General features: G+C 39.7%; 5 protein-coding genes and 1 long non-coding RNA gene across 7 annotated transcripts; 3 read left to right on the top strand and 3 right to left on the bottom strand.

Annotated features, from left to right (window-relative positions):
• Window positions 1-2,997: 2,997 nt before the first annotated feature.
• Window positions 2,998-6,331, bottom strand: RPP38 (ribonuclease P/MRP subunit p38). Its single transcript, XM_074865020.1, has 2 exons — window positions 5,948-6,331; window positions 2,998-4,055 (listed from the first exon to the last, which is right to left on the bottom strand). The coding sequence occupies exon 2, from the start codon at window positions 4,022-4,024 to the stop codon at window positions 3,173-3,175; it is 852 nt and encodes a 283-aa protein (XP_074721121.1). The 5' UTR covers window positions 4,025-4,055; window positions 5,948-6,331; the 3' UTR covers window positions 2,998-3,172.
• A 1,480-nt stretch (window positions 6,332-7,811) lies between these two features.
• On the top strand, window positions 7,812-18,009 carry ACBD7 (acyl-CoA binding domain containing 7). Its single transcript, XM_074865040.1, has 4 exons — window positions 7,812-8,038; window positions 17,366-17,483; window positions 17,594-17,656; window positions 17,744-18,009. Exons 1-4 carry the CDS (start codon window positions 8,027-8,029, stop codon window positions 17,815-17,817), a joined length of 267 nt encoding a protein of 88 aa, XP_074721141.1. The 5' UTR covers window positions 7,812-8,026; the 3' UTR covers window positions 17,818-18,009.
• A 308-nt stretch (window positions 18,010-18,317) lies between these two features.
• OLAH (oleoyl-ACP hydrolase) lies at window positions 18,318-40,591 on the bottom strand. Its single transcript, XM_074865029.1, has 8 exons — window positions 40,582-40,591; window positions 26,402-26,467; window positions 24,238-24,369; window positions 22,482-22,620; window positions 21,779-21,878; window positions 19,746-19,921; window positions 18,771-18,856; window positions 18,318-18,527 (listed from the first exon to the last, which is right to left on the bottom strand). Exons 3-8 carry the CDS (start codon window positions 24,365-24,367, stop codon window positions 18,394-18,396), a joined length of 765 nt encoding a protein of 254 aa, XP_074721130.1. The 5' UTR covers window positions 24,368-24,369; window positions 26,402-26,467; window positions 40,582-40,591; the 3' UTR covers window positions 18,318-18,393.
• Window positions 19,782-28,065, top strand: LOC141942093 (uncharacterized). Its single transcript, XR_012628520.1, has 3 exons — window positions 19,782-19,948; window positions 24,199-24,420; window positions 26,361-28,065. It is a non-coding gene; the product is annotated as an uncharacterized LOC141942093 (long non-coding RNA).
• A 148-nt stretch (window positions 40,592-40,739) lies between the features above and the next one.
• CROT (carnitine O-octanoyltransferase) lies at window positions 40,740-63,123 on the top strand. 2 transcript variants are annotated; one of them, XM_074864985.1, is made up of 17 exons: window positions 40,740-40,850; window positions 41,484-41,607; window positions 47,827-47,951; window positions 48,832-49,013; window positions 49,197-49,321; window positions 52,001-52,109; window positions 54,065-54,158; window positions 54,248-54,373; window positions 54,835-54,936; window positions 55,601-55,684; window positions 55,783-55,890; window positions 56,133-56,263; window positions 57,620-57,743; window positions 59,815-59,893; window positions 60,715-60,808; window positions 60,984-61,103; window positions 62,179-63,123. In XM_074864985.1, exons 2-17 carry the CDS (start codon window positions 41,493-41,495, stop codon window positions 62,297-62,299), a joined length of 1,839 nt encoding a protein of 612 aa, XP_074721086.1. In that variant the 5' UTR covers window positions 40,740-40,850; window positions 41,484-41,492; the 3' UTR covers window positions 62,300-63,123. The 2 variants fall into 2 exon arrangements, with proteins under 2 accessions (XP_074721086.1, XP_074721078.1); XM_074864977.1 differs by having other exon boundaries at window positions 49,197-49,342.
• A 1,556-nt stretch (window positions 63,124-64,679) lies between these two features.
• Window positions 64,680-121,570, bottom strand: LOC141942046 (phosphatidylcholine translocator ABCB4-like). Its single transcript, XM_074864998.1, has 28 exons — window positions 121,476-121,570; window positions 118,577-118,631; window positions 115,618-115,765; window positions 113,715-113,808; window positions 104,169-104,360; window positions 103,654-103,825; window positions 102,291-102,415; window positions 99,086-99,257; window positions 96,685-96,798; window positions 94,555-94,665; window positions 92,023-92,148; window positions 91,632-91,835; window positions 91,068-91,238; window positions 88,403-88,564; window positions 87,063-87,230; window positions 86,048-86,194; window positions 83,577-83,681; window positions 81,932-82,009; window positions 79,020-79,103; window positions 77,957-78,160; window positions 74,163-74,263; window positions 73,071-73,211; window positions 71,577-71,733; window positions 70,206-70,403; window positions 67,950-68,156; window positions 66,348-66,494; window positions 65,258-65,555; window positions 64,680-64,760 (listed from the first exon to the last, which is right to left on the bottom strand). The coding sequence occupies exons 1-27, from the start codon at window positions 121,565-121,567 to the stop codon at window positions 65,349-65,351; spliced, it is 3,882 nt and encodes a 1,293-aa protein (XP_074721099.1). The 5' UTR covers window positions 121,568-121,570; the 3' UTR covers window positions 64,680-64,760; window positions 65,258-65,348.
• Window positions 121,571-122,116: the final 546 nt, after the last annotated feature.

Raw genomic sequence — 122,116 nt, 5'->3', positions numbered from 1 at the left:
CTACCCCCCTCCTTACAGCAGTGGGGTTTTTCTTTCTTCCTGCTCCTTTTCTGATGCGTGAATGGTTTGTGGTTTGGTTTCTTTTTCTTGTTGAATTGTGGTGAGAGGATTCTGCCCTAGAGACAGTGATAAACCCTTATTGCGTTATAGCTCTGTGATTAAAGCATTCGACCTCCTTCAAACAAAGGAAGGGATTGAATGTGGTTTGTCTGACCCCTGGGTGTGCACCAGCTTGGGACCTCATGAATTTAAAAAGGCTTCAGAGGAGATCTTTCAGACATCTCATGGTACAGTTGGACTTTACAACTTTGGCCACTCTGATACCTGTCTGCTAGTAGCAGTCATAACAGATGGTGCAGAGGGAGCTTGGACTCTCTGTGTGAGGCCTGAACAGAATTAAGTGCCTGAAAATGTAATCGGTGGTAGTGATAGCTGAGGTAACAAGAATTTCATCTCAACTCCATCGAAGACTTAAGTTCTTAATTCCCAAAAGGCAGGAAGGTGCCTTCCTGGCTGGGCATTGGCATGGGAGTCTGCTAGGATGAGGAGGAGGTTCACCAAGGGCCTTGGTGCGTTCTGCTTCGGCTCTAAAGGCAGAGCCTCGGCAATCCTCACTGAGCTGCTGCCTAACAGGGGGTGGGACAGCAGGGTATCGCTCTGTCCTCAGTGCTAAGGTACTTCATTACATCCCTAATCTGGATGGGTGGTCTTGGAATGCCAGGTGAAAGATATGCTCATGTTCTCTGCCTGCCCTCCCCTCAAAAAAATGCAAATAGAAGAAATGGTTGGCATTTTCTTTTCTCCTCTCTTCCCTTAAATCAGAAGATAAATCCTCCCCAGTACTATTGTTTGGAAAAGCAGTGAGGCCACAATGGGACCAAATATGTCCAGGTAGAACACAGACTTGAGCCTGGGTTTCCTGCAGCCTGGCTTTCTGCCCTAATCTTGGGGTAATTGCACATGAAGGAAGGAGTGCCATTTACTTCTGAATCTGAGGGGCAATCTTCTCTGCCTCGTTTCCTAGCTCACGCTGCATGTTAACTGAGGGGAAGGAGGGCAGAGTTGTGCTCCTGGAGAAGCTGTGCAGCACTGTAGCTGGGAGAGAAAACTTACTGGGCCAGAGAGCAGGAGGGAAATGGGCATCTGAGGCCAAGTGCTGTTCACAAACCTGTGTGTGTCACCTACCAGCTGTGTAACCCAACAAGGTCTCCTCTGTCCCTGTTGAGCGCTCAAACCTTTTGGCTAGCCCCGCTCTTCACCTCAAGTGCTTCGCTGAAGTAGCACAGCAGCGAGAGGATGTAAATCTTGACGGTGTCTCAGCCTGCACCCATGCAATAGTAGAGTTTCTCAGGAGGTGGAAATTGTGGCAACTCCCTCTTGCTTCCTAAGCAGATACTTAACAAAAGGTTATTCTCCATGTGGGTGCCACCATGGGCAGCTCAATAGGAGAGGCTCTCCTGTTGTTTCCAAAGTTGAACCGGTCTGTGCGTTAGGCTAGCTATGAACAGCTACCAGGTAAGACTCCTCGAAGCCTAAGAGATGGTTTCACAAACTTAAGGCTCGCTCCACCACCTTTCCCACCAGTCTTTTGAAACATCTGTCATTTCCTTCCCAGAGTAATTTCCTATCTACGGAGAGGTCACAAATCCCTGGAGAGCTATAGACCTGGGCAGGCAGCAAAGTGCTTGAAAGATGATTGCAGTGCTTACGTTCTTTACCAAAGCTAATCCTCATGCTCTGTTGAAAGGCTAAGATTTAAATGTTACAGTTAGCCAGTGTGGGAATTAATACGCTAGTGCTAGCACACCTTCAAAGTTTTATGCATCCAAAAAGCCAAAACAAAGGATGTGTAGGAAGGACTACAAAGCAAGGCAAAAAAACCTCTCCTCTTCTTGCCACCCCCAGCCAAGGAGGGCAAAATTTTTGGCATTAAGTGTCTTAGTTTTGTTTAAACTTCAGGGAGCGTCATGACTACAGAATCGTTGCTACTGTCTCCCTTCATAGTTGGTGTCATGAACTAAAGTCACTACTAAATAAATTCAAAATACAGATTAGCTAGCTGATGGCACTGGAAGTCTGGATTAGCAAATCTCTGAAAACTACATCATGTAAATTCCATCTATCTTTAAGGAACAACAGAGTAACTCAGTTAAGGTATTTTATGCTTTTTTCTACACTACTGTACTGACTTTTGCTTAAAATGTGGAGCGCCAAGTAAATTCCTAGGCTGTTGATTTTGACTGTCTGAATTGCAGGCCTATTCCTTTCCTTCCTACAACACAACTGTCTCATTAGGAAACTGTTCGTAATCCTCAGTAAAACTGAAGGAAACTCAAAACTTATGTGGTATGTTTTCAGTCTTGTAGCGGTTATAGCTGTCATCTGCTTTGTATACAACAGTATATGGCTTATCTCCATTTTCTGGAAAATAATTTTAGACTCCATTTAGAAACCAAATTGACTTTAGGTTAGTTTACATTTTCTCACAGGATGTGTGTTAAGTTTGCATACGGAAGTCTTTTTCAAAATGCAGCAGTAGTAGTTTGGTTTTGTTCTGTATTTGAAAATAAAGTTTTTCCTTCAGCATATTGGACACCAGGTATTAGATGGAACCCAAGTCTGCATATGTTCTTGACCAAAACAAGTTTATTTTTCAGCAGAGCAAACTCTGACAGTTCTAAAGGGAAGTCTGCCTGTGCTGTTACAGCTGTTTACTTGAAGCACTGAACCAGCTTTAAAAGAGTTCTACTGGCATGGACCTTTGTTTAAATAAACTTTCACTTTTGGTATTGATTTGTTTGAATAATTATACTCAAATCCGTTTTGCTTGAAGCATGTTCATCTGTATAAAAATATAAAGTTTGTTTAATGCTTTGCATTAATTCCAAAGATGTACTTATGTCTTATATTACTTCACCATATGCAGTACCGATTTTAAGTCCCTGATCTCCAACTGCTAATGAAATATTTGCCCCCAGGTAAAGACTCACACCCAAATTTGAGCAATATTCTTTATTAAAGCAGAAAAGTACCTCAGCTGAAAGCAACATAAAGTTCACCTTGTATTCAGGTACTTTGTACTGTAAAGCCTAACGGAATAGTTTAGTTAGAGCCGTACTCCGTGCTGCGTTAAAAAAAATCAGTTTAATATGACAAACCAAACCAAAATTAGTTATGCTGAAAAAGCTTTTTTCTTTTTGCGAGGTGGCTTCTTTATCTTATTTGGATTTGGAACAAGTTTCTTGATTTTCAAAGGCTGTAAAATTACATCTGAAAGATCGAGCTGATTGCTTTCCGTACGCTTCCGCTTCTGGCTCGTGAGCTCATCCCCCAGTGCCTCTGCAAGCTGCTCGGGTTCCTGATTTTCTGAAGAATCCGTATGTACGTAAGCCACAGATTCTTCAGTTCTGTACTGAAACCACGGCACTTCCAAAGCTGGTATCTTTGGAATTATTGCTTCTATTGCTTCAGTAAATTTATCAGACTGCTTTTTAAAGCCTAGAGCTAAAATGGATGTTAAGCCAAGAAGTGGAGCAACTGTTTCACTGAGACGGGGAACCTGGCCTGCTGGTGTGGCTCGACTTGCACTCAGCTGAATAAGATGCGATGTGATCATGGCAGGTTTTGCAGATTTGCACACCAGCAAGAGAAGTAGCTCATTTTTTTCCAATGCTTTCGTAACTTCATTAACTCCAATAGCAAGCTGTCGTCTAATACTTATGTCAGTCCATCCTGGTTTCTGTTGATGGCCTTCTGTTTCCTCTTCTTTAGGGAGTTCGTTGGTGCTAGCATCACACTTTCTTTTCATTTGTTTTTTTGTAAGGGAACGTTTTTTCTTTCTTGGAGTCTCAATCTTTTTAAGTCCAGTATGTTTAATCCTTTCTTCTAAGGTCTGCAGTATAAAATGCATATCTTCTCCATCTATAGTTTTCCACTGAAAAAGAAAGGGGTTATCTAGACATGTTTTTACAGTGATTTTCTTTGCTTTACGAAGTGTTGCTGTTCCTTGCGGAATCACAGACATTCTGAGGTTCTTTTGTGTTTTGCCACCCTAGCTGTGAAGGGAAGAAAGAGGTAAACATTAGTTCACCTAATGTACTGTTTGCTGCGGACATCATTAGCAGAAGCTTCTTCTGGGAATGTAGAAGACAAACATCACGTCTCAAAATGATACTGGCAGCTATCACCCTCCTCACATTAGCTCAGTGCTAATCCTTAACAAAGTTCCACAAAGCACATGTCATGTTGTGCTGCCTTTTTTTTTTTTTAACATAAAAAAACCCAGCAGACCAGACAGCAAGGCAACGACAGTAACAAGAGACCCTTCTGAAGCTGAATGAAAGCAGCTGGAGCTATTACAGATTTTTAAAAAAAACACCAACCGACCCCAAAAAACCCCAGAACCGCAAGTTGAAGGACCACTCATTTTTCACTGTTGCACAGCTGCACTGTAGCAGTATTATGACTTAAAAAAAAAAAAGCAGAATCACAACATGAAAGAAGCTCCAAGTTCCTGAATTTATATAAGATTTTTAAAACTTTAATTTGCCTTTTTGTTCTTTAATCTGTCTTGCGTTTGTCTGCATTTAGAAGGTATGATAGAAATCTGCAGACTCTATTAATTTATGCTTTCAGTGAAGGAAGGCAACCCTCTGCAGGCCTCCAGAAAGCTCAGAAGGAGTCTTTTGTCTCACCTAGACCATGCCTTTAGGGATGAGAAAAATGAAACAGGAGCAGAGAAAGAGTAATTGTTTAGCTCCGATTGACCTAGTGCAGAATAACAGTAAAGACATGAAGGCAAGCTTGATTACAGGCCCTGGTAACTCAGTAAGTCCCCATACTCCTGCCTGGGTCACTATTCACCATCTCCTTGCTGAACTAGCAATATCTTCATTGTTGCCCAGCCAAGCTCAGAAAATAAGAGCAGCTCAGTCTTCAAATCAGGAGAAATAAGACATGACTTTCTCCTAGGTTTCCTAGTTACACAAGTAGGCATATGGATAGCATTTATGTACATCTTTTGAGTGGCAGCTTTTAAATATTCACAAGACACCACTTTGCCAGTCCTATCAGTTCTCTGTGTACTGGTAGTAAGCTACCTTGTTATAAAAAAAGAGACAAACCCCATCTTCACCGGTATTCCCCCAACAGTATGTACTACCATAACGCAACATCTGTCTGGAGGAATCTTCCCTCAGCTAAACCCTCGTCTGGAAGCCAGTAGGAGAACTGCATCAGAGTTGTATCAATGCAACGCAAACTGTGAAGCTCTTATCAACGAGAGTCAGAAACACAGAAGCAGTTTTTAGAGAACAGTAACACTGAGTAAGTATTCTGAAATACAACAAAGCACTGTGTCCCTCTGCCAGTACTCGCAGAAGAGCCTATGAAATGTCCTGCAGAGCCACCCAGGCAATGGTCCATCCAGCCCAGTTGTCTGCCTGCAACACTGGGAACTGGAAAAGCTGTCTGGGGAGGGCAGGGCCGCCCTGCCACTTTCTGTCATCCCACGCACCCAGAACGGGTGCATCAGGGATGTAAGATGGAAGATCTGCCGACTTTTTTCAGTCCTCTATGGAGCTATCGTCTGTGCAGTTATCTAATCCCTTTTGCTCACCATCAGTGGCAACAACCAAAGAATGGAAATGACCACTAGAAATCTTACACGTGACTGAGTTAGAAATGGAAGCTTATGATAGGTTTAAGGAAAAAAAAAAAAAAGCTCTGAGTTATCGTTTTTAAAAGCTTTCAATTAGGGATGCTCTAATGACCTTCTACAAGGGTGTATCAAGGAAAGTCAGCAGCAGACTTGTATATGAGAAAGGAGCAAGACGTGAGAAATTTCACAGTTAAAAGATTACATTTTTCTTTTCAAAATGGGCACTACTGAGGAAAACAAGCATGCAGGAACAGGAAATAAAGCAACGAGGGAAAAAAAAATACACACCATGCTTCTCCACCTCGCAGTGCCACGGCCCCCCCACTTCCTGCGGAAGGGGGAAGCGGGGAAGCACCGCCCCGCAGAGGAGCCCCCTCCGGCCGCTCGCTCGCTCTCCCGGGCGCCTCCAGCCGCCTCCCGACAACAGGAAGGAGCCGCGGGTTAGAGCCCGGCTCCCGCAGAACACGCCGCCCGGTCCCGGGGGCAGCCGGCTCCACCCGCCTCCCTCGGCCCCGCCGCCACACCGCCGGGCCTGCAGGAGCCGCCTCCCCGGGGCCGCCGGGCCTCTACCCGCCCGCCGAGCAGCGCCGAGCCGGGTGGGGCCTAGGCCGCCGGGTCGCAGCAAGGCCCGGGCTGCAACCGCCCCGCTCCGGCCGGCGGCGAGCAGGCCCGCCCTACCTCCGCCCGCCACCGGCACCTCGGCGCCCAGCGCGCCTGCGCTCCGCCCCTCGGCCCGCCACTGCCCCCCCCGACCGCCTGCCGCGGCCCGGCGGGGCGGGTCCTCCCCTCCCGCCCTGGGGGCCGTGCCTGGGGCGGGCTGAGGAGGAGCAGCGCGGGAGCTCAGCGGGGCGCGGAGCTCGGCCGGCCGGGAAAGGCCGCGCTAGGGGCGGGCGGCGGGGGCAGAGCGGCCGCGCTCCCCGAGGGGCCGCCCGCCCGCTGCCGGTCCCTGTGGCGCGGTCCGTGCCCCAGAGGGAAATGGCGCGTTGCCGCCCGCTGAGGGGCAGCGTTAGGAGGCTGCTGCGCGCAGCCTGCGCTCGGCGGGGCCGCGCGTTGAGCGCTGCCGGGCGGTGGTAGCGGGGCCGCGCTGTGGTCCCTCATCTCAGGAAACCACGGCCACGGCGGGACACCAGGGGCGTCGTAGGGGCTGCACCGCCATGGCGGCGCCTGGGGCGCTCGCAACGCCGCCTGTCAGCAGCAGTAGGGTGGATGACCGGGAAGAAGTGGGTGCGTTCAGTGTTTCCCACAGTCTGCTGCAAGCCGTTAACAAATGTTTGCAAACACATTCCGTTTCTATACTCCACCTGGGTGCACGGCGTGGTTCCGCGCAGCCTCTTACCTGAAAGAGCGGAGCTTCCCCAGCGAAAATACCTGCATCGTTTCACCATGCTGTTGGAAGGGAGAGTCGGTGGAGTTGATTTCAAATTTTTTAAAATCTCGTTTTATCTACTGAAATTGACTTGGTTTGTTTTCTCGTTAAGTCATGGTTTAGTTTAACCTGGGCTTAAGTTGAGGGGAACACTTTCTACATGGCTTTATGGAAGTTAGTGGATCTAAAAATGCTGAAGCATGTAGTATTGTGATTAGATTAAACCATGCTCAAGGATTGACGAATATAAATGTATAGAGCTGTGAATATAAACGATTTATGAATTGACAGATAAGCAGGGATGGGGTTTTTTTTCCCTGTAATAGCCGGTAGGCTATTATTTCATAATCATTTTTAAATTCTGTATTCATAATCATTTTTTAATTCTGCATTTAGTAAAGCAAAGAAAAAAACCAGCATTCTCAAGGTATTTTGTGTAAGTGCTCGTGTGTGGTATCCCAGGTATACCTGCATGTTTTTCGGAGTTGCAGCTGGAGGGTCGAGGTCCCAGCAGGGCTGGGCATGGGCACAGGCAGGGGCTGCGGCGGAGGGGACAGTAGCAATAACCGGTGTGGTTGCGCTTCAAATCACTCAAGTAATTCGTTTTTCACACGAACAACTTGAAAATCTCGCTGTATCTCTTGCTCTCAGGCTGGCGGCCTGAGGATTACCTCAGGGGTATGGAAACGAGCTCAGGCTTTCTGACGAAACGAGTGTGAGCTCAATGCCCCCACCGTCCCTTCCTGGGCATTCGTAGCCGCTCAGTTGCCCCGCGGGTCCCGAGAGGCGCAGCGGGAGCGAGCCCCCGTGTCCTGCCGCGGCGTGGCTTTGCTGCCGCGGGTGAATTGAGGTCACTCGTGGGCAGCCCAGCGCCCCCCCCCCCGCCGCCCGCGGAGCGCAGCCCCCGCCGCTCAGCTCGCAGCGCAGCAGCCGAGCAGCAGAAGCGCCGCGTCCCCGCCGGAGAAGGAGCGAGGCCGTTCCCTGGGCATCTTCACAGCATCATGACTCTGCAGGTATCTGCATCTGGTGAGCCAGGGACGAGAGGAGAGGAGAGGGAGAAATGCGCTGTCCATCTGGGCAATGCCGTGTCGGAGACAGCGGTATTTCTTCAGCGTAAGGATTATTGCTGCAAAATCAAGGTTACCTTGAGGCACGGGAAATTTGCCTAAGCCTTTGGAGGTTAAACAATGCATTATGTTTCTCGAGTGGAGGGTGAGAGACGTGCTGCTTGTTTTGAACTACTCATAGGTCATTTAAGTTTTTGGAGCCTCACCTGTTTAGAGCATGCATGAATTTATGTGTGCATCTGAGTTTGCTAGGACTGGATTATGCATTGAAAGATAGGTACATCCTTAATTTTTTAGGATCTAGCAGTTACTTGTATCTATAAAAGGAGGAGGGAAACTTCTAACACTGAAGCAGTGGTCTCTGCATTTGGGAAGCATGAATAATTTTTAAGGGAGTTGTGCGGGTTTTTTTTGTGGTGTGTGCATCTTTGGAGTGGTACATGTTTTGGTAGGAAAGCTTTCTGCCTTCTGGATAGAGAGAGCGTCCTTCTACCTTCTCTCTGACAATAGATTTAAATAGTTTTTGAGGATATTAGATCTTCATTGCCTTCTACCTTTGTAGCAAACAATGAATGCTTCCCTTGTCTTGCCCATACCCTGATGGATTAGGCTGTTTTTCTTCATTAGGCTCTCTATTATCCCTTTCACTTCCAAGATTTGCAAGCCCTTTTATCCCAGTCTCATTATAATGTCTGTCTCAGCTCGGTTAGTGTGCGTGTTTTGCAAAGAGCGAGCAACATAATGCTCTGACCTAGATGCAGGAAGTGTGTTGCCAGTAGCTCAGCAATTTTCTCCTGAGCTGCAATTATGTTGAATGACACAGAGGTTTCATTGTGGTGTTTTACAGCTAAGAGGAAGAATCATATTTCTTCAGTGGGTCAGAATTGCCAAATTCCAAATATAACAGCACCTTTGTTCAATTAGTCATCACTGAAATTATAGTTCATTTTATTTTGCCTTGAATTCACTCCTGAAAATAAATTTATTAGCCAGATGATTAAGCAATGAGCCATAAATCACTATTAAAAAGAGCTGAGTGCAGTATAATATGCCATTCCATTGCTGTATAGAGTTACACGTTCACGTAAAAATCAGTGGTTGAAATATTATGATATCCAACACATTCTGCATTAGGCGTTAGGGAGGTTTTCACTGTCACTTTGGGTGACAGCTACCATCCATATCCATAAAAATTCTTGAATCAAGCTGTATGGGAATGAGGACAAAATGAGCAAAATAATGTTTTCATCAGGGAGGCTGTAAAAGGTTTAGAAGTTTTGCAAACTGGTAAAATATTCTGCTGTAAATGAAGAATTCATTCAAGCTTTTTTCTTTGCAAAAAGGGAGTATGTGCTAATAGTCTGATGATTTGTACATTTCTCTTTAATTCATGTGTGTATGTTTATGCCTGTATATATGCTTTTAATTTAAGAAGTTAAAGGGAATTTTATTGGCACATGATTAAAAGGAAATTATATTTTTATAGGCTGCTCCTAAGCATGTTGTGTAAGCAAGCAAATCCTAAGCAATAGTCTGTGCACAATGATTGGCTAGACAGAGATGAAGAAAGAAATGTTTAGTGTTTAAACATCATTTCTGCATATTTCTTGCTGAGTAAGATACATATTTGCATATTTTAAAAACAGTATCTTGTGATACTTGCCTATAGATCCAAATAGAATAAACATATATGAAGATAAGAAGCTTATTAACCTAATGGTTTCTTTTTTTGAGTTATTTTTTGTCTTGTACAAGTCTAACAATGCTTCTTGTTCATTCTTACTGTGAAATTTAGATCAGAAAACTATTCAAGGCATGTGGAAGATTCCTACTGACTTGAATGGTCCTTGTACATCAATGCTGGCAGGACCTCACATGCACTAGTGGCCACAGTATAAAGATGAAGATAAACCTTATTTAAACTTTAATCAATTCTGGCAACTCAGTTATGTTTTATTATTGATACCACATCTTACTGTTAACAAAGCATGAATGCTGCTTTTGTTTGTACATGTATGGATAATATTAAGAGGTATCTGTGATGTAGAAATCAGTGATAGGTAAAGTCAAGAATGTCACATTACTGGTGTTTGGATTAAGAATGAAATATTTATTTTAATAAAATTTTACCTGTAAAAGAAATTTTAAGAGTGATGGGCCATTACATTTATTTTCATAAGCAAACCTACATCCCTTTTATATACATGTATCAACAGTGTGAGTGTAAATGCATTGCTTGTAGGAGTGTCAGAGATGTACAGTTCCAGTTTCTTTCGGATGGTATTTTTAATTCAGTAATAACTTTGTTGCATTGCTGATTTTGTTTCCCCTCATTGAGTTCTTCTCCATAATAAATGCTATACATCTATTAAAAATACTGTTGTTAGCACTTATGTGGACATGTGTTTTTGCGTAATTAGACTACGGTTTTGGTACCTGAGTACAAAACTCATTTGTATCTGACTGCTGCAGTGTCTGAAGCACTGCGCCGCAGCGTGGCATGACTGGAGTGACTCTGGGGTAAGCTGGGATGTAAATTCAGAGCATGTGAGTTCCCCCGCAGTAAGTGCCGATGTCCTTGCTCTTGCCCTGAGGTAAGCACAAAGTGGACCAGGCCTATTTTTGTGGAGGGTTAAGGTACCTATCTGTCAAGGTATATAGAGGTAACAAGTCGTGCAAAAAGTCTCATAAGTACTGTGAGTTCAGACTCCTGTTTAGCTTATAGCGACGCAGTGTGCTTGTGAATTCCCTCCCTGCACTCTTGGTGACTTGCTGGCCTCAAACATGTGTGTTCACCTTTCTGGTTTTGTTTCTGAAAGGAAGGGTAGTGATATTTACTTACTTTCTATGGCCCTTGGCAATTTTTGGTGAAAAATTAAAAATGAGTTTAACATCTGACCTTGCTGAAGCATTGCAGGTGGTTGTAGGAAATTCAGGTACAGTTGTCCTACAGAAGGAGAACAAGAGAAAATACTGCTTAAGAAGAAAAATAAAGATTGCAAGGCTTTCATGAAAGCAAATACTAATATCACAAATATTAGGAATTCTTCACAGGGAGGATTTTATTATATTGCTTACAAGAAGCACAAATGAACTATGAACTGTGATTAATAACTAAACCACTGCTTTTTTTCTTTTATGGCCAAAGATACTTTTCTTTTGAACATCTAGGACAAGCCATTGAATGATGCATGATTCAGAATAGTTTTGTTTGCACCTAAGCTAGAAGCTATCAAAGTTATCATTTCTGGAGAAAGAATCAATTTCTCTAATCAGATTTGAGATTAGGGTTTTCTCATTTGTCCAGATTTTTCATCTGTGGCATCAAGAACAAATAAATGTAGAGAATAATCAGTTCTCACATTAGCCTAACGACTGATCCTAAGGGATCGTATTACAAGTTGTGCTGTAAACTTCATACAGTCCAATGAAATTCTAATGGCAAAGCTTACAGAATAATCAGCAAGAGTTTCTTTGTATTCTTACTTACTTAGCTGCTGTTCAGCAGATTCAGTATTTAAAGAAGAAATTAAATTATCTGAAATACCTGTCTGTAGCCACAGCTCTTGCAACCGTGGCAGGCCAGCCATGGTTACAAAGATTTTGCGGCAGGAATTCCTTAAGAATCAGATCGTACTACTGTGTGCATCATGAAAACTTGGCCAGCTGACAGAAGATTTCTAAAAGTTTATCATTTACTGATTTGACCTGAATTACAAAGATTTTCATTCTTGTATAATTACATTCATGAAGTGTTTCTGTATTTAACTATTTCCTTTTAACATCTGCAATTTAAAGGGGTTTTAGAAGAACAAAAATTGACTTGCACTTTGTGGCAAATACTAAAAATGTGTCTCCTGACCTATACATTGAAGTATTTCACCACCAGCAAGACAGCAAAACCGTCCATTTGTGAATATACATATCCGATGTTCTTGTTTATAAGTACTGAATCTACATCAGTATTAATGTAACTATTGCTAATTTAAAACATTAAATAAAACTGAAATTATAAGTTATTTTGTTTAGCTAAATTGCCAGAAATATTTGTTGTTCAGACTTGTCAGAAGATACAACTCCTGCTCCACAGACCTTATTACTTTAAGATAATTTCAAAATATTTGTTTTATGGCAGTGGGGAGATACCCTTGCTTTCACACTACAAAATGCCACCCTATAGAGGTTAGAAAGGGCCCCTCAATACTAGCATAACTTTACAAAAAGATCACTACGTATTGTGAAGGTTGAGGACTCTATGCATGCTATCGGATACCTCCTAACCCTCATACAGTCATGAAAAGTGTTTGCCATTAAGTAGCGTGTTTTCTTCTTGAACTTCTTTCCTGTGGTAGGGGTCCCTCCCATTAATAAACAAAAGATGATCAGAGGTAATGGAAAGAACAGAGGAAATCCTTACGCTTAGTTAGTTGGTAAAAACTAGATGCTTTAATGATGCTTGAAGTGGTTTGGGGGAAATGTTTGCTTTTATTATTATTTAATTTCAATCATTATGGCTACTTTTAAAATGTGACCCTTCATAGATTTTCCAAGATTTATTTACTTAAAACAGTGTGACTATTTGTAGGGTACCACCTGTGGAATTTGTACTTTGTCAGGCTTCTAAGGGGAACACTGGGCCACTATTACTGTCTGTATCATAAAGCCTACAGAGGGTGGAAGCAAGGACAGGTAGCCTGGGAGGAATACAGAGAAATTGTCTGAGCAGCCACGGATCAGGTTAGGAAGGCCAAAGCCCTGATAGAATTACATCTGGCCAGGGACATCAAAGGTAACAAGAAAAGCTTCTATAGGTACATTGGTGACAAAAGGAACACTAGGGGAAATGTGGGCCCTCTCCGGAAGGAGACAGGAGACTTGGTTACCTGGAGTATGGAGAAGGCTGAGGTATTTAACCACTTTTTGCTTCAGTCTTCACCAACAAGTGCTCCAGCCACGCCACCCAAATCACAGAAGGCAAAAGCAGGGACTGGGAGAAGGAAGAACTGTCCACTTGTAAGAGAAGATCAGGTTCGAGACCATCTAAGGAAGCTGAAGGTGCACAAGTCCATGGGACCTGATGAGATGTGTCCATAGGTCCTGAGGGAACTGGCAGATGAAGTGGCTAAGCCACCATCCATCATATTTGAGAAGTCGTGGCAGTCTGGGGAAGTTCCCACTGACTGGAAAAGAGGAAACATAACCTCCATTTTTGAAAAGGAAAAAAAGGAAGACCCAGGGAACTACAGGCCAGTCAGTCTCACCTCTGCGCCTGGCAAGATCATGGAGTGGATCCTCCTGGAAACTGCTAGAGCACATGGAAAATAAGGAGGTGATTGGTGACAGCCAATCGAGGGAGGTGATCCTCCCCCTCTACTCTGCTCTGGTGAGACCCCACCTGCAGTGCTGTGTCCAGCTCTGGGGCCCCCAACATAAGAAGGACATGGACCTGCTTGAGTGAGTCCAGAGGAGGGTCATGAAGACGATGAGGGGGCTGGAACACCTCCCCTGTGAGGACAGGCTGAGAGAGTTGGGGTTGTTCAGCCTGGAGAAGATAAAGCTCCAGGGAGACCTTATAGTGGTCTTCCAGTACTTAAAGGGGGCTACAGGAAAGATGGGGAGGGGCTCTTTGTCAGGGAGTGTAGGGATAGGAAGAGGGGTAATGGTTTTAAACTGAAAGGGGGTAGATTTAGATCAGATGTAAGGAAGAATTCTTCACTGTGAGGGTGGTGAGAAACTGGCACAGGTTGCCCAGAGAAGCTGTGGCTGCCCCCTCCGTGGAAGTGCTCAAGGCCAGGTTGGACGAGGCTTGGAGCAACCTGGTCTAGTGGAAGGTGTCCCTGCCCATGGCAGGGGGTTGGAACGAGATGATCTTTAAGGTCCCTTCCAACCCAAACCATTCTGTGAGTCTATGAAGGTATTTGGGAGTAGTCAAGAGCACTCAATTCTGCAGACAGAGAGTAGAAAGTGGTATTGAATTCGAGAGCTTGCAGTTGTCAGAAAAGCTGAATTTTACTTCAATGCAAAGAACAGGTTCTGCTCATATAGCATGTATGTAATTTGTGCAGTAATTTTGTATTACTGCAACTTCTGCCTGAAGGTTCAAGGACTTATTATCATGTAGACCAGGTTTTTTTTTTTTTAAACTCAGTTTAGCTGCAACTCAGAGTGAAGATTTTAGTTTGTGTTTAACACAGAACTAAACAAGCCCCTCAAATGCTAAACTCTTTGATAGATTGGGACAGAAGACACTTTATGAAATGTTTAACAATTTACTCTTTCAACTGAGGTGAGAAAGCTTGTACTCCAGTTTTCTAGCCTTTCAGGGAAATGAATAATCAGGTTTCATATTTCTGATGTTAAGCTTTGTAGAAGAAAATACTTACATTTCTTTATCCAGAACAAAGAAGCAAAGGAGCTTTTGTGGTTCATATAATCCATTTTTAATTCTGATCCAAGCTGACTAAATCCAGCAACTTCAATTAAAATAGTTATCATGATCAGTTTAATTTCTGCTAGAATGCTTTTTTTTAATAGAGTACATGGAAACAAAAAAAAATCTGACAAGAGATGCTGTAAGGTCATTTCAACATTATTGATTCAGCTTTTATATGGAGCATATGATTTTGGTTTATCTAAATTACATATAACATATTCTGGATGTTTTGGGTTTTAATTCTAGCAAAATCCTGTATTTGTCTTGCAACACTCCCAAATATTTGGTTGGTTAAAAAAAAAATTAAAAAATCCACAGCGTTTAGTTGGTCTTAAAAGAAATCAGACACAAAAAGTTGGACTTAAAGCTTCATGTTTTTCTATGATTCTATAGTATTATTGCATTTTATTGATATTGAAAATTATTTTTATGAAAATCGGAACAAACTGCATAAGCATAGTTACATGTTTTCTGTCTATAAAGTTTTAAGAATATAATTTGTAAGTAATTTGATCTAGAATTTAATGCAGTAACTGCCAAATAGTATACTTTATCAAATGACCAAGTTTCAGAGCTTTAAGTGGACAAATGACACTTAGAATCTGGCTAATTCTCAGTATTGTACTGAGTAAAGAATGAAGGATCATTAAATTAAAAATATCTCCACATAACAGCAGTGTTTCTCAAACTTAAAACTGATAGACCATTTTAACACCCTAGCCATTTTCTGTACTCCTGCATCCACTACTGGGCATTCGGTTCTGGGAGGCCTTAGTGGGAATCTCCTGGAAACTTCTGCTTGTCAGTTATTGAAACTCTGAGGTTCTTGCTGAGTTAGAAGATTATTTGTTGATAAGCATCTGCGTTGCTGCAGAATTTTTGTCTAAAGAGCTTTCCTTTCATTGCATTTTTAAGTGTGCTATAAACTGACAGAACTAGAGATGTGGATTATCATCATGAACCCTTCTCATCTAATGTTCTGTGAATTTGTAACTGCAGTCTAAAGAAGATTCAAGATTTTTAATTGCTGTTTTGCAGGGAGCATTCCTTTGCTAGAACACCCTTTTAATCATACACCATGATTTTTCTTAAAACATTGTTTCTAAATACACCTGTCTGCCTGCTGCTCCTTGTTTCAACTCTGGTGTTACAGATGTAAGTCCTCCTGTGGTGAGCACTTTTGTTCTTAGACTTGCTATTTCTCTTTGTGGGTTTCAAATAGCAATTATACAAAAAATTAGAAAATCCTCAGAAGTTTGTATCTGGAAACTTTACTCTCCAGCCAAACTAAATTTCCAGGCTAAAAAAAAAAAAAAAAGTGAACTCCATCTCAGGAGGCAGAGGTAACTCATCTGGTGGGAGAGTGGCCAGGTTTCTGTGCAGGAACACTGCAGTGAATTCAGGTACCTGTCATTACCCTCTACTGCCGCCTTAATGCAGCCACCAGCTGTTGTGTCCTTATATCAATGAATGGGTAGTTTGTGATTCCAGCAAGGGGCCTTTCTTTGAAGAAAGATACTTAAGCATCAGTCTCTAAATTTTTCGTTTTTCCTTCTCGAATTTAAATACAGAAATAGCCTTTCTCTTGTACTTTCTCTCTGTTTGAATACAGAATGCTATAGTGAGCCCAGCTCTCATGCGTACTTGCTTATTTCTATCACCTGGTCCACCCAGCACAGTTGCTTGCCAAGGAGAAAGGCATCAACTAAGGAGATAAATGTGCATTAGGTTTTCTTATTAAAAAAAAAAAAAATCTTTCCTGTAACTAGAGAAAGGAAAAAGTGGTCTAAAGAAGCACAGTACAAACTGCTGAGGTAGTGCCAGGGTCTCAGTTATTTAAATAGAGCCACAGCATTCATGCTGAAACTATTGCTGAATACATCAGTGATTTACCACAAAGTTGTAGGCCGGTTTTGTACATACTAAATATATGTGTAATAGCACATCTTGCAGGATATATTGTGCTTCTGCAAATGCAGATCCAACTCAAAAGCTAAAATAATTATTGAAACCAGCATATAGCATATTAAAGTGCCTGTATCTTTTTTGCATTATAGTAGTGCAGTGACCTGGCAGATCTGTGGTCACTGTATGAAATCTCTCTCTGAAATGTCCTGGGCATGAAACAGAACTCCCAACTCGGTGCTCAAGTCTTAGCCTGAGACCCAATATATAGCAAGAACAATGGCTATAGCCTTGGGTTGGTGTGAATGTGGGATGCATGGTGATGAAAGGAGTAAATTTATACTTCGCTCTTGTGCTCCACTGTGTTGGAGAGTTGGGTGTTGAAGGTGATCCTGGCAGTAGCACTGCTCATCTCCAAGAGATACATCTGTGCCAACTGTTCGTCACCTACTGCACTGTCAGCAGAGAAGTGGAAATGAAGGGGGAAGTGGGCAGTACCCCTCAGAGGGTATTCAAGCTCCACCACTCAACACTGTGCAGTCAGGGCCGAATTCAGAGATTACTGCTGAGGCATAAAGTTCAATGAACACCTTCATACCCCCACTGTGACTGTGAAAGACATACACGCTACATTCACTCTATAGGCTGCTTGCATGAATATATCTGTAGATCTCCTGACACTAGACAGTCTGGTTCTAAGTAAAACTGTTGGAAAAATTATTTTAGCAGTGCTGACCCTATTAGCTAAACTGGCCTAGTTCCCCTTCTAATAACTTATGGTTCTACTAAGCTTCTTTCATGGGAAAATGCCTAGACTTACCACTGAACCCATATGAGTAATTTAGAGTATCTAATGATACTACTGTACATGCTATACTTAATGTTTTAAGCACACCGCTTGAGAGGAAAACTAACACTTTCTTTTCTTTCATCAGGCTGACTTTGAAGGTGCTGCAGAAGATGTAAAAAAATTAAAAACAAGACCAACTGATGAAGAACTGAAGGAACTATATGGATTCTACAAACAGGCTACTGTTGGAGATATTAATATTGGTATTCATATATATATACACACACTTCACATTTACTCCCGTATCTTAATGAAATCAAGCAAATGTTAGTAAATCTGCATGATAACCAAAGGTATGCATTTATTTTGGCAGAATGTCCAGGAATGCTAGATTTGAAAGGCAAAGCCAAATGGGAAGCATGGAACCTGAAAAAAGGTGTTACAACAAGTAAATTTACATCATGTAGTCATATCCATAGGATTACAAACGAGGAAAGATAATGACTCCTACTTTCCTTTGCAGGTTTATCAAAGGAGGACGCCATGAATGCCTATATCTCTAAAGCAAAAGCAATGATAGAAAAATATGGGATCTAGAATCCTCAAAATAATTCCCACTAATAACTAACTCTTCAGTAGCTAATGAAAAATGCAATACTAACTCCTTATTGTATAGTCTGACAGTAAAATCTTTTAAGCATAAGATGTTTGACTGTAAAGGCTATTTACACACATACTCTATTTTTAGATTGTATCTTATTCTAAATAAATTTGAATCAAATAAATTAAGCTTTCTGTAAGAATTGTGGATTTTTGTGGGTATTAAATTACATTTAGCATTTTTGCAGGAGCACACAAAGAGAAGCTCTAAAAGTAAAATAACATAGCTGTCATTTTTTGCAAACAAGGTTATGGAATGAAGTAAAGGGTTCGTGCACATGCGAGATGAAAACAGGGAAAAGATGAAAACTTTTTTATTTTTAAGACCCAAAGCCAATGTTTATTTTCAAAAAAAACCAGAAAAACACCCCCTTTTAAAGGATTACAATAAAGATCTAGAGGAACAGAACAACTCTTAGGTATAACTGCATGCAATTGTACAGAAATAGTGACTTATTATGAAGTGCTGTGGACTAATCTTACACCTTCTGCCATTAGAATAGAGTGAAATACTCATAGACCAGCATTTTCTATACATCTTGTTATGTGTTTTGTCAAGAAAATTGCATTAGAGGGTTCCAGCAGATAAAAGTGACCTCCAGGAAGGTCGTAAAAAGAAGTATCTCCACTTGTTAGATCGTGCCAGGCTGAAAAAGATAATTAAAATGTCAGAGAAATGTCAACTATTGTGCTCATTTTACATAACTATTTCAAAGTTATTAAATAATAATTATTTTAAATCCCATATCAGCTGTTTTGGTTTATACATTGAGACTGCTCTGTTGATTTGTTTCATTTAAGGAGGAGATGAAAGACTCTAGAATCATTAGCTGATTCAATACAACAGGAAAATGCGTAAGTATAAGAGGAAAACTATTTAAGCAAAGTACCTTCTAAATCATGTGGTTTATCTTCGGACCCATTAAAGCAGGTAATATCACAAGAGAAGGGGATATTCCTTTCTGCCTTCTCAAAACTGTGAACATAAAAAGTAGTAATAAAACTTTTCATAACATACCTATATTTGGGGGTTGCTTCCATATACAAAATAGCTGTTTCCTTCTCCTCCAAAATGTAACAAACTTCGGGAATTAGACTGTGCACAGGAGAAGGAATTACTGTATCTGTAAGATTCTTAGCTCCTTACCCTACTGCAATTAGGTCTAAAAATTTTAAACAAAGAATGACCCAAGAGTTAGGAAGAAAAGAGCTTCAACCTGCTATAAAAATTCTCACCAATAAACAATTATGTTGTCTGCTTATATTCAAGTTCTAATGTTTCAGGGCCTTATCAGCATCAGGTTCCTATGGCCAAAATGGGTCCCACATCCAAGAGTGTCCTTGTCTTTGCCAGGGTACAAAACCTTAACCACTCAGCTACCTGAGCTGTTGTGTAACATCCAGTGGGGACAGCAGTTAGGACCAAAGAAGCTGGTTGCTCTCTAGATGCCTAGAGCACAGGGGTTCTTTGCTTCTGGTTAGGTTAGGGGGCCTTGGATCAGCAATCTGAATGCAGTGATCCTGGAGCATAATCACTTGAGCTTATTAGCCTCAGAAAACAGTAACAGATACCAGAATATTCCTCTTAGTGGCTACTAACTTTGGATCCAAAGTAGAACTGTAATTCTACCATGACACATTCGCTAATGTAATAAGAGTAGTGGTTGCTACAGTAAGCAATGTTTTCATCTAGGGCTTAAATACTAGAATATAAATGGAAAAACACACAAAGGAGAAAACTATGTTTACTTTTTCATACTCTTTGTAACTAATGAGAACAAATCACAGAGAAAAAACCTGAAATGATTAGAAAAGTAAAACTGTAAAATGCAAATATAAACGTAATACAAAATTGTAAAACTTACGAAAATGTCTGAAGAACTCTAATATCTTCTCTGAAAGTATGTATCAGATGTTTCTTAACGTCTTCATATTGCAGAAACTCAGAAGGAGTTCCTCCTAAGAGTTGTATATGTGTAATAATGTCTTCATCTTCTGCATCACATAGGGGTATGTTTTTGATGGGAAGAAATGCTTCAGACTGTCAGCACCAGACAAAACAAATCAGGTATATATTATTAAAAGTATATAATCATATCTATATATATAATCAGGTATATACTTTTTAAAGTATAAAATATACTTTTAAAAATACTAAGTTCAACAAGGCCAAGTGCAAAGTCCTGCACAGGGGTCGGGGCAATCCCACGCACAAACACAGGCTGGGCAATGAGTGGATTGAGAGCAGCCCTGCGGAGAAGGACTTGGGGGTATTGGTGGATGGAAAACTGAATGTGAGCCAGCAGTGTGTCAACTGTATCCTGGGCTGCATCAAGAGAAGTGTAGCCAGCAGGTTGAGGGAGGGGATTCTCCCTCTCTACTCTGCTCTCGTGAGACCCCACCTGCAGTGCTGTGTCCAGCTCTGGGGCCCCCAGCATTAGAAGGACATTGACCTGCTTGAGCAGGTCCAGAGGAGGGGTACAAAGATGATCAGGGGGCTGGAGGACCTCCCCTGTGAAGACAGGCTGAGAGAGTTGGGGTTGTTCAGCCTGGAGAAGATAAAGCTCCAGGGAGACCTTATAGTGGTCTTCCAGTACTTAAAGGGGGCTACAGGAAAGATGGGGAGGGGCTCTTTGTCAGGGAGTGTAGGGATAGGAAGAGGGGTAATGGTTTTAAACTGAAAGGGGGTAGATTTAGATCAGATGTAAGGAAGAATTCTTCACTGTGAGGGTGGTGAGAAACTGGCACAGGTTGCCCAGAGAAGCTGTGGCTGCCCCCTCCGTGGAAGTGCTCAAGGCCAGGTTGGACGAGGCTTGGAGCAACCTGGTCTAGTGGAAGGTGTCCCTGCCCATGGCAGGGGGTTGGAACGAGATGATCTTTAAGGTCCCTTCCAACCCAAACCATTCTGTGAGTCTGTGATCCTATTCTAATATTTTCATTAAGAATCGTTTTAGTAAGAAAGTACAATGATTCTCTGTCTCCAGTATACAATGGCTGATTAGTTTAACGTCCACAGGGACTAATTCTTGGAAAGGCTTCATGGACTGTTTGCTGAAAATACAGATTAGGAGTGAACCAAATACGCTCAAGGTCTGAAATTTCCACAGACAAATAACCATTAATTTAATTTTGTTCAAAGTTTGACTCTCACTATTGAAAACTAATAAAATAATCTGTTTAAGAGAAAGAAAAGCCTAGCAGCGGACACAAATCTGAGTGATGTAGGACTGGAGAGACCAACCTCTTACGGAAATTTGCGGGAATAGTAATTGCTTCCATGAAGTACTAGCTCATACTCAGGATTGCTAAGAAGCCCTGAAAACGGAAGAATGGAAATAACAAATGCTGACTGAGGACAGGAGGACTGTGAAAAAGCCACTTCATTGTTGCTTTTCTTAAAAAGACTAGCAGAACCACCAGAACCTCAGAAGAAACTGAGGACAGATTAAGAAGCCAAAAAAGAGTGAGGAGGGAAAGAAATAAACGGGCAAATGTACTGAGGGGTGGTGCAGAAGGTTTATGAAAGACTAGGTTAAGACAGTTATTTCACATGTTACAGAGTAGGAAGTGGCACTTTATATTTTGTTTTGATTACTTTTCAGTATTAAGCCAAAGGTCATAGTAAATAATACAGTATTCAAATAAGGTAGCATTATCTTAAGCAGACTGTTCTCCCTAGGCTAAGGTTAGCAGCAGTGAATATTCTGTAATGTGAAATTCTCCGACTGCCTCAGACTTAATTTCCTCTAAGAAAACAGAACATTTTTCTGTGTACATTCAGAAGCAATGCTTGTTTTGTATTAAAGCCACTCTGCATACCATACTGTAAAATGTTGTTTTTACTCTTGGTAGCTAATATACTGTTTTGTTTCCTACTATTAATGATTCTATAACTTACGTTTGGGGCATGTGCCCCTGAAACAAAAAGATGGATTGGCTCTAGTCCATACTTTTCTTTCAAGTGTAGCGCAACTGCAAAACTAATATAAGATCCAAAACTGCAGCAAAAAGAGAAATTAAAGAACAATGAGCAAAACCTGGAAAATTTAAGCATAATTTGAATTTCAGTGCTAATTGGCTATCTTGAACCATTACTGAAACCATATATGACATGTAAATTACAGTGATATTAGCAAATTGACATGAAGTGTATTACTATACAGGCTAGTTTTACAAATCAGACTTTTTAAAAATCCCTCTTTCTTTTAGTAGTCTCCTTAATTTGCAGTAAGAAGAGTTATTTTAAATACTGGGGACTAAGCAATCTTGAAAATCTATGTGTTTTATGAATGGTTCACCCTGCATTCATATAGAGCAACCACTGACACAAATATTAACAGTAAACAGAATTATAATTTAGCAGTGTAAAAAAAAAAAAAAAAAGAAACACAACACTGCCATTTTTAGAAGACAATGTGCCTGAAGTAGTAAATAAATAACCAGAGTCTTTGAGATCAACAACATGTTTTAGGATGACTTGACAAGAGACCTTTGCAGAAATGTATTTTTCTAAAGTTTTTGCAAATAAAGGCAAGTATCTACTCCTAGAGTTCAAAGATAAAGCTTCTTTATCAGGGTATCTAAAATGTATATATTTTTACCTGTGACCAAAAAATGCAAATGGTTTTTCTTGCAATTCTTTTAACAAAACACTTGTAATTTCATTAACTATGGTTGTCATGTCTTTTGCAAAAGGCTCCTTAAGACGAGATTCTCTTCCAGGAAGCCTTACAGAGGACACTGCAGAAAAGGTGGAGGAATGGAGGGAAAAGAATTATAGTTATTTCAGATAGAAACAGGAAAATAATTTTAAGTTTTTTAATCTATTCTGTAGAATATATAGATTAAATTAATCCTTCTTACAGTTGATACAGTATATTTGCTATTGCTACTACTGTCCTTTAATCCCGTGAGAGATTCCATCCCTTCCTTTACTCAAAAACGTTGCCTCTCCAATTGATCTGATTGATAATCGCCTTGGGTCAGAAATCCACAAGGTCCTGATCTCAGCTGAGGTTTCAAAGCAACTTTATTACTGTTAGCATTACTAAACAACCACAAATTCATTAATTTCAATAATAATAAGTTTGAGGCTTGTGTAAAATACATCCTTTCAAGGGCAGCATTAGAAAGTTAAACTCTAGTAGAATCATACAGTCCCTGTTTTCTTCTTTGCAGGCTCTTCAGCACTGCACATAGTAAAATGTGGAATCATAATATAAATTGGTGACAACTTATGTGGAAGGACATATTACATGCTTTTATTATATTCCTTGCAAAATTGGGGATTTTCTTCTCGCTGTTTAGAGAAAGTAAGGAATGAATAGGTCAGGAAAAAAATGTTGATTTTCTAAAATCTTGACATTACGCATACTGCCAAACTCATACGGAAGCAATAGGTCAGACACAAAGTATTTTAGGAGACACAGAATAAACCACTACTTAATACCATCGATAGCAGTGCAGAAATGTTTGCATCTTCTATACTTCCTTTCTGCAAAAAACATCTCCGAAAGAGCATGCTGCACCCTGATTTTATTTATGTGTCTGCAGTTGCTCATAGGCCATCTCCTTAGTAACTTCACTGGAAGTAGTTCCAGTGGACAAAAGCTTTTTTTTTTTTTTTTTTTTTTTTCCTTTTTTAAAAAATTTCAACAAAAATTTGATGTGACTTGTGCAACTGTTTACAGAAAGCATAAAAGCATTTAGAGGACTGGTGCAATTACAATGGAAATTCTCTCTATAAATGCTATTTTTTTTTTTTCTTTGTGGAAGGGTCTGGAAAATGGCCTTCATTCCTCTTCAAATAGTTCAGCAATGGATCTTTTTAGTGCTGATACAGCCTAATAGCAGTGAGAATTACTTTGTACTGTAACTAAATGTTATAAATCCACAGTTTAAACTTCAGTTTTGATACAAGGAGTTCAAAACCATACAAACACTCTGGATAATGGAAATTCATTCCATGCAGTCTCTCAACATTAAATAGTTCTCATATCTTCACTACTAACCTTGTTGATGCCTTTTCTAACATATTAACATATGCCAGTGTATTGCTGCTTCTGAATCATACCAATTGTTTCTGAAGCAATCAAGCATACTATAGTCTTGCGAAATTTACCTCTGAGGATATAACTTTTTAACCTAGTCAAATATAACTTGATGAAGGTGGTATATAAACTTAGTAAACTCAGCATCCTAATAGAAATACTAATTCTTAATGGAATTCCTTTCTGGATAAGACCCATTGGAAAAAGACTGTAGTGCTCTCAAGCACATTATATTCCATTGAAATAATCTGGCTTCTGTGTATTTCAGACTTGCTTAACTTCTGCTTTAGCTACACAAATGACTAACCTTCAATTGAGCTGCTGAAGAGTTTGCCCCATGCAGCAAGTTGAGAAGTTCCACCGCCAGCCCACGGAAAGCAAATCAGCCTACAAAGAGCATTTGGCCTCTTGTATGGACAAACAACCAGCTTTTCCATTCCTAAAGAAACCCCAGGAAAACAACACATCATTCTAGAACAAGACTCTTCAGGTATAGGAAAATTAGAATGAATTAAGTCTAATTTGAAACAATGGGCTGCAATATTTTCTGTCATCAGAACTGCTTGTGCTACAACAACAATCTGTTAGATATGAGATAATCATGCAGCAGTGGAAACGAGTTCTGCTTTTATAAATGGTGATGGAATGGTATTGGACAACACCTTTGGTTAATACTTTTTCCTATTTGAGTCACTGACCACAAAGAACATGACAAGCAGCACAATAAATTGGTATGGGATTTCAGGATGGCGATTTTAAAATGCAGGCTTTTAGAACATAAACAAAAATATAAGGTCCATCTAAAGACCTAGAAAACGTAAGGACCACCTAGTTCAATATTCTCTCTACAACAGTGGTAAAATAGATGTCTAGGGAACAGCTGGATGCAGTTTCTTTATACAGGAAACATCTATGAATATCTTTCATGTATTTATCCAGCCTCCCCTTAAATTCCTCTGAACAGCTGGCATCTACAATATCCTCTTGCAGTGAGTTGCACAGCTCTACTATCTGTTGCATAAAGAATTACCTGCTTTTTTGTTTTTAATCTGACTCCTACAACTTCACTTGATGGCCAGAGGGTAGTACAGTAGAGAAAGTGAATGGTGCATCTCTTGAGATTTGCCACTCAGCATTTCTGAGATCTTCTGTCATATTGTCCCTGCCCTCAGTCAGCTCTTTTTCCTGAACGAAAAGGCCTGGCTTGCTTAGGTGTCCCTCATATGGCAGTACTTCCATACTCATGACTATCATTGCTGCCCATCTCTGGACTTTTTCTAATTATATTCTTTTTGAGATGGTGGAGTAACCAGAGCCACATTCCGCTTTATCACAGCGGCTTTAGTATTTTTGTTTACTGACTGACAGAAGTAACAGCTGAAGCAAGATTATGTAGAGAAGAAAAAATAGCATTGAAGATGCCAACTGCATTGTCTCTAGCATCAGATACTCTCTTCACTATCTGAAGAAAAAAGTAATTCACAACCATTTTTTATTATTCTTTCCTGATTTCCTTGTCCTTTATTCTTGCTGATTAGATTTGTGGACTTAAGCACTGAGGTGACATCCTACTACTGATAGCATATCAGGCTGTGTTCTGTCAGAAGAACCCAAGAACACCATGTGCAACAGATAAATTAGTTAGAAGTAGTAGTGATGTAAAAAAATGTTTTCTGCAACCATTAGCATAAACTTACATATTCTTGTTAAAAAGACTGAAAAAATAGTAATTAGGGGATAACAAGCAGCAAAATTCCATTTCCAAAATGCTGCAAATCATGGATATTATTTCTTGCTTTGAATATAGCTCAGTATATGCAAGGTTCATCATAAAATACACCTATATGCCTACATGCAGTCTTTTTTACCAGCACAAAAAGTTTAAGAAATGCAACCAGATCAGAATAGGCAGGAATTCATACCTATTTTAAAACTATGTAATGCAAGCAAGACATAAGAAAATCTACCCAAATGTTGCTGTGCCAATTTCTTGATTTTCACATATGTTTAAACTGGAAAGTTTGTTAACATTAGTTAAGAATCACTTTAAAGAAACTATAAGAGCAAGCCAAAAAAAAGGTGTATCAAAAATCACTGGGCAGACAATGTGAGCTTGAAAATAGCTGAAGGATAGTGGAACTAGTGCTGTAGAAGACATAATTCCTCTGGTAGATTAATTTAGCTTCACTACCATTAGTCCCATTTACATAGTCACTTCTTCACAAAAAGACACAAACACTCAGACATTTCTGAAGCCAATGTTTTAACTTGACAGTCAAGTAAGAAAAGAAAAATCTCTTCTCAAATGGATTCCAAAGGTGATACAAAAATTTCAAGCATGATAAAGAAACACATTTAGGCAAAGTCCTTAAACTATTTAAAGATACATTACCAGTCACTGAGAATCTTTCACGCTTTCTACTCATACAGGTTTATTCCTTCACCATTCAGCTCACTTTAGTTGCAAATACCTGAAGAGTCAGGAAGACCACCAGTGACAGGAAACAACAGCCCAGAGGTGGATTCACTTCTCAGCACTGCACAGCAAGAAGCAGGAGTCAGAATTTGTACCTATCAGCAGATATGGGAGCAAAGCCAACCTTGCAGGGAAGGAGAGGATGTGTATCCAGGTGGCTGGCACGGCTGCCTGCTTTTAAGTCTTTTCTAGGCTTAAGGGGAGGAGCCCACACCTCGAAAAAGGCAGGGACTGAGGCACACAGCATCCCAAAAGGGAGACAGAAGCATCATGTGTTAGATGTGACACACAGCATTTGGCAGCAAAATAAGGAAGGTGCACCGCATCAATTGCAGTGATTTACAAAGCACAGGTTAACATGCACATGACAGTACAGAAGTTGTAGCAGTTTTAATACATAGAGGCCCACAACATCACTGAAGAAAAAGCCTGCATAAAGCAACCAAGAAAAGCCAGCCTTTTGTAAGAACTATATTCAAAAGTACAGCGCTCACACCTCTGCTGGACAGTTTTGTAGGGGTCTGAAAATGTTAATGTAGAAGACCATCACCTGATTTGAATAAAACACTGCATTTGGTTAGTAGGCCAGTTGTAATTTCTACAAGGTGGAAGACATAGCGGTGCATGAACAACACACTGTGGTTACATATGATGATTTTGTATTAGCTAACATATTATGCTCCCGGTGACCAGATGCTATCAGCAACCTAAAAACACCAGTGTATTTTGTAACTCGATCTGTAGTACTAAGAAGATCAGCTTTTTTCTTTTTTTTTTCATGTTACTCTACCAAAAATATCAGTAACAATAATAATAAAGTAAAAATATTCAAAAGCAGTGACTGAAACTAAGGAACCTGAGTGCCAAAATGGGTTCTGATGCTTAACTTGAGACTCATAAACTGGACTACTTTGTGGTTTTCACATTATTCTTCATTCTTCTACATTTCTCTTCATCACATCTAAGAAACTGAAAAATCTGTGGTGTTAAGAGAAAAGCCTGCCTGTAGACCTAGACAGTAAGCACTGCTCCTTTCCCAAATAAGATCTGCAGTCTTCTACTCACTTCTGATTTCTGCTTTCCTGGGGAACCCTAAAGCAACCCTTCTGACTGCAGCAGATTCTGTGGGAAGGCACAGGCTCCGCAGTGAAGGGCTGGTGCCAGGCCCTGCAGCTGCCACTTCCAACTGGCAAAAGTGGAAACTGTTGCTGAGGCTTCTTTCACACTACTTTTATGTTGTAATTATGGTGAAGTAAGATGAGGCACACCTATGTTTGGAAGGTGCACAATTTAAAGCAGCTTATATTGGCTAGTCCTGACCTGTGCTGTTATGCCCAATACTGCTTCTCCAGATAATGTATCTGCTATCAGAGGTATTTGATTATAAGGTTCAATTTATAATAAAGCACCTAATATGCTTTATTTATTGCTATGTTAAATTGTGCCAACTGTAAAATCTGACACACAATGTTAATGTTATGAAAGCCAGCTGTTATAAACATTGAGCCCACTAATAATGTTGCTAAAAGTAATAAAATATGCCTGGAAACAATTATTTCCTAACTAAGGCTGAAAAGAAAATAGGTTAAGAATAAGATTTTGAAGGTATAACATTAATCAAATAGCATGATATTTCCTTAAAAATAATGAAATTATAAATTGTATGTGTTGGGGTTTTTTGTTTGCCTTCTAAATTTTTTCTTGGTATCAGACTAGAAATGTATTGGTTTTCATATGAAAAATTAGTATTTTCACAAAAGAAATCATTCCAGGAGATGCCACTCTCAACCAAAATATGTTTACCATTTCCAGGGCCAAAGGTAGAAGAGGGCTTTACAGAACCAACTTTGCCAACTCAGTACTGCTACAGAATAGACTAGACTATTTCAGTTGGAAGAGCCCTACAGTGATCATCTAGTCCAACTGCCTGATCAATTCATGGCTGATCAAGTTAAAGCATGTTGTTAAGGGCATTGTCCAAATGCGTCTTAAACACTGGCAGGCTTGGGGCATCGACCACTTCTGTAGGAAGCCTGTTCCAGTGTTTGACCACCTTCTCGGTAAGGAAATGCTTCCTGATGTCCAGTCTAAACCTCCCCTGGTGCAGCTTTGAGCCATTCCCATGTGTCCTATCACAGGTTACCAGGGAGAAGAGATCAGCACCTCCCTCTCCACTTCCCCTCCTCAGGAAGCTGTAGAGAGTGATGAGATCGCCCCTCAGCCTCCTCTTCTCCAACTAGACAAGCCCAAAGTTCCTAGCCGCTCCTCATAGGACATTCCTTCCAGCCCTTTCACCAGCTTTGTTGCCATCCTCTGGATGCATTCAAGGACCTTCACATCCTTCTTAAATTGTGGGGCCCAGAACTGCACACAGTACCCCAGGTGAGGCTGCACCAACGCTGCATACAGTGGGACAATCGCCTCTTTTGGCCAGCTGGTTATGCTCTGATGCACCCCAGGATACAGTTTGCTCTTCTGGCTGCCAGGGCACACTGCTGACTCCTGTTGAGCCTGCTGTCAACCAGCATCTCCAGATTCCTTTCTGCAGGGCTGATCTCCAGCTAATCCTGTCCCAATTTATATTTGTGCCCAGTGTTACTCCATCCTAGGTTCAGAATCCGTAATTTCAATGGGTTAAATTTCATCCCAGTAATCACAGCCCAATGCTCCAATCTATCTAGATCCCTCTGCAAAGCCTCTTGTCCCTCAGGAGAATCAACAGCACCTCCCAGCTTGATATCATCAGCAAACTCACTAATGGTGCATTCAAATCCTGCATCCAGATTGTTGATAAATATATTGAACAGAACCGGCCCTAGAATTGAACCCTGAGCAACACCGCTGGTGACCAGTCACCAGTCAAATGTGGCCCATTCACTACAACCCTTTGAGCTCTGCCCTTCAGCCAGTTCTTCACCCACTGCACCGTGAACCCGCTCACCCCACAGTCAGACAACTTGTCCAGAAGGATGCTGTGAAGGACAGTATCAAAATCCTTACTAAAGTCCAGAAAAGCTACATCTATTGCTGTACTGGGTTTGTGTGGCGGGGTTTTGGTAACAGGGGAGGGGCTACAGAAGTGGCTCCTGTGAGAAGCTGCTAGAAGCTTCCCTAGCTCCAAGCTGGACGTGCCTCTGGCCAAAGCTGAGCCAATCAGCGATGGAGGCCAAGCCCCTGTGATAACATGTTTAAGAAGGGGAAAACCTGCAGTGGAGTGAGATGTGAGAGAACCAACTCTGCAGACACCAAGGTTGGTGAAGAAGGAGGGGGACAAGGTGCTCCATGCACCAGAGCAGAGATTCCCCTGCAGCCTGTGGTGCAGACCATGGTGAGGCAGGCTGTGCCCCTGCAGCCCATGGAGGTTAATGGTGGAGCAGATCTCCACTTGCAGCCTGTGGAGGACCCTACGCTGGAGCAGGTAGATGTGCCTGAAGGAGGCTGTGACCCTGTGGGAAGCCAGTGCTGGAGCAGCCTGTTTTCCTTCCACCCTGTGGAAGGGACTCACACTGGAGCAGTTTGTGGAGGACTGTCTCCTGTGGGATGGATCCCATGCTGGAGCAGGGGAAGAGTGTGAGGAGACCCCCGCCCTGAGGAGGAAGAAGCAGCAGAGACAACGTGTGATGGACTGACTGCAATCCCCATTCCCTGTCCCCCGGCACGCTAAGGGGGAAGAGGTAGAGAGATCAGGAGTAAAGTTAAGCCCAGGAAGAAAGGAGTGGTGGGGGGAAGGTGGTTTTAAGATTTAGTTTTATTTCTCATTATTCTACTCTGATTTGACTGGTAACAAATTAAATTGATGGGTTTTTTCCCCAAGTCAAGTCTGGTTTGCCTGTGACCATAATTGGTGAGTGATCCCTCCCTGCCCTTGTCTCAACGCCCCAGCCTTTTGTTATATTTTCTCCTCCCAATCCCACCATCAGGGAGGAGTGAGTGAGCAAACGCGTGGTGTTTAGTTGCCAGCTGGACCTAAACCATAACAACTGCCTTTCCTTCATCTACTAGGTGGGTGACCTTATCATAGAAGGATATCAAATTAGTTAAACAGGACTTGCCCTTTGTGAACCCATGTTGTCTGTGCCTGATGATTGCATTATTCTTTAAATGCCTTTCAATAGTACCCAGTATAATCTTCTCCATAATTTTTAGAGGAAATGAGGTTAGACTAACATGGCTGTAGTTCTCTGGGTCTTCCCTCATGCCCTTTTTGTGGATTGCAATAACACTGGCTAGCTTCTAGTCAGCAGGGCCCTCCCCAGACTCTCAAGACCTTTGGTAGATGATTGAGAGGGGTCCTGCCATAACATCCATTAGCTCCTTCAGTACTCTGGGATGAATCCCATGAGGCCCCATGGACTTGTAAGCATTCAGCTGATACAGCTGGTCCCTTACAATTTCAGTGTCCACAAATGGAAAGTCACTGTTCCCACACTCGTGGTCCTCTGACTCAGGGGACCAGGTAGCCCAAGGTCTATCAATATTGTTAAAGACTGAGGCAAAAAAAGCACTGAACGCCTCTGCTTTTCTTCATCCCTATTAGTTAGATGACCATCTTCAACAAGTATTGGTCCAATATTTTCTTTAGACCTCCCCTTGCTATTAACGTACTTAAAAAAGTCCTTCTTGTTATCTGAAACAATACTGGCCAGTTTCAACTCTAACTGAGCTTTGGCCTTTTGTGTCTTCTCCCTGCCTATACAAACCACAGCTCTGTACTCTTCCTGTGAAGCTTGACCTCACTTCCAGAGATCATACAATTTCTTTTTCCTCTTGAGCTCCACGAGGAGTTCCATGTTCAGCCAAATGGTCTTCTGCCCCACTTGCTTGATATATGACACAGTGGAATTGCCTGCTCCTGTGCTTCCAAAAGGTGGTTCTTAAAAACCAGCACTTGTGGACTCCTAAGCCTTCAAAAGCAGATTCCCAGGGTACTCTGCTAAATAGCTCCCTGAATAGCTTAAGGTTTGCTCTCCTGAAGTCCAGGGTAACAACTCTGCTGTCCTTTTTTATCATTACACTGAAAATGTTAAACTCAACCATTTCATGATCACTGTGACCAAGACAGCCACTTACCATCACATCCACCACGAGTCCTTCTCTATTCACAAACAGCAAGTCTAGGAGGGCATCTTTCCTAGTTGGCTCACCGAGTACCTGTGACAAAAAGTTATCTCCTACAAACTTCAAGAATTTCCAAGACGTGCTTGTCACAACAGTATGATATTCCCTGTTGATGTCTGGGAAGTTGAAATCTCCCATAAGGACACGGGCTACTGGTCCTGAAATTTCTCCTAATTGTCTATAGAATAACTCATCAGTGCTTACATCCTGGCTGGGCGATCGGTACTAGACACCCACTACAACATCTCATTTGTTTTCCATCCCCCTAATCCTCACCCAGAGGCTCTCAACCACATCATCACTAACTATAAGGGCTGTGCAATCAAAGATCTATCTTATGTGTAGTCTCCACCTCGCCTGCCCTGCCTATCCCTCCTGAACAGCCTGTAGCCCTCCATCCCAGCACTCCAATCGTGGGTTCTCATTCCACCAAGTCTCACTAGTACTACTGATACTGTAGCTCTGGGAGCTGAGCAACACTTCCAGTTCATCTTGTTTGTTTCTCATACTGCATGCGTTGGTGTACAAGCATTTCAGATATGCTCCTGAGCCCTCCATGCTCCCAGGAGCAGTGTAAATGTTCCCACTAGCATTGCCACCCTCAGGCAATTCCATGCCAAACCTTGGCTTACCTGCTGCAATCCTGTTGTTACTCCCTTCCGCCCATTGATTCCAGTTTAAAGCTCTCAGTCTGTCCTGCCAGCTTATGCCCAAAGACACATTCCCCCATCCGGACAGGTGGATCCTGTCAGGCCCTAGCATACCTTGCCTCTCAAAGGGTCTTCCATGTTAAAAACCCAAAGTTTTGGTGGAGGCACCGGTCCTGGAGCCAGGTATTGATATCCTGGGCTCACCTGTTTCTTCCAGATTCTCTCCCATTACCGGGAGGACTGAGGAAAACACTACCTGTGCTCCTGAATTTTTTAGCGTTCTTCCCAGGGCTCTGAAATCTTTTTTGATTGACCTCAGACTTTTTGTTGCAACATCATTTGTGCCCGTGTGAAAGACCAGGAATGGATAGTAGTCTGAAGGTTGTACCAGGGTCTTTAGTCTTGTGGTGATCTCCCTAATTCAGGCCCCAGGGAAGTGGCAAAATTCCCTGGAAAGAGGGTTGGTCCGGCCTGCAAACACGTGCTTCCATTCTGTGCAGGAGGGAATCACCAATGACCATAACTCGCCACTGTTTCTTCTCGGTGCTGGTCTTAATGCAGGTTTTGTTGCGAGGGGTTGGTCTCTCTGATCCTGACAAGACTGCTTGCGCAGGTTCCTCCTCTATCTCATTATGCCCTTCATCTATCGTACCCAGGGCCTCGTCCCTGTTCTGTAAGGGTATCTTAGAGGGTAACTTAGAGGGTAAGGAGGGGTTTCTCTTACCACTCCGTGCTGTCCCCTCCTTATCCCTTGTGATGCTGTCTTCCTCCTGGTACAAAGCAGATCCAGGACCTGCCTCCCTTGTGGCCACGCTGAGTTGGCTTCCCTGCATCACAGCTGGCAGAGTGTGGCTCTACTGATCAGTCTCCCTCTCAGACTCTCAAATACTCCTCAGGAGTTCATCATCCTTAAAGATTTCTTAGCTGGTGCTTTATGAAAATTTTCAGTCTCTTTTGGACCACAATACTAATACAAATGGACGTAATGATAGGTCAGGAAATTACCTCATTCTCTAAAAACTGAAACTTATTTACTATCTGTTGATGGTAAATGACAACATCTGCTATGCTATACAAGCAGTGTGCACTCTGAAGATCATAGCAACTGAAATGCATGAAGTAAACTGTCACTTCAAGCAATTTGCAAGATTAGAAGTGGCTGAAACACAGGATGACTAGTAACTATGAGTCTTTCAGAAATGATAATGAAATAGTGCAAGAGTAATTTTTTTATCCAGTAGTTATTAATACTGGAACCCCACCAATGTAATTCTTGTTTAAGAATAGAAACATTGCTGAGGCAGTTGCAATTCATTTATAGTAATTTAATGTGACTCATTTTGAGCAGTAAAATGAGCACATACTGATCCCTGAAAGCAACAAAGAAGCATGTGTTTCTCAGTTGCACACGTAAGATTTAAAGAACTAAGTTGTGTATGTTGCTTAATAAAGGTTGACTTTTAATATTGATGGTTGTGAAATACATTGGATTATATGTACTGTGAGCAGTTTAATTTGTTTTCTCCTCTGTCAGTCATTATTCATTGTCAATAATTATTTATAATTTTAACAAATCTGCACCATTTTTAACACCTTTACCTCAACTATACTTCATTTCCTAGTCACCCAACTTTAAGGGATAAAAGTAAGGATACACTTAAATCTTTCTCTTAAAAATCACCGTTAGCTGCTTATATGGAGAGGCATGCAATTAGGCAGTTCTCATGCCATCCAAAGGAAAGCAGTAGTAACCCTCCTCTCTAGGGTAAATAGGCCTCATCTTCCTACTTGCCTTCCAGCTTTCATACTCCTAGAGCAAACCCATGGGACCAAAGGAGAATTTACCCACACATATTTACATAAGTTAATGAGCAGCCCATGCTGTAGGCATGAATTCACTGATGGATAATATGAGATGGCCATAAAACAGAGTCTGATCCTTCATGTCATCTTTGGCCCATACTTGATACTTTCTTGGAACAATGGGTAGACACCCCCGCTTTAAAAAGGCAAAAATAGAGGGATTGTAAACTTTGCTGATGTACTGGTAGGTCCACAAATTGTTCATCCAGACCTTCTTCTCAAGCATTTGCCAAAGGAGGCCTCAAACTGTGACCAACACAAGTCACTCACACAAGCAGAAATATGCTAGTAAGGTATGGAAACAAATACCAGATTCCTGTCAAAAATCAATAACGGGGCCAAATTTTTTAGCCACAGGATGACCTACAGTAATATTTGATTACAATAGTAATATGACAGTATTCAAGATCAATGTTGTCTTTGCTGCAAAGTTCTCATCAAAATGTTAATGCCTTTGTATGAATAAAGGCAAGGAAGTCTCCATTTCCTCCTACAGAGATGAGGAGTCTGATACAACTTTCTTTTGCTGAACAGAGGATAATCTACAGAAAAAGGAACTGGAGAGGGTATCAAGGCTCAGCACACAGTGTCTGGAGGGAGTTCCAGTTGGCAATCACAGTGGTTAGGGTCCTTATGAAGTCCAAAGCTAGTAGAAGTAAGGCAGCTGTTGTTGCAGTAGTGGTCACAAATCAAATCTCATTTTGTTGCAAAATCTGTGGGGAAGACAAGTATGGGGAGCAGATTAACTGTGTGGTTCAGAGAGTAACCTAAGACAAAGCTGTAAGTGAGATGCAGATTTGTCATCGGCTTTGCTGGATCTTGCTGGTGATGAAAGAGACAATCCTGCTCTTCCCAGCTTCTCGGAGCATGAATTTCTATCCCAATCTTTTTGTCAACACTAGAAACTACCTAGTTATGTAGTAAGAGCACATTGTTTATCAAGCTGAAAACTAATACTTATCCTGTAGGTTAGTTTTCACCTACATCAGTCAGATGATCCCACACAATCTCACCATCCTCCTGTGGATAAGGAAAGGGTCCTTTCATGACCTTTTTGCAAGCTTTGACCCACCTAAACCACATGGAAAGGTGCATGCTGAGATTACATATAAACCCCCAAGGTTTGGATGTAAAAGACACATCTGTGCTAAAATAATGGAGTAATTTGCCCTTAAGAATTATTTTACAACTCTTACAGAAACAAAAAAACCTGCAGAGTCTGTCTTACTGGTTTAAAAGACACATTCAGTTGATCTAATTTTCATTCAGAAAAAAATATATAAGCTACACACAAGAAAGAATTATTGCATGAATAAATAATCTTCTTTGGCATACATTCAGCTGAATCTGGATTTATTTGAAATCTAAGCATATCTGGTTAGGGAAATGTCTATTTTTGGGGGGGTTTTTTTGGTCTTTTACAAGACAACAGATCTAAAAAAAAAAAAAAAAAGGATTATTTCTAAATTGTCTTTATCTTTCCAGTACATCCATCTATTGGCCTTATACCTAAGATCTGACTTAGACACTATTAAAGTTAAGAAAGGATACATATTAATTCCTCTGCATAACCAAGATTTTTCTGGATTGTAACATTTTCAAGAATTTATTTTACTACCTGCAAATTTTAAGTCAGATATATAATCTGATGAATTAATGGCAGACAAAATCTGCTTTAAAGTGTTCACAGACAAAAAGAATGTTTCTTTGTTGAATTATTGGCAAAGAAATGGCTCAGTGTGAGCAAAAAAACCCACTGAATTTTGTTTTAAGAAAATATTCCTTGAGGGAGTGCATATTCTTTTATTCTCTTCACATTTAGAATAAGCTGAAAATAAAATTCTAGCTCTACAAAGACCTGTATAAAGATTAAAAGAACAATCAGATAAATCACAGAATAATTTAGATTGAAAAGGATCTCTAGATATCATATAGTCCAAGCCCTGTCTTGTTGAGTTTTGAGTATCTCCAAGGATGGAGACCCCACAACATTGCTAGGTAACACTGTCCCAGAGCTCAACCACGCTCACGGTGAGTATATTTTTCTTTCTATCTAATCCCTTTTTGCAACTTGTATCTGCAAGTCTTTTGCCTTTTTGCTGAGTACATCCAAGAAGAGTCTGCCTCTGTCCATCCTCTTCATACCTTTCCATTAGGTAGGTGAAGACATTCATAAAATCCTCATTTAGTACTCTCAAGACAAAATAATTTCTCTCAGCCTCTCCTTGTACACCACCCACACTAGCCACAATTACAGGGGCCCCTACCACACTCACTTCAGTATTTCAACATCCTTCTAGTACAGCGGAATCCAAATCAGACACAGATGTGTATACTAAATAAATTTTGGATCATTTTTCAATCGTGCTTTTGAGACATAGGTTTTCAGGGCATGATGAGCTTTTACATTTGCTTTATTCATTATCATGGCATCACCTTATAGTAGGTGGACAAATATTAATTGAAAAGTACAATTGAAAACACAAGCAACAACAAAGCTGCCTTTGCAATGACCAGCCACTAGGACAAACACAGAAACAGACCCAACAGCCCCACTCTGCAGAGAACATAAAGTCAAAGGTAAAGAAACACTGAGTGCTTGCAGTACAGGGCTGTTGTGATATTTCCCAAATGAAAATGTATCCTATAGCGCACAGTCTAGAAATCTATGAGATGAGTCTTTGTGACCTGCAGAAGCATGGTATTTGCCAGCTGGGCAGTCCAGGACAAGAGAGGCTTCTCAGATATCTCAGCACTTGTAAATCTTCCATACTAGACACATCCCATTCACACATTCACGGGCTAACTGCTTGCCTGCAGATTCTGGACGCCAGGCAAAAAAGTAACCCTATCTTCAGATGGCTGTCTACCCCCTGAATTTAGATTTAAGGTAGTCCATTCACCAGCCCACCAAGAAGCACAGAAGTGGACTAGGGAGCCTGGGAGTCAAACAACTCACTTCACTGGTAGGTATGGAGTCTGCTAGTAAAGCCCCTGGATTGCTTACAGCCAGGCAGGCATCTGCGACACCTGGCTGGGAACATGGAAGCCTTAACAAGTCAGGGCACCGACAACTTGGTATCTGCAAGCCTGTAATAACAGAACTGGCAGGCTGTAGGACAGTTAGGCAATGTCATTCTCTACTGATGTCATCTTCACAACAGAAATGTGGCTTGTGCAGTCTACGGATACCAGCATGTCTCAGTGTCCTAAACATTGTGATCCAGTTGCAAATTTGTGTTTCTGCAGCTGTATCAGTATCTTACACATTACTACATCACACACATCATTCACAGCATCATTAATAAAAGTAAAAAGATATGTATTTTCCAGGGTAGGTACTTAAGCTTTTTGGAAAATAATAGGGTCATAAAGAGGTGTCCAGTTAGAAAGCACATCTGTAACATGCATCATAATATTCGTTACAGGTTTTTTAGGAATATGGACTCATATCCCTAAAAGTTTTCCTACTCAGGGAAAAGCAATGGTGTGGTCTTGCATTTAGAAGTCAGCAAAATGAATAAACCACAGGAAGAAACTCTGTAGGAAACCATGTTACAGTAGCTCCTGAATTCAGGAAACTCCTGGTCTTTGCTTCTTGAAAAATAAAGATTAAGGTAATATTTTGTCATTATACCTAGACATTATAAAGTAATGGAGAAAAGTATGGAGTATACTCAACTTTTCTATCCATTGGTCATATTTTTCCCAACAACAAATACTCATGGCTACAGTTTTAGCAGATTATACTCCACATAGGTTAATGTCATTGCTAACATCTAAAAGCTGCTGCTGAAAAATATATATATATGTCTTTACCAGATGAAATTCTGTTCTTCAGAAAGCTGTCTACCCATCCCTTTACTTAGACTTGAAAAAAAAGTGGGAAATTATAGAGAAACTTCTTTGTGGAAGACTTGCAGCTGATGTGCTCACAGCATCACTAATGCCAAATTACTGAAATAAATATTAAAGTCACACAACACACATTCCCAGTTTTACTACCCGGTCCTTCCAGGGTGTTGAAACTGCAAATATAAAGGCCATGCAGATGCTTCAAAGGTGAACATAAAAAGAAGCAACATAACCTCCCCTCCTTTTCTACTGTTTCCGCTGTCAGCTTAGTTCTGCAATGGCACAGCTGCACAGCCTTTGCTCAGATTTTTGAGGAAATCATTAAACTGAGAGAAAGAGCTATGAGGAAGTCCACAGCACAGAGCGTGAAATGGTAGAAAGGTAAAACTGGAAATAAAGGTAAAGACTGCTGAGATGGGGCCAGGCAGCAGCTCAAGGATCAAGAGGAAGGACATCAACATGGAAAGATAGTAACATCTCAAGGGAAAAAATGAGGTGGAATATTGCAACATCAAGCACCTGCCACAGGGAGCAGTGAAAGCTGACCCTTTTCCATCTGACTAGTAGACTCTATAGATGATTAACACACTAATACTGATTTAGTAGGTCATTAATCCTGGCTATCTTTTGCGTGTGTTCACCACAAAGTAACTGCTTTACATATAACTTCACATAGCAAACAAGTGGCCCAGGGAAGGAGGGAGTGAAACAGGTAATGGGAAGCCATTTTGGCAGCAAAGGCATGTAGCAACAAGGAAGCAACCTGCAGATGGAAAAGAGGAAATAAGTCAAGAAACAATGTTCACATGAACTGTGAGTGATAATGCAGTATAGCAACGCTGACATTTTGTTCAGAGCATGGCAGTTATGTCACAGAAAATACTTTAAAATTGATGCCAAGGCCATGAAGAAAGTGAATAAGATTAGGTGATCCCTATTACGATATCTTCTGTCCTTAATCTTCCAGCTCTAAAAATGTACAGATTTAGATAATAGTCTTTGTTTTTAGGAACAGCAGAAGAGTAGGATTAAGTAGGAATTCAGCAGATGGACAGGTTTTTTTATCTACTTTGTTTTTACAGCACCTATGCTAGGTGTGCTTCTATGCAAGTACAGTAGTGAAGAACAACGCAAAAAAAAAATCTTCCTATTTCCATCTCTACAGTCTGAACAGGGTATTAGAATGTCTTGGTGTAATCTAAAATGCGTGGAAAGAAAATTTTTGGCTAGGGCTCAACTTAGATAACATCATAGCAATTCCCATAGCTACAACTAAAGACTTTAAAGCAACCTTGCCATTTGTGATACAGAATATGCAATACTAGTATTTATTTCCCAATTACAAACATTTCAGTGGCAAGAATAATGAAGAGATTGTAGGTTTCAAGTTTGATAGCATTTTCTATCACATGCTGACTTCACTACACTCGTTCAAAGCTAGACTCATAGCTGTAAACTGAAACCTGAACTAAACCTTAAATCCTCTTAGAAACAGCAACTATTAGTACAAACCCCTTGTTAAACTACTTTTTTTTTTTTTTTAAAGAATCATATTATACCTTTGTTTCTTTGCACAAGCTACTAATTAGATTTTTAGAGGAAGATGTGATTGCCCTTGATTTTAATCTGAGCTATCTTTGGACCTACCTGGGAATCAAGTGAGAAGGATCAAGCAAACATTTAGTATTAAAAGCCAGTGTGTGACAGAAACCTTTGATGAAAGGGAGGGCCACATGCATCTGAAGTCTACAGTCCCCATAAGGGAAGAGCAAGACATAGGAAGCTCAGTTTCTCACACAGCCTATAGTAGCAAAGACAACTGGAGCTTCATAGGGCTGGAAATGAGTAAGATTGCAATCTGGTGAGAGTTATACAGGGTTTCTGTAGAGGTCCTGAGTCTCTACCTGGAGGCAGTGATGGCAGGCATCAGGCTACATCCTCAGCCTGGCCCAAACCTTCTGCCTTATGTACAGACTCTTGCATGATGCAGACAACCTGACACACACCTTCCTCTCCTGCTCTGATGGCTATGTCACATTCAACTGCTTTTACTACTTCAAGACCTCTCTGAGCTGCCAGTCTTTTGTCAGGGACTCCTCAGGACTCGGGAGCTCTTCAAGAGCAGCCAGGTCCCCCAGTGACACTGAGGGGGAAATCTCTGGGATGACTGCAGCTCCCCATCACACATCACCCACCTACATACGCAGGTGGCAGAGACCCCTTCAGGGTGCCAAAGGAGAATCCTGGCAAGTGCTTCTGAAAGCAGAAACCTCATTAGCCTTGGCAAGTGGGACTGGGTAGGTCTCAAATTGCTTGCCCAGCATAAGCGGTCCTCCACTGTGCAGTGAAGCAGTTGCTCCAGGACACAAGGGCTGCTCCAAATCCCACTCTTAGTCATACTACTGGTGGTTTGTGCTTACCCCCACTCCTATGGAGCTGCCCCTCACACCTCTACCCTACGAGCCTCTCTCCCACACACCACTTTAACAGGCAGCACAGAAACCCACTGCTCCCTCCTAGACCTGAGCCACAGAAACGTCCTTGCAGCCTCCTGAGCTCTTCCCCACCGCAAAGCGGGGGGAACTGATTACCCCTGGGCCAGGGCTCACAGCTGGGCTCTGGCCCGCTGGGGATGCCGCCAGGGCTACAAGCGCAGCCCGCGGGGGCCGTCAGCTGAGGAGACCCTTACCCTCGCAGAGCCCGAGGGCACAGGCCGGGGAGAGCCGCTTTCTCCTCTTGCCCTTTTATTCACTCCCGCGGCCCGTCCGGAGCCTCGGGGGCTGCGAGGCGCTTTTCCGCCCCCGCCCGGGCACGGCCGCTCCGTTCCCCTCCGCCCCGCCCCGCCCCGCCCGCCTTCCGGGCCCGCTTGGAAGTGGGGCAGAGGTGAAGGCAGGCGGGCAGCCGGCCGGCTGAGGCGGCGGCAGACATAGACCCGGACCCCAACCCCTCTAGGCCACGGTAAGCAGCGTCCCGCGGGGCGGGGGGTGATCTCCCCCGGGCTCTTTTCTCGGGGGGTGCGCGGCGGTGGGGCAGAGGGTGGGTCGGACGGGCGGACGGACGGACGGACGGACGGCTCGGCTATGTCGTTACCCCCCAGCCCAGTGCACCGGTGCCTCTCCGGGGCAGCTCCCCGGCGCGGGCCCTGAGCTGCTGTAAACACTGCTGCGGGGCGGCGGCCCCGGGCCCTGCTCGGCCCTGTCCCGCCGCGGGCCGCCGTTCCGCCAGGCGGGGGGTGGTGGGGTAGACCGGGGCTCGGCTGGGGGCCGCCCCCCATCGCCCTTCCCGCGGCTGTGGGGGCCGCGGTGGAGGTCTGCGGGGGGCAACGAACTGTGGGATGGCGGCCGCCGAACGGGGGGCGGCGTGCGAGCGATTTTCCCCTTCCCCAGTTACCCCCTGGTCTCGGTTGGTGGCTTCAGGCCAACCAGAAGCCCTCGATCCAAAGCCAAATCCCGGCTTTGTCAGGGGACGCTTCCCTGATACGTGTCTTTTACTGTGTAAGTGGCTGGGGGCGGGAGAGGGGGAGAAAACAGTGAGGGGAGATACTTCCTCTAACTTCGGCTTCGTTAATAGTCTGTTGATGTTGTGCTGCAGATCTGCATCATGGAAAAGCAAGTGCTTGAATCCTCTGAGGAGCGAACGTTTCAGTACCAAAATTCTCTGCCTTCCCTGCCAGTACCTCCTCTAGATGAATCTCTAAGTAAATACCTGGATGCAGGTAATGACTTAATATTGTGATAGTAGTGTGACGTGTGCTGTTGCAGCCAGGCTAATCTGAGTATGGTTTGCAAAATGATATGTAGAGACAGCTTCCATCGACTGACATAATTGGGGCAGGGCATCCAGACAAGCCTAGAGTGCAAAAAATCTTTTTTTCAGGTTCAAAACAGGAACCTAAGTGTCTAGAGCAACCTAAGTAAAAGTTTCCATTTTATCCCTGTTTGCTTTTCTTCAGGGGAATTAGACATATGGAAAGGTTAACTTTTTGGCTTGAGTTTTCCACCCCCCTAAGGTTTTGGGGTTTTTGGTCTGTTTAGGTTTTTTTTTTCCCCCCAGCTACATCAGTTGATCTAATAAAAGATATTTTTCCATCTACAAATTTTGTTTTGCGTAATAACTGCTTTGTTTGTTTATGACTCTGTTTGCCCAGGATCTTTGTTAAAAAAAAAAAAGTTATTTCAAACTTTTTCATACTTACACATTATTCTTTCTCATCAATGCTATTAACTATACAGTAGTAGGAAAAAGCAGTGGTGGGTATTTTTGGATAATTTAACTTGGATAATTTCTGCCTTGAAATTTTGGCTGTCTAAAGAAGATCACATAAGAGAAAAGTTTTCAAAACAGCATCAGTGCACATGTGTCTACCTTTGTTTCTAAAGCAGAGATGACTGGTTAGTTCTTTATTATCATATCAAGCTTTGATATATTGGGGATGACAAAAATACATTATCTGGTATCTTGAGATTACTTTTCTAGGTTTCTTTAATAATTTTCAGAACTCAGAGGCAGTGAGCTTTTTTTCTGGAGCATCTACTTTGTGTCTTAACAATACAGGAATACAGTAATACAGGAATGCTAACAGAGTAAGACCTGGAGTTCTCTCCTTAGCATAAACATATTAAACCAGAATTTCCCTTTCTCAAAACAGAATCCTTTAGTTCACTCTGAGTTCCCTTTTATTCTGAATATGGTGGAAATGGCCCAGTAGATGGCAATAGGTTTTCTTTGGTGTTCCTTACATCATTGCTTTTTAATGCAGAATGTTGAAATTGTGGTTTTAGAGGAAAAAATGTTATGTGGGTATGCGTGTTGAAAAAAGTTTTCTTTTTCTTGTAGTGCAGGTTAACTAAAGTTGTGTTGCAATAGTAGTGAACCTTCAATAACAGTATTCCCTTTAGAACTTAGTTTTGTAAACCCAGCTGGCTCTCCAAGTTAATAAATAACTCTCATATGGACTGATAAAATCTGATGGTGAATTTGTTTGCTCTTGTTTTCTGACTCTGATCTATGGTTTCATGAATACCTTATCACATGTCCCTTTTTTTCATGCTGAAGTTAACTTCCTACTTACTGTTCTTGTACATAAGTCATTCTATAACTTTGATCTCATCAAAAGCATTGTTGATCTCATTTAGGCTCGCTGGAGGTTGGAGGAAAGTTAGTCCAGTATTTGTTGTTCTGCCACAGTCTTCCCTTGTACAAATCACTTAAAGCCAGAATGTGCAGTGCACAATTCTAGACACTAGCTCGGTGATTCTCATTGCTTCAGCTTGTCATTTATTTAGTCTGTGAAGGCGAGTGAAGGAAAGGAAGTGCTTCTGAAGAACAATTCAGAACCTCCAAATGACCCTTCATAGATGCTGTGAATCATTCCTTGGGAACTCCTATCTTTCATTGGTTGGAGGAAGACCACAGGCACTTAATGTTAGTCAGTGTGCCTGTTGGTCTAGCACTTGTCTGTTTAAAGCCAGTCAACTGGAAAAGCTGGACAGAGTATGTCTCAGAAGGTGCCTTATTTAAGGCTTTACAGTAGCTACCTCTGCTTTGGATTCAGAATTACTAATCTTGTTTTGAAGGTAGGCCTTGAGCAGAGAAGGTGGCCGTAGCCATGTTATTTAGCCTTTCAGCTCACCTCAGAGTTTGAGACTTAGAAGCTTGGACTCAACCCGAAAGTATGAAACCCCAAAGTTCCAGCTTTCCAGAGGGTTCCTTAACTATGCAACTGAAGGTGTCTTTCACAGGATACTACTTGTTCATGGATGGAGCTGATCTATGCAAAAAGGAAGACAGGATCTGTGGGCCTGGAGAAAGTGGCAAGACAGAAGTTTCACTGAACTCTAGTGAGAAAGGGGCTGAGTGCTGCTTCTTCCTGGTAGTGCTGCTTCTTCCTGGTAGTGCTGCTTCTTCCTGGTAGTGCTGGTTCTACACCTGATAAAATAGTTCATAAATGGAAAGAGGCCCTGTAGTCATAGAAGCATGTAGCTTGGGAATGGTTCATCTAGCCCAGATCCCTGCTCAAAGCTGGTCCAACTATAGCAGGTTGCTCAGGCCTTGCTTGGCTGGGTTTTGTATATCTGCAAGGATAGAGATTTCACAGCCTCTCTGGGCGACGTGTTCTGGTATTTGATCACCTTCACAATTGTGGTAGGGGAAACAAAAAACAAATTGGCAACAATCACAAAAAGAAAAACCACCCTTCGCACTTTCCTTGTCAGAAATTTCCTGTGTTCCAACTTGAGTCTATTTTCTCTTGCTCTATTTCTCTGCATCTCTGAGAGGAGCCATACTTTATCTTCGCTGTGACTTTCCATTCAGTTGTTAGAGAGAGCAGCAAGGTCTTCCCTGCATTCTTTTCTTAAGCTGAACAAACTCAGTTCTCAGTCTCATCTCATCATGTGTTCCAGTGCCCTAGCAGTCTTTGTCACCCCTAGCAATCTAGTCACCCCTTTAACGGTTGGACTCCATGATCTTAAAGGTCTTTTCCAACCTACATGATTCTATGATTCTATGAATAGATAACTAGAACCCAGTAATTTTGCTTATTTTCTTTCTTCTGTGTGTGTGCGTATTGCTCTGTAATGACTTTGTAACTTGAATAACAGAGGATAATCACTCTTATCTTACAATATTACATGGTAATAAGGTCACACTCTGGGAAACCTGAGTGTTGGACTACTGTCAGTCTGGGGAGGCTTTCAACTCTGTGTTTCCCGGGTGAATACTGTAAACTGCTAAATGATATAGGTGGATGACTCTGTTGCTATTTTTCTTTTCTTATCTGTGTTTGCAACTGATGGTGGTGCAATTCAAGCTGCATGTAGACAAGTTCTACATAGGTTAGGCAGTGCCTGAATGTTCATAGCTTATCATATGTGGTGAAGGTGTAGGTGTAGGTGAAATGCTGGTACCTTTCCAATCGTGGTGGTGTTGTGGTGGAACTTACAGAGGTCTCCAGTGCGATTTAAACACAAGTACTGTATGATAATGCTTGAAAGTGGATGTTCTGTCTTGCTGCCTGAAGTTGTCAGCATACATTTAAGATGCATTTGTAGGTAGTATTTGGCCCTTACTCTCCATGTTTGCCCTATGAAATAGAACGAATATCACTAGGACTTGCATGATACTGTTGTGGAGTAGCATAAGGAAGCCAGGATGTAGCTGAAAATGGATCTTTATGTTTCACCTTAAGACAGGTAGTGCAAAATACTGAAATTCTTTTTATGATTAGGATAAAAATTCAATTATTTTCAAAAGGAGCAAAGAGGACTTACCCTTGGTGGAAGAGAATCAGCATAGGGAACACTTGAACAGATTGGACAGGAAAAGCTCTATGGGATCTGTTGGGATGGGATGCGCCCGTGAGTGCTGGGGGAGCCAGCCTTTGTCATTGGGAGGTCACTTCTGATATCTCTGAAAGGTCATGGTGATTGGGGAAAGTTCCTGAGGACTGGAAGAAAGCAAATGTCACCACTGTCTTCAGGAAGGGGAAAAAAGGAAGATTTTGGGAACTACAGGCCAATCAACCTCACCTTAATCCCTGGTAAATAATCATGGAAACCATTTCTAAACATGTGAAGGACAAAAAGGTGTCTGGAAGTAGGCAGCATGGGTTTGTGAAGAGGAAATCGTTCTTGACCAACCGAATAGCCTTTTATGATGAGGTGACTGTCTCAGTGGATGGAGGGAGAGCAGCAGGTATTGTTTATATTGACTTTAGCAAGGCTTTTGGCACACTGAAAGGGGTTTTTTGGGGGGCGTTAGGAGATCTTTTTTTTTTTTAATTCCTCATAGATGAACTGATAAAGTATGGACTAGGTAGTGGACCATCAGGTGGACTGAAAACCGTCTCAGCTGCTGGGCTCAAAGGTTTGTGATCAGCAGCGTGTATTCCAGATGTAGGCGAGTCTCTGATGGTGTACTCCAGGGGTCCAGTACTGTTTAACATCTCCGTTAATGACCTGGATGATGGGACAGAGTGCACTTTGAGTTTGGAAGTGACACAAAGCTGGAAGGAGTGACTGATACACCAGATGGTTGTAATGACACCAGAGGGAGCTTGGTAGGCTGGAGGAACAGGCTGATAGGAGCTTCATGAAGTTCAACAAAGGAAACTGCCAAGTCCTACAGCCAGGGAGGAATAACTCCCCACACCAGCACAAGCTGGGGCCGACTGGCTGGAAGGCCAGGGGTCCTGGTAGTGTGAAGTTGAACGTGAGCCAGCAATGTGCCCTTGTAGCAAGGCAGGCCAGCAGCCTTTGGGGCTGCATTAGAAGTAGTGTTGCCAGCAGGTCAAGAGAGAGAGAGATCCTTCCCATCTGTTCAACACTGGGGAGGCCACACCTGGAGTACTGTGTCCATTCCTGGGCTCCCCAGTACAAGGGAGACATAGGCACACTGGAGAGAGTCCAATAAAGGGCTATGAGGGTGATTAAGGGCTTGGATTATCTGACAAACGAGCAGAGACGGAGAGAGCTGGGCCTGTTCAGCCTGGGAAGGAAAAGGCTCTAGGAGGGGATCTTTGCAATATATATAAATACCTGATGGGGAGGAGTAAAGTACACAGAGCCAGACATGGCAGTAGTATCCAGTAACAGAACAAGAGGTGATGGGCACAAATTAAAATACAAGAAATTACTTTTAAATGTAAGAAAACTCTTTCTATTGTGAGGGTGGCCAAGCACTGGAACAGGTTGTTACCAGGGAGGTTGTAAAGTCTCCATTCTTGGGGATACTCAAAACCCAACACAGTCCTGAGCAACCTGCCGTAGCTGACCATGCTGAGATGAGGTGTTGAACTAGATGATCTCTAGATCTGTGAAGAAGAAAAAGGTAGTGGTTGCAGGCAAGCAGTCATAATTGCAGCAAGACACAGTTGCGAGGAAGTAAGATTTTAGTTCTACAAGGATAGGTATTTGACACCTCGCCCAGCTGAAACTGCTGTTACTCACAAAAGCTAGATTAGAGATGATACAGATACATGATTACTAAAGATTAAACAAGTATCCTTCCTTGTTTCTTAACAGCTGTAAGTAGATCACAGGGTTAGCACTAGCAAGGCAGACAAGAAGTTAACTGACAGTAGTGTCCAGCAGCCTCAAAAATGAATCAGACCTCTGTTGGCATTGAATCAGCAGAAGACCCCACCCACCATTCTGTTTACCACTGACTTCACAGTCTAAGTATAAAGATAACAGAAAACACATGATATACAAGACGAGTATAAGGTGACAGGGAGGTGTGCCTGTATGGAATAGACATCAGCAGTGCCTGTTACTGGTCATAGATTTCATAGTATAAAGGCTTTAAGGAGATTTTAGATTAAAATAATGACTAATTTTGCAAATGTTTACAGAGAACTTTGGCCTGTATGGCAGATGATCTGAGAGAAATCTGTAAGTATTTTAAAATATAAAAATTGGGTAGTAGTAATTGCCATCAGTGTCATTCAAAGGTAAGCATAACATGGGGACAGTGAATGAGAATTGATGGCTTGAAGGTGCTTGTAGACTGTGAATGGACTTTTGAAAATAAAGGCAAGTAGCTTATGGTTGGTGCAGTAGGGTGGCAGACATGTCCAAAGTTCATGTAAATTTAATTATCGGTGAGTTCTGTGTCAGCTGATAGAGTTGCAGAACTCCATAGTATTTCCACCTACAGTTTTAAATATATTGGATTTAGTTATCTGTTAGGTATTTCAGGTTTTCAGCAACTACTTTCACCTGCCAACATCTGTATTTATTTAAAAGTATGTATTTATGTTTTATTAGAACACACTGTTATATTTACAGATCTTTAAAAGGTGTTTTCCCTTCAAATACTTGTTTTAGAAAAATAAGCTGAGTGTTTTCATCCACTTCCTTGCCTGTGGATACCTGAATCTTGGAATAAATCTCATTATACGGTTGTCTTTAAAATAAAAACATTTCCTTTACAGTGAAGCCATTTCTAAATGAAGAAGAATATCAAAGAACTGAGGATATAGTTAAAAAATTTGAAAATGGGATTGGGAAGGAGTTGCATCAGAAATTGCTGGAAAGAGCTAAAACGAGAAGGAATTGGGTACGTATTTAGATATGTCAGAAATCATAATTCAACTTATGGAAAGTTGGTTGTTCGGGATATAATTTAAAGAGTCATTTAGCTTTTTTTAATCTTAGGATCTTCTTTATATCTGCCACTTGGTCTATGGATAGGAACACATTCACTTGTATGTGTGATTTGTTTTTTTCAAAGTTGAGTGGCTAAGAGAGCTCACTATCTGAAACGTTAAGCCACCTACCAGCTTTTGAATGCTTTGTCTGTTAGTCTGTTCTAACACCTCCATCCTCCCCTCTCTCCACCCTGCCAAAAAAAAAAAAAAAAGAGAATGGAATTTAGAGTTTGGTCTCTTTCTTACTTGAAGAAACCTATGTGGTAACATTTTAAAGTTGTCTTTCAACAGAGAAGGGGGATACAAGGAGGGGTTGTTGCCAAGTAGAATTTATGAGAACTTTGTAAATCTTAACATGGCACATTCCAGAGCGGGGATTTTCAGATGATGATAGAGAAAATACATTATGAACTGTCCGTCCCAGACTCTCAACACAAATCTCCTTTCCTTCCATTCTTCATGGAGTAATCTGTCTGATATTCGCAGCAGCCACAGCTGACATCTGCAAGAGTTTAAGATGATGACTATTAGGGAAGAACTCTTCATCATAATTTACAGTTTAATAATCTTAAGCAGTATTCAACTTCAGGCTTGAAAATAGAAGAGCTGGATGTGTCGTTACTCTCAGCAGTTAGTTTTGAAACACTGCCCTGCCTTCTGTTTATATAGGAAATATTATTCAAAATATTAATAAAGTAGTAAAAAAAGCAGGCAGATGAACAATCATCTGATTATTAAAGAATTAATGACTACAACTTATTTCTGATGCTAAACATTTTTCATTTTCAGCTGGAGGACTGGTGGCTGAATGTGGCTTATCTTGATCTTCGCATCTCAACGCAAATACACTGTAATATGGGAGGCCCCGGTCCCTATATTGAACACTGCTGGCCACCAAAAGAGGGCACTCAGATAGAAAGAGCATGTGTAAATATATGGCACACCCTGAAATACTGGGATCTATTACGAGCGTAAGACTTTAAGAAAAAAAAATTGATTCTAAATATTAATGATCTATGTGTACTTTAGTCACAAAAATATGCTTATGTTCAGTGACATGTGTTCTTTGCAGTAAAAGATGGGTTTATCTTACCTTGATTTACTTGCATAATGATGCATCTCTTGTTTAATTTTGGTGTGTTTGTTTACTACAGAGAGAAGGTGGCTATAGAGAGATCTGGGAATGCTGTTCTGGACATGAACCAATTTCGAATGCTCTTCTGCACTTGCAGAATTCCTGGAGTTACCAGAGACTCGATCGACAGTTATTTTAAAACTGGTAAACAAATGCATATTGGAGGTTAATACAAGCAAATTATTTTGTATTAATGGGCTAATGGAGTGGTCATTTTAACCATAAAATACTTCCTTTCTCAAGCACTAAATCAGGTACTAGTTGTTGAGTGCTTATATAAGGAAGCAAAGAAGATATCTAATCTACAAATGCCATTTTTGGTCCAATATTTAGTCCTTACTAAATAAGATTAAAAGCAAGCACTGCTTCAAGTTGTGTATTATCAGCCTGATGCCTATAATAAGTGTGCCAGCATTAAGAATTGAAAAAAGACAAATTCCATGTGTTACAAATGTGGGTGGATTCTGCGTATTATATGGACAGAATTTCAGCATCATTACTAATTGCATAGTTTTCCGCAGAATGCATTTCTCGTATGTGCTCTCATACATTCTGTTGGGATAATTCTTACTTATTTTCTATCAGTGTTGTTTCTTGGCTTGGTCAGCTGCTTCTATTTTCAGTCTTGAAAGTACTCCACAGTGCTTTTTGAAGCCATCCTCTTAAACTCCCAACAGTTTCACTCTAGCTCTTGATCTTGCACCCCAGAAAAAGTGTGATATTCATCTTCCACTAACAAATACTGTAGTATTAGTAAACAACAAACCGAAATTGTAACACCCCTCCCACACACATTCTGATGTGACCAGAGTTGTTCAGCAGCGTCACTCTAGATGATCATGGGAGATGTGAATTCCTCTAAGACTCAGGAATGTGTATGCCCCTTAAGACTCAGGAATGTCTGTGTCTTGCTCCATAGAAAATATATAAGGAAATCTCCATACCACAGGATGTGACAAAAAAATGCAAGTTGAAGGCAAGTTTCAAGGGTTTTATCTTAGTGTTACAGTTGAAGAGTCAGTTTAAATACCAAAACATAGAGAAAACATTCAAGTGGTGGAAATTCAGTGTTCTGTTATGATCACACTTAATAAACAAAGCGATTACCCTATGGAGATGCAATTTATGTAACTCACGTCCATTTCCTGCCTTAAGATATTGTAAGAACTTTATTAAAAAATCTTGCTTTTATAATTTTTCATGTCATATATGGTAGGTGATACCCATTTCCATGTAGATTGTCTGCCTCCAGATGAAATATTTAGTCCAGTTAGTTGTTTTGTTTCTCTGTGATTCATGGAGAAAGACAAATACCTCCAGAGAAGGATTTAGGCCATTAAAATATGCAGGTGTCTAAGATAGGTGGAAGGAATTGTCATCTGGAGAGGGCTCTGTTTTTCTTCTTTGGCTGTAGAGGAAACTGGTGTGGTCTACACACTTGAAGTAGTATTCAGATTGCAGAGTAGGGCACCTAAAATTTGCCAGGTAATGTCAGCTTGGAGTCAGACTACACTAAAGGCCAAGAGAGCCTGATCAGTGGAACCTGGAGAGCTTTTTGCTTCAGACTGGAGCAGACACCTTAGTAAGAACAAGTGAAGAGCTCATTAGATGTTAAGTGTATTGGGTAGATCTCCAACAACTGTAGTGGGATCTCAGGCACTTAATTCTAGGTATGCTAACTTCCAAACTTAATTCTACCCCTTGCTTTAGACAGCTGAGGTTAGGACCATGCTACCTAAAGGAACTGAATTTGATGTCATCCCTTCTGACTTTTGTTATGTTAGAAATTAATTTCATGATCTATGAAGATGGGGTTTACATGAAATGACAAATTCCTCACTCTAGACTGTCTTTAATCAGGTATGTATTGAATTGTATTATCTGATTTAGAAAGTAGGACCATAGAGATAGATGTGAAAGCCTTGTAGATTATCAGATTAAGACTTCTGTGGGTGCCTGTTCAGTTAGATACTTGTGAGTAAAGTAGCATACATTCCTTCTTTTTCCCAGGGCAGAGTACTGGACTGAAAGAGAATGTAGCACAGTGGCTCAGTTTGAGAAAAATGTAGCTACATTTCTTGGGGGTTTAACATCTGGTTTTTGTCAGAATCTTTTCCAACATTATTTAGTCTTATTTCCAGGTAGATGGATTCAATAAGGCAGTGCTTTGCAAACGTACCTAGCCTAGTGGGCCAGTACCATCTGTGTTTCTGTATAGTGGCCACATTCGTGTGTCAGTGCTCCCTTTTAGCAGAGTTGCATGTGCCAATCAGGTCTGGTTGACATGGTAGTGCATCTCGGATCTTGAGCTGTATAACTGAAACTGGTTGCATAAACACTGTGACAACTGAAGGACTCATTTGCAAAGTGCCTTAGAAGCACACTTGTTGCATTATATTCACGCATTTTAAAAAACAAACAAACCTCGTGCAAGAGAGAAATGTTGCGAGATCAACTTTCAGCAAGCAACACTCATTTCAGCAGGGGATGTTCCTGCCTACAAGATACGCAAATAAATGACATTTGCTATTAGGTAATGACAATGACTTGAAGTAGTTAATAACAGTGAATCTGTATATTTTATATACTTCTGTATATTTTCTCTGATGGTTATAAAAACGTCTTCAAATCTGCAGTAAGATCATGCAGTTGGACTTCAAAAGTTATTCTTTTTTCTTCTTTCCTGTTTTTAACTGTATGAAGTCTGCCTCATTTTGAACAAAAGCATGGGTCTATAGGACTTGCTGAGTGTTTTTCCTGTATCTGTCACTCACTTTATCCCCACAGTTGGATTTTCATGTTTTGTTTTTTGTTTAATTTCAGAGACTGAAGGTGAATGCCCATCTCACTTAATAGTCATGTGTCGAGGTCGAGTGTTTGCATTTGATGCCATACATGAAGGCAATATGGTGACTCCTCCAGAGATTTTCAGGTTTTTAAACTATGTTGTTTCAAATGAGCTGTCCTGTTTAAGCTGCATACCAAAGAGAGTCTTTCTGTCCACCCCAGAGAATTAGGTGTGAAAGAGGCTGCAGCTTATCCTCTAGCTGAGGGTTCAGGTTTGAGTAGATTCTTGTTCAGTGGATGGCAACTTCTTGCCATGAAGCGTGATCATCATGTACTGTTGTAATACATCCATAGAACCTCACACAAAATGGCTGAATGAAGATGTTTCAGTAGGAAACATGATTTATGTGTGAAGTGTCTTTACATGGAATTACTAGGATTATAAGTAATACCATTCCTTTCAGGACTAGTCTGCACTGATAATTGTCTCATTGCTACATAATCATTATCAAAGATGAAACACCACTGTCATGTTGACTCACATCTAATACACTTGTGGTCAGTTTTCTCAAGAATAGAGGGGCTGCGATTCCTGTTGGTGAGTGCAGCAGAGTCCAGAATTGTTGTGCACACCGTCTGACTTCCTGCTAGCTACAGAGCACTACAGCAGCTTTCCACTTGCATTTCTTGTCTTTGCACCAGACCTGGGACAACCAGCCGTGTCTGTGGCTCTTTTTGTATTCCTGAGCTTCTGCAAAGGAACAGAGAGGAATGTTGTTCTTTAAATACTAAATTTCAATACTAGTGCAACTGGCAGTGTTTAAAGCGCTTCTGTGCTGTATCTCCTATCTCCCAGTAGCATGTGGAGTGCTGGCTTTTCAAATTGTCAATACCTTGTGGCCACTCTGTCGAAATCTGATGTCACATACAGAGGTAGTTTCAGCATAAGTCTCTTGCATATAGATCCCAAATTGATCACATCCGCTTACCAAAGAGGGATTGTGCATTTCGTCTAGGAATAACTTACTGCATTTGTCAAAGTGCTGCTTATAGAGCATGACAGAAGACTTGTAATTAAAATTGGGAAGAGGTGGATGGCGAAATTCCTCAGGCAATATAAGAACTAGTTAGAGAAGCTCAAAAATCACTTTTTTTTTTAAAGTCTGGTACTTTAATACTTAAGATATTTCAACGTATGTATTTCTGATTTCTGTAGTTGTACCTGTTATATCAAGCAACAAAGAAATAAACATCTGGAATACAGACAAAAAAACCCTAAAGGTTTCTATTGTCTGTAGAAAGGACAGTTAGTTTTGGTTTGGTGGGGTTTTTTGTTTGGGGTTTGTTTGGGTTTTTTGTGTGGGGTTTTTTTTTTTTTTTTTTAAGAACCTCATCATGGGTCTTATATTTTTGACAACTATGTAATTAATGATCAGTAGTGAAGTTTAATGGTCAAGAGTGCCAGAACAAAGGACAAGCCAGATTAAACACTTGTAATTTCTGGAGTTTCTTTAACTCCTAGAACAGCATGTGAAAAACTGAATTTGCAAACTAAAAATCAGCTATCTGTTAATAGCTCTTCAGAGGGGAAATGCAAGGAAAAGGTAGGAAGAGAAGTATTCTTGTGTAGTTTAGTCTCTACATTTAGGATGTACTGTAGCTACTGTTCTGCTTTAAATTTCAGGATTTATCTTGAGTGAAAGTTTTGCTCTTATATCTGAGTAATTGCAATAAAAACTGCAAAGCTGCAGTATTGCAGATGTCTGCTGCTCGGGAAAGTTTGATTGGCACTGATGAAATCTTAAATGTAGTTTTAAATTAAGTGTGTAATTACACTTCAGGACCATGGTTGTTTACATTTAAGTTTGTACTGGGCTGGTAGCTGCAATTTGAATTAACCATTAGTGACTGAAAACAGAGCAGGTCTTAACTGCCCTTGGAGTCTGAGAGAGATGATTTGTGCTTCCTGAAAATTCACATTAGCTTGTGAATGTAGAACCAAAATTCTGGCTTGACAAAAAAGAGAGAGAGAAAAAGGGTGACTTTTATCTTCTCTTCATATGTTCTCTGTTAACTTCAGTTTATTAAATCTTCTTAAAGGCAACTTACATATATACAGAAAAGATGCCATAGTGAACCAGATGGACCAGGACTGGCGGCCCTAACAAGCAATGAAAGGACAAAATGGGCAGAGGTGGGAGTACTTTGTCGATTCCTGAGAAAACCATTGTGATCACTGGAAATACATCATTTCACTTAGCTTTGTCTTTTTATGCTTTCTAGTTACGTGAATATTTGATCAGTCTTGATCCAAAGAACTTAACTCTTCTGGAAAAAATTCAGAGAAGTTTGTTTGTGGTCTGCCTTGATGATTCTAGTCCCCATGCAACTCCTGAGGACTACACTGAGGTAGCTAAGGTTTTTTTGATAATTCATACTTAGTCTTCTTTATATAAAAATACCTTTATATAAAAATTTCTTCGGCATATATGCAGAAGTAGCACTACTTGCTCTTTCAGAACAGAGAAAAGGAAGCAGATAAATACGCAAATAATGCTACTTCTTGATCCATAGGCATACTTTAAATAGTTTGAATTGTTAGGTCATTGGAAGTGGGAAATGCTGAAATCTACCTTCACAATCTTTTAGCCCTCTATCCTTCAGGGTCCTCAAAAAATATAGTCGTCGACTCGTTATCACTCTCTAATTTAAAAATGTAGGCTTATAATTATGTTTCATCTTCAACTGGATGAAAATGTTTTCTCTGTCAGTGAGGTCTCACCATCTTAATGTAGGCTTGGTTTATCTGACAGAGATTGGCAGTGTACTCAGTGTTTTGTAAAACCCACAGTGTGTAACTTTTGCTTTAGGTTACAAGGCTGGGACTAGTAGGTGATCCAACTGTGCGCTGGGGAGATAAATCCTACAATAGCATATTCTTTTCCAATGGAACCTGTAGTGCACTCTGTGATGTAAGTTGAAAATTCTTCCCCCTTATAAACTTTTCAAGTATTTATTTACTAAGTTTTCCCTTTCAGAGTATTATTTTAAATGCTTAATGTGTTCCTCTTTAGGTGTTCCTCTTTAGGTGTTCCTCTTTAGGTGTTCCTCTTTAGGTGTTCCTCCTGCCTTGTTTATTGGGCACCTTGTGTGGCAAGTTTCCAAAGCAGTCTGCTTTCACAGTGTTTGATACTACACTATACTTGAATTACAAACATGAGATCTGAAATCATAATCTCATCTTTAAAGGTATTTAATGAGGGAGTTCCAAAGTCAAAAAATACATTGCACAAGAAGGCTTAAAATTAACTCTTTGTAGGATGTAGCTATTTGAACAGCTGTGTCTTTTAAAGTCAGGATTTTTTTAGACTCGTTATTGAATGGCCAGAAGGGCCTACATCTTGCCTGAAATCTGCTTTTCCACAGCAGTGGTGTATTGTGCCTCCCTGTCTGGCTGCAGAGTAGTCAAGAACATACAGTAGTTCTAAGTGTATTGTAGAACTAGAAAAACAAGTCCAACACTGTGCAGTAAAGCTGTTGATCTGCAGGAAAAAGAGTGGGGTGGGGGGAAAAAAGCAATTTGATTTCTCTTGCAGTTATGCAAATAATGTGATATCTTGTCTTACATGATTCTAGCATTCTCCATTTGATGCCATGGCTTTAATTACCATGTTATCTTATGCTGAAAAGAAGATTATTGAAAATGAGGGAAAATGGAAGGTATCTATCCTTTTAAACTTTCAGGTTTATTAGTTAATGTGTCTTTTCTTATGGATAACATTCTCTATTTTCTCTTCTTTCTCTCTGCATCCTCCTAGGGATCAGATAAAGTGAGGGATATTCCATGGCCAGAGGAACTTGTATTCACAGTGGATCAAAAAATTATAAAGGAAATTGAACATACTAAAGAATTGTATTACAAAAAGGTGGAATCTCTTGATGCTTCTCTTAATTATCAGTGATTTCTTTTTTTTTTTTTTAATTCTATTTACATGTTTTTATGTTCTCCAGGCTGGAGAACAGGGATGAATGTTATTGATAAAGGGGGACTTAACACCACAAGTTAAATTTGTTACATTGTTGGTTTATGTCGAGTGTGTTTTATTTGAAGTGGACCAACGTATGACAATTCTTGACTTGTGTGGCTTTTCCTCCTTTGGTATGACAGGTATCTGACTTGCATCTAGTGAATTATGCCTTCACATCCTTTGGCAAAGCCTTGATTAGAAAGAGGAAACTTCATCCCGATACATTTGTGCAGCTTGCCCTTCAGCTTGCTTATTACAAATGCCATGGACGGTAAGAAAATCACATTACCCAGATTAGGAATAAAAAAAATAGTTTCTTGAGTAAAGGGGTGGATCTGGGAATATAATGCAGTGGCCTTGCAGTGCCAGTGTGTTAGCAAATCGCCATTTGCTATGGTGATAGAAGAATGAAGAAGTAAAGGTTTTTTTTAAAGTTAACAGCTGCATCAGGCCTTATTTTGTGCCAAATCCACGGGGCTTGTGCTCTCAGCTTCAGACGAATTGTGTCCTTGTGCCCATTGGGATCACACGTGTACACACTGTGCAATGGAGGGCAGAAGCCAGTCCATGGAAATGTGGATTTTGCTGTACAAAGTAAATACCTGGGCAAACAACAAATGTGCAGTGGGTCAGGATTCTTTAATGCTAAACAGTTGCTGAGATGAAGAAAGCTCTGTCTGTACCAAGTGACAGCCATCAGTAAAATGGTTAGTCTTCCAAGCCTGTAAAACTTACAAACCTCAGTGTCTCACTTTCTTTAGCAACATTAGATGCAAAGGTTTGGGCAGAATAATAGAGATATAGGTAGTGACCCTGCAAATGCGTGGCTCTACGTTTTTGGGTGTGTCATTTTGTTTTGTGTTATTGGTAAAAGGCAACGTTCCTCCTTGTATTGGTGTTCCCAAATTTCTGTTTGCTAACTAGCACTGATTATGGCTTGTATAAGTCATTACTGACCTGGCAAGTATTGCTTGCTTCAGAAAAAGGAGGGTTTCATCATATGAGCATGATGCTTAGTCACTGGAGATGTGTGTCTCATCATAAGAAAGGTCGGTAGATCTCAGTTCGAATGTTGGAATAAATTAATTGTCTGACTGAAATAGCCTGTTAGGTCTGTTCTAAACACACAAGTATGTTTCATGTAAGTTGTATATTAAATGGTAGACTAGGGGTGCTCTGGGTAAAAGCTGTATGCGTGTCAGTATGCAACATAGGATTTGAGCCTTATCCTTATAAATGCCTTGGGACACACTGCTTAGTTCAACTGTGTCTCTTTAATTTTTGAGTTTTTGGATGGTGTAGATGGTTTCTTCAATGGAAATACATAGTGAAGTTGAAGCTTGCACATAATTTCAGCTTATTTTTATACTAGAGGCTGGTAGATTTGTAGTCTGCAGAAAATAGCCATGACAACCCAGTCTCTTCAAGGTATGATTATACCACTGGCACTTTTTCAGTCTTCTCATAAAAGCTCTTAGAGTTTGTGGCTCTTTTTCAGACACACAGTTTAAAGAAAATTGTAACTGAGCTAGATGTATAAGATACTTGGCAGGACTTTTTTATTCCTTTAGAGAGCAAATAGTTTTGTTAAGTTAATGAGATACTCTTCCCTAATTTTTCTTCTTAGCCCAGGCTGCTGTTACGAAACTGCCATGACCAGGCGTTTCTATCATGGCCGCACAGAGACCATAAGACCGTGTACTATGGAAGCAGTGGAATGGTGCAAATCCATGCTGGATCCTTCTGACGGTGTAAATACCGAAATCCTACTTTAATCATCATGTATTTAGAAGGCCTGTCATTTGAACTGCTTAAAACTCATTTTTCTATTGTCTCATTAATGGGAGTTGGCCTGTTTCCAGTGAAACAGATTTCAGATGTTGGGTTGCTTGAAGTCTGGTTCTGGTCATTGTGACTGAGGTGGGATGTCATGTGTGGGCTTGTTTGGTTTTCTAGCCTGTTTCAGTTTCAAGAGTATAAGTGTCTTGAGTTACATTCACATTGATTTCCCTCCCCCCCCCCCCCCCCCCCCCCCCCCCTTCCAAAGTGACTGGGTTGGAACCAATGCTATGGAGTGGTTCTGTTGTTTTAATTTTTAAGTGAGATCAGGAAATGTTAATCTAATCGTTGAGTCTGAGAACAAGATTGGAATCTGTTTGTGACCTAGTGGCAACAGGGATGTATTCCAGAATTTGTCTCTGAATAGCTGAACCAGGGACATTTTCTTTTCCCAGCAACTATGGTCTGGTGCTTGGCTGGCAAAGCATGTCATGCCTTTCTTGCCAAGTGAGAGCTGTACGAAAGCTCTTTCTCTTGTCCTCACTGCGCATTTCTCAGAGCCTCAGAAATGAAGCAAGGAGAAGATTTTTGAGACAAAGAACTATATATCTTTAGGAAATGCAAAGGTTCTGTATTATTAATGCACCTGAGAAACATACAGGAATATGGCTATTGGGAAGTATGTGTGACTGATAATTATAGTCTTCAAGAGTATATTTTCCTGGTCTTCCCTGGCTTCTTTTGGCCTGTGTTGCAGCTTTAAAACTCCATTTTCTGGCCTTTATTCAAATCTGCTTTCCTATTGCAGATACGGGTTCCTGTTATTTCCCTGCTTTTCAGTTATTTTCTAACCAATTATCAGGCTTCTATGGGTAATACACACAGAGGTTTCTTACTTCCAACACTAACTGTACCCTTTTTCTTTTTCTCTTTGTAATTTTAAATAGCATCTCCAAATATCTTCCTATTGCTATTTTGTTTATGATGAACTCTTGGGGCTTAAAAAAACCACTGAATCTGTTCAATAATATTGAAATTAAGATGCTTAAAAGTCTACTTTTAAGGTACTAGAAAATACCTAAAGTTAGGTGCTTTGGGAAAAATCCTTTTGTCTCAACTCTTCTTTTGCCTCTTGTGAGCTTAGTAGCTTGATTTTTATCCAGATTGAGTGGCTACTGCCCTTGTTTCACATTCTCTGCTGCAGCCTCTCATGTAATGAATAAAAGGATAAAGGGTGCTTCTTAAGTAGTTAGAGCTGGTAAGATCTGAGATCTTAGAAGTCAAGAAGGCCTCCTTTACTGAAACTTGTATTCTGTTCTGGTTTTAATATGTACGTTTCAATATAAAATCAAAAAAACCATGACGCTGGGCAGAACTACTGTCATGGAAGTATATTTCAATCAGCAGAGAAAGTTTGGGAATGTATTTGGAATCTGTATATTTTAATCAGGGTCTTTTTTGTTTTGTTTTCTGATTTTGCATCACAGATTTCTTTCCATCTGTTTTTTTCTTTTTTTTTTTTTTTCCCCATGAAAAATGATAGAATAGGACAGACTATTTCAGTTGGAAGTGACCTACAATGGTCATCTAGTTCAACTGCTTGACCAGTTCAGTGGTGATCATGTAAATGCAACAGCACCTGCTAAAAAGCTATCGTGCTTCTAAAGAAGTGGTATTGTAGGAAGTTTTTGGTTTTGATTACTCTAGTTCACAGTGGCTACTCTCCATTGTTTCAGCTTGTTTGGGAAAGAGCATGAGATTTAGAGTATTGTTCAGTGCAAAAGTGATCTGAGTAACAGAACAGAGATACAGGAAACAAATGAGCAAGTTCTCCTGAAAAAGGAATTTGGATTTGGGAGAAAGTTTGAGAGAGGTTCTAGTATACCTTTCAAGTTCCTCCATTTTCTTCAATCTAAAATTGCTAGAAACTGTGAAAGGGAAAATCTTGCTGATCTGTGATTCCTGATGTGTTACTCATCTAGATTGTTTTTTCTTTTCTTTTTTCTTTTTTATTTTTAATCTTGTCTCCCCTACTTTACACAGACTTATCAACGACTACAGCTGATGCATAAGGCATTTGCAAAGCACAATAAAATGAGGAAAGAATGTGAGAATGGAAAAGGTACTCTGGGATCAAAAGAGTTTTTTGTTTTGTTTTTTCTTGTGGGTGAAAAGGGAATATTGCTGTATGCTAACACATTTTCTGTCCCTTTTTTTCAACCTCAGTAAAAACTACCCCTTAACATTTTATACTATAATTTCAGGGAGAGGAACTAAAAGGTACTCCTTGCACTCTTTCTGGTGCCCCAAAGACATGTTCACTTTGAATATTAATTCAGTTTCTGCCCAGCTAAACGTTATTTCAGAATATTTCAGAGTATTTCAGAATACCTGCTTGGCTGGAAAGTGGGAAATGTGGCCTTTTAAGGCAGGGGAGAGATTTGGGTGAAGTTCTAACCCACCTGTGTTAGTGTGGTAAGCTATTCTATGAATGAGAAAGAGTAGCTGGGAAATAATCATCTGATGAACCTTCACTCTCTCTCCATCCTATTTGATGAGTTACCTAGGCAGTTGTGGCCCTGAAAGCCTTCTCACCTTGTCCATGTGATTGCCAGTGGGCCAGTTTCACTGTATGGAACTCCTCCTCCTTGGCTGAAATGGAAGTTTTCCTGGTTTTTGTTTTCCACAGGAACTGTACTGGGTTTATATTACTTAGTTCATTTTTAATTGGGCTCAGTATTGTAAGCTGAAAGTGATGAAGGCCTCTTGGATCGAGTGTTTGGGAAATGTTCTTGTATGCTACAATATGAATCTTGGGTTTTATTAGACTGTTATTTATCCGCCCTTCAGCAGCTATTTGAGCTTCCAGCTCTCCAGACCAGAAGAAGCAGAAAAACGGGAAATGCTGCTGTTAACAATGCAGTATTTGCATTTATTTGACAGGCTTTGATCGTCACCTTCTGGGTCTCCTACTTATAGCACAGGAGCAAGGACTGCCAGTGCCAGAACTTTATGTGGATAATGCCTTCACAGCTAGGTAACTTGTGTTCTTGTCCTGTGGGGGGGTTGTATCCCTTGATACCAAGGACTTTGTTACATTGGCCTTATGCATCCTGATTTCTTGATCTCTAGGGCAAAATAACTTTTTGTAAAACTCATCTTGTTTTAAATTATCTTTAAAAGTGCTGCTTTTCTTTGGTGTTGTTTTACAGTGGAGGAGGTGGGAATTTTATTCTTTCAACTAGTCTGACTGGCTACACTAGGTTTACTGGATCTGCAGTCCCGATGGTGTATCATGGCTATGGCTTTTTTTATGCAATCAGAGATGACAGGTAAGGATATAATTTCATTTTGGGCATGGTTCTGTCCCTGTCACAAAGGGAAACGCAGCTAACAACTAGAATGACGAAAGGAAGAGACAGAAGAAACGTGGCTGAATGTGTCAGAAAAGGTTAAGAAGTGAGAATAGAGGCATTAATGTTCTGGGAAAGCATGTGTGGGAGGAAGAACGAAATGGTGGAGAGATGAATTGAGCACCAAGATACTGACAACAAGCAGAAAGGAAGGAGTGGGGAAGGTGAAAAAGGGAGGAACAAAAGAAGTTACTTAAGAAGCATTCATTTTAGAGATTGTTGAGTGTAACATGCAAAGGTGTTTTTTAAAAAGTAGCAGTTGACTGAGATAGAGTACAGGTGAGCACACTGCCCATCAGTCTTGTCAGTGAGACATGCATCTCTTGACTCCAACCAGACCTCTGAGTAACAAGCAGAAGCTAAACCATTTGGCTTCACTTCTCATAAAATGATAGGATTTGAAAAAAAATCCAACTTCGGCTTATTGGTTTTATGGAAAAAAATTATTTCTTCCTTATCAAATCTAATAAGCTACTTTGATTATAATGGGTTGAGGTAACTTGCTATTTTGTGATTTAGGTGTAATTCAGGTGACTTCTTCCTAAGGCTAAATATGAATTGTGTGCAGATTTGATTCAGTTTGAGAATACAAACCATTTACACTTTGGTCTATGGCTCTGTTAAGATAAATAGAACTAGATAAATCTTTACCTTTTATTAGGTAAATTGAAAAAAAACTACTTTAAACCTTAAAGGAGTTGCTGAGAAGAAATGCAATTCACAGTATTTTCAAATATAGACGGAAAAAAGTCACTGTGTATGTAGAAATGGGTATTTAAATCAAAGTATCTAGTTTCAAGATCTGTCAACATTATTGCTTACTGAAGGCACTAGGGATCCAAGTCCTTCTTGAATGTTGAGACAGTATGTTTATGTGATGATTTTTGTTTCAGAATTGATGTCAATAATTTCACATTTCAGGGCAATTTGTGTGACTTTTATCCTAGACCATGACAAGTAAGAGTGGTAACTTCATTGTTTTCTATATTGATAGGATCGTTACTACCTGTTCTTCTTGGAAATCGTGCCCAGAGACTGATGCAGAAGGGCTGTGTAGAACTGTGTTCCAGTGTTTTCAGGACATGCTACAATTAACAGTTGCAGCTCAGCTGTAAGGTTGCTAATGATGTAAAAGCCTTTGCAAGCTCACGAGTTACATGTAGTACCTATAAATGAAATACTACTCAAGAGTAGTTATAGTCAAGACATTTAATGATCTATGTGAAGTCTACCTATTTTCATGGGATTTACTGTGGTAACAGTACCCAATTAAGAGTAATGTAGCCATTTGCAACAACAATGCAAGCAGTAGTACCTTATCTATGTAGAACTATGCAATATTAAAATATGCCTCAACAATGCAAACATACTTGAGAGATAGAATATTGGAAGTGGAGAATTACGGGAGATTTGTATTCATGATGTTAGTAGTAACACTTAGAAAATACTTTGTAGTCTACTGATATTGTTTATGCCAGTGGAGCACTTAACTGTGTACTTAAGAGTAACCGCACTATCCTCTTAGGTGATTATGCTTCCTATTTATAGTGGTTTATGAAATAGAAGGGCTGCCTCCATCAGGCTATATGTTGTTTTATAACTTCCCTGTCATTTTTGCTACCAGGATTATACCAAATAAATGTTGTATCTGTGAACAGGGATGTTCCCACTACATTTGTAGTATGAAAGCACTACAGTCTGAAGTATTTTGAAAAAGAAGTTCTCAATAGTAAAGACGAAGCAGCATATGAGTTCCAAATTCCTCAGAGTTCTCATCTTCTAGTGAATTGCCAATGTCTGCCGCTTTACACTAATAATACACAATAAAAGAAAGCACTGAGTGCAGTTTGATACAATTCTCAGGATTTTAAGGCTTGGTTCCTCTCTTTGAGCAGCTTTGTATGTTCCTGTCATAGAAATAAAATTCTTCTAAAAATCAGCTTTGTATTGATTTCTGGGTGGACTGTTTAAGGTCTAGCGACTAAAATTTGTGAAAAATTATGCTGGGGGCAGATGAACTTGAAACAGAGATTCTAAAGTACCTGTTGTTTTCTCTTTTCTCTAGTTTTTGGAGTTTTGAGAGAGGTCAGAGATTATTATTTGCTTTATAGAAACAACTGCATCCTCAGCTAACACTGAACAAGTTCTTCTGCCCTCTGGAAGCTCTGTTGCATATTTTTTTCACAGCAGCAAGAACAGAATTTCCCTTTTTATTTCCTTCCTCAAAGCCTGACACTTCTCTGAGTAACCCGCCAGGGTGTGTTACACTGTGTCTTGTTGCCTCAGAAAAGTGTCTCATTATTTCAGCCTTTGTCTTCTCTGCTTTTATTGGACTACATGTGTGGCCTGTCTCAGTTGAATCTGACAACCATGCATTGTTTACTGGTTGATTTGAGGTCTTCCAAAACTCAGTAAGAATCCATTCCTGTTCTGGAGTGCTTATAATAACCCACTCTCTTTCTCGGAGGTAAATGACTTTCTGAAGTCTCTTGGTTAGTGAAGCATGTTTGTCTATGATGCTGTGATTTCTGTGAGATAGATTAGGATTTTGGATCAAGCTATGCCTGATTTTTTTTTTAATAAGTTCTGTCTGACAGTTAGAACCTTTCACCCCTCAATTGTGTAGTAAACCTGGTTGCAGTGGTGACAAGGACAGTTTGCTTTGAACACTCCTGTGACACAGCCTGAAATCTGATGAAGAGGTGTAATTTTGCATTTATTTTCCACACACCTACCCCTTCCTCTCTGGGGATTTCTGGGACCACAGACATCCTGGCAGAAATATGGAAAAAGGAAAACTATTTCAGCAAGTGTATTATGGAGAAAACATCATTCAGTCACCAGCATAAGCAGAATTTTCTGTTCAGCTGGGACAGTCTGTGCCTTGCCTAGAGGAACTCGAGACAGAAGTGTATCCAGAGAGAATAAAATTAAATTCTGTGAGTTGTTAGAGCTACTTGTTATGTGTTGTGGATGCATGAATTCAAAAGCGTGGTGTTAATTTCCTTGTTGTAAGGACTAAAGCATTTTTGACTCAAAGTTGTTCTACTAAGTTTATGCTCTATGGATCGTGTGGGACTAAAGCATAAAGTGTTAAACAGGTTGGGGTTTTTTTTGTCTGTGGGAAAACATGTAATCAGTGCAGAAAGAGCATAATGCAGTAGGGGCTCTGATTTCAGGTCAGGGTGGTTAAGCTGTGCAGTCCCGTTGTCCTAGGACAGGCACTATTTGCTTTGAAGATGCAGAGTAAAGCAGGGGGTTGCAGAAATTGGCTGCACCCATTGGCAAGCCAAGAATAGGAGCCAGGCTTCTGCACTGGGGGGACTGAGCAAGTTCCTGACAGGCTTCCTTTTTTCCCTGCTCCGGGTTGCACGTGCATTTATTTAGAAACAGTCATACCTGGAATGGTGCTTTGGGCCCATCTGTGTTGAGGAACACATCGCTACCTTTCTTCTGCCTGTGAGGGCTGGCATCTTTGTGCATAAGCAATAGCTACTCTCTCTCTATTTCCAGAGACTGCTTTTCTGAAAACTTTTTGGCCTCTTGCTGGTGTACATCTCACTGCCTCATCACTCACTGCAGTTTAGAGAGAATGCAAAGTTAGAACATGTAGTTACAATCAACCTGTAAAAACAACCCCTGAGACCTGAACAGATGAACGAGCTTTCATCCCTTTTCACTAGCGCTCTCTGTAACAGCTTGCTGCTGGCCCCAGGCTGGACACTGCTTTTTCCCTACCCTCAAAAGACCAACCTCTTCTCTCTCCAATGTCTCTGTGCTCAAACCCTCTCCCTGTTTTTGAACACGCATCCCTTCACTGTGAGCTCCCGTGCTAGGTGCTCCAGAATCAATCTTCTCAGAGCCCGGAGGACAGAAGGGGCCCTCCACACCCGGAGTCCTTTGCTTTGTAGTTTGGCAAATCAGCAAGGTTTTTTCATGACTGCTACGTAGTCTTTAATTTGAGCAACTGAATTTTTGTGCTGGGGGAAGAAGAGGATTGGGTTCTTAAAGCAAATGTACCTCAGTTATTTATTAGTTAACAGGGTTTAAGGAAACTATTTACAGAATTTTACCAAAACCAGAAGTAGTGAAGCATCCTTAAGTCTCATACAAAAGACTGAAGCAGCTGTAAAGCTGTGCTTCAGCGCCAGGTACTGCCCACCATCACACGTTGCACGACCCACTTTGGACATTGACCAGAGAATAGTAGATGCCTTTTTCAGCCAGGAGCTGCTGATGGGTCCCTTGCTCTACGACCTTGCCGTTCTGGACCACGGCAATCTTGTCAGCATTTTGGATGGTGGAGAGGCGGTGAGCTATCACGATGCAGGTGCGACCTTCTCTGGCTTTATCCAGCGCTTCCTGGACAATCTGCGCAATGAACAAACCAAAAGGTGAGTTAAAAACAAATGCAGCAGCTGTCTCCACCTGTAGTACCTCTAGTCTGTCATCTGTTACCTGTGATAAAGCAATGACAGAGGTGATGTTTCTATGGAGGTGAAAAGGTGTTACCCCTGATGACTGGCTCAGATCCCTGTTTGTACATCTGGGGTGAGGGACAGGCAGTGCTTGCTGGTGGGTGTGCATTCATGTTCTCACTTGCCTCAGAAGTCAGGTCAAGCTGACTTCTCCGAGGTCACAGCCCAGCCCTTCGTTACTGTCGCAGGTAGGTCTTAGTTGGTCAGTTTTAGAAATTGTCCCCAACAAATTGGTCTGGCTCCTTTGACAAGCCATGCACTTTCTCACTCACTTTCAGCAACATGGAAAACTGCTCCAATTTTCAGTCCACTCATTAGATAATTACAACTTAATCCCCCAAATAGTTCTATTATAAAATCATGGTATAATCAAATAACATGCTGGATGATTTTGTGTTCTAGTTTCTAAGCACTAAGTATGGTATACTTAGTACACATACTTTTAACAACACCCCTCCTCCCTTTAATACTCTGAAGGTTATGAATTCTTTAATGTCACCTGTTCTGGGCTCTGTGGCCACAAAGATACCAAATGTCGCAATAAAATTATTATGAAAATTGATAGTACTGAATTGCTTTTGGGATGGGGGGTGGGTGGGTAAGTTTGTTTTTCACAAAACGAATCTCCTGTTGGCATGACCAGCCAACTTGCAAATCCCCATTTCTATTTGAGAAGCCAAGGTACCTTTTCACTTTCTGTATCCAGTGCAGAGGTAGCTTCATCTAACAGCAGGATTCGGGGCTGCCGTACAAGAGCTCGGGCAATAGCAACACGTTGCTTCTGACCACCAGAGAGCTGAGTTCCTTTGTCTCCCACGCGTGTGCTGTATTTCTAGATACAGAAAGTAAGCACAAGTGTAAACCTGGATTTGGACCTAATCCTGTGGAGCGTGACATTTGAGCTGCATTTCCACCGGGTGACGAGTCTGGGGCAGCCCCTTTCCCAGCCACGAGCTGAGAAACACATTTATGAGTATATTTAACTGCAAAGCAAACCCCGTGATGCTGAGCAAGGGCAGCATCGTTTGTTTTGGGGTAGAGGACCAAGGTGCAAAGAAGCTGAGGGCAGGGCAGGAGAGGGAGATTGTGACATTGCCGGGAGCAAACCCAAGATTCAACTTAGCACCAAGGAGCCCAGGCAGTCAGCTCTTCTCTCACCGCCCCAGTTCTCTCTAAGAGGAGAACTCAGCTTGAGAGACATTGAGAATGATTTAGGATGAATGAGAAGCCAGTCAAATTCAAAATCTCATCTGTCTTGCACTCTACTTTAAAGCTGACACAAATTTACTCAAGAAATTTGATTCCAGCTCTGTGCCTCCCCTGTTTGTTACCTGCTGTGTGAATAAATGTACATCTCTGATCTAAGGGATGAAGTTTTGCAGGGAAAACCCACCAACCTCCTTAGCCTGTAGGAATCTATTGACTGAGAAATATTTGTCCTAGCCCATATTTTCCACAAGAGCAAGCTGACAAACAGCTGTTAGCATCAGCCAATCACTTCACACAGCAGGTAGGAAGAGCTTTGCTTGCATTCCCCTGTCAGCAGCTGCTCAGCAGGACATGAACACATAGACTTCAGGGATCTTTTTCTTTTTCCTAGCATAATTATTCACAACCAATGTAGCAAACCTGAAACTGCTTTTCCGTCCAAGGTGCTATTTATTTTGCAGCAAAAAGATCCACTCTACCCAAGACTCAGCTTGTCACATCAGGTACAACCAGGAGGTAACAACAGGTATAAATAGGGAAAGGGAGAGAAAGAAGTGGGAACAAGGTGCTGGGTTTCTGTCTGCTCTTCCAAGTTAACTCTGTGTGTGACTTTACACACCCGGCTAATGAGATGTTGAAAAAGGAGGGTGAGACCAGTGCTCTTTGGGCTGGCTTAGCACTTTCCTGTTGCTTTCACTTAACTGAAGGGAAGCACCCAGCCTCTTTTTTGGTATTTTCTGCATGTCTGTTGCTCCATGCTCTTCCGTCTAGAATGACTTGCCTGAGTACCAATATCACCCAGGTTATTTTATTAACAGACACTTCTCCTGCAGAGATGAAGACCCCTCCCATTCAGGCATTTGCAGCAGTGGGCTTGAGCAAATGCCTGCAGCCACTGCCACCCACTAGCTCTCTGTTTGCCCTTTGGGTCTTGTGGGGACAAAACCCCCCCAAATTTCAATGTCTAATTAAGTCACAGAAATGTAAATGCTTTTAACCCATATATACTTAGGAAAGCATGGAGAGGCACTATGTTTTTTTTTCCCCAGATGAAAGTCGGAAATGAGGGCCTAATTACCTTTGGTAGTGATTCAATGAAGGAATGAATATTGGCCGCTTTTGCTGCGCTGACAATTTCCTCATGTGACACCTCCCGACTGTTATCTCCATATGCGATATTTTCAGCAACAGTGCAGTCGAACAAGATTGGTTCTTGTGAGACGATACCAATCTGAGCTCTCAGCCACTGGATATTTAGTGTCTTTGCATTTTGGCCATCCAGGAGCTAAAAAGTCAAAAATAATATGTTTTAATCATAGTACTTTATAGATGGTTGAGGTTTGTTTGTGTTTTTTCTTTTAAATTTAGCAACATTAAGGCCTCTAGCAGGCAGGGCACACAGGCCATTTCATGCCCTGAGTCTGTTAATTTAGGCACTTATGCATGGCAGCAGAGATGGAGAGATGAGTGTTAAAGCCAAGTTATGTCTGCAATCAATACAATAACACCAGATGTCTCTATGAATCTGAAAAACTCCAGCTGTGTGAAGCCACTATGTATTGCACCCCACTTTTTATCACTCTAAGAGCCAATACAAATCTGCTTTCTCTGTCACTTTGCTATCAGTATTAGAGACATTTGGCACTATGCTGGTGACAGAAAGATCTACTTCAGAAACCAGTAGATCTATACCACAATGTGTTTCCACAGCCACTTCCTTTATTAGCAGCTTTATCCCATCTCTGTTATGCTGATCTGGGTGTCAGATGTCCTCACCTCTCAAATAGCAGCAAAGGGGGACAGCAATGGACCACAGTCCCTAATCCCGTAACTGAATATCATCCTTGTACATCAGTGAGAAAAATTCATCTACCACCACTTGCTCATGTAAGATGAGATGCATGTTTAAAAATCTGTACATCAGCACTTGAACTTCTTCTCTTCTCGCACTGTACCTTATCTGGACATTAGCATCTACAACTGTAAGTTTAATTAAGTCTGTTATGCAGAGACTTATTTTGTCTAAAATAAAACATCAGTCCATCTTTCTGCTTTATGACTTCTGTCTAAAGCAGATGTAATGACCTGTGGACTAAATCACCATCCTCTTTCTGTGGGTGCACTGGGACATTGGACTCTTGGAGCCCAGATCATCTTTTCATTCTGTTTACACAACACCTGGTATTACCTAACTCAGGGCTTGGATTCCTCAGTACAATGATAAACTGAAAAATAATAGGCTAAATGTTTCTATCTTTACAAGAAAAATTATATTTGTGTGCACATGAGACTAGGGACCCCTTTGTAAGGAAGAACTTGACTTGCCAGCTGTTTTCTCTGTGGGTTGATGAGACAAATCTGTCTTCTTATTCTCAGAATATAATAAATAAAGGCGGTTAAATGATTAAGCACTGAATAAATTTTTTTTCCCAGTCTCAGGAAAAGGTATCTCACAGTTCAAGGCCACTCTCTCATTGACAAGCATGAGGAACTAAATACAAACTCCAGGGAAAAGAAGCCAAAAGGTCACTCCAGCATCTCCATCTGTCAAGAAGGCTATCTGTACTTCAGGCTGCAGTTCAGTTTGAGCTACAGATGACAGTTTTGCCTTTCACAGAGAGTCAGGACTATGGTGGGAGGCAGATATCTGGGTTTGGGAAGTCTGGTGGTCACATTTTTGGAGGAAGGATCCAAATCCTCTGAACTGAAGCCATGACTAAGGATGAAATATGGGTATAAGTGAAGAAACAGATGAAATATGAGATCACTTTATTTGGCAAGTACAAAATTGTCCTAGGAATGCATAGACATCTATCTTCAACCTCCAGATGCTTCAAGATCCAAGAAGATATTTTTCAGGTTTTTTTTCATCTTCCCTTTACTTCATTTTTATATGCTAGGTGATGATGCAGTGAAGGTCTATGGCTACCCTAAGCAGTGCTGCTGTTAAATTTCCAACAATTTGTCCTTACTGTCATTAAACTAAACCTCAGTGATGCCAGTAGGCTCTAGTCATACCAATGTAGCAATTTCTCTCCATTGGATCTTGTTCTAGTAACTTGAAGTGACATGGGAAATTCAGAAATTTTACTTTCCTTCTACTTTCCCCATGATTGCATAGAGAATATTGAAAATCCATGTGTTCCTGCCCTTGATTTCCAAAATATTACCAAAAATTTGTATTAGAAACATTAACAAAAGTGGGTAGTTATACTAGCAAACATGTAATAAGATTATTTAAGAGGAAAAAAAAAAGGCAAATAAATTATATTAATAAAATAGAGTAAGCATGTATCATGTACCTGCAACTTACACTTTGATGTGGAACACTTACCATTTCTCCACTGAGGGGATCATAAAATCTCTCAAGCAGCTGAACAACAGTGCTCTTTCCACAGCCACTGCTACCAACAAGAGCCAGAGTTTGTCCCTTTTCTACTTTTAGATTCAAACCTCGTAGCACTTTGGCCTCTGGTCGGGTTGGGTAGTTAAATGTCACATCGTTAAATGTTATGTTTCCACCAAATATTTTCTGATTGAAACAGTAGAGTTAGGTCAATTTTTTAGGCTAAGGTAACGGTTCATAAAAAACTATGCAGAGCATTCATAAAAGAGATCAGTGGGAGTTTTTCCAGAAGATCAGACTTCTTTTTTTCCCAGGAATTAATATGTAGTGAGAAGCTATTGTGAAAACACAAATTCTCTCCTAAATATTCTACTCTGCAGGCATATTTTAATTAAAATTCTGTTCCGTAAACACAAATTCTGACAGCTTCTCTTACACCATCTGTTTAAACAAGATTACATTTTCAAAAGTAACAATAACTCTAGGTGGCTGACTTCTGTCTGCTTTGCAAGGACCTCATTCAGATTCTTGGCATGTTTTTTGCTGTTTTTTTTTTTCATTTTTGTCCTTAAAGATACTGAAAATAATCTACTATTTTTGATCTGTGCACAGAATCAACCCTTCTACTTAAAGATCTTTTCTAATTAATTTACTATACAATGTAATATGATATATGTAATATGGATATATGCCTACACAAGAAGAAATATAGTTCATATGAATGAGTATATATAAAATGTAAATACAGACATATGCAAATGACCAATCAACATAACAGCTCAAATGTATAACACTTGCTAGGACTCACAGCTATTTTCCTTTCTTATGTGTGTGTGTATATATATGCATATAAACACATATATAAACATAATAAACACAGGGTTTGTAATATATATGTGATAGTTTTCTGTAATGTTCTGTCCTCTGTTGTATGACAGGCCACATGCACCCATATGTTCGTATACATTGTTGGTTACTAAAATATGTGACAATCTATTATGGACGACTTGCAAATAAATTATCCCTCAAAAATTTTTGGTTAAATATTAAAGGCCAAGTTATATGTTCAAGATCCATGCTCAGGTAGCTTCATGCAAAAAAGTCTTGAAAAACTACCTCTGTTGCATTAACCCTACTTCCACTGACTCTTAAAGGTGTTTCACCAAGAGACAGGTGAGGTTTTGGCAGCAGACAAAAAACAAAGCTTAACCCCAATTTGGTTGGATGAGTCAGATATGAATGGGCTCACACAGTACTTGTTCTCAAGGAGCTATGACGTGGGTGGGAGAAAAAAAGAAAAACAGGCTTGAAATAAATTAGAGGAGTATGCTAGTTGTGCATAACACCGTGCTTACTTACAGGCTTCTCTCCTTCCTCACTGTAGCTATCTATGGAGGGTACTCTTTCAAACAGCATGAACAAGTAGGCTGCTGACATTTTGGCTTTGGCATAGTCTGGAGTGAAAGAAGTGCTTTGTCCTAATGCCATTGCACCAAATACAATAGCTGAAAAAACTCTGTAAAGATAAAAAGAAGAAAAATATATTGACATTGTTGTGACAAAGGCAAGAAAAGCGTTTATAGGCAGATTAGGGGCTTCAGATAAATACTCATTCATAAGGCTAAGGTAGGGTAAGAGCTGTCTACTGTAAACTCTGTCACTTTTTTCCTTACTGAGAAAATCTGTAATTTGTTTGTAGGGAAGAGAGTAGCACTCTAAGCTTCCCTTCCTTGCCTACTTGTCTGGATTTATTAGAAATGGATGTGTTGATTTCTGTTTCTGTTCTTAATGCATGAGATGTGTTAGGATGTATAGTTCCTTGCAGCTCAGTTTCGTCTATAAAATTGAAGGTATAAGTTGTGGAGCAGTCTGAGGATTATGGAGAAATTTGCCATTCTACATTTCTTTTGAATGGCCTGGTCTTCCAGGCACAGTCAAATCCTTGAGTTCAGGAGAAATAGGCAAAAGGCAAATGGGAGATGAGAAAGAGGCTTGAAATCTGGGGTGAGCAAAAGGCAGTAGGAGAGGAGATACACAAGGAGAAGGGATTCACTTGAATGTGTAGGGAAAGGGAGGGTAACGCTGGTATTTGAGAAGGGGTTGGTGTAATCAGGGTAAGAAGCAGCTTTAGCTTCAGCAGCATTTCTTGCCAGGCAGGAGTGTGTCAAGTGCTGAAAGCAAGCATGGGATGTGCATGGGAGACAAGGTGTCTATTGACAAATACAGACAGGGGTTTCAGCTGCAGGGAGAAAAGCAAAAGACTTGGTTAGATGCTGGAGATAGGGAGGGAGGGAGGAAAGAGAAGGTTGGAAAGGTGCCAGTCAGTGGGAACAACTCTCCAGAAACACTTGGAGAAGCTTTTTCAGCTCTGGCTAGGCATTTTACAGATTGAGTGTTTGCCAAACCTTTCTCCTGCTCTCCACCTCTCTTGTCCCAGGGCTCATAATTTCCTCATCTCAGTTTCTTTCATTACTTGCTCCACTTACCTTTTAATCTTGTCCACCTACACTCCCTACAGCTAAGCCATGTGATTCTGTTGTTAAAGAAACCTTGTTGGCCATGAAAACAAGGAATAGCTTTGCTTTGCTTGTCTTCATGTTGCCTTCCTTTTACCCTGGGCAACCAGATTACAAGGGAAATTGTGTGTAGGTAGCTAAACGCAGTCTGAAAGCATCACTTACTTTGGATTTGTAATAGCCCAACGAAAGAAAGGGAATGTAAGGGTGAAGAATGGAAGACAGAAGTATTTATTGATTCTTTCAGTTCTATAATCCATCATTTCATGATACCTATAGAAAAATCAAACATACGCTCCCACATGGACAAAAAAGAACCTAACAAGGAGATACTTACAAAAGCACATCTTTAAACCGCATATGTCCATTTCTCACTAGGTAGGCACCAAACCTAAAACACCCAGCATAAGTAAAGTACATAATAGCTTGTGTAAAGGCAAAAGTAAATCCAAAGATATGTGCCTTCTTTACAGAATTTCTGTAACAGAAAAAACATATAATCATGACCATATTATACATTCCCTTGTAGCAATCAAGAATGTAAAGCGTATTCTATAATTCAAAGGAATCCACAAGTCCTCAGCATTTTAAAGTGAAATAATCTCCAGCTGTTTGTAAGATCCTAACCTAAGACGCCATCATTCCTGTACGCTTCAGTTTCCTCTCTGCAAAAAACAATGAGACTATTGGGATAGAATAAATTGCTTTAACTCCGAGTATTTTGAGCATGTAAAATTTGTATTGTCTTCACCTCATACATTCATTAAAATTATTTTCAAAATTATAATACAGTTGCAATTCAAAATTTCAACTAACTGATGCATGAGGAAATTTGAGAACTTTAGAATTTCTACAAAACAGAAATTACTTCAATAAAACAAATTTTTTTGCTTTATTTTACATTGAACTAAAGCAAGTGACATTTCATGAGGTTTCACATGATCTGCTATAGTACTTCAATAAAATAGCAGAGTGAACAAATACAGAGGCTGCTATGCAGGTCCACCCTTCTGGTTCCTTCCCTGGGAAAATTCCACTGATTTTTATAGGAATCTTACCTAAACATACAGGTAAAAACTGACTTTTGGTTTGTTAAACAATAGATTCCCTCAGAAGAAAGGACTTGTGATTATAAGAATTAATAAAGTCTTCTATTTCCAGAATTACAGCAGCCAATAACAACATCGTGGAGACTTTGGGGGGAAAAAAAAGTAATTTAAAACATTACCTTTAGAATATTACCTAAAATGTCAAGATCATTATCTTGAAGGGAAAGATAATCTATATTTTTTATGTCAAAGCTGAGTTTGGAATGAAAGATTTTATGATGCACTGACAGAGAAATTGTGATTCAGTTTACTGGTGTTAATTTATGTTCATTTTAAAAAAGAATATTTCAATAACTTTTTTAAAAGAAGCATTCTTTTACCTATATGATGCTTGAAAACTTTGTCCATACATAAGCTCAAATTTTCTTTCCTGAGTCAAAGTAACAACAGTTCGAATATTTTCTATGGCTTCTGAAGCAATCTGAATCAGAGAGCAGATATTCATCAGCAGAAAAACAAGATTATACGGAAATTTTTAAACATAATATGATAAATAGAATAACTACAACAGAAGTATGTCTACAATATTGTTGAAAGTTTGGTTGCAACATTTGTAGATATGCTGCTGTTAAATAATATATCCAATTAGCATGGATTATAGCAATGAAGTTGAGACAGCATACATTTTAGCACAGGCCAGCAATGTGATTTTATTTTCCAGTGGGCTTGTGTAACCTGTCACGAGGATGATGCCATGCAGCTGTCATTGCTGTGGGAGCCAGTCAGGATAAACTGAACAAGACTACATCACCTCCAAATGCATTTGGAACTGCAAGGTAAACATATGTCCACATTTTCAAAAGCGACTAGTGACTTTGATCTCACGAATAAAGAAATGGTCTTTCCTAGGGTGCATTCTCAGTATTTGTGGAAAATCAGGAGTCTTTCAAAACTCCTAAAGAGAAACTCCAAACCACTGGCCATTCCTAAAAATGTAGAGACAGATTTTCCTGTCCCATATGGCAGCTTGGCATCTAATTCCTATTAACATTATATCTTTGAAAATCTTCCTGTTTTGCCACAGAAGAAAAAATAGTAGAAGTTTTCCAAAATGCTTAATGATGCTAGGTACCCAATCTTGATTGAAAACTAGTGGAAGTTCATTACTTAATTTTCTTAATGATCCCCAAATATTAAGGGGATTTACTTGTAGTTTATTAATATCATCAGCAAATCTTTTAATAACAACAGTTGATTTAGCCTCAGTCAAGAATCCATCAAATCAAAACTCAAAATGTAAAGCATCTTGGAAAGCAATTTTGTAAAGTATATTAACGGAACGCTATGCTCATTCAAGCTCAAAATTTGGTTCCAATGTGCTCATTTTATGGGAAAAGAAAATTTAAAATTATCCACTGTCTAGAGTCACCTATGACCTGGGACTCAAGCTCAATTCTTTCTCACGTATTGTCACCCATGTAAGATTCGCACACTGTGGAATCCCACTAACTTCACAGAAGCACCCCTTAGTGTCGGTACCACTCCAAATCCTGTGCTCATGGATTATACCAGGAACTAACTGATTCCATTAGATAAGCGTATGACAAATTCTGCTGCTCATAAGGAAGGCATGAAATACATTTACTCTCTTCTACCTATGTTGTTTCTGCGCTACCTTTCAATGAGAGTAGTTTATTTTTATCTCTCATGTGTGAAGGTGGCATTTCTCCATAGGGAGTTTTTGAGGAAGAACCCCTCTTTTAAAGAGAAGAGTAGATTTTTATCTAGAGCTAAAAATAATTGCTTGGGACTTGTTTTTCTTCAGGTTTGCTTGATATGTTGAGAATGAAACATTTTACTGAATTTCTATGGAAATATATATGGTTTAAATTTTGCCAGAAACTGGGGATCTGCAAAAAATTGTTTTGATTAATGTAGTCTGCTAAAACCAGATATTCAGGTCATTGCCTAACAATCATGTAACTGTTCTTACAAATAGTCTCCAAGGAAGTTGGCATGAGATAATCAGCTGTAAACAACTTGACTATGAGATAGCTTTAAAATATTTCAGAGCATAAGAATGCAGTCAACAAGGTTACTTGTTTGGCAAAATTTTATGAATAATTAGTGACAGTATTTTGAATTTTTTCTTGATTACCCTATCATGTAAAAAAGAACAGGCTTCTTTTTTTTCAACACATATATACTTTTAAAAATAAATCTATTTTAACTTCTTGTTTTAATGTGTAACAAAACACCTCTAGGCCTTTACTGCAAATGTAGAAACCAGCTTGGAAGCAAACATGACTCAGTCTTCAACTCAGTAAGAAAAAGGAAAAGCCTAGCAGCTGTAAACACATGAGAACTAACCTCCAAAAATTTAACTATACCCATGCATTTGGCAGACCCTTCTTTCTACATTATTACTTCTATATAATAAGTAGAATAAATGCTTAGACAATCTACAAATAAGAAACAGAGCAGACTAAGTAACATGAGGGATAAGATATTAAAATAATTAAGTAAGGTGGGAAAACTAACATAACTGCATGTAAGTGCTATCTGGCTCCCCTACAAAGACAAACATCATGTTTTCTTTATGTCTGTATTACTGATAAGAATAGTTTTACAGACAGGTAAAGTGAAAATTTTCTCTGCACAGCCAATTTAAATAAGCTTTGAGGCTGAGAAGATTTACAGTTGTCTCAATAACAACTTTTAATGAATTTGCTCTCCTTAGAAGCAAGATTGTTTTGGACTGTTTCTTTGGTTTTCTAACAGTTAACCTGTGGGCTCACAGAGGTTTCCAAGTTTCACTTCCAGTCCTTGCATTACCCTCTCTTGTCTTTTCCCAACCACCATTATCAGCCGAGGCTGTTAAGTAGCCAGTGCAATCATTGTATGATCTGGAAAGAGACACAGAAAATAGATAACAAATTTAGCCAGATCATACAATGATTGCACTGGATGCTTATTTCAACAGAGCGTTGTGAGACTGTTTGTTAAATTCAAGTTGTATTGTAAGCCTCGGCTGAAAACTGTTGTAGAAGTCATGATAAATAAAAGATGAGTTAATTCCCTTGAATTCTCTTGACTATTTGTTATGTTTTTACTGGGAAAAATTATTGTTAGAGAATACTCATGTACATGTGTCAGTGGATGACAACGTTCTGCAGATGCCTTGTGATTTGGCCTTACAAATGAATCATTGCTATGTACATTTATACCAAAATGCCTGGCAGGCAAATGCAAAAGGAATTTCCTTTCTTTGTATTTTAGTGTGAAAAGTGCTAGGAGCAAACACCCAAAACCATTTTCTAATCAGCCTGGAGGCACAGAAATGCCTCTGAGAAACTTTCCTAATGTAGGTCATGGAAAGAGAGACTAAGATTTGCTGTGCTCGGACTCCACTGCACAACTGACCACAGTGTAATGGGAGGGAGGGAAAGGGCAGAAGAGAAGATCACACAGGTGCTGTGCTGCTTGGAGTGTGTCAGAAACCCAGTCTCCACAAAGCACGGTCCAGGAAGTGAGAAAACAGTTCTCCTCAAAGTTATGAAATAAAGTAATACCCTCCCTCTTTGCTGCCATGCTCACATTTTCCTTTGAAGCAGATTCCCAGGCTCCTGCTTCCCTTCCCAGCTGAGAAGGAAAGGAATGAACATCAGAGCGAGGGATTGCAGGGCACAGTCAGCTACACTGTCACCGTGATGTCTTCATGCATCCTTGTTACTGATGGTTTGTTTCTATACTGTGCCTTTTTGTACTAAGCCCACAGACAACTGCAAGGTGAGAGAAAGAGAAGATGTGTGACAGGTAGAAAAGAGGGGCACTGAAAGGAAACAAACTGGAAAGAAATGAAGAAAAGGAAAAAGAAGCAGAGTGCTGGGAAAGAATAGGGAACTCAAATGCAGGCTTGGGACAGGCATCAGAGATCCAGGACTTTTCAAATGCTTAGTATGCTCTGAGTGCTACAAACTATTTGAGAACATAAATTAATAACTCACATTTTCAATTTTCAGCTTCATATTTGCTATATTACCATTTTGTCAAAGCAATACAACAATGAAGACTTTTACTTCTTTGAGTATATTCTTGATCCATCACCAATGTCCCTATCAAGCAACACTGTGTAATACAACATAAAAGCAGATAAAAACATCACCGAACCCACCTTTCCTGCAATTTCCAGTTCCTTCTTATCTTTTTTTGCATGTCCAGCAAGCATCTTCATTTGAATCATTCCTGTTACAGCAATAATTGGCACAATGGCTAAAAGCAGAAGAGTCAGCTGCCAGCCATGGATCAATGACAAAACAATTCCAGTCCCAAGATTAGCTACATTTTGGGCAATTAGTGCCAGTCTAGAACCTGTAGCCTGGAAAAGAATGAAACCATTGTAAATTACTCTGTTTTATTTGAAAACTAGACAGGAAATATTTGTTACCTAGAAAATTGAGATTTATTCACCAGAGGACGTCTGAAAGTGCTTAATTTGGTCTAAATATTCTGCAGAACTGGATGCTTTATCTTTTGAAAAATGATTCTATTGTACAGATCATTCCCCCAAGTCTTCTGTATCCTATCTAGATTTCCTCCTCTGTTTCCATCCATTCATTCAGATTTATAGTCCTTGTTTTAAGGTTTTGCCCAAGAAAACAATGCCATCTCATAAATCTCATATTTTTTTAAACCATGACTTCAAACTTGCCAGTTTTCCTGAAACATGACATTTCTTAACCTGTAGTCCGAGACCATTTTTTTTCCTTGACTACTTTTAACTTCAAGCATGTGACAAACACAGTGCTGCAATGAGAACAATCGTCATTTTGAGGCATGCACTTAAACATTTTCTTAATATTTGTAACATTTACCATGAAAACACAATGCTGTCTAGACATCTAAGTAGGTTGGATAAATAACTTTAAATAAACAGACTCCTTGGATGACTCATTTATACTAGTGATAACAGGACTGAACATTAGTATGAATTAAAAGCAAAAGTGTAGATATAGATATATATAAATAAAATACATATCTTACCTACTGTTATGATATTAAATTCCTGTGTGATACCCCCCAAAATTAATACAAAATTAATTAATAATATTATATTATTTAATAAATAATAACAGCTTCCAGATGACTGTGTGTGCAGGATTTCTACTTATCGAATCCCGTCTGTAACTTATTCCAGGCTAAACCAAATTAGAAAAATGCCGGTGCTTGTTACTTACTCCTTTCACTTGTGAGGCATCATTAGCAAGTCTTGTAATTAATGCTCCAGTGCTATTTTTGGGATCATCAAACCAGCTGATCTCCTACAACATGAAATAGAGTTATTATAATCTTAAAATATCTAGTTTGCACATCACCTAACCAGACTAGGTAAGAGAACTTAATCACTTTGGATTACGAAGGGATGACACACAATATGGTGTTCTTTACCTGTAATCATATATACAATAGACATAAAAGTTTATTAAAGATATGGGAACACAAAACTCAAATCTAAATTGTGTTAACAACTCATATATCCTTTTTGCAATAGCACAAACACTACCACATTATTTCACAGTAAAAGTAGCTTTACAAGAAATTGTTGCTTGTGAATTTAACATGTTTTTGATGATCAGATGCTCACTAAATAGAGGGACAATTTAGGGATGATTACTTGGATGTATAACATTCATCTGCAAAGACTACTAACTAAACAATATACTTTCTCCTGTTACAAAGCTAAAAATACATCTTCATTCTCTGTTAGTTACAAGTACTGTGAAATCTGTAAGTCTGATGTGAAATGTTTCAAAAGTCTGAGTGTTGCTGCAAAATTTCTGTGGTGTCTGAGAAGACAGATGTAAAATGGTATGCAGTGATGGGAACTTACTCAAGACTACCTCTTCCTCATCTGGAAGACACTATTTTCAGGGAAAAAAATCTTGTCAATCTTTTGTATCTCATTAACAATTCAGATTAATTGGTCAGAGGGATCAGTGACTCTAAAACATTTGTTTGAAAACTATATGTCTGAATTAAATGCAAAACATTTGTCTTATTTAAATCCAGGAAGTAAAAATAAGATATTCACTTGTGTCTTTCCTCCAGATTTGCCAAATATCAAAACCAAAAGATCATTTTCATGAAACAATCTAAGTATTTGTATTACTTTATGTATACATAATTCTAACCAACAGTATGGTATTTTTGTGTAATAACTGTTCATAAGGTTACTGTAAGAGCTTTTATATTTCCTACCATTAGTGTATAAATGCATAACCTTTAGACATCAACAAGCATGCTACATTTTGATTTCTTGGGGTTTTATTGAGGGTGAAGGGATTATTTTTAAATGCCGTACTTATTCTTAAGTACAGTAAGAAAAAAAAGATGTCAAAGAAAGAGTTTCAATCTGGCTGTAGGCTCACATAGCCAGATGGCTGCTTTGGCGTTATATGGAGAATGCACCACATGTGTTGGTGCTAATACACAAAATCCTCCCAGGTCCCACTGCTATAGTGCCTGATACTTGAACATGGTGCCAGGTGGACACTATTTTCACACGAGAGTGAGAAAAGTGAATATAATGACATTACTTGACCATGAAAACCTCTCTGTTACCTTTACGAACTTTCAAGACCTTCCTTCGGGGATCTGCTGAGATTCAGCGTGGTCTTAGAGACCTCACTTTCCTCCTGGGCTAGTCAAAAAAGTCTCATGGGACTTAATTTCCAAGGACCTATAATCCCTTCCCATATAAACCACAAAGAAGAGGCATCTGGGCCCCCCATGAAAGGGGTTAACAAAAGGGAAGCCTGATGTGACTCAGTTTGGCTCTGGGAACTTCTCGAGGAGGGAACGACCCTCTGGAGACCAGGGAAACTTCACTCAGCTATATGGGCTGAAGAAGTGGTGGGGTTGTGCCTGTTTGGAAACCTCCTCTTTGGTCCCAGACTGCTGATGTATCAGACTGGGGTGGTTGGAATAGACCACTGTCTGTAGTGAGTGAAAGGCAAGGGAATGATGTGTCTAGTCTCACATTGCTCTGCTTTCTACTACCTCAGGGATTACATGCATGGTCACAGCTGGGTCAACTGGGAGTAAAATTTAATCAAAATTCAGAGAAGGATTGAATTTATGCTGTGGATTGATAATATGATACTGAATACCAACATTTCCTTGAAATACTTGATGAATTAAAAGAAACACCTCAGTAGGAAATCAACTGGTAAAGGTAGGAGTGGCAGCAAAAGAGGGGCAAAAATATTTGAGTTAGTTCTAGCTGCGGTGAAATACGAACTGGAAATGCTGGCAAGCCTGCAGGACAGATACCAGTGCAGGCTGTGCCTCCCAGGTAGGGCTCACCAGTTTGCACTGGTACATTACCCACACTGCAGCGAGTAGGGATGCTGAGCAGCTCACCACTGCACCGGCTCCAGGAAGCAGCTAATGCTGACCATCAAACAATGGTGATAAGGCTGGTTACACATGTAGTTAGTATCCTTGCCATCCTGCTCACTGCTTAGCAACTAAGGACTGCTATGCTTGGATTTCAGGCTGATTATTTTTAAAAGTTTTCACTCTGCTGCTGAATGTACTTCTACTAACAGCAGAGCCCTGTTCCTATCCCTGACCCCTCCCATGGCTGTCTTTGCCTCTGTGCCTGCTACATAGGAGCAGCCACCAGTTTAGTGAGTGCAGCTAGTCATATATTCAGATATTCAGGTCCTATAACCTTCACTAGTAATTATTTGTGGATCCTAACCCATACATGGAGTTAGCTGACCATGAAGGCTGATCTGAATTTCAGATTCAGTCTCTTAGAGTACAGCCTACTTTCTCTGGTCCTCAAAGGTGCTTTGATTTTATTAAATAAGTTAAATAAACAGTACCATTACCTTTGAGTTTTCCTACACTTGACCTATAATTATATCAATAAAAAGGTTTTAAAACAATTTAAAATATCTAGCTGGACTTGTTATGTAGATTTAGTCCGGTCAGTTTCTAAACTGAGCTAAAGAAATCAGTGTGGTATCTTTATGGATATGATTACAGGATGACTACCTAAATAAACACAAAGATAATTTATGGCACATAAACAAAAAAGCATTTCTAAAGCTCCAGAAAGCTAAATATATAATGCTTTTACCTGTCTCAGAACCGCTCTAAATGCCATGGATCGAAGCCTCGTTGTAAGGATTTCTCCAGCTTTGCCAAATGTGAAACCCTGTTTGAGAAAAAAGAAAAAAGGTTTGTATTACCTAATCACAGTTTTTGTCTTTTTCAGATAAATAAAGTGACTATCTGCATATAATATTAAAAAAACTATTACTAAGTAAAAAAATATTCTAGCTGTAATGGAAATAATCAAAGTTTTTAAAAGCTAAATTTAGCACCTATAAGGGTAGAGCAAAGAATGAGACACTGTTTTTTAAGAAACAAATTTATATCATGTAATAGTCTTCAGGTCCCACCAAGCAGTGTTTTTAATTACAGGAGTTTTTCTATCACACCTGATCTCAGATGGAAACCAGTTACTTCAAAGTAACAGGCTCGGTGCTATCGCAAGTAAGACCCTATACTTTTTTTAGGCACTGTACAAATATCAGGGGTTCCCCTCTCTCTCTAAGAGCTTACAATCAAAAAACTGTAGTGCTACCGGTTATTTTCTAGGGGAAGCCTCTGAACCTGCACAGATACTCACTGACTACAACACAACTCAGCGTGCACAAAGACGTACTGGTGAATCTGTCACTTCTGGGCCAGGGCCATGCAGGATCAGACTACGCAGGAATGAGATGAGAGAGACAGGCAGACACATTTGAGTGGACAATTATCCATAACAGCTATACCACCAATTTCTTTTCTTTTCCAAGGCCATCACAGAAGTACGAATTTTGAGATTGGTTCTTGCTGAAGAGAGGGCAAGGGCTGGAGGTAATTTCAGAAAAGGCCTCTGTTGTCTCAGGGACATCAGGCAGAAGGTAACAAGGTGGTGTTCAGAAGTCTACATATGATTGGGCAAGGCCAACACAAGTAGCTGAGCAATAATTAATGGGATTTGTGCATGTAAATGAGATGCACATCAAGTCACATAAAAAGTGACTTATTTACGTATGAACTTGGCAGTTTTCCTGCAATATACGTAATTCCATGCATTGGCAAATGCACATTATGTGTATGTGGGAATTTAGACTGTTTCAGAAAATCTGGTCAAAACTATTTGATCCTGTACAAACAGAAGGATGCATCCCGTAAACTGAAGAGGTGATTTGAAATATTATTTAACTTTCACAGTATGGAGCTGTGAGTAATCTTAAATTAAGCATATGATGTGGTCTTTCTCAATTACTTTTGGTATGTTTTCTTAGAAATCCAAGGGGTTGAGTCCATGTAGGTACATACAGAGTAGTTTTAGTACAACCAGATCAGATGCTGACAGGAGCATTGCACAGAGCTCAGAGCAGGTGTTGAGGCAACCATTTACTCATGACAGAAGATTCAAAACCTGATCTAAACCTGGGCTGCTGATGTTACTATCAGCACTGTATTGGGTTTTCCTACACAGGCTGTGGTGTAGTGTGGGCCTTACACCCAAAGTTTCCTTTGCTGGTGAGATGGAGGTCAGCTTATAGTACAGAGAACATTTGAAACCTCTTACTATATTTTGAACCTATCTGATAGTGAAAGTTCATCATCGTTTTTCTTGTGTACTGTTTAAGGTGCTGAGAAGTTAGCGCAGTTGAGATCTAGTGCCTCAAATACCATGAACAGTTGCAGTAACCAAAACTTACCTGAAGAAAAAAAGTGACAAGCGAAATTAACCCAAAACCTAAGAACAGCAGTGCATACATGCTATTTGTCTCCCTGATGGCAGCCTCTCCTTTTTCTACAAACATCTATAAGAGAAAATTTTGAAAATTAGTTTAAGTTACAGTGCAATAATTTCCCCTGTTATTGTTACATACATGGTATATGCATTACGTAGTCTTAAAGTGATAACAAGTCCATTTCTTGTTGAACTAAGATTTTTTTTTTTTCTTCGAGGTTTATTATAGATTGAAGTGATTTTGCATATCTTGTGAATGGAGGCTTCATTGTTATTTTGGCAAGATAGAATCAGTAACACATGTCAGTGAACAACCTACATCAGTAAATTATTATTGCAATTTACACCTGCAAAATGCTGAGGCATGTCTTAAGACTCTAAAATAACATTTCTGGAGTCACTGGCTGAAGACTATTGCATGTTAAACAATGATTAGTTAGAGAGAAATATGACACTTGTTCTTAATATGATGTGTAATATTTTACAGACCCATTATTTTTTTAGGCTAATTCTCAGCAATAAACAGACTTCTATTGTTTGTTTTCTGTATGTTAACAAAAAAAATATTTACATTGTACAGAGAGTTTGCTTTGTTATGGAAATAATTTTCCATTTAAATCTTCCATGCACTTATTTATCTCAAAAGTAGATAAATGAATATTAAAGATAGAGCATCTTCAAGCCATCATCATACTTCTATATACAGTAAAAAAATCATGGGTCATGAAGCAAGGAGGTCATATAGTTTTGGTTTCACCAAGTTCATAAAGCAATAAAGATAATGCTCCTAAGTTTTGATAACAGAAACATGTTTTATAAGGTTTGAGGTCTTCACGGTCTCTAAGTCTTTTAATTAGATGTTTGAGGGCTTTGTATATTCTTTGCTGTTGCATTGTGTTTGCATATTTCAGATGCTGAGTAACTATCATTATGTGGTTTTAATTTGTTTAATGAAGTTTAATTTGCTTTAGTCAAAATTTATCTATTGTTTGTTCAGACTGACTCCAGTTTAGCTTGTTTTATACCTTGGTGCATAGCAATAAAATTTACAATGCAATTATTTAAATTTTCTAATATAGATTTGTTATAAATCCTATCACATCTGAAAATATTTTTTAAAGTTTTTAGAGTAAATTAATGTTTTAGAAAGGAAGGACCTTAATTTTTTTTTTTTTTCCAATATTTATCTTCTGCCCTTTGCCAGATTATTTTCCATGTTGGACTGATTTGGGGACAACTGCTTAAAGATTGCAACTTCATAGCACGCTCCCCTTCCCTCAGGGATGTTTCCTGTTACACTCTGCATTAAAAGCTGAAGTATAACACCCTCATAATAATCTTTTCCCAAACAGTTCTTTGGAAGGTGACACCTCGTGTGCGAATACAAAAAATTTAATATAGGCTATTTCAGTATCTTTCATGTTGTATACTACAGCTTGGCTGGCTATAAAAAAATGCCCCAGTAAATGCACATATAACTGTGTTTCCATTTTTTCTTTTTTCTTATTTTGTGGTAAAACTGTGAAAAACATGAGAAAACAAGACTGAGAGCCTCATCCCAAACCAGTCAAAACATGAACCTGAGGCTCGTCTTCCCAGGCTGTATTTGTTTCTAAACTGATTCAGATTCCTGTAGCAGACAGATAAGATAATCATTGTCTTCTGCAACTCATGCAAGTAACATGGCCATATACTCTTTCTTGGTATGGCATACGAGTGCCATATGTCATATGTGTACATAAGTGCACATAAACACATACACTTGTACTCTCACAATCAGTTTGTCTCTCTCCTGCACTGTCAAAACCATAATAATGTCCTGCACTATTATCAAAATTAATACCTTTCTAACATAGTAGTGTGTTCTGACAGAAAATGTTAGAAAATTCCCACCAGTACAAATAAAATATTGCTTGCTTGAGAATGTAACTTCATTTTCTAACACCATAAATTCAGGTTTACAGAAATTCTCTCTATGATGAAAAGTCTACTCAGAAGCATTATCTCATATTCCTTTCACCTTGTTGCCTTTGCATTGTTTTGTGTCACACTGTATCTTCTGAAAAGCTGTGGCTGAGCACAAATGGGCAAGACAGCACAAGGATCAGCTCTCAGGCCTGCACTGCTCATGCTGACATACTGCCTTCTCTAAAGGGGTAAGGGTGAAGCAGATTAGGAGAGGTCATAGGAGAATCTCTCCTCATTCAGAATCTGGTGACCTGATCTGCTTGAGGATGTGCAATTTGCATCATTGCTCTGTAAGACATTGAACAGGCATTTTGCATTTTCCATAGCTAGGACCTTTGCCTGTCCTCACATTTGCAGTGCAAATTGAAAAAAAATGTATCATTTTATTGGTTTATCATAAAGGTAATTAGGAAATGACAAAAGGTAAAGCATAGAATGAAGACTTTTACTTCTTTGTTTTATACTCACCCCTATAATGTCTGAAATGATGACTGAAAATATGGGTTGCAAGGCCCCATTGATAATTGCGCATAAAGTTCCAATAACAAAGTATGGCCATTCAGTTTTATTCAACTCCATGATTTTAAAAAATGAAACTGGAGGTATGCTTTTATCCTAAAATAAAAGGATTCCATCAGGATAAATATAATACATTAATGGAGGGAAATGAGGGGTATCTATATTCTTTGTAATATGCTCCTTATCCCATATACCACGTTCAGAAACCACAAATTGACTGATCTTTAAAAGCCATATTAATTAACTGCAGAAATTCTTACTGTTACTCAATACCCAATATTAATAACATAAAAGAAGGAAAAAATGAATGAATGTTATATAAACTCTCATTCTTCCAACAACAATTTGAGCCTTTCCCTGAAAGAATTAGTCACAAATCCCACTTACCCTTCATGGGACTATACAGAAACAGAAATTGTGAATTTAAACCACTTTTTGCATTTGATGGTATAGAATTTCTCCTTACTCATTGCTGAATATGATGAGCAGGTTTAGGTCATTAGCCAGCTCGATAATTCTATCTTAATTTTCAGTCATTTATTTGCTAACACAGACATTTTAGACAATAGATAGCAAAACATTTAGACAAAAATAGCATACTCTGAATAGGAAATAATTACTATTTGAGTTATATGACCAATTACCTGTTTGGTTTTTTTCTTATAATTAAATGAATTAACTTGCTACTTAAGCTATTCCCATATTCAAGTAATTTTGTTTCATAATATTACTCAAATAAAATATTTCAAGTATCACAACAAAAAAATAATTTTAGCTTCAGGGGAAGAGACTTTTTCCATAGAACTCTTGTGTGATTTTGTCAATTTATGAGTCTTCAACCAGACATATAGGCTTCCTTCACACATTTTGTTAAAAAGTAACTCTCTCTTGAGTGGGATCACATTTCTTTCTTATGCCATTAGTTATGGAAAACACATGCAGGTAAGAATACAGAGACACTCACAAGCTGAACAGATTTTACATCAGGTTCATCATTCTGTATTCTGAACCTTTTTATGCTTTTCTGAGTGGATTGTCTTCTCTGTCCAGTCAGTATTGATCCCTTCCACGCCTCCTCTGAGACAACTGGTACATTACTTTCTTCCTGTAACTGATCCTCAGTTCCTGATGCCTGAAATGAAACCGAATGATGCTAAAAATTGTTTATGGCTGTATTATCCTGTACTTTCAAATGATGATCAATTCTAAATTACAACAAAAACTTCTGTTAAGTAAATGGAGGATTGATAAGAAAAGCACAAGCAAGTACTGAAGTTTCATTAAGTCCTCTATACTCTGAAAAACCTGCCAATACACTAACACTTACAAGGCAGGGGTGGGGTGGGGGGTGCATGGGGAGTTTTAGCCACAGAGATTTTTTTTTCCTCATTTTTTTGTCAAGTTAAACTGTTCTGAAAACATACAGGAGAGTTAATTAAGTTAACTGAAGAAACCCACCAGAAAGCCTCTTCAAAATGCAAAAACTATATAAAAGAGCCTTAAAGTAAAAGAGAATAAGAAAGTCAATAAGAGGGACTTTCAACACAGGGAGGGAGCCATTAAGAATAGGAGCAAGACTTCCAGTTGCTTCAAAGTTAAGACCTGTTTGAGAAGTTCAGGAGACAGCTTGAGAGATAATAAAAATATTCAACATAGACCATGCCTGAATAACAAAACTTCAGGAGCCTGAGTCACTAAGATGCTGGTGATTTGAAAAGTACTTGCGTAAAAGAGTTTGAGTTTTCACAATGAGGGTGGGAGGCACTGGAGCAGGTGACTTGAGGAGGGTGTGGAGTCTCCATTCTTGGATGTATTCCAAACTCAACAGGACAAGGCCCTGAGGAACCCGTCCTGACCTGAGCGTCCACCCTGTGTTCCATGGGAGTTGGACTACATGAGCCACCGAGGTCCCCTTCAACCTGAGTTATTTCATAATTCTATGATTTGGAAAAGTAGTCTGAGAATCAATCAGCTCCAGAACTTCATTTTTGCCACAATCACATTCACAGTCATCATTTTTACCTTCTCACATACTTAATTTTTAGTGTCGTACTTTTAAAGAGGTTTTTTTGCTTAGAATTCTTGTAATTCGCAACTTTGAATTAAACTTGCACATTTTACTTCATATGAAGTTTTCTTAATATGAAGTTTAGCACTCTTCAGGGGAGCTTTTTTTCCCCCTAGAGTTTCCCTATTTTGGAAACCCTGCAAAGATGGAGGTACCTTTGGGAGCAGTTCAATTTGGTTAACTTGATAGCACACAATATGATAAAAGCTATGAAAAAATGTTTGTGAGAAAGCTACCTGCATATTAACAAGCGTGTAGTAAATTCCCTTTCGTTCTATTAATTCATTATGAGTCCCTTGTTCTGTAATAACACCGTTTTCAAATGCAGCTATAAGATCCGCATTTCGAACCGTTGACAAACGATGAGCAATAACAAGTGTAGTGCGTCCTTTCCTGACCTGGAAACAGCATAACGATGGTCCCACATTAGCATTGTCAGGTACATATATTTCCCCTCTTCACATTAGAGTCAAGTAACTGAAAAGTTTTCCTTAGAAATGGTGTTCTTAGCAAACCAAAATTGTCAATTGAGAAATGTTGAATTCCACAATATATTTCAATTTCTCCAAGATAAACTAAAGCAAAAATGTAACTTAAATAAAATACTGCAAAACATATTTTATTTGAAAATATGAATTAACGTACTCTTTTTTTCATGCCCGACTATTTCTTTCTAAACACAAATATCTAAACTTCACTTTTTTTGAAACTGCTCCTTCAATATCCTCCTAGGTTATGTATCCAATTTTCACTGGAAAAAGACTATCTACCGTTAAGCAAGTCAATGACAATTCTATTTCAGAGCATTTCACAAATATTAAAAATTAATCACATAGCAATTTTACTTGCTCTAAATTACTTGTGTGACTTCGCTGAAAGTATTTATCTAAAATTGTACTAAATGTATCTAAAACCATACTTCAATCTAGAATCAATCTAAAATGTATCTAAAACCATACTTCTTTTACTCATGTTTTTCCATCTTTTTAGTTACTCACAAATAATAAAATAAATCCTATAAGTATGTAGTTTGACACAACCAAGATATATTCTCAAGCATATCGTTACAGTGTGTGTTGGGATAAATTGATGTTAATGTCTAATGGCCCAACAACTGAATCCAAACTTTATACAATTCAGTTTAAAAATCTTAATTCAGTTTAAAAATCTTCAGTTAACATTTGAACTCCTACATAATGGCTTAATAAGTGTTTTACAATTACGAAATAAAAGAGAAAACTAATGTGTGTAGTATTCTCAATGAATTTCCAGCTAAACCTGATACCTTAATATTGTCACATGATTTTAAGAACTGGAAATGACAGCTATTCAAACCACCCTATAAGAAATAGTAGGCATTTTCTTGGCAGTCTGAAAGCTTCACTATATCTGAGATGATCTTAAAAAGTTAAAATCACATCAAGATGTAGAAGAAAATCAAGTTAATGTCCTTAGTTATAAAAAGCAGAACACCTTATCTGCATAAACAGTAAATGAAGATTTGGTAGGAGGTTTGGTGAAGCCTGCAGGGAAAAGTGGTCTACATTAGATCTGATGTAAACCTTCTATAGAGGTACATGTTCAGCACAGTGAAGAAGGGAAATAGCAAGCAAGAGGAGGACAAATGAATGCTTGGCACATAACAGCTTGGCTTCGTCTTGCTTAACATCAGCAATCTGAGGGCTAGTCTAGTCTGAGCAAGTCTTTCTGGCATGCTGTGCAGAAACATCAACAGGGAGACTCATCTCACCATACAACATATTTTAAAGATGGGTGGGGGAGGCTAAATTAACTTGTTTAAACTAGCTAAGTTTTATATTGCAGCAGTTAGTTGGGATCCCACCAAATATGTCTCAGTCAGCAGTTCTCTGCCCTCCTGCCACTGGGATTCACTTTACAAGGCATGAGTTGGGAAAAAGATCCACTAGTGTGCCAGCCAGCGTAGCTTCACAGAGTAGGATGAATTATCAGTAATTAGGATTAGTGGACAGAAAGTCTAACTCTTGCTGAAATTAGTGGCAATTAGGTATCCTAGTAAAAATCAGGGACAAAAATATCTTTGGAGATGAGAACATAGATTCTGTTTAATTCTTCTAGACACAACACTGCACAGTGGGTAACATAAGGTGGTACTTCTGAGGCAGAATAGCATATGGAGGCAAAATGCTTTCTAAAGATATTGTCCATAGATAAACTGTGACCATTGTTGAAAATGTTTATGCAATGGTGGGAATTTCTTTTCACTCAGAGCATAAGAGTAGATGCATAGTGAGAGAGAGAAACAGAGGAAGGGAAAAAACCAACGAATATGATTGATTCAGCCTGAAGAATAGGTGGAACTATTTTGTAAACAGTTCATACACTTGTTTAGAAAAGACAACAACAAATACAGGATTGGCTATTTTTTTCATTTGTCTAGGTGGTTCAGAAGTTATGTCTAGATGGCAGTCAACATGTAGCAGCTGCTCTTGAAGACATCCCTGAGTTGGTTTTGAATCACTTTGCTGGGTGTTGATAAGAACATAGCTCACATGGATCCCCAAACCTGCTTGAGAATATTTAGCTCTTAGCCCCTATTGAGCTCTTCACTGCTCCAAAGACTAAAGCTTGTTTGGGAAAGCCTGCTGCAGTTCAGCCCTACCCATAATATCATTAACTGAATTCCATGGGCACTTGCAAAAACACTTCACCACTGGGCAGTCTGCCTGACCTGATAGAGCTAGTACTGGCAAATTTCAAAACAGATTTTTAATGTATTTATTTTTTAAAGCATCTCACTATTCATCCCCATTTAGAGTTCCCAATCTTTGTATGAACAGAGAGTGTTTGCCAAATTCAAGCTTACCTTAGACTTTTTAGGGGTCTCTCTTGCAGCTCTTTAAACAAATGATCAATACTGACCTTGTCCAGTGCCGCCTGCACAACTGATTCACTCTCAGTATCCAAAGCTGATGTTGCCTCATCAAGCAGAAGAATTTTAGGATTGCGAACCAGAGCTCGGGCAATTGCTATTCTTTGCTTCTGGCCTCCGCTCAGCTGTGCCCCTCTTTCTCCAACCACGGTTTCAAACTTCTACAAGACAACCACACACATTTCCACAGCCCTCAGCAGCACAGTCCTTTCACCAAAGTAAGGCAGTGTAAAGAAAAGGCACGTTGGTGTCAGTGGCCCCGGCAGCACTTTTTCCTTCATCTAAAACACTACAGGACAAACACCCACTTGGATATACCCGCCTAATCATTTGTGTCCCTGGAATTCCAATAGCTCTCCAAAGGCTCATCAAGTCATGACCTAAAAATTTAAAATCCGCATTATTCTCAGAAGTTATGAAGAAGCTCTGCATAGCTCTGCCTACTCACAGCTCCAGGGATAGCTTCCTCTGTTTACGAGAATCCCTCCTAAGGGACTATTTGTCACAAGGAGCTTTAGGAGAAATTATTTCAGCAGGGCAGCTGGTTTGCTTACATTGGGTAGCTTCATGATGAAGTCATAAGCATTTGCTTCCTTGGTAGCTTTTTCAATCTCTTCCATGGTGACACCCTCACGGCCATAACGAATGTTTTCTGCAATAGTAGTAGCAAAGAGCACGGGCTCCTGATTCACTACACCAATGATCTCCCGCAGATATCTTACGTTTAAGGTCCTAATATCCTGCCCATCAATAGTAACCTAAACAAAAGGAAGCAGACAAAAACTGTTTACTAAGTGTTTTAGTCAAGGAACCTCTCTCCCCAGGTTGGCCCACGCCTTTTTAGGGGAGACTTTACCATGTCATTGGAACAAGGGCAGTGAGACCAGAACCAGACTTCCAGCAACTGTGACACACAGAGCAGTCATCTCACTTGAGGTATCTTACCGTGCCTTCCTTGGGATCGTAAAACCTCTGGATGAGCTGAACAGTCGTACTTTTCCCACAGCCACTGCCACCAACCAGGGCCACTGTCTGGCCACAACTAACCTTGAGATTCAAGCCCTTTAGTATCTGTGCATATATGAAAGGTAAGAAAAACATAATGTAAAAATGTCAGTGTAAGTTTGAAGAAACTCTAAAGACTACAATAAAATTTTGCAAGAGAGCTTTAGCTAGTGAAGGGGAAGAACTAAGTGTGAAATTGTGGAAGGGCTGACATGGAGTTTTACTGCACTGTGAAGAGATTCTCCCTTCTACTCATGCCTTCAAAACGTGGCATTTCACACCTATTGCAAAAGTTCTGCTTTCCATGCAAACTTACTGGCTACTCCCTCAGCTTCTCAGTTTCAGGTACATGGTGAAGACACCACATAGCAATCACTGCAGCTGTAGAGGAAAAGAACTTTTCTTTCCCTCTTACCCTGCTGTTGGCCTATGGTAGCTTTTCTCTGTAGCTTTCTCTAGAGCTTCAGAGAGACATTTGTAAACCTCTGTGTAATGAGATGAAAGGGAACTTTTTCTTAGATATTTATTTTTCAGTTAACAAGGAGGAACAATTTATAGTTTTGGTTTTGCATATTTATATAAAACATCACATTATTTAATTACAAGTATCTCAGTAGGAAGCCATCATGAGGAAGTTCTTAGCTTAAAAGAAGTGAGAGAGCTGATATTCCATTAAACATTTGCCAGGACTGTTCTTGTTTCAGAACAACAGGGTAGAACACTCATTAATTTCAGCAGTACTAAAACCTCTGAAAATTTGCCATTTTTATCAAGAATATTTTGAATTATGAGATTCAGATGATGCCAAAATGAGCAAGTATGAACTGAGACAACCTAGTATAAACCCTCAGGCTACCTCAGAACTCCATCAAAAGTCTTTTTTTTCTAAGTTTTTACATGGAAATATACTTATTACATTGTTAGATATTTACATGGAAGCTAGCCCCGGGAATAAGATAAAAGTTAAGATCCTGATGCAAAACCTGAAGATGCAAATGGAAACATTTTACTGATTTCAGTCAGCTTTGGGCCAAATACTTTGTCCTCCACTGAAGTGAGAAGAATAATGTATCATCTTCACAATATTTTCTTACACATAAACTTGCAAGATAAAAAGTGCTAAAAGGTATAATGGGCCTGTCTGAGGACATTATTTAGGTTTTGTCTCCATCCTACCACAAGCTAATATTAGAGAAGAAGCCTATCTTAGAAGAACCCTGATAAAATGTAGCCGTGACAACAGCAAGCCTGGCACAGTTGTCGCACACAAGCACCTGCTCCGTGTCTTGGGCAGGTTTTGCAGCCCTTGCTGGGGAAGTGTTCCTGCAGCTATCACATGAGGTGAATTCCCAGTCGCTGATGTCACATATATCTGCTCAAGTTTAGGAATACAGAATGAGGTCCTCTGTTACACATTACCCTCTTAAACCTTACTGTTGTCAGCAGGCAAAGACAACTTGGGAGTGTGCAATATTGTTTCCATTAATACATTATGTTCCCTTGCATCCTCTGGATTGCTCATCATTCTTGTTTTAATTTGTTATGCAACATCCTTCACCCTTTCTCACCGGGATTAAATGCTAAAAAGGTAACCTTGTAATAAATAGAGGAAGAAATAAAAAAAACAAAGCCCTTCTCTAATACTAGATAATAAAAATGTTTTAGAAACCTGGCGCAGAATCGACTGAGAGCAGTACTCTTTCTAGTCTTCATATTGATTCTAATGTAGATAATAAAAATGCCAAATGATTTCAGCTGATCTCTTTAGAAACTGGTGAGCTGGAATATTTTCTTTATCTATTTATTTAAAAGTTGACTAAGAAAGTCCTGTTCTTCTCTGTCTTCATATCCTACCTGAACAAAATGGAAGCAGATCCCCTTTTATAGATCAGTGAAAACAGTCTTCCTTCACATTGGAAAAGATGATTTTCCAAGACATTCTTAATAGATGTATTTTTAGAAATCATTCAGACCTCTTTCCCAGTTAATTGCATCAAGGCTTACCTTAGTGAGAGCTCTCAAACAAAACAGCCTCTTCCTTCAAAGGGACAGGTTTTGCATTGCAAATGCAATAAAGTAGGTGTTGGATCTGCTGTCAGTTTCTCAGAGAAATACTTCTAACAGACTTACGGTGTGGACAATTTGGCATATCAATATACTGCTATAACATTTTTACTGAGTTAAAACAGGTATTATTACAATTAGTGATTTTCATTATATTTGTGATGTAAAAGGATCTCCAACTTTTAGCTTTTAGTGGAAATTTCATGCAGTTATATTTTATTTTAAAAGGCTGGCTGTTAATTTATTTACCTAACCAGTTCAGGCTAAAATGTGTTATCAGTTCTAGATAAAAGCAAAGGTTTCCATTATTTCTATGACTTTTTTTTTTTTTTTAAATTATAACAACTATTTTTCTCTAAGGGAATCAGTTATCTTAAATGGAATCTGTATCACCTCCATAAGTAATACCTTATTATCTGGCCTAGCAGGATAATTGAAGTAAACATTTTGGAATTCCAAATTGCCCTTAACATGCGTTGGTTTATAGCCAGCATCAGATGAACTGTCAATCTCAGGTTCCTGTGCAGAATAACATGCCAAGAAAAGGGAAAAAAAAAACATTGTTTAGATTCCTAATGATATTTTATCATGACACGGGTCTGTGACATCTTAGACATTAATGTTACCATATAACAAGGCATAGCAGGCCTCATTACAAAGTAGCTGCAACTACTTATACATACATGAAGATGCCAGTCCAGGTCACTGGCAGATCTGCTGTCAGGGGTGAATAACCAAGGCAAATGCTCAGGGCCTTAAATCTTCACTGGTGTAAATTAAGGAATAGAGGAAATAATCTAAAACACCTGTGAAAGGAAGGAGTAATTTACACATTCACACCCAGCTGTTGCATACTAACAGTAATTTGTGTTCCTTCCTTTAATATACTGTAGGAGACAGCAGCTGTGCCATATTAACACAGACAAAGGAGTAGGTTTTAATGCACTTTTTTTCATTCTTACCCAGAACAGTCTAGAATCAGGAACAGTGAATTAATATCCAAAGGCAGAAATATAGCTTGTGTAGACAAGGTTAGTTTTAAAATAGTATTGTAGTCGCTATGATACTATAGTAGTAAGTTTACATCCCCTGCCAGCCAGCCAGTATGTACCAGTGTACAGCCCCAGCCAGCCAGTGTGTACCATAAGTTTGATAAGTAAATATTATTGCTGAAACCAATCCTTGTCAGGCATGATGCTACTGTTACTGGTATCTCAGCTAGTTACTTGAGTTAGCACGGATTTAATTGCAACAGCTGCACTCACATCTCTGAACTACAAGGCAGATGTGACCTCAGAGGTAAAAATGTCAGCAAACGCTTCAGCATTGTTTCATAACAATGAAACAATTTGTGGCCAATTTGTGGCCAAGAAGGCCAATGGCGTCCTGGTTTGTGTCAGAAATAGCGTGGCCAGCAGGGACAGGGAAGTGATCTTACCCCTGTACTCGGCACTGGTGAGGCTGCACCTTGATTACTGTGTTCAGTTTTGGGCCCCTCACTACAAAAAGGACATTGAATTACTCGAGCGTGTCCAGAGAAGGGCAATGAAGCTGGTGAAGGGTCTGGAGCACATGTCGTACGAGGAACGGCTGAGGGAACTGGGGTTGTTTAGTCTGGAGAAGAGGAGGCTGAGGGGAGTCCTCATCGCCCTCTACAACTACCTGAAAGGAGGTTGCAGAGAACTGGGGATGAGTCTCTTTAACCAGGTAACAAGCGATAGGACAAGCGGGAATAGCCTCAAATTGCGCCAGGGAAGGTTTAGACTGGATATTAGGAAGCATTTCTTTACAGAACAGGTTGTTAGGCGTTGGAATGGGCTGCCCAGGGAGGTGGTGGAGTCCTCATCCCTGGAGGTGTTTAAGAGTCGGGTTGACATAGCACTTAGGGATATGGTGTAGTTGAGAACTGTCAATGTCAGATTAATTGTTGGACTGGATGATCTTCAAGGTCTTTTCCAACCTAGACGATTCTGTGATTCTGTGATAACTGTTATCTGATGCAGCAAAAATTGGAAACAACCTTAAGTTTAGTTATATTTTATATATAGTATTCAAATAACTCATATTTATAAACTATACAAATATTTTAATATTTTTTGACGTAGGACTTGAAAGTAGAAGTTATGTTGACACATCACTAGAGATGTAGTCACTGTAAAGGCAATCCTTTAAATTATTGATAGCTGAATAGAAATATTATCAATAAAGTGAACCTAGTTACAGAAGATCTAGAATCCTCTCTCAGCTGTTGGGTTGGGGGTTTTTTGAAGTATACTTATTGAGGCAAGCTTTGCAAGATTTCTTTTTCTTCTTCAACCTGGTCTTCTGAACTATCAAATTAAAAAAAACCAACTGGTAGGAATTTACATCTTCCTCTGTTATTGGCTCATATTCCAGTATTTAGATGCTTGTCCTGTATCCAAAACTGTGTTAGGCAGAATTTTTAAATATTATATTGACACATAATTGCTATTTTTAACTCAGAAAGAAGTCAGATGTTCAACACTTTTGGATGACAAACATGACAAAGATACTCACATTGTCTATAATACTAAAGACTGCATAGGCAGCTCCTCTTGCATTGGCAAATGCCTCCATACTTGGTGCCGTCTGTCCAACACTAAAAGCTCCAAGTAATATAGAAAAAAAGACCTAAAGAGAAACAAATAACACCACATAATACATTGCTAGGAATTCATAACTCTAATTAGACAGCTTCATTTATCAGAGAATATTAGCTATTGCTGCTTCAAGTAGTTTCATGCATACTGTGCAATATGAGGAAGTCTAGAATCAAAGCAGGAATTAAACAGGTGGCAATCATTCAACAAAAGGTAAACACTGACAGCAAAAAGGGAATCATATTTCCTTCTTCCACGACTGGACCATAAGAAGCATATTATGTGGTGCTAATGGCTGGGATTCTTCTTTAGAGTTACAATAGAGAACAGAAGGACGTTTCTAATTCCACCTGAACTAAAATTAGCCACCAGTTACTTTTGTGATTAAACATATATAAAAATCTCTTTCTTTCTTCATATAACATAAAACCAAGGTTACTTCAACCCAAAAGGTAAAGGCACAGAAATCTACTCCATTGTCATATGGCAAGAACAGAACCAAATGTTTGAGGAAACTGGAAACTTCTTTGCGTGAAACTGAAATGGTTTGTTACATCAGAATCAGACTAATTTCTCATCTAACTTTTTTCAGCCCTGGGTCTGACTTTTTCATGTTTATGTGCTTTTTTCTGAATACATGCAACTCTGCCACTCATTTGAGATGGTGGGAATAAAGGCTTATTTGCATTTTATTCTAACTGTATCTAAGTATTAAATCAAGCTTACATTACAGTCTAAATTGTTAGTGGCCCAGAGGAGGTGACAATGAGTATGGCTTTCTGCAAGGACCAGTGATAACCCCTGCTCTGCATGTATGTGCTGTTTGCCAGATAAGGCAGAAGCCTGGCTGCAGGTGCTCCTGCTTTCCCTGCCCCACCATTTGCTTTCACTGAGGACATGGGAGCAAAGCTTCTTCCCAACTGGTTTCTGCAGGGTGTTGGTAGTGCAAACTCACCTGCCTGGCTTTGTCCTGGAGTGGACAAAATCAGAGAATCACAGAATCATTTAGGTTGGAAAAGGCGTTTAAGATCATCAAGTCCAACCGTTAACCTATCACTGCCAAGTCCACCACTAAACCATGTCCCTAAGCACCATGTCTACACTACCTCCAGGGATGGTGACTCAACCACTTCCCTGGGAAGCCTGTTCCAATGCTTGATAACCCTTTCAGTGAAGAAATTTTTCCTAATATCCAATGTAAACCTCCCCTGCCACAACTTGAGGCCATTTCCTCTCACCCTATCACTTGCCACTTGGGAGAAGAGACCGACACCCACCTCTCTACAACCTCCTTTCAGGAGCCTCCTTTTCTCCAGACTAAACCCCAGTTCCCTCAGCTGCTCCTCATAAGACTTGCTCTCTACACCCTTCACCAGCTTTGTTGTCTTTCTGTGGACACACTCCAGCACCTCAATGTCGTTCTTGTAGTGAGGGGCCCAAAACTGAACACAGTATTCAAAGTGCAGCTTCACCACTGCTGAGTACAGGGGGATGATTACTTCCCCACTCTTACTGGCCACAGAATGGACTTATCCGCCTAGTCACAATGGGAACAATTAAATGAGATGCTCCTGAAAGACTCTTAGGTTTTGTTAGAGACCCTGGTGCCTGAGCATAAAGGAATGGATGGCTTCAAGAGCTGCTGACCTATCACAGATATAAACTCCTTAGCAGGCAGGTCGACATAGCGCTGAGAGATATGGTGTAGATGGGAACTGGCAGTGCTAGGTTAATGGTTGGACTAGATGATCTTCAAGGTCCTTTCCAACCTAGTTGATTCTGTGATTCTGTGATTCTGTGACTGGGATCAAACCTTCAACCACACTGTCACACCTCAAGCCCTCCAACAAAAGGTCCAACCTGATATCAGTGTAGATAAAGACTGTAGGTAAATGAACTGTGTCTAAGACAGGAGCTAACATGTTACAAAGATAATGCTGCCTGATGCCTGATCTTTCTCTCCTGAATGCAACCACTGGGAATGAATCATGATTCCTAGAATTTATACCTAAGGCCTTTAGTAAAGATCTGGTGTGACTGAGTAAAAAATTAACTGCTAATTATTATTGATCCAAGCTGTCTTTTTAACAAGGGACTTTGAAGTAGGTGACTTTTATGTTGTTACCCAACTTATAGAAATATCAGTGGTATGCAGAACTGTATTGGGTTTGGTTTTGTTAGCAGGGGTGATAAAGTGAAAAATGTAGTTTAAAAAGCTAACTTCAACCTCACTTAAAATTTAAAGTCACATATTCCAACAAGATTATACAAGATCAGTATTTTTCATAAACATTGTTCAGCTACTGGTGAATACATACTGTAAAGACTTTTCCGATTGTATAATCATCGGAGAGTATCAAAGTGGTTCCATACCAGAAGGCCAAGGCATATGAAGCATATATCAAAAAGAAAGCAATACCCATAGAAATATTGGCTGAAATAGCTTTTTTGATACCAACACGTTTGGCATCTTCTAATTTTTTTTGGTATCTGCAAGAAAAAAACAAAAACCCAGAACATACAGGAAATTATTATTTTGTTCATTGTGTGTATTGATAAATTACCCATAAAATACATCAAAGATATATAAAAGATTTTTGATAAACAGTAATCCAATCCTGAGAAAGATCTTGCTAAGAGTAGAAGAAAATGTATTGACTGTCTTTCATGTTGTGACAGACTGAGCTGATCAATTTTGTCTGGAACAAGTACTGGATGAGTGGAAAAGGCTGTGCCAAGCTATTAAACAGCTTTAATCTTGTGATTTTCAGTGGAATCTTCCAACTGTGAGTGAATATTACTGATGCTATGAAGAAAGGTAAGCAGTGTCTAGCCATGGAAAGAACTGGCTGAAAGATGTCTCCTCTGAGTAGCTTGCAGTAGGTGTCTAGGATTGAAAATAAACTTTCTGAAGGAATGAAGTGTGAAAGTTGGGAGAGACCAATACAAATTCTAAAAGCAATTCTGATGTATAGGAGGACTGATGAAAGTACAGCAATGTTAAAATTGTCAATAACAGGAGAAATAAAATACTGGTATTGGATCAGAAATAAAGATAACAAGGATGGGATAACTGTTGCATGAGTGTTGAAATACATTGGAAGGTAAAGAGAAATGGTGATATGGAGAAAATGGAATTAATTTATGTCAAAATCTCTTTGGTGATGAATGTAAAATATATTATTGGGATGATGCTTGTATCTGATACTCTAGATTGGATTTGGACATGGACAGAGAACGATTCAGTCAGAAATGTGTGACTGTGAGAGATACATCATAAATATAGACTAAGGAATTAAACGGCAGCAATAGCTGTGTGACCCATGTGCTCTGGGAAGTGATAGCTGGGAAGTTTCTTTTTTTAAATAGTCACTGAACAAACAAAAGGACTTTTTTTTTTTTTTTTTAGAATTAGTTTAAGGTTATTAAGATAAAGGCTATTAAGATAAAGTTATAGATAAAAATCAAGGATGAAATGATTGCAGGTTGAATTAGTTAAAGTAATTACAGACGAACACACCTAAAAATTATCTTCAACAGAGGTTTTCTTGAACTGTAGTTCAGCCTCAACTTACAAAAAAAATACCCCAAAAATGGGCATGGTGCCAAAAGAAGTATGACCAGTGTGAATCAGGGTATTTTAATTACCACATCTGACCTGAAAGGGAAAGCAGTAAGGAAGGAATGTACCTTTCATGGTGATCATGGACTCTTTATTCCAGAGTACTGAATAAACTGGCAAACATAAAAGTAAAGACTTTTAGTGATTATTTTCAAATTATGGATAGAGCCACAGGACTGAACTATTAAGAAAGAAGCAGTAACCTGAGAAAATACAAGCTTGTAGCCTGGCAAAAATAGCACATAAAACTTGCAAACAAATCCTGAGGAAAACAATAAAATCATAAATAAGTAGAAATAAAATAAAGTCATACTAAATGACAAGACATAAAAGGTGTCATGGGTTATGAAAGAGAAGGATTAACCTGATTACTTTTCTTTAATACTGTTTTTTTCTAGAGAAGAAAGACACAATAAAACTAATCCATTGGGACTTCATTAATGCCATCTAATACCAATTTATCCTAAAGCCATAGGATAAATTACTAAGTAAACAGTAGTTGTGAAATAATAAAGGAAAAGTAAGGTAAAGAACTGCTTGAAGCAAGATAGCAGTGTTCAGCAGGGAGCTGTAATACCCAATGGAGTTGACAACATAAATTCTTCAGTCAGTCTTGGGATTCATTGTTTTTACTTATTTTAATGACCTGGGCATGCAAACAATACTCTGTATAATGAAATTTCCTGATGGTACAAAACTGAGAGGATGAGTACAGAGGACCAATGAGAGGACCAGGACAAAAGAGTATGAAATGTCTTACAGAATTAGATATATGATGTTGGAGGGTAGTAATGAGAGAAGTAAATGAACCATAATTATGTAAAATAAAAGATGACCAGTGAAATGGCAAACCTATACTGTGTGAGAACACTTAAAGCACTTAATTTCATTGTCCTAGCAAAATGCCACCTGAGACAGTCTATGATATATTTCTATAAACAGCACAGGAAAGTAAACCCATGGGAGGGAACTACTAAAGCAAATGTTCAGTGCTGGTACAGTAAAAGTTAATATATAGGAACTATTAACATTTTGTCAGAAAGAGATCTCCAGTCTTCAGACAGTCAAGCAGTAGAATAGCCTCCCTGTAGCAGTAGAGTTAAAAAGCCTACCTGGTTTTAGGATGGAGCTTTTATGCTTATTAGCAAGGGAATTAGATGATACATTGGCTTACTACAATAGCAGGAGCTGCTCCCAGTGATAGAGGAGGTCCTTCCCACTTCTGGGTCATGAGGAAAGACCTACATCACATTTAGCGCACTCATGACAAGTAGTGGCTGGCAAACGGTGCTTTAAGGATGAGTAAGAAAAAGAGGTGATGTGAGGTATGGGGGTGATGAACAGCACTGGGTAACTAAAGAAAGATGCTGAGGTGAACTGGGAAGTGAGGTGTAGATACCCAAAGGACTTCTTTCAGCCACCTGAGCTGGGCAGCAGCAGTGACTGGAGCAAAAACGGAGAAGCAAGTCAGGGGATGTGTGAGTGTTTTCTGTGGATGACACAACTCTTACTGAACTTTGAGTTTGAAAAACTCCTGCCAGTATCTGTGGTCATGCTAGTTATCTTCAGATAAAAGATCAAAAAGATGGCAAGAATGATGTTCCATAGCATAATACAAAGAACTACATGTGCATGACCTTGGTTTGTGACCTTAGTGTTATACTTGTCTTTTTTTGCAACGTGTCTGCCTTTTTTGCTTTCAACTCTGGCTGGGTTTATGAAGCCTGTAAGACCATATTCCTTCTGGGAAAGGAACTGCATCTCTACATGTTTTATGATGCTTTTCGAAGCTAATAAAAAAGTAGAGAAAAGAAAAACATCAGCAGCAAAGATATATAAAAAAAAATATCTCTTTAGTCACTATTATAAGAACAGCCAACATATGGAAACTTTATTCTCACCTTTCGATTTCTTTTCTCTGCCCTCCAAATGCTACCACAGTTCGAATTGCTGCCAGAACTTCCTCTGCAACAGCTCCTGCTCTTGCATATGCAGTTAGCTCTTTGTTAGTGAATGCAGAAATTATCTGTGTAGAAGCAAAATATTTTAACTCTCCCGTTCAAAGAAAACCAGAACGAGCTCAACTGTTGTTCTGATGTCTAAGAATTCTTAATTTATTGTACCAATTTTCCTGTCTACTTTTTTTTTTATTATAAAGATTTATAAAAGAATCCATATTTGACTTCCAAGGCAGAAATTTCATGAAAGGCATTGTGACAATGCTTGCACTGCATAAAATACATTAACTAGAAAAATGCATGTTATCTGCTGCCAAAAAATGAGGTTGGATTTTCAGTTTTACACTTTCATCATTTTGGAAACCCAGAGTTGCTGACTAAGATCCCTTACACTTAGAAATACTTGCACCGCCACCATCAGGCAGTTCTGGTTTGTGTCAGGATAAGTAGTTGCCCCACAAGCAATGGGAACATTCATGCTCCCAACACAGGTTGCAGATGAGATTACAGCAGAGTACTCATGCGCTGTATTAGGGACTGCACATGTTAAACAGGGTTGGGATTTTTGTTTTAGCTGAAGGGTGAGGCTGGCCAGTGTCCCTGAAACTCAGTAGCCAGTTGGTACTCAACACCCTGAAGCCCCTTTGAAACTCCTAGCCAAAAGCAATTATATTTCTATAGATGAAGTCTATTTCTCTCTCTGAATGGCCTGCATCTGCTTCTGGAGTGCTGTTTCCAGTAAGTTACTGGGAGTTGAGCAAATGGTAAAGGGACAATCTGGAGCAGAGTTCCCAGTGTGCCGGCTGCCTGGCTGTGTCTGTCCCTGTCCTTGGGCTGTCCCTGGGGGTAATGCCCTTCTTGCCGTGGGGTCAGAGCCCACAGACAGGCCTTATCGCAGGACACCTGATTCGCTGCAGGGTCATGCCAGCACTTACTGTCAGTTACCTTCAATGACTGCAGCTGTGCCGTTTTACTTAATTTCTATATTTATTTATTTATTTTTACTGACCTTGGTTATTTTGGTGTAGTTGTCATGGAGCCCAGGCAAAGGTACTGCTCATTTACCCTTTCAAAGAACGGTATGTTAGACTTACGTAACCTTTGCAGCAGCATAGCTGAGTGCATGAAGGCACTGCACTTCTTCAGCTGCACCGGTGTCATGGTGCACCTGTTCACACCTTTCTGCATGTGGACAAGATCTAAATTCACTAAGAGCCAGATTTCATTTTTAAGTCTTACAGATACCAAATGGGAGTATAAAAGATATAGCTTATCAGTTTATCGAAAACGCACACATTTTGCCTACCTTTGCCCAGAGAGCTGATGAGAATCCCAAAACAGGACTGAGTGCCAGAATCACAAGTGTTAATTTCCAGCCTTTTGTAAAACCAACTATAAATCCAGTGAAAAAGGTAGCCACTGCCTGGAAGAACATTGCAATTTTTTCTCCTATTCCTTCGTTAATCTTGGAGATGTCACTGAAAAAAACAAATTATATCCAAACAAATAAGAGAGTGTGGAAAAGGCAGAAGTGAACTCTTTGGATGCAGTACACATTGTCAGTGTTTCATGATGTTTCTAACACCTGCAATTCAACACAGCTACAAGTTTGCAGCCACAAAGAACATGGAGCAGAATTCTCCAACATCTCTATTCCTCAGGCTCCGTTTAAATGATCCATACACATCTCTGGATTCGTATAAGTAATAGTAGAGCTTACAGAGGAGTTTAATAAGAGAAAATAACATTGCAAACAAACACCTGATTTTCAATAATTAGAATTAATACTTAGTTGGCAATTAACTGATATTTAATACTTACTCTACGAGTCTAGTGTTAAGTTCGCCTACATCATTTACATCAAACCATCCAATCTCCTGTCTCATTACAGCATGAAAAAGTTCTTGTCTGATTCTTTTTATTTGCCGGCCAGCAGCCAGTGTCCAAAATGAAACTTGAACGTAAGCAGCAAAAAGGACACCAGCTCCTATTCCAGAATAATAATATGCATATCTGAAAAGAAACAAAAAGATCAGAAAACGAATCAGTTCTACTCCAAACAGGGCTAGGTGCCATTTCTCTTTCTTCATTACTATGAAGATTTTTAAAGGTCTTTCAGAATAAAATTTCAGTTATCTTTTGCTAACTTATTATACAACTTCCACAAACTAAAAAAAAAAAAAAAAAATTAAAAAAATAATGTCTCAAAATCCATGAAGACATAGATTAAAAAAACAAGCTTAGAATGACGTATTTACTCTTAGAAACACTTCCCACAAAGAATGAAAATTAAGGCAGGGATTTTTAAAATGCTTGTGATATAAAAGCAAAAATAAGTTTGGTTTTGGGATATCCACCTTCATTTAATGAATTAAAGATAGAAACATTGAATTTTAATTGTTTGCATGCTATCATAATTTAACTGTTTTGTTTAGTCACCTTTGAGAAATGTTGGTTTGGTTTTAAACTTGCATACATTCCTAAGGAAAAATAAGCAAATTAATGCCTAGGTACTATTCATGCAATTGCAACAAAATAAGGCTCCAAACATACAAAAAAATAAAAAGCAATAAAGAAAGCTATTCTAAGTACTTTTATTATAAATAATGCCAAAGATGTTTTATTTGTGATTGCAATTAAACAAAATATTTCATATTTAAACTCAAAAATATTAGTACATTAATGAATAACTTAAATAGCTGAATGTTGTTCTTAAACATTGCCAGCATAATAAAAAAGCTACAAAAGGCAACAAAACTAGGGAAAACACAGAATCTACGCGTTTGTTTGAACATTCAGTTTATACCAAAACACAATGGAATTAATCTAATTTTGGTTCAAAATCCCTATTAATTATGGTTATTTTATAATATCATTAGCAACAAGTAATTGGAAAATAAAAAATATGACGTTGTGAATTATTTATTTAATGACAGTTGTTAAGAAAGGTATAGCTATGATTTTGCCAGCTTTTTTGCATGACAAATATACCTAATGTTTATGTTTAGATTTCAGTTCCAGAATTGAGCCACATAATTTTGGTATCAATAACTCCTAATTCTTATCCTATGCAGTGGTGTTTGTACAACAGGAGTAGAATTTGACATCTGTAATGTCATACTCCCTTCAAGGAGCACACTCTCTCAGCTTGCTTACTTACAAAACAAATACATTTCTCTGACGTTGAGCAAAAAGACTAAGGTTTTCTTTCCCCTTCAGAAAGGTGGTGTGAAAAAAAGGGCTTAAAAAACTTGGAAACAGAAGGAAAACCTGGAAAGGGCAAAGGATAACATAAGCAGAGACAGGGTATAGGTAGACAGAGAAAGAAAAAGAAATAACCGCCCTTTAACCATAAACCTGGAAATTGCTCAGGCAATGACACCATGTGTCCCCACAGCCTGTCTCTGAAAATAACTGGTGCTTAACACCTTAGAAGACTGTGAAAAAACATTATTAGACTAACATGAAACAGCTTGTCAGTGAGATAGTTTAATCGCACCTACTGTTGCATCTCAGTCCCTATTGCAATTTTATCTGATCAGAATAAGTTCTTGACCTAGTTTATATTTTTCAGTTATGAGCTCTGCAGATTTGTTGGGCATTATATAAAAAGTATTTCTTTTATCAGTTTTAAATTTGGTGTCTCTCAACTTCACGGTCTGTTCATTGTCCTTCTAGAAGAAAAGGGTACCAAAGAGTACTTGATTTACCTTCTCAGTGGCAATCATTATTATTATTTGGGTGACCTTTAGGTGATATTCCCCCGTGTTTGTAGTGTCAAAGACTAAATGAAAAATGAAAACTTGGAAATTTAATGGAAACTCCTTCATGCATGACTTCATAATGTCCTCTTGGTTTCTTTCTGGTAGAGTACGAAGTGTTTGTCTTTAAGGGATGTCTTGCAGAATTTCTCTTATTATCAACAAATGTTTAATGTGTGATCCTGTGCAGTAAGAACATGGAGTGAATAAATGGCTTACCTAGGAAGTTATAATGAGCTTTTGACATTGAGGGGATGCACAGGGAATGAAGAAAGGGAGTAGGTTCTCTGAATTACAAGAAACTTTGCTTCACTTTCTTTCATAAAACTGGATCCAAATAGCTGATGGAATTATGTGAAAACAGTATCCACAGTTTTCATACAGCTACTACAGTCTCCCAGGTACCGCCCTTCAAAAAGTTTATTAACTGATAGCAAATATGTGGTTCGGCTATATAAGTAATTCGTTGACTTTGCTGACTGATGTGATGTCATTTAATTATGGATAAAAAAAAAAATAAATTCAGGGCTTTGCATGTGATCAGTTCCAATATTTTAGGGAATTTGTTAGGCATCAGTCAAAACACTTGTGGTTTTGATGAAAATGAGAAAGCCAAAGGGCAGGAAATGGGGAATCTCCACAGAAGCTCTTACAGAGCTGGCACAGCGCTCCTTCAGCTGTGGGACGTCCCACTCCCAGGACCTCCCTCAGAACCAGGTGCATGGCAGCCATTCGTGTATTGGACTGTGCCTTACTCTCTTAGGGTGGTTACCCACTGAGAGAGGAAGGAAAGCAGCAGAGAAAAGGAAAACAGATGAACAGGAAAGTTGTGGCAGGAAGAGAGAAGCCAGCTTGCCAGGCAGGCAGGGCTGGTGGCAAAATGAGAGCTGGAGAGTGCAAGGGGAGGATGAGGATTGAAGGGTGTGGGCAAGGAGGAAGAGCAAGAGTAGGAGGACACATTGAGGGAAAGGCATGAGAACTGGCATGGGAGGAGAACAAGGTATCCTGGCACATGAGAAACGGAGGAATAACCTGTGGAGCAGTTTGCTAACAACTGGCTACGTGAGAAAGGGCACAGCACCGAGGAACTGCTGACAACGGCGACGTGATGGGAGAATACCGAAAAGTATCAAAGAAGAACAAAGAACAGAAGCAGGACTATGTAGAAGGCCTTGCAGAAATCATAAGGGGAGAGATTGGTATTTAACCTTAGCAACCAAAGTATCTAACCTTAGCAACCTATAAGGAGCTTGCTTTTTGCAATATGTATGAACTAATTATTGTGGATATAAAAGAAGTGTGAGTACTAATAAAGTTGAGCCTTTGTGCATTAAATGATGGCTGGGCTCCCTCTGCGTTCTTTCAACAAATGGTGACCCCGACGTGATACGTGCCAAAGGACGTATAAGGCACCACGAAGGATAAAGACCAGAGAAGGTTGTTCAGGTCCTTAAGCAGCGAGGACGGCGAAAGGCGACTAAAAAGGCCCGCGCCCAGGGTGTCATAAGAGGTGAGCCCTGCTGATACGTGCTGCCGAGACCTGGAAAGGCTGCAACGGAAAAATTCAGGTATGGACAGGCAAGCAGCATATGATTTATTTGCATCCTGGCTGGCACAACGCCGGGTTGAGGGAATAGATGTAAAAAAGGATCTTCAGGGGCTTTTAGCTTATGGGGTAGAGCAAGGTTGTTTTATTAATCCACATACAGTTCATGAGTTATCGGAATGGAGAAAATTTGGAGATAAGTTATGGGAATTAACATTGAATGATGATAAGACAGCAAAAAAGTTGGGAAAGTTATGGAGGGTGGTTCATAATGAATTGCTAAGGTATCAGGCTGAAAAAAGAGCTGCACAGGGCGCAATTGCGGCAAAAGAGAAAAACACCAGATATGGGGAGGAGGAAACTAAGTGGCCATTACCGCCTACGTTTCGTGAGCTTGTTTTACCACCTTTACGTTCCGAAGAGACGGGACAGGAAAGCTCAGAACGAGTTCTCCCTACCGCTCCCCCCGCTTCTGCCCTGAGTAGCCCTGACGCGTCCAGCCAGACTGTGACGCCGGAAAGCGAGAATTCTACTCCTGGCTCAGAAGATGGGCTGGGGATAGAGATCGCTAAAGAAAGGTGTCGGGCTTGGAATGCATTGGCACGAGAAGGGTTAGAAAAAGGGGATGAGGAGATGACTCAGATGGCGACAGCAATGGCTTTTCCAGTTCAGTTTCAGCCGAACCCAGCTGGTGGACTAAATGCTACTGTTACGGCATTAGATTGGAAGCTTTTATCACAATTGCGCTCTACAGTGAGTTCTTATGGTGTTACTGGTGAACCGACTCGTCAAATGTTAGATTATCTCTGGAGCACTCAACTTCTTTTGCCTGCAGATTGTCGGGGTATAGCAAAGTTAATTTTCTCTCCTAGTCAGTGGTTGTTGTTTAATGCGCATTGGCAAGCGAGAGTGTTAGAATCGATAGCGGTACAGCGGCAAGCAGGAGATCCATTACAAGGGGTTACAATGGATGAATTAATGGGGTTAGGACCTTATGCTAGAGTAGAAGCTCAAGCACTGCTCGGTCCGGATAAAGTGAGAGAGGCAATGAGGTTAGTGAGAGAAGCCATAGAGCAAGTGAAAGAGCCAGGCGGAGTTCCAATGTATATGGGGATTAAGCAAGGGAGAGAAGAGACTTTGGGCAGTTTTGTAGATAAGTTGGTAAATGCAATTGAAAGAGCAAGAGTACCTCTCTACATGCAGGGTGCTCTCTTAAAACAGTGTATTTCACAAAATGGCAATCCTGCTACAAAGAGTTTATTGAATACATTAAGGGCACATTGGACTATAGAGGAGGCACTTGAAAAAGCGTCATCGATACCTACTGGACCTCAGGCTTTTCTTGTAGAGGCAATAAAGAAATTAGGGGAAGGAATGAAAGAACAGGCTCAGGCTACTCAAAGTCAGGTTATGGCAGCCCTTGCGCCTCTCCAGACTTCAGCAGCAACAGCAGTTAAAGTGCAAACACCTAAAAGGGGGCAGCTACGGTGTTACCGATGCGGAGCTCCAGGGCATGTACGAAAGAGTTGTACAGCCAGAAATGTATGGTGTCAAACTTGCCGATCCAACTCCCATAATGAGGTGGCTTGCTGCAGACGGTCGGGAAACTCCACACGGAGCGCGTTCGCCGGCCGCCGCGCAACGACCAAAATTGCAGCCGCAGCGCAGTCCTTCAACCCGCCACCCAGGGAAGTCTCGGGTTGGACCTGGCAGCAGCAGTAGATGTTATTCTGTTAACAAATAATCCTCAAACAATATCTACGAATGTACGAGGACCTATCATCATTAATGGGAGAGCCATGGGAGCTTTATTATTAGGAAGATCATCGGCATCACAATGTGGACTATTTGTTTTACCGGGAGTTATTGATGCAGATTATGAAGGTGAAATCTATATTATGGCATATACACTGAATCCACCAGTAAAGATTGCACAGGGACAACGGATTGCACAGCTGGTGCCTCTGCCACAAGTGACTCAAACAATACGACCAATAACTGAGGAGAGTCGCGGAAATAAAGGCTTCGGATCCACAGGAAGCCTGACCCTGCTAACACTGGATCTGAGTACGAGACCCAGGAAGACTGTTCACCTGTCATTTCAAGGTAACGCAATAACTGTGGAAGGGTTGTTAGACACAGGCGCAGATTCCAGCATACTGTCGCCTTCTTCTTGGCCACAAGGCTGGCCGTTACAAGAGCATACCACAACCATCACTGGCGTGGGTGGTTTAACTTTAGCTAATCGAACGCCGCCCCTACAATTAACAATTGAAGAACAAACAGTCACAGCGGTGCTTGCTGTAGTGCAATTACCTCCAGGGGTAAATTGCTTAATTGGAAGAGATGTGTTAGCACAAATGGGAATAATTTTGACAAACGATCACCATTTATCCTAATGGCCATTGCTTGGACTTTCCCGATCCCTATAACTTGGACATCTGACGATCCAATATGGGTAAAGCAGTGGCCACTAAAAAGGGAAAGTCTTGAGCAAGCACACTTGCTAGTACAAGAACAATATCAGCAAGGACATTTAAGATTATCTACTAGTCCTTGGAATACTCCAATATTTGTCATAAAGAAGAAATCAGGCAAATATCGACTTTTGCATGACCTTAGAGAAGTAAACAAGCAAATGGAACCAATGGGGGCTTTACAACCAGGTATGCCGAATCCAGCTATGTTACCTTATGAATGGCCTATATTGATTGTGGACTTAAAAGATTGTTTCTTTACGATTCCGCTTCATGAAAAGGACATGCGCCGATTTGCTTTCACTTTACCGGCAATAAATAGAGAAGGGCCAGATCAACGGTTTGAATGGACAGTTTTACCGCAAGGAATGAGGAATAGTCCAACTTTATGTCAGATTTTTGTAGATGCAGCCTTACAGCCATTACGTCAAAAATGGACTGATGTTATAATTTATCACTATATGGATGATATATTATTTGCACAGAAAGAACCATTTACAGAAGCACAGATAAAAGAAATTGTAAACACCCTTGCAAAGCAAAGATTGGTAATTGCACCAGAAAAGATACAAAAAACAGCTCCATGGAAATATTTAGGATTGTCTTTGACGAAACAAATAGTAGCACCACAAAAATTGACAATTAATCCTGAAATTTCAACACTGCATGATGCTCAAAAGCTATTAGGAGATTTACAATGGCTAAAACCTATAGTGGGCATCCCAAACGAGCTTTTACAACAATTACGACCACTGTTAAAAGGAAATGATCCTGCACAGGTAGTGTCTTTATCAGCAGATCAGAAGCGAGTGCTACAACAGATTATGGACCGTATTACTTCTGGACAAGTGCGTCGGAGAGACGCTGAGCTCCCTCTGGACATACTTGTGTGGATGGGTTCACAGCATTTGCTCGGAGCTATTATACAGTCTAAAAAGAAAACGGGGGAGACATGGGTGCTAGAATGGATCACGCCAGCATTACAACAATCAAAATCTCTACTTCAAAAAGTTGAGGCATTAGCAAATTTAGTAAAGAAAGGTCGTGTGCGAGTTATTCAAATAAGTGGAAGAGAACCTCAATTCATATACTGTCCAATGCAGAAGGAAACCATGCAGTGGTACCTGGCAAATAGCACAGCATTGCAGGAAGCCATGTTAAATGGGCCAATGATGTTGTCAACTGATCAATTATCTATGGAACCTTTGAGATGGTTGGGACAATTACATTGGATTGAACAGCCAAAAAGACAACAGGCGCCGATCCCGAATGCCATCACAGTTTATACAGATGCAGGAAAGAAATCTCAGACAGCAGCTATAACGTGGCAGGAAGATAATACATGGAAACACGAGATATTAAAAGCCACAGCACAAGACACACTACAAACTTTGGAACTGTTGGCAGTAGTTTGGGCGATGGTTAAGTTTAATGAACCATTGAATATTGTAACTGATTCTATGTATGTAGCGGGAATAGTAGCAAGGATAGAAGATGCAGAAGTCAGGGAAGTACAAAATAAGCGTCTCTATGAGTTGTTCTTACAATTACAGAGGGCCATAAAAATAAGGGAACAACCGTATGCTGTAATTCATGTTAGGAGTCATAAATGGGATATAGGACTTGGGGAAGGTAATGCTCGAGCGGACAAATTGGTATCCACTGTTATACATGTTCCCATGCCGAAAGACAAATTGGCAAAAGAAGCACATGACATATTCCACCAGAATGCAAAAGGGCTAAAAACACAATTTGGCATCACAATGGCGGAAGCAACGGCCATAGTAAAAACATGCCCTGTTTGTAGTTTTCACAATAAAGGGGTTGGTATTGGAATAGGAGTTAATCCTAGAGGGACGAAATCTAATGAAGTATGGCAAATGGATGTGACTCACATACAAAGTTTTGGTAGACTTAAATATGTACATGTTACTATAGATACTTATAGCAAATATATATGGGCCTCTGCACAGAGTGGGGAAAAGGCCACACAGGTAATCAGACACTTAACATGTTGTTTTGCAATAATGGGAGTCCCAAATACTATAAAGACAGACAATGGACCAGCATATGTCGGAAGTCGAGTGCAAAGATTTTTAAGCAAGTGGGGAGTGAAGCATGTAACAGGGATACCGCATTCTCCCACAGGACAGGCCATAGTTGAGAGAGCAAATGGTACCTTGAAACGTTATGTAGCAAAATATCAGGAAATACAGGATGTACAGGAAAGATTAGCAAAAACATTATTTGTAATGAATCACTTGTGTATATTTGGAGACGCAGAACAACCACCAGCTATGTTACATTATGAGAAGGCAAAAGTAAGTGAAGGAAGGAAAGAGATATGGGTAAATTATAAGGATCCAAAAGATGGATTGTGGAAAGGACCATTCATCGGTTTGAAAGTTCTTGTCGAGATAACATTGAATTCTGGAATCCAGGCCAAATCATAACAGCCTCCATATTGGCACCAGGAGTTGGTGTTGCAAATGCCTTAACTACTTTGAATAAGTTGGGATGTTGGCTTAGCAAACAGACTAATGCTACTTCTTTAGCTTTAAGTGGTCTTTTAACTGATGTTGATAGTGTTAGACATGCTACTTTACAGAACAGAGCTGCAATTGATTTTTTGCTTTTAGCGCAAGGACATGGATGTGAAGATTTTGAAGGAATGTGTTGCATGAATTTGTCTGACCACTCAGAATCTATTTTCAAAAGCATACAGCAGCTAAAGGATGGTGTCAAACATTTAACAGAAGATGATGGATTAGATTGGTTAACAAGGATGTTTAAAGGATGGGGACTTTCAGGATGGTTAATATCTCTGATCAAGTCTGTGGGGGTCATGATCTTGGTAATTGTGGTTGTGCTTTTGATGTTGCCATGTATTGTCAATCTTCTGCAAAGGGCCCTGCAGAAGACTGCCTCTGCAATATTTTTAGCACAAGTGCAAAAAGAAAACGGGGGAGATGTGGAGCAGTTTGCTAACAACTGGCTACGTGAGAAAGGGCACAGCACCGAGGAACTGCTGACAACGGCGACGTGATGGGAGAATACCGAAAAGTATCAAAGAAGAACAAAGAACAGAAGCAGGACTATGTAGAAGGCCTTGCAGAAATCATAAGGGGAGAGATTGGTATTTAACCTTAGCAACCAAAGTATCTAACCTTAGCAACCTATAAGGAGCTTGCTTTTTGCAATATGTATGAACTAATTATTGTGGATATAAAAGAAGTGTGAGTACTAATAAAGTTGAGCCTTTGTGCATTAAATGATGGCTGGGCTCCCTCTGCGTTCTTTCAACAATAACCCTTCCTCTGAGCTTCTGTCACAAAGGTTGTAGGTTTGCAGGAGCCATCTGGCACAGACTGGGATGAGAGTGGGAAAATGCAAGGTGCCCCTGACTCATATAATGATGTTAGCCTAAAGACATAACAAAAAATGAATTCCTTCAGTTCCATGAAATATTTGTAATGAGATTAATCTTGGGCTATATATTAAAATAATCTTTAGAGGACAATTTCTTGAGATCTCTATTACAAGAAAAGAATAGCCATGAAGTGAATGAAAACTTTCCTTTTACCTGGTCATTTCTTCCTCCAACTTTCCCATCAGAGTATAAGAAAAAATTTCTCTAGAAAAATTCACTGACGTATGGTTCAATAAAGAAAAATTTGCTAGAGAGAAAATTAGAGAAAAGGTACTTAATTATTTTTATTTAATCACATGATAACAATTCCCTTCTGTAAGCTCCTAGTGCAACAATGCTGCATGAAGATTAAGAGCAGTCAGCTACCTAGCACCTTACCTAGCCCCTGTCCATGTTTAAGGGGACTGGAGCTATGCAACACATTACAAAGCATTTTCTGAAGCCAGCAGTGAATATTCTACCTGTAATACAATAAACAGTTAAAAAACTAGCTAAGTTCATCTACTCTACAATCACTAGCCTGAATTCCACATTTCAAACATAGTATTTTCTCTGGAATGTGTGCTGATTTTGTGAACATTTATAAAACAATACACTGGCACTATAAACCCCACCTAATTTAATAGTGCTCCAGAGTGCTTTACAAATGTAGGTTCATAAATAAGTAAAGTTCAGAAAATTAATGAATATGCTATTAGGCACTTCTTTCCAGTTGTCCAGGGGACATGTTTTTATTTAACTAATTCTTGTCACAGGTTAAAGGGGTAATTAAATTGTATAAAGATTTGTCTACATGTGAAGCTAATGAGAATGAGCAATTCTGGAATGTGCACTTGGCACTTTAATTTCAGAATAAATGTCCCTTGTTCTGGTTTGGCTCTGCAGTAAGAAGTGATCATAACAAGTTTTCAGAATTAGATACTGCACTTTATATTTACACTTGATTTAAACCTAGATTAATTTTCCCATGCAAATACTGCTTAGTAGAAATCAAATTATGAGGCAGAGGTGGCAACACTTAAAGTTCGACTCTTTTTGGGATGCTTTGAGGAATATCATTATATCTCTCTGCACCAGTAACAGTCATTCTTGTCCAAATATTCAGAGGGAGTGGTTAAATCCTTTTGAAATCAATGCTTGACAGGTAAATTAGGTGATTAAAATACACATAATGCTCTTTAATGAAGAGCATTTGGCTGAATCATGCAACTATATGAACATAGTATTCAGCTCTTTGCCCTCTGTACCTTGTCTACTTCTCTGTCGAGGAACAAAGTGGTGTTGGAGAAGTTGTGGGAAATAGCATGGAAGTCTTTGGAAAAGTTTAGGATATTCCGCATTCATGTAACATAAGCAAGATTCCTACTGGTTTAGAAGAAAAAGACAAAGTTGATGTTTGGACTTGGCTGCATCTCTTTGAAGTGTAATAATTTATATGCTCACATTTAGCAGCAGAAAAGCATTTTTTCTGATAATCTCATCCTTATATCAATCTGAAAGTCTTTTGTTGTTATTGTTCAAGTAAATGGACCTATAATCATAGTCTTTGGGACACTTAATACCCTTCTAAAATACACAGCAGTTTGTGCTGGGTTATATATTTATTGCACCTGCTTTTTTTGATAACTGGGGCTTTATTACATATTTTAGTTTACATATTTATTTTTGTTTAAAAACTGCTTCTGATTTCAGTGCATAGAACAACACATTTTCTTTCTCTGTTTCTTTTACCATTTCCCATTAATCCATTTAAGTCCTTAACCCAAATAGCAATACTTTAAAATAGCAGTTAATTAGTGAACTGTTTGTAACAGCACAGGAGACTGGTTGTAAGAAATACAGAACTGCTCAAAATTAAAGCCCTGTCACTTCTCAGAGCAGTGAGAGGGCCAGTGACACATCTGGCCCACAGCATAGGAGCAAACTTCTTCCCTGGGAAGCAATAGGTTGAGGTGAGCAGCTATTCTACCCTTTATTTTTTCCAAATACAACTCATTTTTTGTTGCATAAAAGCCATATTTCAATGACACCAGCTAGGAGCTACAACAGTTCTTACCTGAATACGTAATATTTTCTGAAGTAATAAAGCTATCTGTCATGTCACCAAAGATGATCATCATAAGGGGGAGACCTGCGCCATGGAGTATTGCCATGGTAGTGCCTAGCACCATGAGGAGTTTATCCTGCCAGTCGGAGTATCGAAACTGAAAGTGCAAACAGAACTGTGTTGAAAAGTTCTCTAATTGCAGCAATTGCGTTTGAGTGACAACACAGTGGTAACAATGCAGAAAGAGGCAGTAAAAGATAAGATAGAAAAAATTTAATACATAAAATGGTAAAATTGTATCATAAACCAGTAAATTCTTAATATTTTCAAATGGATTTAATAAAATAGGAATAATAATAAAATATTTCAAATGTATTTAAACAAATTTTTTATCCAATTTAACTATGTCCCATTGGAATTTAAATTTATTACTATAACTGAAATTAAAAAATAAAACCTAATAATATAATATCTATAATAATTTCTCTACTTTTATAGTCTCTTAGATAGGTCTACACTTCGGTCTGGTAAGTTTTTACTACTGTAAGCAGTTTCAAGGCCAATATATTTAAAGCTGTGTAAAAGTGATGTCCACTGTTTCTATTTTAACATTACTAATACTTCTCATGAAACAATGATCATAACCTAAATATGACTGTGTACTAAGGAAAGTAAGGGTTTCATCATGCATTTTATTGTACAGAGTGTACAAATGGAAAATAGTTCCTCTGGATTTTAGTTAGCTTTCTGAAGCCAAAAGAATTCTTAAATTCGATTACTGGACCTGCATAGAGGCAGGAGCCATGGGCTATCATGTCACCACAGGGCCCTCTGAACAGGCTCTCAGGTAATTGTGAGATACCTTATCCTCCTTGCAGGGGCAATGGTACATCACCTCTCACGCTCTGGAAGGATAGTGCCTAGGAACAGTTAGGTCAGAGCAGGTTGTTCCTGTCCCCATACTCCAAATGAGGAAGAAGAGGAAAAAAAAAAAGGAGCAAAAATGTCTTTCTCTTTCTCATTGCATGATAATGAATATGAGTCCTTGAGTGAAAATGTATCTCCAGCTGTGTAACAGAGTGGACGTGTTCAGCATCCCATGGCTCTTAGGAGGCAGCCGTGTCAATGTGCCAGCCTAGGGTACTCCTGGGACATGTCAGTTTGTGCATGACATGTCTGGCCCCACTGCCAGAAAATCGGGAAGTGTGCTCAGACCGGTCAGGAGATGTGATTTCCAGGGGCACCCAAACTAAGAAGAGTTTTCCTCTCTGAGCGTGTAGTGATGGTCTGAAGGGCATGGCTGTGAAATAATCCCTTGGTTGAAGGAAGCTGTGCTCTTTGGCGTGTAAGTGGGCTCCATGGGATGCACCTTTAGCTGGGTGATCTTTGAAGGAAATGGGTTTTGTTGTGGCTGTTACTTGAATGGAGTTGCCCTGGTCTTTCAGGTGAGTCAGAGCAGTTTAGCGCTTCTTGTCCTCTGTGTGGAGAAGCAGGGATTACCAATGTGTGGTTCTCTTTTCTCCTATGTGTGAATTTGTACCACTAGTTTCCCACAGGTTTTCAGAAAATGGGGAGAAAGATGGGAGCTCTGCTGAATGCAGTGCTAGCACTAGTAATAAAGAGAGTGTGATGCTAGTGGTCATCACTCCTACATTGCGCAGGAGTGGTTTTCTCTCGCTTCCTCTGCAGGAAGAAATTTTGTTTCAAATGCTGGAATTATCCTTCAGGAGGTAAAGGGGCATTAATTTTCCATAGGTATTTGGGAGTCTTGGGAAATCTTTTCACTTACAAAAGAAAAATTCTTTTCCTAAAGCTACCTCAGATTCTGTTAGATGTAGACTTGATTAAATGTGAATAAATCCTAAGTCTACTACTAGTTAAGCACGAAATTGAATTACTCTGTGAAATCTTGATACAGTTATCTATAAGACTGAAATAGTACAGAAGTTGCCCTATCATTTCCTTCCTAAGCTACTTCAAATAGCTCATGTGCAGTTTCATTTGAAGTCCCCAAGAAGGCAGGTAATAAATATGTAGTAAAAGAAATTCATATGGTATGTCATGGAAACTTCAGACAATTGTGGTCAAGCCCTGGAACAAGTGCTTAGAGAGGCTGTGGAACTGCAGCTGCTGGAGATTTTCCAGACTTGTCTGGACAAGGCTCTGAGCAACCAGCTCTAACTTTGTTGTGCAGCCTGACTCTGAGAAGGACATTAGGCAGATGATCTCCTGAGGTGCCCTTTATCTAACTACGTAAAATGCAAAAATATTGTGGCCTGCATATAAAAGAAGAAACCTAAAATTGTGTGCTTCCAAATCACCTGTTTAAAAATTAATGCAATTGTACTGTAAAATCTGCTGTGACTCTCTCCTGTTGTTTTCTGGATATGGATTTGGGTGGGAGAGTGGCTGAGAAGAGACTAGTTAGTAATTGGTGTAGTACTGATAAGTTTGAATCAATTGCAAAAGAGTAACTTGAAAATGGAAGCTAAGCTTTGTTTCTGACAATGCTTTTTTGAAGAGTGTTCCATTAGGCAGCTATGCCAGGTGCTTATGAAAGTACAGCTAGTGTGGGAGACAAATTTTCTGGCATAGGTTACCCTTATGCTGGGGATTTTCCTTTCTTTCTGTGTCTCCAAACACATTTCAGGTTCATGTTATACCCTCCTTCCCCACCCATCTGTTAATACACCCATGTCAACATCAGTTGAATGTAGCTGTGACAGTAAAAGTCTCCAGCATCGACACAGTTTAAGCTAGTTTACTCCATCGTTTGTGTCTGCCCTTTCTTTCCTTTCTCCTCCATTTTCCCTTCCCTTTGCAGATCCCTGAGTACTCTATACCATTAACAGTGAAGTGGCTCTTGTATAGCTCTGCAACATGAGTAGAGATACATATATTAAAATAATAAATTTTAAACATTATGGTAAACTGGGATTGCTAAACACACAAATATCATGGAACTTACCACTGTAAACAGGCTGACCATATTCAGTTTCTCAGGTTTCTTCTTGTTCCCATTGCTAAAAAATTATGATTGTATTTTAAGTAGGAAGAGCACTTAAAACATAAAACAAGCCTAATGGCGTTATTAAAACTACTGTCTCTTAATTGTGTTCAGATGCAAGGAGGAGATACAGGAATGTAAAATAAGGACTTTCAATGTAATCTGAGTCCATTTCTCTGAACACTGTCAAAAACACTTTCAAGATGTCTTCTGGTTTGGTATTGTGCTAATACACAGTCTATTTGGGAAAAAAGCCTGTGCAGTCTAGCTGTAGGTTGCAAGCTACCTAAGACTCATTTAAAATTACAGCTCCTATGAAAAAGTATTAAGAATGGCTGTAACTAAATCTGCAGTGGGACTTGGATAATGTAGCAAAAGTCCTCTTGCAAACGTTGTTAGTATCCTCCTATCTACATTCCACTTTTTTTCTTAAAGAAGAGGGTGAGATGTTCTTTGATTAAAGCTGACTGTCTAGCCTTTATAGCTTAGGCTAGGGCCTAGTGGTAGCTATTGGCAACCTAGGCAGGTGGGCTAATCTAAGAATACTGCCAACTGTCTGTCAAAGACCTCTCATATCTAATTAGTACTTTGATTTCAGATCATTAGACTGTAGTTGGGCAGACTGGTCCCTCTAATCATAAGATTCAACCTAGAGAACTGAACTTGGAAGAAACTGATCTATTTTAATGAGAAGTGGACTGCAATGAGGAGAAAATGAAACAAACTTGGAGTAAGTGGAGGTGGTGGTGCAAAGAATGTAATGCTTTGTGATGGTGAGAAGGCTTGTAGCAGAAAGAAGACATGAACAGGTAGAATTTCAAAAAATCACTGTGAGGTGCAGGGCAGTGACCTGTCCTATCACAAGATACCCTGTGAGTTATTACCGTGGCTTTCAGGGCTGGAAGATGATATGCATCAACCAGACACTGTTAAAATGATGTAGGAGTTTTGCTTCCACTTCAAAAATTCAGAGGTTCACACTGAAGGTTTCCACTTGAAAAAATGTTAGGTAAAGCACTAATCTTTAGGTGACTCTATTATAGCAAAGACCTTGGGGTTTTGGAGTTGGGGGTTTTTGGTACTAAACTTAAATTCATTGCATTGCCATTGTAAGTTGTAACAGTTTTAGACAGAAAAGTGACAGTAATCAGTCTTTGCCTAGACAGAGATAAAATAAACTGTTCCGCTCATAATTGCCGGTTTGGGATTACACTGTATTTCTCTAGCTTGGACGCTCCCAGCAAAGACTGGAAGGCAACATGCTTGGTAAAATTGGCATCTTGTTCTATCAGTAGTGCATCAGACTTTCACCAGATACTCTAAAACATTATACAATTTTGTATTCACTTTCTTTCTTCCGAAACACGCCAAGATCTGAGATTGCTATTAAAGTCTACCTCATTTGCAGAGGAATATAGGGTTTTTGGTTGTGGGTGGTTTTTTAAAATAGATTCAAAGAGAAAACATGAGATATTTTATTTTTACCTGACATTTTCACAGCTTTTTAGTACAGTAAAACTAGCAGTGATAGCAGTAAACTTTATTCTGACATGTCAGAAACTGCAAGTTGGTGAACACTAAAAGGATAAATTACCATACTTCCCTCCATGGACAAATTCAGGACAATTTGTTAAATTTTTGAGACTTTTTGTCAAAATCAGAATTAAATATCTCCTTTTTAGCTTGAAAAAGGAGGCAGACTGGCTTCAATAATTGTTCTTGACCTCTAAACCATCAGAGAGAAGGCATGAGAAGGTTGTTATCTAAATAAACTGAGTTTTCCCTCCAGATAGCCTGTGTTCTCCAGTTAAAACTAAGCCCATCTAGCACTTTTTAAAGATGTAGGTAAAATGTCAAACTCTTTCCACTGTTTTGCAATGGGGTTTCTCTCATCTTTAAAAAGTTCAGTGTCAGATCAAATACTAGTCTCTCGGTTGCTGTCATTGGCACAAGTTATTTTAAAGGACATGAAGCACGGTGCCAGTCAACAGTTTCATAAACTCTAGTTAATCCTAACTGCAATGAGTCACTATTTCCATTTTTACCACACACACAGGTCAGATTCTGGTGCCTGGAAGTCCCACTTAGTCCATCCTAAGCCCTCCCCTGTAAGATATGTGGGGATTAGGTGTCTTTTACTGCATAACACAGGAAACAGCATATTATATATTGTTTAAATCATTAAATCTATATTCCACAGTGATCTGTTTCTTTTTTTGAAACAGGAATGGTGTAGAGAGGAGAATGTGTAGGACATCTAACCCCAATTGGCCCTCCATTCTACTAAAAAAGTGACACTACTTTCAGAGAACTTGGAGAAGCATGTAACTTAGCTGTCCCTTAACTACTCTGACTTCAATTCTCTCAGTATTTTGTATCAGCCTTTTAACAAAACAGGATAGATACAGCTCTCATCATCTTTTTGCAAAAGAATGAGTGAAGCAGCCAAATTTTCAATAACCCCAATAGAAATTCTCAATCATAGCATCAAGATACAAGCAAAGATTTCTGTTCCTCAGACAGGCTTGCCCTGACCTGGGAGGTTCAGCTGGATTTATCTGTTAAAAAATTATCTATATTTATATTTGTTTATTCATATTTAGATATAGATATCGATACATTTTTATATCTGTGTTCATCTATATTGTCTGAAGAGAATAGTGGATATCAAAGACTTTTCCGAAAAAGGAACATTGTGTGATTATTATTGTATTGTTTACCAGTGAAATTTAAGCCTATGCAATTAAAGATAATACATTAGTAGAATAGAATCATAGAACAGCCCACTTTGGAAGGACCTCCAAAGATCATCTGGTCCAACCTTTCATGGGAATATTTTGAAATCAACTGCTATACTTACCATTTGCCTTCAGATTCATAATCCTGATACGATGCAGCAATATTATCATCCTTTCCATTTCTGTAAGACTTTGTTTCATCTTCAGAATGCATTTTAATCTGAGAAAGAGTACATCAGGAAAAACTACCAGTAATATTTAACTGAGAGAATGCAAAACTAGTAATCTGAAAACCTAGATCCTGATTTGCTGTTTGAAAAGAGCTTGTCTTCAGTTTTTAAGCAGGACCCTTAGTGGTGTCCTCTGCATAACCCTTGGTAATATGTAATTTCAAAGCATGCAAATTTCTGCAGTTTAATTAATACAAAATAAATAGTAAAATGAATTTTAAAGTAGAATGAAATCTCACTGGATATTTTTGCTTGTTTTTTAATATTCAGTATTGAACATTGATAATTTGTCCTAGACAAAATAAATGTGCTGACTTACCATGGGGGTGATCTTAATCTGTTTTCACCTGTTCTGGAAGGTTTTTCAGCAGCTAGTAGGACTAGGTTGGTTAGGATCGAGCAGTGAGGTTGGACTTTGCTCAATTTACGTAAAACTCTAATGAGGAAAAACTTTCAAAAACTGGTGCATGCCAGCCTTTTGCAGTGCCCTTGAAGCCTGCTGGGTCTGTGAAGGACTGTGCACACTCTGCCTG

Source organism: Strix uralensis, chromosome 1 (assembly GCF_047716275.1).
Source record: "Strix uralensis isolate ZFMK-TIS-50842 chromosome 1, bStrUra1, whole genome shotgun sequence".
NCBI lineage: Eukaryota > Metazoa > Chordata > Aves > Strigiformes > Strigidae > Strix > Strix uralensis.
This window is presented reverse-complemented; position numbering and strand designations above follow the sequence as displayed.

Excerpts from the sequence above, each read along its gene's own strand:
- RPP38 (XM_074865020.1), bottom strand. The coding sequence starts at position 4,024 with ATGTCTGTGATTCCGCAAGGAACAGCAACACTTCGTAAAGCAAAGAAA.
- ACBD7 (XM_074865040.1), top strand. Across the intron at positions 17,484-17,593 it reads TGTTGGAGATATTAATATTG|AATGTCCAGGAATGCTAGAT; the intron begins GTATTCATATAT and ends TTATTTTGGCAG. Across the intron at positions 17,657-17,743 it reads AGCATGGAACCTGAAAAAAG|GTTTATCAAAGGAGGACGCC; the intron begins GTGTTACAACAA and ends TTTCCTTTGCAG.
- OLAH (XM_074865029.1), bottom strand. The coding sequence starts at position 24,367 with ATGGAAAAGCTGGTTGTTTGTCCATACAAGAGGCCAAATGCTCTTTGT. Across the intron at positions 22,621-24,237 it reads CTTCAGCAGCTCAATTGAAG|TGTCCTCTGTAAGGCTTCCT; the intron begins GTTAGTCATTTG and ends CCTTTTCTGCAG. Across the intron at positions 19,922-21,778 it reads CAGGGGCACATGCCCCAAAC|TCTGAAGCATTTCTTCCCAT; the intron begins GTAAGTTATAGA and ends TGGTGCTGACAG.
- CROT (XM_074864977.1), top strand. The coding sequence starts at position 41,493 with ATGGAAAAGCAAGTGCTTGAATCCTCTGAGGAGCGAACGTTTCAGTAC. Across the intron at positions 56,264-57,619 it reads TATTACAAATGCCATGGACG|CCCAGGCTGCTGTTACGAAA; the intron begins GTAAGAAAATCA and ends TTTTCTTCTTAG. Across the intron at positions 59,894-60,714 it reads AGAATGTGAGAATGGAAAAG|GCTTTGATCGTCACCTTCTG; the intron begins GTACTCTGGGAT and ends TTTATTTGACAG.
- LOC141942046 (XM_074864998.1), bottom strand. The coding sequence starts at position 121,567 with ATGCATTCTGAAGATGAAACAAAGTCTTACAGAAATGGAAAGGATGAT. Across the intron at positions 91,239-91,631 it reads TCATCATGAAGCTACCCAAT|AAGTTTGAAACCGTGGTTGG; the intron begins GTAAGCAAACCA and ends GTTGTCTTGTAG. Across the intron at positions 71,734-73,070 it reads CGGTTTAAAGATGTGCTTTT|AGTTTTTTCAGCTATTGTAT; the intron begins GTAAGTATCTCC and ends TTATCTTTACAG.